General features: G+C 43.0%; 4 protein-coding genes and 1 long non-coding RNA gene across 5 annotated transcripts in view; 4 read left to right on the top strand and 1 right to left on the bottom strand.

The window, feature by feature from the left end:
- Positions 1–14,786, top strand: part of SRGN (serglycin) — a 22,489-nt gene extending 7,703 nt beyond the window's left edge. The window contains exons 2-3 of the mRNA XM_081953572.1: positions 9,852–9,990; positions 14,485–14,786. Coding sequence (XP_081809698.1) covers positions 9,852–9,990; positions 14,485–14,683 — 338 coding nt within the window. The 3' untranslated portion in view covers positions 14,684–14,786. The remainder of the gene's footprint in view (positions 1–9,851; positions 9,991–14,484) is intronic.
- Positions 14,787–23,571: 8,785 nt separating this feature from the next.
- On the top strand, positions 23,572–43,932 carry VPS26A (VPS26 retromer complex component A). The gene is made up of 9 exons (XM_081955225.1): positions 23,572–23,724; positions 30,641–30,790; positions 34,950–35,025; positions 36,627–36,783; positions 37,279–37,443; positions 38,467–38,573; positions 40,302–40,370; positions 40,937–41,079; positions 42,263–43,932. The coding sequence occupies exons 1-9, from the start codon at positions 23,722–23,724 to the stop codon at positions 42,374–42,376; spliced, it is 984 nt and encodes a 327-aa protein (XP_081811351.1). The 5' UTR covers positions 23,572–23,721; the 3' UTR covers positions 42,377–43,932.
- Positions 43,933–48,827: 4,895 nt separating this feature from the next.
- On the bottom strand, positions 48,828–55,597 carry LOC309393831. Its single transcript, XR_014175646.1, has 5 exons — positions 55,405–55,597; positions 51,081–51,198; positions 50,763–50,895; positions 49,812–49,952; positions 48,828–49,054 (listed from the first exon to the last, which is right to left on the bottom strand). It is a non-coding gene; the product is annotated as an uncharacterized lncRNA (long non-coding RNA).
- A 359-nt stretch (positions 55,598–55,956) lies between these two features.
- On the top strand, positions 55,957–78,363 carry SUPV3L1 (Suv3 like RNA helicase). Its single transcript, XM_081955235.1, has 15 exons — positions 55,957–56,260; positions 57,704–57,781; positions 58,572–58,679; positions 61,078–61,192; positions 63,335–63,503; positions 64,905–65,016; positions 65,246–65,323; positions 65,897–65,988; positions 67,416–67,596; positions 69,844–69,937; positions 70,952–71,171; positions 72,840–72,920; positions 75,265–75,441; positions 76,750–76,898; positions 77,882–78,363. Exons 1-15 carry the CDS (start codon positions 55,972–55,974, stop codon positions 78,318–78,320), a joined length of 2,382 nt encoding a protein of 793 aa, XP_081811361.1. The 5' UTR covers positions 55,957–55,971; the 3' UTR covers positions 78,321–78,363.
- A 1,294-nt stretch (positions 78,364–79,657) lies between these two features.
- Positions 79,658–143,295, top strand: LOC309393252 (hexokinase HKDC1-like). Its single transcript, XM_081955234.1, has 19 exons — positions 79,658–79,692; positions 83,157–83,448; positions 95,069–95,231; positions 97,026–97,174; positions 99,680–99,799; positions 103,768–103,863; positions 106,243–106,342; positions 108,012–108,195; positions 109,440–109,595; positions 111,245–111,478; positions 116,188–116,492; positions 118,276–118,424; positions 118,577–118,696; positions 120,452–120,547; positions 123,458–123,557; positions 124,832–125,015; positions 127,585–127,740; positions 130,336–130,569; positions 142,083–143,295. The coding sequence occupies exons 2-19, from the start codon at positions 83,386–83,388 to the stop codon at positions 142,225–142,227; spliced, it is 2,754 nt and encodes a 917-aa protein (XP_081811360.1). The 5' UTR covers positions 79,658–79,692; positions 83,157–83,385; the 3' UTR covers positions 142,228–143,295.
- The last annotated feature ends 884 nt before the right edge of the window (positions 143,296–144,179 follow it).

Genomic DNA, 144,179 nt, shown 5'->3' with positions numbered 1-144,179 from the left:
TTATTATTATTATGTTATAAGAATCATTATTTGATCAGGAAATGTGCACTTCTACACCATCAGGTTTTTCATTTCCCAAAATCTGGGAAGTAACTGCCTTTATTTCTGCCAGTTTAAAAGAGTGACAAGCTGCCAGCCTGGCATCTGCTACAAGATTAGAAATAGAAAGCTGAAGTCAGCAGATATCCACGGAAACAAATCACTGATAAATAGGTTTATCATCAAAATAAAGTTTATGAACGGTTGCAGGAACTGTATGTATCTATCTAATCTAATGAAGAGAAGGACTAGGGGTGACATGATAGCAGTGTTCCAATATTTGAGACACGGTCACAAAGAAGAGGAAGACAATCTAACCAATCCAAACCGTCTGAATACCACCCCTGGTACTAAATCAGTGAAGGTTTTTAATAAGAGTTTGGACAACCATTTGTCCAGAATGTTATAGGATATTCTGCTTGGGCGGGGGATTGGACTTAGAGACCTCCAACATCCCTTCCAACTCTGTTATTCTGTATTCTGTAAGCCATTACAAAAGAATTCCGGTGACATTTATAGTGACATCAAGGTTTCAATCAGTGTGGACATTTTTGTGGTACAAATGGCTTGACTCAACTTGATTTTTGGGGTGATTTCACCCATACTTTGTTTTGGTAACAGACTAGATTTCTGAGCTTGTGAGAGTCATCTCATTGCCCTGAATTGGTTCAGAATTAGCAACAGTAAAAAAAAAACCTCTTATTCCACAGGATAGGACACTTCACACCTTCAAACTACAAAGGCAGTAAATGAGCTTTGTAATTCCTCTTACCAGATCTGAAGCTGAACGAACGAACGAATGATAGCTTTGCAGTGTGTCAATTACACCACAGCTAAACTGTACATTGGCACGACCCTCCAATTCTGCTCTTGTGAGAACATAAATAGCAGGAACTTTTTCCAACCTATCCCAGAAGTCTCATGAAGTTCATTCATACTGGACGTTGCAGAAATTCACATTCTGAAACTTTGGAAATGATTGCTCTCCATTGACGTGGGGATTCCTGATCACGTGCCTAGAATGTGCATTGAACTTAACTTAGGGGAGATGATTATCTCAGCCATGTCATGGAAACTCAGTTATCTATGTTGTGGTGAGAGAAAGGAAATGGGTTGAATTTTCAAGGTCAGCAAGACCTGTTATACATTTTGAAAAGAATGGTGTTTGCAGCTTTCTTTACCCTGATGCTTGCCAGCGATGATGTTACTCAACACATATGGAAAGCACCTGGTTTGGGAGGTGGACTAAAAACTAATATATCCTCCTACCCCAACCTGAAGAATATTTGTTAGAACATCTGATATTGTATTTCATGGCCTGATCAGTTTCAGAAGACCTGCCCTTGCCAATCTGTTTCTCAGCCTTCCTTTGAGCCTTTGCTCAGTACACTCGTCCCCAATGTCTTACAATTTCTCTTTGGAATGCTGCAATTTTTTTGAGTCTGGTTCTGTTTGCCTGTGTCCTGGGAACTTACTATGATATATTTTATGGCTGAAAGATTTTTTAAAATTATCAGCAGTGTTAAGATGATATTGGTACAACATGAGTTTGTACTTGACAGTTCTAGAGTGTTAAGCATTATGTTTCGCTACCCAGTTTCAATTTAGTGTATTTTAGTGCTGGTTCATTATTTAGTGCTTTTATGGCAAACCATCATTACATAGCCCTTCCCAGTTTTGTGCCCACCAGATGTATCTAGATCAGGGGTATCAAATTCAAGGCTTGGGGGCTGGATCCAGCCTGTGGGATATTTAGATCTGGCCCGCAGGGCCGCCCTGGAAACAACAAAGGACTGGCCCGTGGTGCCTCTGCCAACAAAAAGGGCCCTCCCAAGCTCCATTTTTACTGGCAGAAGGTTGCAGGACACTGTCACAGCTGAAAACGGAGCTTGGGAGCCCATTTTCGCTAGCAGAATGCTCGGGCCACCATAGGTGCCCCAGCCCAAGTGACGTCAAGCTGGCTACATCCACCATGACCCATGGCCACCATGCCCCCCCCCCCTGGTGAGGTCAGGCACAACCCTGAAATGAAATAGAGTTTGACACCCCTGATCTAGATTTTAGTTCTGAGAATTTTAAGTGAATGTAGCCAATGGAAATTTAGGAATATTTTCCCACTCATCTGGAACCTTACAGTTTGGAGAAAACTGCTTATTTACTACGTGCAAATTTATTTCAGTTTATACTTTTATATCAACTTTTTTTCAATAAGCCAGTAATCTATAAAAATGGGACAAAATATTTCTGCCTACATCATGTTTAGTTTTTTTGTTCCTAATTAGTCTCTCTTGATTAAGATGTTTTAAAATGCAAAATTAAATTTTAAACCCCTCGACAAGAGTTTTCTTCTGAAAGGAAAACCATTTTGACTTGGTTATTTGAGGGATTTCGTATCTCTGATCATTTCTGCTTGTCCTGTAAGATCGGGCAATGTGGTGCTCCCTTCAATCAAATAGTGCCATCTATTGGGACACAGGAAGCAGCATCTCCCCAAGGATCCCTCTGCCTTCCAGCCTGACATTGTTTAAAAATGCACTAAAAACCCACCTGATTCCCCAGAACCTGGAGAAGAATGGTTCCAGCTCCTCTGAAATTTTTATTTAACTAAGTATTCCTCTTTTTTTCCTGACACACACAATTGTTTTCACTTTTTTTATTGGTTTCCTTGCTTTTCCAATGGAAAGCCACTCAGGATCTTGGTGGCCTCTAAATTGAATGATTAATTGAACAAATAAATAAATAAATGTGTAGAGAAATCTCAAGTTGCCTGTCTTAGGTTTTGACAAAGGTTATCATGGTTTATAGAGTTTTCTGTTGTTATTTTTGCAGAGTATGATGGGTGTATTGAACCAGCAATGCTATTCCAATACCAACATTACAAGTGGTGATAGTAATATTTAAGATATATATATATATCTTAAATAAAAATATATAAAAATGGCTGTGTGTGAACCAGCAATGCTATTCCAATATCAATATTACAAGTGGTGATAGTAATATTTAAGATTATATATATATATATATATATATATATATATATATATATATATATATATATATATATATATATATATATATATATATATATATATATATATATACACACACACATATACATATGTATTTATGTTACTGTAGGAAGTTATCACCTAGCCCTCTCCCAGAAAAATGAAATATCCTAGGAAATATTGAAAAGGCAGAATATTATATTTTCCTGGATGTGAAAAAGGGAGAAACACATTTTAAACACTAAATTCCTGCAGCTTCCTGCCCATCCCCACTTTGTCAATGGGCCATTAAGAAGGCCAAGCTAGTCCACTTTACATAATAAAGAGTTCTCCTCTTCAGCTGTGATGGGATTAAGGCAGGATAATAAGCCTTTACTCAACTGACCACATGGCATCTGAACTCAATCAAACCTGAATTCAAAACAGCCTATAGAGGGTTGCCCTTGCATGGGCCCATGGGAGTCTGGCAACCAATCAGAATACATTTCTTACACAGGAACAGGAAACAGATAGGTGGGGCTGAACAGATTATAAAAATCCCTGCAAGCCCTTCTCTTCCCTTCTCTTCTCTTCTCCACCAACATTGAACCATGTGATCACCTTTGCTGTTCAGGACTCAGGCCATGTGGTCCTGTCCAACATTAAAACCATCTTTCCAAGCAGCCTCCATGTCTCCAGTGTCTTTTTCCCCACTTGGAGCCGAACCCAGAAGGACATTTCTTCCAACAATTGGCACCCCAGATGGGACTCCAAGCTAGCCTAACAAATGGATATGGCCCAGGTATGCCTCCCATGCCGGCACAGACCCCATTGAGTCTGTGGGTGGACTTTATCTTGGCCTTAGCCATTTGGATCTAGGCTTTAAAGGGGTTTTGAGTTTGAGCTCAAAGGCTGCCTGGAAAGAAGGTGAGTACCTCTAAATTTTAATTATCTAAAGTTTAATTTTAAAGCATGGGAAATGTGTGTAAGCCTGCCTGTGTGTGACTAGTGTGTGTGAAAATGGATGGAAAAGTGAATGTTTTTTTTTAATTTTTGTTGTTGCTGCTGTTTTTGTCCTGTGAGAGGAAAAAAGCTAAAGCCCATAAGGAAGTTAGTGAGAAAAAGGGAGGTACGCATACCCGCTCCGACAGCACCCCTCCTGGGTCATTGTGCGGCTGGTCCTCCGGGTCTCTTTCCCCAAGACTTGAAACTGTAAGAAAAGTCCCTGCGTGAAAGGGCGCGAATCGAGAGAAGGTTCCCGCGGTGAGGAACGCGTCAAAAGTCCCTCCGAAGGGCACCCCCAGAAAAGTCCCTCCGAAGTGCACCAATAAGACCCTCCGAAGGGCAAACAGAGAAAGTCCCTTCAAAAGGGCGCGAAAGGTCCTCTAAGGACGCGAAAGTAAAGCGGGGAAATACGAAGTGGCAAACCCGGCTAGGACGAAGTGAACCCACATCTAAACGGGATCATGGGAAGCGGTAGCTCGAGGGTAGCCATGGAAACCCCCCTAGGGGAGTTGTTGGGGGCCTGGGACGAAAAGCAAATGCCCGTCCTGGCCGGAATGAAGAAAAGAAGAGCAGATTGTAGAAAATGGGCTTTGCTGAAAGATGATACAGGAAAAACTAATTTGGCTGAAAAGGTACTTAAAAGAAAATGGTGGGATTTCTTTTTTCTCTTGTCTGTCTTTCTCTGTCTTTTATGTAACCACGTGGTTTTTGTTTGTTAAGATTTGTGCCTTCCCCAATTTAACTGAAATTCATGGTGGGAATGATTTTGTTTTTCCCTCTTTGTCTGTGTGTGTGTATGTCTAAGTCTTTGTGCACCCTCAAGGTAATTGTAACTAAGATGTCTCCAATCCAAAAGACAAGAATTTTAAAGTGTTCAAAGAAAGAAAGGAGTAAACTGGCAGAAATTGCCTTCGCTCAGTTTGTTGGGCCTAGAAAACTAACTGAAACTGGGAAGGGTCTTTGCTTTGCATCTGTTTTGGCCAGCAGAGACAGAGTAAAGTTATTTTTTTTCCTTCCTTCCTTGCCTATACCTTAAAGTAACAACCCAGGAAATGTTTGCAAGAAAAGTTTCATCCTTGCATTTATTGTGTGTCTAAATGATTTTACCTGTCCATTTCTTTCCTGAAGCATGTGAATCCAGACCCCATTTCTCATCTGTGATATCCCCATAATGTTTATCTGTTTATCTGCTGAGTAACTGATGGTTTTATTTTTCAAACTCTGCCTGCAAGCTATCTACCCCCCCCGCCCCTCCCTTACCTCTAATCCTCCAACAATGCCTTTTCTGTGGGGGAGGGAACCTTGTTCTCATGTCTTTCAGCCCTAGAAGATTGTACTCTTCAGGTGAGTATAGATTTTTTTTTCCTTTTGGGGGGAGGAGGAGAGTGTTGCCTTGTGTGTGCATGTATGAAATGAAGGAAATTCCTACTAAAGGTTTGCCTTCAACCTGAGTAAAAACCCTCTGCACATTTTTCTGACCAACCTACTCTATTAGTCCTAAAGTAAAAACCTGGCCTCCAGAAGGCAGTTTTGATTTAGATTTTGTCAACAAATTTGCTGATTTTCTGGCCACCATCAGATGAATCAAGGGCCCCACCCAGATGCAAATGATGTGTTAATGAAAGTCTCCATACATCTTGGATCTTTAAAAATATGCCAGCATGTGCTGGGAGAGCCAACCTAGAACCCTGGCTGAATGCAAACAATGTGTGGACAAACATCTCTGTACATTGTTTCTATACATCTTGATATTTAAAAATGCCAGCGCGTGCTGGGATATCAAGATAGAATTTGGATCTTTAAAAATTAGCCAGCGTCCGCTGGCAGGTCCAAATTAGAAACGAACACCCCAGGGCAGAGACAGGCATTAACAATCTAGTGCGTGATCATTTCCAGACCTGGAGGGAAGTTGAGATCCTTTAATAATAGAAAATGGAGCTCATTGGCTTATGTACAGCTCCCTGAAGTAATTGTAATAACTGCCTTGCATGAAGAAAGAATGAAATGGGATTTTTGTATGTGAAATTAATGATTGCAGTGCAAATGTGAGTATGTTGATGGTAAAGTTGGTATGAATGTAGTTTGATTCCCTTTCATATAAAGAAGCAGTCAGTTACAAGGTTGTTTAATGGTATGTGTGTGTATGCATGTGTGTTATCATTTCCAAACCTGAAGGGAGGGTGAGATCCTCTAATAAAAGAAAATGAAGCTTGGTGGCTTGTGAAAAAAAAAAAAGCTTCCTGAAATACCTATGATTGTTTGGCATGAGCAAGCATGAAGGTCTGATTGCAGTATGAATGTGAGTATGTGTCCCCCATGCCCCAGGGAGTGATAAGTGAATGGATCCAGAGATCCACGTGATTGCCTGTGTGAATCCCCCCCCCCCCCCTTTTCCTTCTGGGTCATTCTTTGGAGGGAAGCAGGAAAAGCGGGGAGAATGAGTGTCTGCTCATTTTTACCATGAGTGTGTGTATGAAACGCCCCAGTGATACCTGTGAATGCCTCTGGGCATTCCCCCCTCCTTCTTTCCTTCTTTCCTTTTGGGTCATTAAAGGCTGAAATTTTTTCTCCTCACTTTAACCACTTTCCCCCCCTCTCTCTTCTGAGAAATTTGGAGTAAATGGGTGATCTGCTCCGCTTACCTTTCACTATTGTGATCTTTCATCTGCATATAACAATTATGCAGTTACATTTCTTTGCTCTGAATACAATTTTGATTTTTTTTCTTGAAATTTTTGAGGTTTAAAATGCTTAATTAAACCTATAAAAAGGAATGATTTTGAGATATTTTGCTTACATTTGTAAATGTTTTAACATACTTAATGAGAATTTGCTTCCATCTGAATGGAATTTGATATTTTGGAGTGCTGACTCAAAGTACCTTTTTTTTTAAATTGCAATTTTTTTAAAGCTGTTCTTCTTACCTCCCTCTTTTACACCTGTGCATTTTTAAATGTTTATGAGTCAAGGTGCTCTACCCTATGAGATTTTATTTGTTTGTTTGTTTGCAACACAAGTTGTTGTCCCTCTTGGAAATTTACTCATCTTACTGCAAAAGTGTTTCAATCATACAGGCAGTGTTCCATGAAATTTACCTCGTCTGCCTCCTGAAATAATGTTTGGATTTCCACACTTGGACAGAATGGGTGAGATTCCACAACATAAGACTAAAGATATGTCTGTAAAGAACTGTATTCTTGGCCTCTTTTTTTTTTTAACCTCAGAAACAAAGGACTGCTAGCTCAAACCATAACTCTCCAATTTGCTGCTGGTGATTGCCTCCTGATAAAACCTGACATGAGGAAAAAAACTTAGCCAAGCCTGGGACAGACTGCCAAGACTGACTGACCACTCTTACCAGCAAGCCAAGCCTAGTACCATCCAGCAGACATGAAAAAGGACTCTGAGATGAAGTAAAGACCAAAAGACTGTTCAATTCCCAGAAGATAGCTGTAAAACTACGGGGGAGGGTGAAAATTGTTTGAAAAAACTTTTGTTTCTTTGCCTCCTTCACAGAAATTGTAAGGTCTTCTTTCCTGTCTCATTTATATTGTAATCAGTTTAATGTATTCATGTAAGAATTGTATTTGAGAATGGCTAGCACAGCAAGTTCTGAACACCTTAGATTTCTGGCTGGTGGGAGGGAAATTTTCTCCAAAATGTCTGTATTTTCTGTATTGTAGAAGCAGCTACACACACACACAGAGAGAGAGAGAAAGAGAGAGAGAGAGAGGGAGAGAGAGAGGCCCCATTCAGAACTAGATTGAAACTATCTCCTTGACTTAACTCCACAAAGCTTTTCTTAGGTTGATTTTTTCCCCTGGGAAAAAAAAAGCCTACACAGTGATATCTCCCTTTTAATCCCATGGGGGAGGGTCAGTTCCCCTCAGGCAATTCCCCCACTTAAAGAGTAGCAGAAAGGATCTTCAAAACTCAAACCCTGACAGTGACTCCCCCCCCAAAAATGATGTTGCCCAGTAAAGCAGGACATGTTGCACTGGTGGTCTCTGATAGGAGTCCCTGGGCTCATTGTGTGTAATTTTTTTTTAAAAAAAATATTAAATAGCTTGTATTGCACACTAGCTAAACTCAATTTGGCCTCACTAAAATAGGAGAAATCCCTTGGAAATGGGCAGCCTGTACTTCTTTAAAAGGCAGAACCATGGCTGTGAAGGTTTTTTTTGGGACTTCTGCTTGCTTGTAACCTGGAAGCTCACAGAAAGTGATATCTGATATTAATTGGCATGGTAAATTGGATATTGTAAATTTCTTTCCAGAAATTGTGCCCTGGTTGTTAAGACCTTCATGGTTGAAAGCTCTCTGGGAGCCACTGAAGTGATCCTTCTGCTGTCTCTTTCAATGTCTTTCCATCAGAAAAAAATTAAGTTTCCCTGATCTGACCAATTTTATCTTTTGTCAAAAACATGTGCGTTCCACTCACATGTTTTGAAAAAAAAAAGGAGGGATTGTAGGAAGTTATCACCTAGCCCTCTCCCAGAAAAATGAAATATCCTAGGAAATATTGAAAAGGCAGAATATTATATTTTCCTGGATGTGAAAAAGGGAGAAACACATTTTAAACACTAAATTCCTGCAGCTTCCTGCCCATCCCCACTTTGTCAATGGGCCATTAAGAAGGCCAAGCTAGTCCACTTTACATAATAAAGAGTTCTCCTCTTCAGCTGTGATGGGATTAAGGCAGGATAATAAGCCTTTACTCAACTGACCACATGGCATCTGAACTCAATCAAACCTGAATTCAAAACAGCCTATAGAAGGTTGCCCTTGCACGGGCCCATGGGAGTCTGGCAACCAATCAGAATACATTTCTTACACAGGAACAGGAAACAGATAGGTGGGGCCGAACAGATTATAAAAATCCCTGCAAGCTCTTCTCTTCCCTTCTCTTCTCCACCAACATTGAACCATGTGATCACCTTTGCTGTTCAGGACTCAGGCCATGTGGTCCTGTCCAACATTAAAACCATATTTCCAAGCAGCCTCCATGTCTCCAGTGTCTTTTTCCCCACTTGGAGCCGAACCCAGAAGGACATTTCTTCCAACATTACAAACCCCTTTATTTATTTATCAGTACAATTACAACCCCATATATATATATATATATATATATATATATATGTATGTATGTATGTATGTATGTATGTATGTATGTATGTATGTATGTATGTATGTTACATTTATATTTATATTTATCAGTACAATTACAACATATATATATATATATATATATATATATATATATATATACACACACACACACACACACACACACACACACACACACACACATATATATATACATACATATACATATACATATATATGGCTGTGTGTATATGTTCCAGCATAACTCTGGAAGGCCTCGAGCAATTTCAACCAAACTTGATACACAGATGACTTACTCTCTGGAAACAAATACTGTGGGGATAAGACACCCCTAACACCTCTCGGGGTGGTGGTGGTGTCTGTGTGTCTTTGTATGTGTGTGTCCCAGCATAACTCTGGAATACCTGGGCCGCTGAAACGAAAAGGAATGAATTATATCCATAGTGTCAAATCACAGTACTTTTGACAGTGATAGTGTGTATTAGTGTGATAGTGTTAGGATACAGCCTGTTATGCTTTAAGATGATATCTACTGTATAGCACAGTGGAGTTGCCATAGTAACGGCTTCAAAGTACTCCACATGGGGGCTCTAACCTAATACAGAATTAAGATAAATAAATACCTGGGCAATGCCAGGTTATCGGCTAGTAAGTTATAAACTTGATGTCAACACATATACCATTTTTTATTAGGAGCGCCTCAAAAAGGCCAGTACATGTGGGTCCGATGTAAACCTGATGCCAATTCTGCCAACTGCATTGAAGAAAAGGGACCAAGTTTTGTCATGACAGACGAGAGTGCAAAGATCCCCTTTGAGGCAAATCCAACACGGTAAGATAAAATAAACCTTCACGATTGTCCTTCAGAATCTTGAAAATGGTCTAAGCAAGCAAAATGGTCTAGCCACCAAAACTCACCTTGTGATGAGGTGGGTCGCAGATAAATTTATCAATCAATCAATCAATAAATTGTGCTATTTACAGGGAAATTATGCAAAAATCATATATTTATTACATAATAAAAGACATATATTCAGATATTTCCGTTTTTCATCCTGTTTTGTCTTTATACTGCCTTAAAGTTGCTTTGGTGATTGAGGCAGCTAACTACTTGAAATAAATAAAACCAATCAATTAATACTGCTGGCAGTGATGTTACAAAATAACATAATTTTTAGCAATATATAAGTTGGTATACAATACAATACAATAGCAAAGTTGGAAGGGACCTTGGACGTCTTCTACTCCAACCCCCTGCCTAGGCAGGAAACCCTACCGTTCCAGACAAATGGCTATCCAATATCTTCTTAAAGACTTCCAGTGTTGGGGCATTCAAAACTTCTGGAGGCAAGCTGTTCCACTGATTAATTGTTCTAACTGTCAGGAAGTTTGTCCTCAGTTCTAAGTTGCTTCTCTCCTTGATTAGTTTCCACCCATTGCTTCTTATTCTACCCTCAGGTGCCTTGGAGAATAGTTTGACTCCCACTTCTTTGTGGCAACCCCTGAGATATTGGAACACTGCTATCATGTCTCCCCTAGTCCTTCTTTTCATTAAACTAGACATACCCAGTTTCTGCAACCGTTCTTCATATGTTTTAGTCTCCAGTCCCCTAATCATCTTTGTTGTTTCTCTGCACTTCTTCTAGAGTCTCCACATCTTTTCTACATCGTGGTGACCAAAACTCGATGCAGCATTCCAAGTGTGGCCTTACCAAGGCATTATAAAGTGATATTAACACTTCACGTGATCTTGATTCTATCCCTCTGTTTATGTAGCTTAGAACTGTGTTGGCTTTTTTTGACCGCTGCTGCACACTGCTGGCTCATATTTAAATGATTGTTCACTAGGACTCCAAGATCAGGCTCACAGTTACTACTATTCAGCAAGGTACCACCTATACTGTACCTGTACATTTCGTTTTTCTTGCCTAAATGTAGAACCTTACTCTTTTCACCATTGAATTTCATTTTATTAGATACTGCCCAATGTTCAAGTTTGTCAAGGACCTTCTGTATCTTAAGCCTGTCTTCTGGAGTGTTGGCTATTCCTGCCAGCTTGGTGTCATCTGCAAATTTGATGAGTTTCCCATTTATTCCCTCATCCAAATAATTGATGAAGATGTTGAAGAGTACTGGGCCTAAAACAGAGCCTTAGGGTACTCCACTGCATACTTCTCTCCATGTAATACAATACAATAGCAGAGTTGGATGTAGATGCAGTTCCATTGAGGACTACACATCGAGTGCGGTTGGTCAGCCAATTACGAATCCATCTGGTGGGGATGCTGTCCAACCCACCTTCTTCTACTTTATCTAGTAGTAAGTTATAGTCTACCTTATCAAATGCCTTACTGAAGTCCAAGTAAACTATATCAACGGCATTCCTCTGGTCCACTAATTTTGTCACTTTGTCAAAGAATGAAATAAGATTAGTCTGGCATGATCTGTTTTTGACAAACCCATGTTGGCTTTTAGCTATTACTTTGTTTGCTTCTAGGTGTTCGCTAATTCGTTGCTTGATTATCTTTTCCAGAATCTTTCCTGGTATTGAGGTCAGAGATATCATGCAAGTTGTAATGATCTGTATCTTTATAATCTGAACTTAAAAATAGAGATAATCCTTGACTTTTGACTGGAACTGAGTCTGGCAGTTATGGCCATAAGTCATGATGGTTGTAAAGCAGGTCACCAGCTATGACTTTTTTTGCACTCGTCATTAAGCAAATACTGTGGTCATTAAGCGAAGCCATCTTTTTTTTTCTATGGGCCAGTTTTTGCCAGAAACTGGAAATAAAAACTGACAAAAAAAGTATATTGTGGTCAGATGACTGTATCACATGACTCCAAAATGCTGTCATGTGACCACAAGGGAAGTTGATGCTGTAACTTTGAAATAGGGTTGCAAGTAGCTTTTCAAGGGTCCATCGTAACCAATGGTGGGTTGCCAATTTTTTTAGTACCGGTTCAGGCGTGCTCCCGCTTCTGTGCATGCACAGAAGCGTCCGGGAGGGTGGGCGGAGCCTCCCCCCGCCGCTACTACTAGTTTGGCCAATGAGGGCCTAATCAGGAGCAATCCACTTCTGATCATAACTTCAAATGGTTGCTGAGTGATTGGTCTCGTCAAGAACTACCTGTCCGTGTGAATCAATATTTTTTTCCCCTTTGGCCGGCAGTACCTTTTTAATAAAATGGGCAAAGTTTTTTTTTTCCTGATCAGGAAAAGCCATGTGAAAGACACAGTACTCCATCCCACCAATACAAGCACTTCTCATTGAGAGATGGAAACTAGGTGAAGTATCTGGCTCTCAATGAGGCTCATCTTTATTAGTGGGCTGCTACGGGTTCGCCCGGGTTTGGAAGAACCCGTAGCTAACGTTATGGCTGGTTCAGAGAACCTCCAAATCCCACCCCTGGCTGGCCATGCCCACCCTATCCCCGCCCCGGCCACCCCACCATGCGCCTCCCAGGAGTCTCCCCACAGTCCATTTCGGATGTGAGCTAAGTGCAGGGCCCACATGGAGACTCGGGAAGGGGGAAAAAGAGGCCTCCCAGAAGGCCTCCAGAGCCAAGGGGAGGCAGCTTTCACCCTCCCAGAGGCCCAAGGAAAGCCTCCGTCCGGAGCCTGGGGAAGGTAAAAACGACTCCCTCCACTGCTGTGGTGCAGGTGACCAACTAGGCCACGCCCACCATGGCAACACCCACCCAGCAACCGGGCAGAGAACTCATTGCTGGAATTTTTGAAGCCCATCCCTGCATTAGAGGGCTAGAAGCTGGTATCTCTTGTATGGCTTTTGATTCAAGGAATGGTGAAACTCACTTTTCTCATGTGGTTGAATTCTGATTTATCTCGTGTGTAATCTATTTTACAGCAACACCTCTCCATAAGTACAAAGAAAGGGTCGTCTTACTACATTTTCAGTCCTTTTCTTTCTTATGCTTTTGGAGTTGATGCTTTGATTTAACCTCTTATTTCTAGGTATATTTTAAAAAATTAGGTTTGCTTTGTCATACCCTGGTTCCCTCATTCCTTACTTCAACATTTTAGTTGGCAAGCTCTGAACGATAGGAAGGGAACCAGAAAACCTTGGAGGTACATGTATTGTTTCTGAAAGTTTGTGCAGTTAGTATTTTATGTATAAAATATAAAGGATGCATGTGTTCTTTTCTTACAAAGCAGTGTGAGCTTAGTCTTGTTTCATCTGAATCAGCCGTGGGCCATAATGCTTGGGGATTATGAAAATCAAATATTCAACTAATAGCTAATAGTAATAACTAAAAGGAGATCAACCTATTAGCCAAACACGAGGGTGGAACAAGAAGTAAAGGATAGAAATTTAACAGTTAAAACAATTAACCAGTGGAACAGCTTGCCTCCAAAAATTGAAGAGATTGGACAGCCATTTGTCTGGAATGGTGTAGGGCAGTGATGGCTAACCTTTTCCCCATTGCGTGCCAAAAGCAAGGGGAGCGCAGGAGGGTCGTGTGCGGGTGTGCCCACACCCGTAATGCTATGCGTGTGGCCCGGCTTGCAAGCATGTGAGACCCCTGCCCTCCCCCCCCCCCGCTTTTATCATGTAATGGACCCATTTTTTGCCCTCCCCAGGCTCCAGAGGCTTTCTAGGAGCCTGGAGAGGGCGAAAACAGCAACCCCCCCGGCGGCCCCCCGGAGGCCCCCCGGAGGCTTCAGGAGGCTTTCCTAAAGCCTCTGGAGGGCGAAAAATGGCCCAATGGCAAACAGGAAGTTTGTTCCCGAACTTCCGGTTTGCGCGTTGGATTGTTTTTCGCCCTACAGAAGCTTCAGGGAAGCCTCTGGAGGCCAAAAAAAAACCGATCTTAAAAGAAGGCCGAAGTCAGCTGGCAGCGTGTGCATGCACGCTGGAGCTGACAGGACAACGCCTCACATGCCCTAACAAATGGCCCCGCATACCACCTGTGGCATGTGTGCCATAGGTTCACCATCACAGGTATAGGGTCTCCTACCTACGCAGGGGGTTGGATTAGAAGACATCTAAGGTCCCTTCTGTTATTCTGTAATTCTGATTAATCTGCAGAACAAAAGGTTGTGGAAAGCTAGACTGTACTAACTATCTGAAAGAGGCTAGAAAAAAACAGCTAAGAGGAAAATGCATATTTAATTTTTGTCTGCTCTGCATATAAATTTGCCAGTTTGTTTTGCTTTTTTTAAACCACCAGATAGATTGGACACCTTTTTTTACTTTCTTTTCATACCATACATTACACATTACTTATTTCCAGCTAGGGAATAAAGAAAATCTAAACACTGTAGCTAAGACTTATGATTGTTTTTCAAAATATGTATTTTCAGAGAGATACTTCAAGACCAACCCATTAGTTTGCCATTTTCTGGAGATGAAGAAGGATCTGGCAACGAAGAGGATCCCGAGACAGGATCGGGCTTTGAGAACGATCTGGAAGAGCCCGAAGTGTCTGAGAACCAACCAAATGTGAATCTGAAGTTTAAGCTAGCAAATGAAGGCTTATTTCCCCATGAAACCATACTGTGATTTCTGCTATAGCTCAATGTGATCTTTCTTTTTACACATTCTAGGTTTTGATGAAATGTATACCCTAGACCAGGCATATATGTTATAAAAATATTACAGCTAAGTATGTATATCTTAAAATGTCTAATGCTTTTCTTTGATAAAATCTATTATTTGTAAGCTGAAAAACAAAAGCAAACAAAACAGTTAAATAAAATTCAAAATAATCATGCAGGAATCAATCATGCTAAGAGATGGCATGCTAGACAAACTCTTTTCATGTCAATATCTCATTTCTTTGGTTTTACAGGTAGTCCTCAACTTACAACCATTCGATTAGTGATTGTTCAAAGTTACAATGGCCCTTATGAATTATGACTGTTTTTACACTTATCCCCATTGCAGCATCCCCATGGTCACGTGATCAAAATTCAGACACCCGGCAACTGGCATGTATTTATGACAATTGCACTGTTCCAGGATCATGTGATCACTTTTTGCGATTTTCTGACAAGCAAACTAAGTCAATGGGGAAACCAGATTCATGGAACAATGTTACTACCTTAACAACCGTGGTGATTCACTTAACAACTGATCCAAGAAAGGTCGTAAAAAGGGACAAAATTCACGTAATGACTGCCTTGCTTAGCAATGAAAATTTATGGCTCTATTGTGTAAGTCGAGGACTACTTGTAATGTAAGAATAGATCAGTTCCCAGGACAAATAAGCAGGAAGGGGCCACATTCATTCTGGAATATTTTGAGACTTTTTTTGGTACAAGAAACTTGCCAAAAGCAATGCAGAAACCTACTTATGTACTACTACTAGAAATAAGAAGGGCCAGGAAAAAAATACAGTGTTTCTGGGTTTGCATCCGACCCCCTATATAGTGTTCCAAATTTTCACAACTTTTCCAAGGAGAAGCATCTTTCTCATTTCTACTACTAAAGGTAGCTTTCTAATCTGGGTAGATATGGTGCAGTCTAAATAATTTTCAAAACCAGGAGGAAATAAGCAGTATTTGAGGTGCTTGCATTGCTTTTAAGAAAGAGAGAAGAAGCAGCTTTCTAGTTTACAAAACAATAACATTGCCTTCCTTCAAAAGTTATGGCTTGCAAAAGAAACCACACCTTTTTAAAATGGATTCATGCCTTGTGCTATTTGGTTACATTATAAATTGCCCTTATATTACAAATTTGGTATATTTCGTATTTTATTTCTTCAATGCAGACATTGAAGTGCTTGTTTTGAAGTGCTTGTTTTGCAATCCTTTCAGCCACTTGATAAGCATTTTCTTATGCCTGCAATTATTCAGCTATCTTTCTATTAAAATCTAATGCAACTAAGGACTCATATTTATTTCTTAAATATTATTTATTAATCAGACATATTATCCCACCTCAATTATAAAGAAGATTCGCAATGGCTAATTAATAATTATTAGTACTCTATTACTTTGCATGTACACTGAGAGCTTCTGCACCAGAGACAAATTCCTTGTGTGCCTAATCACACTTGGCCAAATAAAGTATTCCATTCCATTACACTCCACTCCATTCTATTCTAAGACCAATAATTTAATCAAACTTTTTTTAAAAAAATTAAAAATACAATTTTTACAGAATACATGGCCAAAATAATACACGGTGTCAACACTCTGTCGTCTGAAAACCTATTGAAATACTAGATGAAAACAGTATTGTTGAAATTTTAACATAGTTATAGTTATAGTTTATTTAATGTATAGACCGCCCCCTCTCCCCGTAGGGACTCGGGGCGGTGTACAGACCATTCATAATCAAAACAACAGAAAATAACATAAGACATAGAGCAGAGCATTCAGCATAGAAAATCTAAGATGTGAAATCCGTCAAAACAATCAAGTCAGAAGAACAAAATGCACATGAAATAACATTTATGATAGCACAACATATATCGATGAAATCAGTGGTGGGATTCAGCCGGTTCGCACCACTTCAGGAGAACCTTTCTGAGCAGTTTGGTGAACTGGTTGTTGGAATAAATCATTAGGGAAGAGTACCGGTTGTTAAATTATTTGAATCCCACCACTGGATGAAATCATTTGGCAGTTTACAAAACCGCAATAAGTTGTTTGAGGTGGGGGTTGAAGTCAGCACTGGACCATGTCTGGGACCTAACTAAACCATTTCCTGTTCTGGATGATGTATTTCTTGTAAACAATGAACCAACCGAGAATGGCCAGATTGGTGAATTACAGAGAAAAATACAATTACATAGGACCTCAGGGTTTTTTATCCTATAAACATTTGCACATAACTAAGTTGTATTTTGAACATGGGTAACTAAGGAGAGCTAATACTTCTATATTGACTTAATCTTACTTTAAGTTTTTTTCCTACATTCAATCAATTTCCCCACCTGTAACTTATTCTATATTTGAACTTCTGATATATGAGTTGTCTTGGACATCTCTGAGTCTCATTTAGGTGTTTAAATGTGGACAGCTAGGAAGCTTTGGGACATTCTTCCTTTCTCTCTAGGAAGAAGAGCGAAGCACTTCTGAAAATGTTTACCAAGAAAATGGTGTGGGTTTATCCATGAAAGGCAGTCCCTGGTTTAAGAACATACAATTTGAGAACAATCCCTAGATAGGAATGGATTGCCTATTACTAAAAATGGTGGATGGCAGTAAAGCATTGAAGCCGCACAATGCTTTCTGAAACTGGTGAAGCCAGGCTTTTTAAATATATAACTGGTTTACAGAGGTTTATAAAAACATTTTCCTGGGCTCCAAGATCTCCAATGGGGACTGCAGCCAAGAAATTAAAAGATGCTTGCTCCTGGGAGGAAAGCTATGGCAAATCTAGACAGCACACTAAAAAGCAGAGACATCACCCTGCCAACAAAAGTGCATCTAGTCAAGGCTATGGTTTTCCCAATTGCAATGTATGGCTGTGAAATTTGGGACCATAAGGAAGGCTGAGCGCCAAAGAATGGAGGCCTTTGAATTATGGTGCTGGAGAGAACTCCTGCAAGTCGCTTGGACTGCAAGGCGATCCAACCGGTCAGACCTAGAGGAGATCAACCCTGACTACTCTTTAGAAGGCCAGATCCTGAAGAGGAGGCTCAAATACTTTGGCCACCTAATGAGAAGGAAGGACTCACTAGAGAAGAGCCTGATGCTAGGAAAGATGGAGGGCAAAAGAAGATAGGGACAACAAAGAATGAGGTGGCTGCATGGAGTCACTGAGGCAGTCGTGTGAGCTTAAATGGACTCCAGAGGATGGTGGAAGACAGGAAGGCCTGGAGGAATGTTGTCCATGGGGTCACGATGGGTCAGACACGACTTCGCAAGTAACAACAACAAATAAAACCATTGGGCCACTTCAGTGGTTTGTTGGTTCATAGAAAGAGAATGTTGTCTGCCATTTTACTAATAGGCACATTTGTAGATAGAAGTTCAGACTTACATACAAATGTAAGTTATGAACAGAACTCATTGTTAACTCACTTGTTTTGTAATTGCCAGGAATCAAGTCTAAATCAAAGGTAATAAAAAAGTAAAACAGTAGATCATAAAACTTAAGAAACTGGATGTTTCTCTTGGTTTTCGCTGAGTCACTGGGACTCAGCATATAAGTTTAATAAATTATAATAAATTATTATCAATAAAATGCACAGGGGCACCAGCCATTCTAGCCAAAGTTCAGTGAAAAGCCAGCCCCGCTTAATGATTCAGCCCTTATAGGAGACACCTCTGTGGAGGCAGCTTAAAGCTGCCTTTAGTTGTTCTATTACATTCCCACCCCCGCCCCATGTATAATAAATAAGGTGACAATTATAACTTTTAACTTTAACTTTTATTTAATTTATAAACCGCGCCCTCTCCCAGAAGGGACTCGGGGCGGTGTACAGTCATATTAAAACACAATATAAATACATAAATATAAATAAATATAGATGGAGGAGGTAACATATAAACTGTACAATAATAGTTAAAATTAAAAATTGGAGATACATTAAAAACTACCCCTAAAAAAAGCTACCCCAGAATAAAATGTTTGCCAGGAGGTTAAAAATGGAACTATAAATGGGCCAGGCCAGCTAAATCGGGAACTTACAACATATATGAGTAATCATAACAACAAAAAGGGTAGAAACTACATTTCTCTCTCCCCCCCTCTCTCTCACACACACATTTCATATAGCATTTCTATTTTACATTTCCATTTTAAAACTGATTTTGCTCTATTGGGGAGCCATCAAGAAAACATGATGCCTCTACCTACCTACAAATTGGAACCATCCTGACAGAACCAGGATAATAATTATCTGACGACAATAGGAATTCCAGAAGGTAAGGCCAGAGTGCAACTGTCCATTCCTAGTTTTCCCAGCTATAACTTCTTCCCTGATAATGCAGGTAAATGTATAACTATTCATGACACACCCAAAGGTGCTTTTTCAAGAGGCAACTGGACTTTCTGGTTTTTCTTTGAAGATGTTTCACTTCTCCTCATCCAAGAAGCTTCTTCTTTTTGAAAGTTTGGGAAAACCATGACCGGGATAACTGAGAATCTCTATAGACATCTATTAATGACACCCAAAGCCATATTTTCTACTACTTTATCAAACTCCTTTTAAAAATTGTATCCATTACTACATCTTCTGAAAGTAAACCCCAAAGTTAATTACATTCTTCATGAAGTACTTCCATTCATTTATCTGGAATCTCCCAACGTTCAACTCAATGGATGATCCAGAGCAGGGCTCTCCAACCTTGGCAATTTTAAGCCTGGCAGACTTCAGCTTCCAGAATTCCCCAGCCAGCTGTGCCAAGGTTGGAGACCCCTGATCCAGAGACTGCCTGGTATGTTCAGAGAGGAAGATTTTCTTTTCTTTTCTGTCCTGTTCAGTTTATCACTGACTAGGTGAGCGTGCACATTTCCTCCTATCCAATGCTATAGTGGCCAGGTACCAAAGTGCCCTTGGGACTGCTGTCTCAAATATATATTCCTGAGTAAAAAATCTTCAATCCTCAAAGATCTCAGTGCAAAGTCTTTTCTTCCACTTCTACAATTTTGTTAGATCCAAAAGAATATTTTTCATTCAGGGCATTTAGGGTTGGGGCCGTTCTAGTGTTCAAAAAGCCCCTCTTTCTGTCACCAAACCAGGGTAGGAATAACACATCTGCTGGTGATGTCAAAAAACAAATACTTTTCCCCTACCTGAAAACATTTGCATGCCAGCAAATTAATCGCTCCCAACCTCATGACAGTATCGATTATAGTACTGGTAGTCCTTGACTTACAACCACAACTGAATCCAAAACTTCCATTGCTAAGCAAAACAGTTGTGTTTTGATTCATTTTATTTATTTTTAATATTTTTTTATTTTTTATTTTCAAAACAAACACAACACATCCTTCTTTACATACTGTAGAAAGTGTATCAGTTGGTTACAAAACGGCTTTCGTGCATCTCTTCCACAGACAAAAAAACTTAATTCATATTAACTCAGATATTTATACGTTACCATCATCATACCTCCATTTTCATTTGACTATAATTGTTTAAACGTCCTTCATCATAAAATATACCAAGATTTAATACATAACCACATACTGGCATTTCATTTACTATTTCTAAAATCCTCCAATCACTGAATCCTTATGTCCTATTCTAGCTAAACATCCATAATATTTAATAACAAAGTTTTCTAATCCTCTTTTTCAAATCACTGTTTACAATTTACATCCAGTTTCCTTATTTTGTACCCATACCTGTATATACGTTGTTATCATTATCCCTCCTTTATTTAACTATATCCTGCATCATAACATTTCCCCCCTAATAATCAAGACTTAACTGTATCTAACTTAATTCTTTTTTTATTAACCTTTATATATAATCCAAAAGGATTTCTAATCTTCCTTTCATGGGTACCATTCAATATTCATATCCCATTATTACTTATCATAACATTACACATTGTATACATTATTATCATTATCAATTATTTATTTAACTATGTCTATTGTCACTAAATTTCACTAAGTTTAACTAGTTTTAAATTATACTCTTCCATCTATCAACCTGTATCTTTCCAGTAGCAAAACAGTCTCATATCTTCTGCCATTTGTGGTGTCAGTCCTCTAATCATCTCCTTAATCAACTTTGTATGGACTCATCTTAGCAACTCCTTGCTTATAAAATCTCTCATGTAATTTCGATGCCCTTCTTCTGTTTCCTTATCTTTGATTGTCGGTAGTATTAGCAATGATATTGCTAATAAAATTTCTCTCTTTAAATCCATACATTCTTTTGTTTTTTCTTTTTCTGTATCTTGCCATCTGGGGTAGATTTCCCCTCCATTTAATTCCTCTTTCAGTATTCCACTTTTTCCATTTTCGGAGACAAACCAATCACCATAAATATCAGCAATTTTAATTTCTTTATATTCATTTTCCTCTTTGATTTTTAGGATTTTAACCACCACTTTTTCCACTTGATAAACATCTCCAACTTCTTCATCATATTTTGCTGTTAGATGCTCCAAGTCTTCCAACTTCTTCTCTATCCTCTCATATGTGTTTGATAATTTCTGTATTTCTGAGAATATCTTTTGCAGACTTAAAATTTCTTTCTGCTGTTGAAATTGTGTCATTATCTCCAGCTAACAAACAATGCAGCTCTAGCTTGGAAGGTTTTAACAAGATTAAGCATAGATTCACAATAACGTTTTATTTTCACCTTTCTCCGGTTAAAGATATACTTCAAAGGGACAGCTGTATGCTTTTCTTATCACCCGCTATAAACAAGCAGTGAGACCTTGGATTGCCAAGCCAGGATAATCAGTGAGAAAAGTAAAAGTGTTTCATTTCCAATACACAAACCTCCAGCCTCCGTTATTGTTGCAATTTTCTTTGTTTCTTTTTGTATCTTCTTTGTCAGATTCTTGAATGAGTTAGAAGAACACCCACAGTAATGAAAGAGGAGAATTTTAGCCCATAGGTTACAAAGAATAATAAAAGAAAAAAAATAGAAGAAAACTTAATCCATTCATTTTAAAAGGTTTGCATAAATTCCATCCATGAAGATAGCATTTAAAACACTGTTGAAAACCATTCCAAATTTAATTCCACCGCTTATTTCTTCTGTACTCCAATTTAAATTAATTTTAAGTTTTTTATAGGCAGTCTCTTTTAAAACGGCAAAAATTCCTCACCAGCTGGAAACACTTTCTCTTTCCGTATCCTTCCGTTTTGGAGCCGCCCCGACTTCATCAGCCTAATGGCTGGATTTTTTGTCGCCAGCTTGAAGAACTTCTCTTGGATCGATCAGGGACTTTGCGATGTCCCTGAGATCAGCAAGATGTATTTCTTCCTGTTCACTGTCTCTGCAGGATGGTTTAGGTCCATTTGGACCACCCAGCGGCAAAATTATCGATGGCGCTCTCAGAGCATTGAGATTGCACATCGTGTCATCGTGACATTGGCTCCTCCTCCAAGTTTTGATTCATTTTATGACCATTCTCACCACAGTTAACACATCAATGCATTTGTTACATTAGTCTAGGGGTTGGCAACCTGCAGCTCTGGAGCCGCATGTGGCTCTTTCATCCCTCTGCTGCAGCTCCGACGCTGGTCAGTTCCACAATTGATAGGGCTTTCTGTTAGGACAGGTAGAGGTAAAAGGACACTGCGCTAGGAGGAGACTCTATGGTGGAGAACTGGACTTCCTGTCAGCTCCAAAATTGAATGGGGGGCTTCCAATTAGGATGTTTGTGGCTCTTTGAGTGTTTAAGGTTGCCTACCCCTGCATTAGTAACATGATTGTTAAGTGAATCTGGCTTCCCCATTAACCTTGCTTATCAGAGGGACACAAAAGGTGATCATATGATCTTGGGACATTGCAACCATTCTAAAAATGTACATGCCAGTTGCCAAGCATCTGAATTTTGATCACATGACCCCAGGGATGCTGCAACGACCGTAAGTGTGACAAATATCATGTCACTTTTTTAGTGCCATTGTAAATAAACTATATAAATTGTTGAAAGTCAAGGACTACCTGTATTTGAGGATTGTAAAATAGAATAATATGAAATCTAGAAGAGTCTTGTAACCCCTTTTCCAGCTAACAAATTTTATTTTATTTATTTATTTATCAAACTTGTATAGAATAGAATTCTTTATTGGCCAAGTGCGATTGAACACACAAGGAATCTGTCTTTGGTGCATAAGCTCCCAGTGTATGGGCAATGCTGTTACCTTCTCACCAAAGTGAGAAGTTGCCAGTTGCCAGCTATTTTTCTACTTACATTTTTACATTCTTTTGAGCTGCTAGGTTGGCAGAAGCTGGGACAAGTAACGGGAGCTCACTCCGTTACGTGGTGAATTGCCAACCTTCTGATCGACGAGCTCAGCGTCTTAGCCCCTGAGCCATTACGTCTATTTTTCCTGACCTGTAGCTGCCTTCATCAGGACTCTCCTACTATGAAATCAATTAAGAGTTGCTCCACTAGGTTTAAGTGCAAAAGAAAAAGATGCCCTCCAATAAAATAAATTTGACTTCCAACAGAGACCCACAAACTTCGTGTACACCAGAGGTCCCCAAACTTGGCAATTTTAAGACTTGTGGACTTCAACTCCCAGAATTCTCCAGCCAGGGAGTTGAAGTCCACAAGTCTTAAAGTTGCCAAGTTTGGGGACCTCTGGTGTATACCAAGAAACTCCGGCAAAGTTTGGCATCGGCTACATTTATCCAAGAACAGACTTTAGCCATTCACTTGCGGGGGGAGGGGGGAGGAGAGAGAGAGGGGGGGCATCTTCACCACTGAGATATCAAACCTCCGAATCCTAGACAAGACCTTTCCCCGCTGGGCCCGCCCAGGACAGCGCCCCAACCGTCGCCCAGGCTACCCGAGTTCGCCCGGCTCCGCTTTTTTATTCCTCCTCGGTCACGTGCCTGGGGCGTGGCATGAAAGTGACGGCCTCTTCGGTCACATGATAGTGGCGCGGGTCGGAGTAGTTGCTACGGTTGCTTGGGGCGGGGGACCGGAGTCTGGCTGACAATGGTAAGTGAGAGGCTGCCCCTGTTTAAGAAAGCGGGGTGGCGGGGGCGGATATTAATGCTGTGGGGACGCCTCGCGTGGAACCGACGGGGGGGACCGTTGGTTTGCGAATGGTGCTGCTGCTGCTTCTTTCCCCCTTGGTCCCAATTTCCCCCCCTCTCTTCTGAGCGGGCCGAGCCTCGGGCGCGCTCGAGGCAGAGGCTGTTGAGAACTGGTCGTTCCCATGGAGGCTGGTCGTTCCCATGGAGACGGGGGCCCCCTCCGTTCCTTCTTTCCACCGTTGCTTGACTCCGCCCCCCGCCGAGGGCCGTTTCTCGAGTTCGCCCCCCCCCCCACCTCGTCCCTCCACGCGCGCGCTCCGCCTGCCTGGGTGACGTTGAAATCAGTCCCTATGCGCGCGCGCACACGCACACGGTGGGGGCAGCCCTGGCGGCGCTTGCCCTTTCGGCCGAGCGCGTGTCTCTTGTGGCCGCGCGACCCGCGCGACCGGAGGAGCGGAGAAAGAGTGACAGGTGGAAGGAAACATCGCAGCGGCGGCTCCTCCTTTGGACGTGGACCGCTGCGCTTTTCAACTGAACCACTTCGCCCTTAAAGTGTCCCCGGGGGCGGTTACCAGAGAGGTCGGGGCTGCAAAAACCCGAAGGGCGTTTTAAATCGGGGGTCTCCCAACCTTGGCAACTTGAACACTTGTGGACTTCAACTCCCAGAGTTCCTCAGCCAGCTTTGCTTTGCTTTTCCCTCAGCCAGCTCAGCTTTGCTGGCTGAGGAATTCTGGGAGTTGAAGTCTTAAAGTGGCCAAGTTGCAGAGACCCCTGCTCTGGAGGATCCTGGGAAATAGTCCACACTGCCCCAAAACATTGCAAGTGAACAATACTTTGGGCAGATACATTTGTTCACACTTAGGATATCCTGCCAGATGAGAAGTGACTAGAGAGATTTCCCTCACAGCATAAACAAATGTAGAACTTATTATTTATTTATTTATTTATTTTATTGAACTTATTAGTCGCCCCCTCTCCCCACAGGGACTTCTCAGCTGGTTGGACTAAACTGGTGTAATTAATGTTTTTCTTCCCTTGTTAGCATCTCTTTCCATTGAATGAATGAATAAATACATGAATATGCAATTTATAACATTTGATAGTGTACAAAAGGGAATTGAAGTCCACAAGTCTTAAAGTTGCCAAGGTTGGAGACCCCTGTTTTAAATGGCAGCCAAGAATTACATTCTGCTTCATTTTCGGGCTGTTGTCTTAGTGTTTACCTGTTGGGCTTTAGTCGTGCTGGGCATGTGCTTAGAAAGCGCCCCAGTGGTGGGTTCCGGATCCCATTCCAACCGGTACGGTTGGAACAGATCTGGCATTGCCCACATGGATATGTGTGACACGCACGCACACGTGCGCAGTGCGTGCATGCATCGTACATGCCTGCAACTCCTCCGCAAGCTTCGCAACACTCCAGCTGCTCGGCAGAGTGCGCGGAAGCGCCAAAGGCTTAAAGGACAGATAAGGAGCTCGGGTGGGCGGGTGGACCTTCCGGAGCACCGTACCGGAACGGTATCCGGTGCTCCGGGAAGGCTCCGGTACTCCCCTACCGGGGTGTACCACCTGCAACCCACCACTGAAGCGCACCCAAGCTGCAAAATAGAGCTGTGGGGAAACATCTCTTGCAAGGGGTGGTTATGATAGGTAGAATAATTCCACTTATGAATTCTTAAAAAGCCAACGCTATGCTGGGAATCCTTGAAAGGAGACTTTTCTTTCTTTTTTATATATATATAATTATTCTATTTTATTTTAATACAAACAATCCATCTTCCATTAAACTGTCATCTGGGTACAAATATCTTGTGCAATAACAGTTAAAATTTACAACCGTATTAATTATTTATCTGCTCCTCACCTAATACTGATATGCATAACATATCTGATACTATAACAATCCTTTTGGAGGAGGCGCCAATGTCGCGACGATACGGACGTGCGGTCTCGATGCTCCGAGACCACAGCTGATAATTTTGCTGCTGGGTGGTCCAGTTGGACCTAAACCGTCCCGTAGAGACAGTGAACAGGAAGAATACGTCTTGCTGATCTCAGGGACATCCAAAGTCCCTGATCGATCCAAGAGAAGTTCTTCAAGCCGGCAACAAAAAATCCAGCCATTAGGCTGATGAAGTTGGGGTGGCTCCAAAACGGAAGGATACGGAAAGAGAAAGTGTTTCCAGCTGGTGAGGAATTTTTACTGTTTTAAAAGAGACTGCCTATAAAAAACTTAAAAGTTTTTTACTACCCCAGATGGCAAGATACAGAAGAAGAAAAAACAAAAGAATTTATGGATTTAAAGAGAGAGATTTTATTAGCAACATAATTGATAACACTACTGACAATTAAAGATAAGCTGATTAAGAAAACAGAAGAAGGGCATTGAAATTACACGAGAGACTTAATAAGCAAGGAGTTGCTAAGAGGAGTCCATACAAATTTGATTAAGGAGATGATTGGAGGACTCATACCACAAATGGCAGAAGATATGAGACTGTTATGCTACTGGAAAGATACAGGTTGATAGATGGAAGTATATAATTTAAAACTAGTTAAACTTAGTAATATATTTTCTATTTCTATTTCACTGATCTACTTTCATTTTTGTCTTTCATATTTGTTCTCTAACCATCGGTAGAATAGTTCCCATATACTGTAATATTCGGTTTGCTCCTTCTTTTTAAGTGCAAGTGTTAACCTATTCATTTGTGCACATTCTAATATTTTCCTAACCACATCTTCATTCGTAGGAATCTCTTCACTTTTTGGAGACTTACTTTTCTTGTGCAGCAATTGCTGAACTGCTTGCCATCTTTTTATCCTAATGTATTACCTAAACTTTATTTAGATAGTGAGCCTGAAGAGCAGTAATGGGCTTGATTTAAGAACCCAGGTCAAGAAATATAAATTAGTTGCAGAAACTGATAAGTATAGAAAATGAACTCACCACAGTATGTTCACTGATATCAGCAGGATCCTCGATGCTCTCTGAGCTTGACTGGAAAAGGAACATAGAAGTTACTGTCAAAAGTTTCAGTAGTTTCTTGCATTTTTCTAAAATACACAATTGTATGACATTGCTGTTTGTTTTGCATTTGCTTTAAACTCTGCCTTTTTGTGAGGTAAAAGTGAATATCCAGTGATTGCTCCAAGGAAAAGCATTGCTAGATAAGCTTTGTTGCTGCATTCCTTGCTACATGTTGAGTAATAGTGCGCTCTGGCTGTATATTAGGGATAGTGAGATGTTGCAACAATATCTCAAATTCTTAACTGATTTCCTTATGAAATATAGAAGATGTATATTTATTAAACAGAAAATACCAGCTTCTATGAGGCAAATGAGCCTCCTAGAATTCTTGTACTAATGTTTTCTTTCACTGGGTAGTTATCTAGGCTAAAAATATGAGCAGTCGTTGGATGATAGAGAGCAACAGAAAGCAAATTCTAGTAATTGTCTGGTTTGTTGCCACTCAGATATGATAATATATCAAAATATAGTCAACATATTTATCATTTAAAGTAGAGCTGTCAAACTTGTGGCCCATGGGCCAGATGCGTCACATGCTGGCCACGGCCACGCCTGGTTTAGCAAAAGGGGAACAGTGATATGTGGTATGATGCAGTGACAATGCGACTTTGACACCCCTTATTTACATTAGATGGAGTATAGAGGGGAGTCAGTTGCAGATTTGGAGCTCATTCCCCACAGACATTAAGCTGTGGTGATCGCATTGTGTGATCATATTGAAATACTTCATTTACATGATATGAGACAAAACCTCTGGAATGAACCATAGCTAAATTGGTTTCTCAGTGATGTTGAACTAGCTGGCTCAGCAAATTAAAAAGAGTCTTGATTTGATAAGGAGCAACCATGTTGGCCATATTCTTTCTATCTTTGTTTAGTTGTTGGCTATTATTCCCTTTTTCTACAAATGTTTTAAAAAATATAATCTCATGGTGAATGAATGGTGGGGAGGCTTGACTACTCCACAGCCCTTACACCCCTTTCAGGTGACAGGAGGGAATTATGGAGGTGGGAAGAATAGTGGCTGGAATATTCCCATTTTGTAAGGCCTCCTTAGTCTGTTTCTGTGCCAGAAACTAGTAAAATACTCTTCTAAATGAAGATGATACAGCAAGACCAAGCTATAGTAAAATTCGCAAACATTTCTCTCTCTTAACTTAGAATTGTCTGAGATTTGAGATTTATATGACAAGCTGTGGCTTTCTCTCCATGATTTTGAAAAGAGGGAAAGAGAAAATATATTTGAAGTTCTGCATTTGGGTCCTCACTGTGCCATTCTTAGTGCCAAAATGCCTAGTAATTCTTCCCCCAATGTCTGCTAGGTTTCTTGATTTTTTAAATATATATTTCATTTAGTTTTGGTCACCAGCTTCAGAGTAGAGGCATTTCCTGCATTGCCTCTAGTTCTCACAGAAAATAAATGGTAGATGGTTATAGCTCAGTGATTTGTTTTTAGGCAGTCGAACTTCCTTTTGGTCGAAGAGCAGCATAGAACATAATTAACATACTGTTTATACGTAAAAAAGAGGACTACACAAAATGCAAGCTAGAAGAAGAATACAGAGTATTATGAACGAAGGCAAATTCAGAATATTATTCACTATTGTTACCATTGCAAGCTACATCTGCAGGAGCAAAAACCCCAGATTATTATTTGTCTAAAACTAAGACATAAAGTTAAAAAACTAAAATAAAAGTAGCTTAATATAAAATGGCATCTATCTATAGGTACTTATTTTAATATTGTTCAAAAGTTAGGCATAGTTACAATGTATTGTGGAATGGGAATTAGCTTAAATCTTGCTTTACAAGCAGAATAACAATTTGGTAACGTCTGGAAAGATAGTGTCTTTGATTAGGAAGCAGAATATATATGTTGAAATTGTCAGAGTATATTTACCAGGTGAGGAAAAATACACTACATTGCCAAAAGTATTCGCTCACCCATCCACATAATCAGAAGCAGTTGTGAGCGAATACTTTTGGCAATATAGTGCATATAACAGCAACAGGAGAAGTAAGTCTTTGACTTACAATCATAATTTGAACTGGCATTACTGTCAAAATATCAGTGTAGTCTTAAAGTGAGATGTAAGGTGACTCAGTCATTAAATTAGAATCATGGGTCATAAAGCGAGCACCCCCTTCCCCAAATCCATGCCATTCTGGGCTCAGCCCCACCCAGCCCCAAACCTCAGGTAAGGTACCACCTCCAGCTCCCTTCATTCATCTGTCTCTCCTATCTATGCCCTTTTGGCCCCTGCCTTATAGGGCAGCAATTAGCAAGTGCCAGCAACATTCATTTGCACAGATCCCCCCTCCCCCGCGCTCCACATGGCTCCCCAGCCTGACTCAACCAACCACTAGCAAGCATGCATTTCTCCCAGTTCTCTGCACTGACCTTTGGCCTCTTGATGTCTCCTTTTCAGACCAGTTTCTTCAGCAAATGTTTCCTACAGTACTGAGCCTTTGTAAAGCTGTGCTGTCTTTGGAATGCCTTTGGAAAGATGGCTCAACTTTGCAAAATGGAGAGTGGAGCTTTACAAAGGCTCAGAAAGTCATGTGTGCTGTAAGAACCCTCACAGGAGAAGCTGGATCCAAAGAGGATACAGCAAAAGGTGAAAGGTCTATTCTGGAAGAGAAAGCAGCTGGGTGAATAAATGCTTGCTCGGACAGGCTGGGGGGAGCAAACAAAACACTTGCTGGTGCTGGCTGGAGTGGTCTGGGAGAAAATGAATGCTCGCTGGCACATTCTGGGCTAGACTGGGAAGCCATGCGTGGCTGAAGAGAAAGGGCGGGTGGTGAATGAATGCATCCTGGGGTATAGCAAGCAGCCCCAGAGTTGCATGATTCCGAGGCTGTTTGCCTCCTTGTAAAGCAAGGGCAGCAGCTAACCAAAAGGGTATGTAGATGGGAGGGAGCTAGATGGGTGGGGAAAGTTGAAGTGCCCTTGAAGTTGTAAGTGCAGGCAGGCTGCCAAGCTCCCCAATTTTGATCGTGAAGATGGTACAATGGCTGTAACTTTGGGCAGGCGTTGTAAGTCCATTTTTTCAGCACTGTCATCACTTCAACAGATGCTGAATGAATGGCTGTAAGTCAAGGATTATTATCTTTACAGTAAAATGTAGCCAATAAATTCTATGGCACTCACTTTATTTGTGTTTTGTTTTGGAAGGATGCTCACCTACAAAGAAAGAGTTTTGGCAGACAGCATAGAGAATGATAAAAGAGATAGGTAGGAAATAACAACCTCATTAGCCTATATCTCATAAGGGGACGATTTGTAATTGGTTGAGCCCATCATGTGACCAGTTCATAGAAATAGTGTCCAGCTGACCCAAACTTTAGAGACCACTCTTACAGGCAGAATCTCTGAGCAGGGGTTTAGCTTTCCAAATGTTATATATTCTTATATTATAATTTAGGGTCTAAGGTAGTTCGAATACTACATAACTTATATTTGTCTTAAACAACCATGCATCCAGTATATTAAGCTAATTTATTGTAATTTGAATTACATTCCTATACAATATTTAAAACCTAGAAATGAAACCTTTAAAAATTATCATTGATTTAAAGTGATACAGAATATAACAGAATAGAGGGAGTTGATGTTATAAAAAGTAGTTAGTTTTCTACTGTAGCAAGATATTTGCTTTTTACAGTGAATTTATCAGTATTCTGGTCCTAATATCTTGCTGTAAGAGTTTCTATCATGAATGTATAGATTTTTAATTTTTACTTTGAAAAATTACTTCCAAATATTTGGAATACAGTATTTTTTTCTACAGTATTGTGCTAGATAAAGTTCCTGTTTCGTACATTTAAATAAGTATTGCTTTTATTGCAGAGTTTTCTTGGAAATTTGTTTGGTCCCATATGTGAGATTGATGTTGTTCTGAGTGATGCTGAATCGCGAAAAACAGCTGAAATCAAAACAGAAGATAACAAAGTAGAAAAACATTACTTGTTCTATGATGGAGAATCAGTTTCAGGAAAGGTAAATTGTATCCTTTGTACCCTCAAAATGGTCTGTAATAAATATAAACAGAAGCACACATTAATATGGCTATAGTGTGCTTTAGAGTTTCAGTGGTTGTTTTATTTGTTTCTGAGTAAAACTAGAATATATTACAATTTTTGTATGTTAATAAACGGTTTCAGTATGAAAGCTGTCCCCAAATAGTTGTAGCTATTTTGAGAGTTTGGTCAGGTATAATAATCATTTTAAGTGAAGGAAGGAAAAACTAACAAGAGCATTTTATTTATATCTTTAAGCTTCTCTACCCAAATTCTAGGCTAAAAAACCCCATACCAAGGACTTTTGAAGATAGATATACAATATTCTCCTGTGCGCTGCTTGGAGAGTCCAAGCATGGGTTAAATTCAGTCTATTCGCCCAAGGACTGAGTTGATTTTCTTAGCCACGCCTCCTCTCCTCATTGAGGACCAGTTCAAAAACTCAGTCCAGCCCAGTTCGGATGCGCTTTTGGGGAGTTCCTCAGTTTTGGGGGGAATAGATTGGGACTCTCCTAGTTAGTTAGAGATTTTCTTATTTTTGTATTTGTTGTAGTCAGGAGGAAAAAATTCCTTTTAAAACGCCGTTGCTGTTGTACTGCTGGGAGGACTTCAGGGCTTCTCGGCTCTTCATAACTGATGGAGCCTAGGTTCGTTGGGGCGCTTGTCCAATGGGGGCTGGTGGGGGCAGCAGGAGGCTTCCTCCCCCCCCCCCAGCTGTCAGTTTGACTCTTCTTCGCCCGGAGACCTCGTCAGAGGCTTCGGATTGCGTCTGACAGCTCCCTTATCACCCGAAGAAGTGCGGCGGCCATTTTTGAAGCCGTTTTGGCACGCTTTTAAATTCCGGCCATTGCAGCTTGCCGCGCTTTTCCTCCTAGCCAGCAGATCGCCGTGGGGGGAGTTTTTAGCCTTCGTTCGGGGCGCCGGCAAGGTTTCTTCCTCCAAGAAGACCTAAATCAGGCAGCTTAGGAGAGCTTTGGCCCTCGGGTCGTACTCCTGTCCGGAGGACATATCTGCGAGGCGCACAGCTCCTGTCAACTCATTCCGGTGCCAGGCCTACTGTCTGCAGCGTTGAAGACTCCAGCTGAAGACATCATGGCTGAGAGAGGCAAGAGGGAGCCAGAGACCATCCAGACCCCTCATCGAAACGCAGTAGGCCAGATCCACCTGAGGTGGAGAAGGGCAACAAGGGCACCAAAGGGAAGGGGACTCCTAACCTCAGAGGTGGCAAGGCCTTATCCAAGGCTGAGGTCCGCAGGCATAGGGCTTTAGAAAACACCTTTGAAAGGGCCGGAACACTGTCCCTTTCATCTGGACAGCCATCTAGGGATCCTAATCCCTTGCCCCAGCCTCAGGTGGTTTTTCCCCAGGACTCTCCAAGGGGGGGAGGTGTAATTCTCCCCCAGTAGTGGAAGAGGGATTTTAGGCTTCTTCACCTGCAGCTTCCCTGGGGTACCGAGAGTCTTCTTCCATCCAGGAAGAAATATGTCCATTTGACTGCTCAATTGTTGAGGAAGATTTGGTTTCCTCTCGACAGGCTGGCAAGGAAGGGCCAAGGACATCAAGGCCCCTTGAGCATCAGGGTCCCAAACTATCCTCTGAGATGCAAAAGGCCATTGAACAGGCCATTGAGAGATGCATCAAGGCTGGTATTCGAAAGAAGCTCCAGGCCTCCAGAGCTACTTCTGCCAAGACTGCCCAGAAACCTGTCCAAGGGGATCAGGTACAAGGTCCTCCTTCTCCAGGCACCTCTATTGCCACAGAGGAATCCGTCCTGGAGGAGGACAATGCAGAGGAGCAAGAATTTTCAGAGGATGAGAATCCTCCTCCTGATAAACCTGCCTTCACTGGCTTATTCCCGCCCTTCTATATTTAAGTCGATATTGCATAAGGCTAAAGCTTCCACCCAATTGGGTATTACTACCCAAGGGACCACTACCCCCTCTGTATCTCAGGATCCGAAGGGGGGGATTTTTGATGAGAACACTCCGGCACAGGAACTTGTTCCAGCGCCAGACATGTTTGTCAATGTGATTCAGCGCCAGTGGACGCACCCGGGTTCCTTGACTAATCCCAGCGGGGTAGATAAAAATCTTTACTCTGTGGAAAGCAAACTAGACGATTTGTTGCAACTTCCACAGGTGGATACTCCAATCATATCCCTTACTTCTAATTCTGTCCTTCCGGCTGACCTCCTTGAGGGGGTCTCAAAGCCAAGGACAAAAAGGCAGGGAAAGCCTGCCACAAGACCCACCAAGCGGCCATTTGAGCTATCAGGGCTTCCTCCTCAGTGTCATTTTTCACTAGAGCTTTGCTACTGTGGCTGAGGCAATTGAGATCTCATCCCTCCTCAGCAGGTTCCAGGTGGAGGCATGACCTTAATAAAATCATTGCTGCTATAGAATATTCAGATGACGCTTCACTCAATGCAGCCAAGTTTGTCTCCCGGGCATTAGCCTCTAACGTGACTTCACGCCGTCTTCTGTGGCTCCATCACTGGCAGGCGGACATGAAGTCAAAATGGAAGTTGGCCTCTGCCCCCTTCAAGGGCGGCCAATTGTTTGGGGAACCCTTAGAAAAATTCTTAATTGAAACCAAGGATAAGAGAAAAGTACTTCCTGCCACCACTAAGAAATCAGATAAGAAGGGGGGGTTCATTCTTTCGGAGGCAGCCCTTTCGAGGGACTCATTCCTCAGGGGCGGGAACCTCTTATCAGAGATCCTACCTCCAGACCAATGACCGTGGACAAGATAGAACAAATTTCAGGGACAAGGGCTGACAGCAACAACAGTCCTTTCGGTGTCCCTATATTATGAAAATAGTCCAGAAGATTCTGGCAGAGGAAGCAGAGGTTCTCCTTGTCACACCTCCCTGGCCCAGGAGATCCTGGTACGTGGACCTTGTCGGCCTCTCCATTTGCAGACCATGAAGGATACCTCAGGAGCCAGGGGGCCATAGTGCATCCGGATCCCAGCTGGCTCCAGTTGGCCCTCTGGCTCTTGAGGGGGAACTCCTTAGGAAAGACAATCTGTCTGACAAGGTCATTCGTACGATACAAGCATTGCGTCGACCTTCCACGACTCAAATTTATGACGCCACATGGGCTTCTCCAACCTTATTCATTAAACACTATTGCATTGACTCCTACGCCGCAGCCGAGGCTTCCTTTGGGAGGAGGGTGTTACAACAGGTTGTAGCGACTCCGTGCACCTTGGACATATCTGTTTCCCTCCCTGGGACTTCATAGCTTGGGTATGTCCCATGCTTGGACTCTCCAAGCAGTGCACAGGAGAATGACCATTGGCTTACCTGAGCGGTTGTTCTCTGGGCGCTGTGGGGGAGTCCAACCCCGCCCTGGGGTTTACTCCCCCTACTAGATCGCATCAGACTGTGTGGAGCAAAAACACTTTTAACAAGACTGGAAGAAACACCGTGCACATGTCCATCACAGACCAACGCCTTTGTTTTTGAACTGGTCCTCAATGAGGAAAGGAGGCGTGGTTAAGTAAATCAACTCAGTCCTTGGGCGAATAGATTGAATTTAACCCATGCTTGGACTCTCCCGCAGCGCCCAGAGAACGACCGCTCAGATAAGCCAACGGTCATTTAATATTAGTATTTTGATATTCTATTTGAAAGTCATCAAGACACTGAAAGGAGTTGGCAAAGTATGCCAATTTAGAAAATATTTTTCTAAAAACCTTGTTTATGGTGCCCTGAGCATTTTTTCCAAAGTATTTAATTTTAAATCATTGTAAGTCATTATTAGTTCTAGTATTAGGGTGTAGTGGTTTATGTTACTGGACAGAGACCAAGAGATTGTGACCTCTAGCCCATGAAAACCTATTGGATGACTTTGAGCCAGTCATTGTCTTCTGCCAGCCCTAGGCAGAAGACAATGGAAAACCACTTCTGAAAATATAGCGAAGAAAATTGCATGGACATATCTGTGTAGAAATTGAATAAATAGTTGTCAGGAGTCCACTGACTTGAAGGCACACACATAAGAAAGATCTACAAATAAAATGGAAAATTGTGTATAAATTGTTCCTATTGCTGCTATGTCCTTGTATAGTTAATAATTTATGAGACTATGCAAAGGTATAGGAGCACTACATTAATATATTGGTTTTCCCCCCAGGTAAATATAGTCTTTAAACAACATGGAAAGAGGCTAGAGCATCAAGGAATAAGAATTGAATTCGTAGGGCAAATTGGTGAGTTACAGACTTGGTATTGAATCTGGATAAAATGTAAAATGTTCACTATGATTTGTAGAAATCGTAATTTGGACTTGGCACCGGAATAATACTGAGGTAGCGGAATAGCAAGCAATATGAAATATTGAACTTAATAATGAATGAACTGTTTAGAATTGCTTATTATTTATTTGAATGTACAATATAATGTGATACACATTAAAAGTGATTTTTATGTGATGACATAGCCAATAAAGTAGTGTATATGTGTGTATGAATATACAGTATGTAATGTATGGGTGTATGCTCACAGGCACACACACACACACACACACACACATTAAAGTTTTTTTTAAAAAGTATAACAAAACAAAAAGTAAGAAAAAGAAGAGAAAGTAATCAAAAGTGCAAGAAAATAAAAAGAAAGTAAAGAAAAAATAGAAAAAATAGATTCAAAGAAGTAGCTTCCAATTTTCTTTACAGTGGTTATAAGTACAATTATAAGTTTATCTCTTAGTCTGTGGTTACAATATTTCTCCTCTTTTATAATAAATTCTTTTTAATCATGAAAACAATAAATCACTTTAATTTTTCTGTTCTACGCAAAAAGTCTACAAGAAGTTTCCATTCAGCAATAAATGTAGATTCTGTCTTTTGTCTAATCAAAGAAGTCAAGTTATCTCCGCAAGTTCCATCATTTTCAGCAACCATTCCTCTGTTGTATAGCCATTGAAACAGTTTCAAATACATTGAATATGTCCTATTTGAAGGCAATAGTACAATACTTGAGAAGAAAGAATTAAAAGTTTCCTCTACTGTTTTATCAAGCTACTATCCTATAAAAATGTACATTTTACAATATGATCCACATAATGATGGGTTGTGCCAAATATTCAAAAGAGAAATTGCAGGAGTGTTAAAGCTGTCTCAACTGCCTTGGCACATGAATAAAGATAGCCAGAGGCAACTTCCGAACCTGTTGTGTGAGCTTTGCAGAAAGCATGCGATTCCAAGAGAGATTCTTTTATGCTCCCACATGTTGCAAAATGTTTTGCACAATATATTGGTTACTAAGTTAGTCACAAAACTGGTATAGTAAGTAAAGATGATGTAATTGAAAGGAGAGTAGGAAAAGGAGAGTAATAGAAAGTCCTGTTGCACAAGAGGAAATTGGCTTGCGTAACACTGAGTTTAGCTTTTATGTTATGTTTCATCAGCAACTTTTTCTAAAGAATTGTTCCATGCTTATATTATGAGAAATGTATTTGAATTGTTAAATACACAGTGTAAAACTGTTTGTTGAATTGGCTATGTTGATACTAAAATACATCAGACTATTTAAGCAGCATCATTAACAAAAGACTTGCGAATTCTAGTGAAATATAAGATCTTTGTATTGCAATCAAACTTTTGAAAAACTATTGCATGAAATGTTGTTTGTAAATGTTAAAAAAATAGGTTCTTTCTTTAAGTTTCACTTTAAGAAATAACAGCACTTATGTCTTCTTTGCCAGTTGCTTACAATCACCCAAATAATAAATTATTTTAAAAAAACTGTCACATTGTTTTCAGAAATGTTACTTTTATGTATTTTCTGACTGTATTCCTTAATTTTGCAGAACTTTTCAATGACAAGAGCAATACTCATGAATTTGTAAACTTAGTGAAAGAACTGGCCTTACCTGGTGAATTAACACAAAGTAGAAGCTATGACTTTGAATTTATGCAAGTTGAGAAACCATATGAATCCTACATTGGTGCCAATGTTAGATTGAGGTATGAAATTTTATGTAGCTAGTTATAGTGCTCTCATTTAGCTGAACTGGAATGTCAATATGTATTGTATACATTTTAAAATTCAATAGATATGTTCTTCTGCTTATAGAAACATTTGATCAAAAAGGTTTTTGCTTTTATTATAAAAATCACTTAATATAGTAAAGTTTAAGAAATAGAAGCATTCAAAAGTTAAAGCAAAATTGGTTCAAAATATATTTTTTCTATAGATGTGTGTATACATTTTTAGTGTAAATACCTCCTATTTTACTTTGGGGAATAAAACAATTCTTATTAACTAACATGGTTGTGAAACTAGACTAGATAAATTGACTTGATTGACTCATACATTTCAAATTACCAATGCAATTTATGAGCCTTAGAAACAGCCTACTGATGATTTAATACAGATGGCTGTCTCTGCAGTTGCCGATAGTGTATGTGAGTTTTAAAATATTCTGTTATGCAGTCTCTCATAATGTCATTCTTTTATAGGTATTTCCTTAAAGTGACGATAGTAAGAAGATTGTCAGACTTGATTAAAGAATACGATCTTATTGTTCACCAGCTTGCAACTTACCCAGATGTTAACAACTCTATTAAAATGGAAGTTGGCATTGAAGATTGTCTGCATATAGAATTTGAATATAACAAATCCAAGTATGTCTGATTTAAACGAAGTACAAATATGAACTTCAAAATAACATCCAGCAAAAAAAATAATTCAAGGCACATGGAAATGATTAGCAATTGATTGCTAATTGTATTTGGGGAAAACTGCCAAACCTTTTTTTCCCGTTGTGATCAAAATTCAGAAGGATTCATCTTTATTTTGAAACAGTGTTTATATAGTTTTTCTTTTTCCTTAGATATTAAATTGTCTACTCATATAGAAAATAGTGGTGAGTTTTGACATGATAGATTGGACTTTAGGCTTAGGTGGGGGGGTCACAATTTTGCATAATCCTGTTTAAAATTCCCAGAACAGCAAATAAAACCTTATAATACTGTAAAGAATAAATTGGAATACTAGATTTCTCTTATGAAGCAAATTAGTTATTTGCAGGGAATATTAAATCATTGTACAAGCCTGAGTTTTGAAGAATATACATGGCTGTCTCACGACTTTGCCATTCTTTTGCTATACATCAGTATGTTAGCTGTTTGGGGATACTCTTGAATATTATGTTGCTGCTGGCATAATCAAGCAATGGCTACAGCTAGGGATATTTTTATTTAATTTAAGCTGGTCTTCTAATCGCATACCTGACTTCACCAAAATATGGGCAGTGTCCCTTTTTGTGGGATTATTTTGAGCAAGGGCATATGGGACAAACTTTGAAAAATGTTGGTAGCTGGAATTTTAACTCTGGCTAGATTTTTTTGGACCATGTGACGCTAGCTATTGTCTGTTTCTGAGTTCAATTCAAATGCTAGTAATATGTTTAAGGGCCTAACAGTATTCAAGAAAACATGTTTAAGTGATACCAACTTCAATGTAGTACTGCCTCTCTACTCTTGAATTGTGGGAAATCCTTTGTGCCGATGGAAAAATTAACAGTTAGCTGCTAGTTAGTTGTTAATTATCCCAACTTAATAGTTGTCTCTCTGAGACCAAATGTATACGGAGATATTAATGCCTACAGAGTTCAACTTTTTACAGATCTCTTTCTTTGTTTTAAGGTATCACTTAAAGGATGTAATTGTTGGAAAAATCTACTTCCTCTTAGTAAGAATAAAAATTCAACACATGGAATTACAGCTGATAAAAAAAGAAATAACTGGAATTGGTAAGATGAAGAAAAAAATAGTTTGTTGTTAATCGTTTAGATCTTGCCTTTTCTATTAGGCCCTTGGTTTTTTTAAAATAATCTTTGAACATCATTTGTTTGCCTGAATGCCATTTAATATATTATGAAAATTTACTGTAACTTTAAACTTAACTAACTTGATTTACAGAAAACAATCTTCTTCCAAGGGCTCTGAAGTAGTTTTTAAAGTATTACCCTTAAATTGTCATATGTAATTTTGTTTTGTCCTTTAATTGCATTACGAAAGATAGAAGACTTTTGTACAATGGGTTAAAATATCGAAGAGTCTCAAAAAAAGCATAGCATAAGAGTTTTTGATAATAGAGATGATTCAAAACAATAATAAATTATAGTAAATATTCAGAAGTTAGGGTTATATGTTTGCTTTGGCAAATTAATATGCAGAAATATTTAGCGCACCTTCTGAGCATGATTTACTACTACCGTGTTTACCCGAAAATAAGACCGGTCTTATTTTCTTTTTGGCCCCAAAATAAGCACCAAGTCTTGTTCTCGGGGAATGTCTTATCTACTTACCTTAGGGCCACCGCAACCACGCCTCCCATATCTATCCTGACACCTGTCACGCCGCCGGTTGACTTGTTCTCTGGTCACTCATAGCCAGACACTGTGTTGCTTGTCGCGCTGGTGCCACTGCTTGCGGCAGGATGCCATGTGGCTCATCCCGCTGATGCCGCTACTCAAGCAGGAGGCTGTGTGGTGTGTTGTACCATTGTGTGCACGAGCGACAGCACTAGTATGATGAGCCACATGGCATTGTGCAGCAATGCGATAGGTGTCAGGGCGTGGGAGGCCTGACTGCAGCAATCCTAAGGTAAGTGAAGTGCGTGGGGCAGCTCTACCCCCCTACCCCTGCCATACCTTGATTTTTATGCCTGTGCCTCGTCCCACCTCGTATAACCAGATGGTGGGCAGGACTTAACTAGGGCTTATTTTTCGGGTAGGTCTTATATTAGGCACAGGAGTGGAAAACCAGGGTAGGGTTTGTTTTGCGGGTAGGTCGTATTTTCAGGGAAACACAGCATAGTCAATGTCTTGATAGTTTATTTTAATACTACAGGAGTACAAAAACGTTGCTTGGTGTATTAATTAAAATTCTTCTGTGACATTTAGAAAGACCCATTTTTTTAAAATATTGTGTAATAAAATAATGTACAGTTGTACAGTTACAATATAAGTAGTCCTCAACTTACAACAGTTCATTTAGTGACCCATGTTACAACAGCACTGAAAAAATGACTTATGACTGTTTTTCACAGTTACGACCTTTGAAGTATCCCCGTTATCATGTGATCAAAATTCAGATGATTGCCAACTGGTTCATGCTTATGACCCAGTGTCCCAGGCTCATGTGATCACCTTTTGCGACCTTCTGACAAGTAAAGTCAATGGGGAAGCCAAATTCACTTAACAACTATGTTACTAAAGTATCAATTGCAGTGATTCATTTAACAACTGTGGCAAGAAGTGTCATAAAATGGGGCAAAATTCACTTAACAAATGACGCACTTAACAACAGAAATTTTGAGCTTATGGTCGTAAGTTGAAGACTACCTTTATACAGTTAAAGTATACTTCATATTGGATTTTATCTTACTGAAATAATTGCAGTTATAAATAGAAAATTGAGAAAAAAACTATACTAAACACCATGCTACTTGTTTGTACTTCTATATAACTATCTAGGACCCAGTACAACAACAGAAACGGAGACCATTGCAAAATATGAAATAATGGATGGTGCACCAGTTAAAGGTGAGTGGGTGCATTTACCTCTTATTTATCTGTAATCAAGAATAGCTAGGATATTCTATTTGTATCAGCTGAGAATTATAAACAATCTTCAACAATAAACAATCTTCCTGTATTGGAAAAGAATAACTGAGCTCTTAATTTAGACGCTCCTTCCTGTACAACTTGTCTTACTTCTTTGATGAAGCAAATAAGATGAGAAAACATTATTTGCTTTCTTACATGTCAAGTAAAATAAGGTCAAACGTGTTCTTTTATTATGATAAACTAAATGTGCAATGAGAATTTATTGGACTAAAAAGCTTTCTAACTCTACACAGTCAGGTGTCAGGCGTAAGATGAGTGTAATACTCTCCAAAGCTGTTATGATATGCAGAGGGATATCTTAAATTCCCTAAAATTAACTTCTACAAAGCCATTTGTGCCCCCAGGAAATTAACTCAGCTGGCTTTATTGAAAAATGGCTTGTAAAAAAAAATGTAAACTATGAATTTGCAAATCATTCAATATTAAACTTTGTAACCAATTTATTTAACAAAACTAAGAACGTTTTTTTTCCCCCATTTAAGGTGAATCTATTCCCATAAGACTATTCTTGGCTGGCTATGATCCTACTCCCACAATGAGAGATGTAAACAAAAAATTTTCAGTAAGATACTTCTTGAACCTAGTGCTAGTAGACGAAGAAGACAGACGGTACTTCAAACAGCAGGTATAAGGTTCTGTAACTGGAATAGTTTGATGACATTGATGTATTTATAATAGCTTCCAGATATTGTAGCTTCTTACAGCCAAAAAAATTGTATGGGTGTATATGTTTTAAAATTAGGACTAACATCATAAACCTTTTGGCTTTGTCTCAGTTAGAGAAATTGATATAATTAAAGAAACTGTATCCACTGAACAGAAACTTTTCAGCATTAAACACTGTGCTTATGAACGTTGTGTTTAAACAGTACTCAATGGCTATTCCTTTTAACTAATACTGATCTTAATGCAGTCTTAAGACACCTCATTATCACAGTTGGATTCAGGTAGCCCTTGCCTAATTATCCTAATTGGGACGGGAATTTCTGGAATTTCACTAAGAAGTAGGCATTTAGGCGAAACACATGACCATACCGCTTAGTAACAGCAGTTCTGGTAGTGTTGATTGCATCTGTGAGGCCAGAACTGCACTACAAGAAGTTTGCACTTCTACCACCCTGCTGTCCTACCTGCGCTTTAACTCCATCCCACCTTTCTCCACCGACACCTCTGCTCTTTGGCCATCCTGCGTGCTACTTTTGCCTACCCCTACCCTGAACTCTCTTTCGCCATCTTCTTCCTTCTGCTGCCAACCATTTTGGATGCTGTGCAAGGGAGGTCTTGCATGGTTTTGTGGAGGGTTAGCAGTTGCTTTGGCCGGGTGCGCCTTGTCTGCTGCAGAAGGAAGAAATTGGCAAAGAGCAGCAGGGAATAACAGGAATAAATGGCAGTAAGTGCAGGATGGACTAGAGATGGAGAGGAAGATAGGCAGGTGGGGGAAGCGCATGCTGTGGTTATAAATGCGGGAGGTTGCCAAATGCCCAAATTTTAATCACATGACCCCAGGGGCACTGCATTGGCCATAACTTTGAGGACCAGCCATAACATTTCCTTAGTGCCATTGTAAATTTGAATGGCCATTCAACAAATGATCATTAAATAAGAACTGCCTGTACTATGACCTTCATTCTGTTGTATAAAGGAGAATAAAAAATGGTGCAGCTAAATAAAATATGCTGTACTTCATCAGAACAGAAGTACATGCAAAGAAGTGGGCTGATTGGACAGTTTACAGCGCAGCTGCTAGGTCTTTGACCAAATGTTCTTACTAGTATTTTAATCCGGTATTTTCTTGCATCCTGAAATAGGAAATTATTCTCTGGAGAAAAGCTCCTGAAAAACTGAGGAAACAAAGAACCAACTTCCATCAGCGGTTTGAAAGTCCAGAGCCACAGGCATCTGCAGAACAGCCTGAAATGTGAACTGGATCTACCGGATGAAAAACTGGGATGTCGGTAGATCAGCAGATTAAAGGTGGCAACAGCCTGTAGGAAAGAAAGGTCAAACTCCCATTACAACAGTCTTCCTCATCTTACAGTGCTGCATTTCCCACACTACTAAAACATTCAAGTAAATATTCAGTTCTGTACATACATTTAAAGTAAGTGCTTTCTGAAACACTGGAACTTTCTTAAGCTATTTTATACTGCACATTTTACTTTTGTCTGGTGTGATGCAGTCAGAGATGCATAAAGCTTAAAGAAGTCTAGTTATGTGTTTCCATGCATGTAGTATGGTGCATCTAAGTTTTGCTTTCATTGATGGTAAACTAAAGCATTTCCTCTTTCTATATCCGACTGCATATCATACATATTTCCTCTGTGTCTGCTGTCTGTAACATTGGAGACTTAATAAAAAATTGTCTTAAAATGACAAATTCAGGTTTTATAATGATACTGTTGTCTTTACCCCAGGGAAGTAGATTATATATATATATATATATACAATGTATTTGGAATAGATCTGAGAGCATATTACTGTTTTCAGATTTTTTTTGAGGAATGTGTATAAACAAGGTTCTTTTGGAACCAGTTTTTCAAGACAAGTGGCTGCACACTCTTGTCTTCCCCTTATTGTACTCATTCCAATGACTCTATGATCATATTCCAATTCACTTCAAGATTTGTATGACCTGGGCTAAAATACAGTATTCTCTCATTAAACCCCAGTTTGGTTAAGGGTGCGTGTATATGATAAAATGTTTTAAGATAATTTTTACTAATTACACTCTTGAATACTGGATCATTTGCACAAAATTTTAATTCTCATCGAATACATATTTTTCACTGTTCTCCTCAAAAGTAGAATATCTTATTCCTTTTCCATGCTGAGCTTCTGTGAGGAAATGTGGGCTTGTACAAAAATATATAGATGAAAAACACCTGGATTTCCGAAGATGTCATTCTTGTGCAGCAAAATATTGGTTTATTTTTATAATTCATTCTGGAATGTAGTATCTTCAGGCAAATCTTGTTAGCCTCAATTTGTCCACAATTAACATATAGTTTTTAGAACCACACTGCCTGTTTAGCACACTATGGGGACCTGTTGAATAGAAGACTACTCACATTTACAATTCACTTGGCCTATTTGTCAAAAACGTTTCTAAAGTGCAAGTATTGTTGGTTATCTTACTGTGTGAAGTAAGCAAAATTGCTAAATTATATTTAGGGAAGAATTGTTTTATTACTGTGGCACTTTGATAAAGCCAAGAATACTTTGCGTGCTGGGATATTTTTCTTCTTCTTAAAACTTGTGACAGAGACAATTTGATTCCCTCATGTAAGTGCCTGTTCAGAATTTCAAAAGAAAAAAAGCCAAATATTTTCATGGACACTTGCATGTTGCAATATAGAAACTATTCCAAGAAATTTTGAAAATTGATTGTATTTAACCAGCCTCAAATTGTGCAACTATGTATAATAGACATAATAAATTGCTATTTGAATTATTAAAAATAACTGTATTCTCACTAAAATCTCTTTCTTGACTACTTTATGTACAATATCCTGTAAAGTAAATCTATCTCTTCTAGTTAGTAGTATAGAACTTTTACTGACTTGCATGTTTTAAACGACATCTAATCCATCATGGGAAAAAGATTTCATCTCCAAAATTCAGTGATTTCTGCATTGCAAGTCCTTAGGTGGAAGGGGTTAATGGTTGTCAATGGATGCTAGGCTTTGTTCGCAAATATCTTTATGATGTCTTTTAAATGGTAAAAATGGTAAGTGTAAATCCTCCAAAACTCCAAAGAGACAGTAATATACTTTGTAGTACCAATCCCATTTATTGCAGAGACAGTCTCGGTTATATAAGCAATTTCAGTGGCCATTTGTTTTCAGTGGCCATCTATTCTGCCATGCAGATTGCATTATATTAGTGCAGGGGTGATAACCCCCCACCCTTTCTTGTTACATTACAGCCTTAGTCAACATGGTTAATGATGAGGGATGCTGTGTGTTGCTGGTTATCTGAGGGGCCACAGGTTCTACTCCAGTGCTATGATGAGAGCATTTGAGGAACACTGATTTAGGTTAATTTTTCAAATGTGTAAATCAAACACTGCAAGCATAATGCCATAGATCTGGAAAAAGATTGTTACTGATTAGTCTGGCAATGTGAGAACTAGCAACAATGATTGCTTAGAGGTCAGCAGTTTGTTCTAACTGACATAAAAACAACCCAGAGTTCAATATTTAGATAGGAAAGAATGGTGGTGGGCTTCCATAAACCTCTTGAAGAATAAGCATTTTAGCTTCTTTATTGGTTGGTTTGACTCTAGGATTATCAAAGAGTCAAAATGGCGGTCGTAGCCATGCCTTTGGAGCCCTACTAACACTTTTTTTATAGCCTTCATGGGGAAGAATATTTTTTGTCTTAAGAAAAGATAAGAGTTTGAAAAGGGAGCAGTGGTTTATGGGGAAAACAAAGACTTCTCGGTGTCCTGTATTCTACCGGTAGGTTGGGCATAAAGTTCTTGTCGTAGGAAATTTTTTTGTGTCAACTGGGCAACTCTTGGTTGCTTTGATTATTTAAATAAAAAATATGTAAAAGTGAGTGTGAAGCCAGAGTGGTAAGGCACCAGGCTAGAAAGACTTCCACTGTAGGCATTGCCAGCTGGATGACTAAGCCCCAGTTACACTCCGCTCTAGGAAGGACAAACTAAGAAAATTGCAGGGACTAAATATTACCTCAAAGGTACCTCACCTGTACACAAAGTCTCAGGTCTGAGAATTTCTATTTTAATACAAGGAAGTAAAATAGCATTTTATTCCTTTATTCTGAAATGTTAGCACTGACCATGGTGTCAGGAAGGATGATTTAAGGACAGAGGTATGTTGACTTCTGATATTGCTGGATTCCTTCCTTCCCATTTTATAAATTAAATTCTGCCTTTATGGTTTTATAAATTAAACAAGATGGAGATCTTTTGAGATCTTCACATCGCTTCATTTATAAAACTATTGTCTTATTGCTTGAAGCATAATTAGTTTTTGAGATGGCAATGCCGACTTAATACAAAAATTACCAAGTGAAAGTTTTCAATTAAGTGGCATTCCTCAAGAAATTGTAATATTAAGCAGCCAGTTGGATTACACATCAGCTTCTTATGTCTTTTGATGACCTGGTGAATTGTGACCTATAGTGAGAATAGGGCAGACTATTATGATTATTTCTATTTCATATGAAACCATTCAGATTACGGCATAGGTTATGTTTTTTCCCAAGGCAGAGCAAAGGTAGCTCTTCTGTGCAATGTTCCTTGTGTTATGGGTATATTTATCCATTGGAGGATCAAACAATAGAAAGGACTGTGGACTTCCATTTCTCTTAGCTGCAGGACAGATATGCCTTGGTAACCATTTTTATATGACACACCTTCACCATCAATCTCTGAAACTTTATCTCATCTCCAATCCACACCTGATTGTTCAAGTTATACTGCTTTCCTCCTCCTGATGTAGTGCAGTTAACACACTTTCATAGATTCTATGATTGATGACGGGGTTGGATATTGGAATATGCACAGCTTGTATGGCTGTTTCATACTATCCCACAGGCACTTGGCTTGCATAACACCAAGCTGAAACTTTCCAAACTACTTAAAACCTTTATAAACATGGGCTTGGTACTCCTTTGAGCCCTTTTGAGCTTGGTTCTACAAACTTGTTCTGTTGTTTCAGGTGCAATACAGATTTTTTTGCTTTTCTGCTGACAATGGTTCCCATGGCCACAATTTTTTACTCTTTACAATAATGTTCCCATTTCTGAGAACTTGTGCATCAGTACCGGACCTGCCACCTTGACTGATCGCAATGCCTGGAACCAGTACTATGAAATTGTACCCCTGTGGCAACTTATGATTTATTTGCATTGCTCCTGATAGAGGGACATCATTTTGCTTGAGGTACTTTTCCTCTGGCCTAGTTACAGTAGCCAATCACAACTGTATATCCGTGCTACTTATCAGCCATAGAACTGGACTTATTAGTACCACCATTCCCTTGCACCACTACTTGTGTAATTTGCTTCCTTGGTATTGGGATTTCAGACTCTCCTTCTTTCCAGTAGCCTGCATTGTCATGAGCCACTTTGAAAAGCAGCTTACAAAATGTTGATGAGTGATTGAAAAACATCAGAGAAAATTACATTGCTGCGAATCTGGGGTGAGGGAAAGAGATGCAATTCAACTACTGTAATATTTATATAGGGACCAGGTGGCTCAGTGGATAAGACACTGAGCTTATCAATCAGAAAGGTCGGCAGTTCAGCGGTCCAAATCCCTAGCATCACGTAATGGAGTGAGCTCCTGTTACTTGTCCCAGCTTCTGTTTATCTAGCAGTTCAAAAGCACCTAAAATGCAAGTAGAAAAATAGAGACCACCTTTGGTGGGAAGGTAACAGTGTTCTGTGCACCTTTGGCAATTAGTCATGTCGGCCACATGACCACAGAGATGTCTTCAGGCAGCGCTGGCTCTTCGGCTTTGAAACAGAGATGAGCACCGTCCCCTAGAGTCAGGAACGACTAGCATATATGTGCGAGGGGAACCTTTACCTTTAATATTTATATTTTCAAAATAAACCTAAGAGAAATTCTCCTAGGATGGAAACTAGTCAAGGTGCTTTTGAGGGTATAATTTGAACTGTTGAAATGGTGTCAGGTTAGTTTCTTAACCAGCTGTAATGGTTACCTGTGAAAATATTTGATTTCATGGCAAAAAGTATCAGAAAAATGGCATGTAGAAAAACTTTCTAGGTTCAATAGAAAGTGCCTGAATTTGTTTTGAAGACAAGCATTCCTTTTGTTTGATTCATACATGAGAGAAGTCAAAGTGGCACAATGTCCTACAATCAATGCAAGCTAGTCTCTGGAATATCCTTAGTAGATTTGGGTGAGTTTGCTATCAATAGGGGGGGTGTAGTGTAGCAAAGAATTTGAATGTGAAAGGAGGGGAGGGTGAATTATTTGTGAATGTCAAAAGCAGCCATATTTATGGCCAAGCTGCCCCTTCTCCATCCAATACCTAGATAGAATGAAGATAGGGGGGCTTTTGCTGTGGAGAAAAAGCCTGGAAACAGCCAGAATAGTATAGTGGTTAAGATACTGGACTAGGTCTTTATTTCAGGGTTGCTGCTGTGAGGAGAAAATTGAGGGGAGAGTGCTGTATCTTCCACCCAGAACTTCAGGATGAAAAGTGAGTTATAAATCAAACTAGCTGATAATCTGGTGTTGCCCGGGTATTTATTTATAGGGGGGAAATGTCCGGACCAAATGTAATTTCTAATGTTGGATTTTCCCCCTTACCAGAAGGAGCCACTCTGTGGAGTATTGTGGAGCCATTACCATGGCAATTCTACTGCGCTGTACAGTAGAAGCCATTTGAAGGCACAGCAGGCTGTATTTTAACAGAACAACACCCCCCCCGAGAGGTGTTAGGGGTTACCCCCACAGTATTTGTTTCCAGAGAGGAAGGTCACTACTCCCTCTTTCTGTCCTTCGGCTTCATCACATTCACCGGTGAATGTCGACATTCACATAGTCGCTTGGTGTATGTCCGAAATATTTGCTAAATACCCTTATCCTCTCGACACCCTTACCCTAATACCCTTACCCTAATACCTCGGCTCCTCGCTTCCTTTTAAGCGTCTTCTATTCGCGGACTTCTTTTTTTTTTAAACCTGCGATCCTGCGCGGTTAGAATGAGTAGTTTCCAGGACCGCGAATTGAAAAGCAAAAGTAAAGCGTTACGCTGACTTGTTATATATATGTCACCGTGAAAGACCGAAATTGGTGAATGTCGACATTCACCGGTGAATGTTGGTGAATGTCGACACATACCAATTTCGGTCTTTCACGGTGACATATATATAACGAGTCAGCGTAACGCTTTACTTTTGCTTTTCAATTCGCGGTCCTGGAAACTACTCGTTCTAACCGCGCAGGATCGCAGGTTTTAAAAAAAAAGAAGTCCGCGAATAGAAGACGCTTAAAAGGAAGCGAGGAGCCGAGGTATTAGGGTAAGGGTATTAGGGTAAGGGTGTCGAGAGGATAAGGGTATTTAGCAAATATTTCGGGCATACACCAAGCGACTATGTGAATGTCGACATTCACCGGTGAATGTCGACATTCACCAGATTTCGGACTTTCACATATATATATGTGCTGGTTTTGTTCGGGTCTTTTCCCGTGTAAGATTGTGAAAGACCCGAATACAACAAAACCAGCATACCTACACCCGTGAAAATCTACGAAAACAAATATGTATGTATGTATGTATGTATGTATGTATGATGTATGTACGTACGTATGTACGTATCTATCTATGTATCTGTATGTGTATGTATGTATGTATGTGTATGTATATATATATATATATTAAAATAAACAAGACATTTGACGTCTCCAACCCTTCACAAAAGATTTACTTAAATACATACAAAATCCTAAAACAAATGGAAATTGAGGCAAGATGGAGGACTGAAGAATGTGGAGGGTTAGGGCAAACCATTTCTATGGGCCTTTGACTCTGCCCTCCATTCTTCCAGGGTGCAGAGTCTTCTGTTCTGTGCCTCAAGACGACGGTTCATCGTTTTCACTGTCAAGAGAGGTCAAAGAGGTAAAGTAAGAAGCTACATCACCAAAGCTGATGGCAGTGATTGCCTATTTTAAATGTACCACATCCCATGAGCTTACTGTAAGTGCCATTATTGTTTTTGGTTACCAAAGTGGGAGCCAACAGGAAAGAGATATCTTAAAACCATATTTTCAAGGAGAACCAGGAAAGTTGTTTCTCTACCTCGGCAACTTTAAGATGTATGGACTTCAACTCCGAGAATTCCTCAGCCTGCATGCTGAAGAACACTTGGCATCTCAGTTAAGCATCTTCCTCAACTTAAAGCTGTTCAATGCTTTCTCTCTCAAGAGTGTTTGATGAGCAAGATGAATCTCAAGATGTTTTCTTACAACCATCATTGCTTTGGTGAGCACTCTGGGCCAGTCTAAAGGGGAACCAGTCTAAAGGGGAACGATTTCCACAGAGATTGTTCCTTTCCACTACCCAGATCTAATGGGAGTGTGTAAGTATGACTTGGAACAAATCTAAAGAAGCTATAAAGTGATTCAGTAAAATGACTTCTCTCTTGGATTTCAAGATCTTCATTTCTATCTGAGCTTTCATCTTGATTTTCATTGGTCAATTCATTTGACTTGAAGCACCTTTCCCTCTGCTTGGGCAAAACTGGGAATATTGCCCCTAGCTATTTTTGTGGAGTGTGGCCGAAGAGGCAAACCCTGTGCTTCCATGTTGAGTGAGTACATGAATAAGACAAAAGTTGAAAGTGCTTCAGGCTTACAGTTCTGGAGGACTGCTACCCTGAGATCCTCCAGGGAAAGGCGAAAGGCCTCCATACTGGTGCTTTCTTCCTTTGGCTGCGATGTTGATGCCAGAACTGTTGTTGCATCACTGATCTCCACTCCTTTCCTTTGTAGTTTCCCTGTGGCACAGTGTGAAAGCTATTTGAGATACAATATGAATACTTCGGATGACCACATGAAATTAATCCCACTAAATCAGTGATGTCTAAACTTTTTGCCATCGCGTGCCAAAAGCGGGGGGAGCACGGGGGTGTCATGCACATGCGTGCCCATCCCCATAATTCTATGTGCCCTCCACCCACACATGCGCATGGGACCCCCACACATGCGCATGGGACCCCCCCACAACCCCTATTTTGGCATGTGATGGCACGGTGGACCCGTCTTTTGCCCTCCCCAGGCTTTAGACCCTTCCTAGGAGCTTGGGGAGGGCAAAAACGGCTTTCCCCGCCCCCTCGGCGGCCCTCCAGAGGCGGGAAACAGCTCGTTTGCTGACTTCCGGTTGGACCGGAAGGTCCGTTTTTTGCTCTCCCTTTGGAGCCTGGGAAGGACAAAAATGGCTACCCACCCCCTGCCAGAGACCCACTAAAGTCCGGAAATGACCCCTTTGCCGACTTCTGGTGGGCCCAGAAGGCTTGAAAATCAGGTGGCTGGCGCACACATGCTCGCCAGAGATAAGCTCGTGTGCCCATCGATATGGCTCCACATGTCACCTGTGGCACGCGTGCCATAGGCTCGCCATCACAGCACTAGATAATGGGCGTATGGTTCATAATGGGCTTTAAGGTACCACGTTCCCTATAAACTGGGTCAAGAGGGAGCTTTGCATTAGACAGAGGCAAAATGGGCAAAGCATACATCTCTAAGGCATTTGGCATATGGCCAGTCTGGTGGCCCCCGGTGGCAGAGGTTTTGAAATGCTGGCTTACCATGTCGTCTGGGACTATCCAGTTCCTCTAGTGTCATAGCAGAAGTGGATGGCCTGGGCTCATCCAAGGAGGTGGTTGGATGAGAAGACACAGAATTAGGAAGAGGGGAACAACCTTCCCTCATTGTTTAGCCCTGAATAGATACACAAATGTCAGCAAGAACATGCATTCAACACTTGCCCACAAAGGTCACCGCTTCATTAAGTTGGAAGCATAATGCACGCAGCACCTACTTCTGAGTTATGGGATACATTGGAGTGTTTTGGGTAACAATGGCAGAATTAACAGAACTCAACAGGGAGTCACAGCTATACTTACAAGCAGGTTCTTCTTCCTTTGCTGGCTTTTGCCGGGATCTCTGTGGCTACTTCAAGTGGGGACTATGACAACAAAAGGAACTTCACTGTCACCAGCTTCCTATCCTGGCATTGATACCCTGTGAATTATCAATAGACAGGCATTGGAGGCTACCTCAGTAACGAGCATGCAGGAAGAGAAAGTGGGAATGAATGCAAGAACCATGGAAAATTGTCCTTTTCCAAGATGAAAATGCCCAGTTATTGCAGCAGTCTGCTTGCTTCAGCATGTCATGCACTACATGACTGGTGATTAGAGGAAGTGGCAATATACGAGAAAGGAGAAAGGAGAGTCGATAGCTTGACCTGCATCTCTGCCATAGCAGTCACTAATCCTGTTCTCACCCCCCTCTCCACGCCTGTTTGTTTGTTTGTTTTATTGGATTTATATGCCGCCCTTCTCCTAAAGGACTCAGGGTGGCGTACAGCATTAAAAAACACATACAGTGAGGCAAAAAAGTATTTAGTCAGCCACCAATTGTGCAAGTTATCCCACTTAAAAAGATGAGAGAGGCCTGCAATTGGCATCATAGGTAGACCTCAACTATGAGAGACAAAATGTAAAAAAAACACCAAACAATCACTTTGGCTGATTTGGAAATAATTTATTTGCAAATTATGGTGGAAAATAAGTATTTGGTCAATATCAAAAGTTCATCTCAATACTTCGTTATATATCCTTTGTTGGCAATGACAGAGGTCAAACATTTCCTGTAAGTCTTCACAAGGTTGGCACACACTGTTGCTGATATGTTGGCCCATTCCTCCATGTAGATCTCCTCTAGAGCAGGGATGTTTTGGGGCTGTCGCTGGGCAACACGGACTTTCAACTCCCTCCAAAGATTTTCTATGGGGTTGAGATCTGGAGACTGGCTAGGCCACTCCATGACCTTGAAATGCTTCTTACGAAACCACTCCTTCGTTGCCCGGGTGATATTTTTGGGATCATTATCATGTTGACAGACCCAGCCACTTTTCATCTTCAATGCCCTTGCTGATGGAAGGAGGTTTGCACTCAAAATCTCACGATACATGGCCCCATTCATTCTGTCTTGTACATGGATCAGTCGTCCTGGTCCCTTTGCAGAGAAACAGCCCCAAAGCATGATGTTGCCACCCCCGTGCTTCACAGTAGGTATGGTGTTCTTTGGATGCAACTCAGCATTCTCTCTCCTCCAAACACAACGAGTTGTGTTTCTACCAAACGGTTCTATTTTGGTTTCATCTGACCATATGACATTCTCCCAATCCTCTTCTGGATCATCCAAATGCTCTCTAGCAAACTTCAGATGGGCCTGGATATGTACTGGCTTAAGCAGGGGGACACGTCTGGCACTGCAGGATCTGAGTCCCTGGCGACGTAGTGTGTTATTGATGGTAGCCTTTGTTACGTTGGTCCCAGCTCTCTGCAGGTCATTCACTAGGTCCCCCCGTGTGGTCCTGGGATTTTTGCTCACCGTTCTTGTGATCATTTTGACCCCATGGGGTGAGACCCCCAGATCAAGGGAGATTATCAGTGGTCTTGTATGTCTTCCATTTTCTAATTATTGCTCCCACAGTTGATTTGTTCACACCACGCTGCTTGCCTATTGCAGATTCAGTCTTCCCAGCCTGGTGCAGGTCTACAATTTTGTTTCTGGTGTCCTTTGACAGCTCTTTGGTCTTCACCATAGTGCAGGTTGGAGTGTGCCTGTTTGAGGTTGTGGACAGGTGTCTTTTATACTGATAACAAGTTCAAATAGGTGCCATTGATACAGGTAATGAGTGCAGGACAGAGGAGCCTCCTAAAGAAGAAGGTACAGGTCTGTGAGAGCCAAAAATCTTGCTTGTTTGTAGGTGACCAAATACTTATTTTCCACCATAATTTGCAAATAAATTCTTTCCAAATCAGCCAATGTGATTGTCTGGATTTGTTTTCTCATTTTGTCTCTCATAGTTGAGGTCTACCTATGATGCCAATTACAGGCCTCTCTCATCTTTTTAAGTGGGAGAACTTGCACAATTGGTGGCTGACTAAATACTTTTTTGCCCCACTGTATTACAAAAGTTAAAAGGAAATTAGAAACAATCCAAAAAAACAAACCCAATTAATATAGCACTAACATTTAAAAATTAGATAAAATTAACAAGCCAGGCCAGATTGCTGGAAAAGCCAATTTTTTAGGACCCGTCGGAAGGACCGGAGGTCAGGGATTATGCGAAGCTCCGGGGGCAGCCTGTGAATAAACCAGAGCACAGGGTTGGCTGTTTGCCACTGTTTAATTACTGAGATAACGAATCTTTTGGCTGAGGGCCCAGACAACTCACGTTCAATAGAGCAACCCACATAATTCGAATGAAGCAACGCAGATAGTCCAAACGAGCAGACACGGCTAGAATACATAGATTTTCTTAACTACTAATTCAAATGGTTGTTTCCTGTAAATGTCCCCTCCCAACGCCTCACCCATAATCTCTCTTGGGAGGGGCCAATCCCCAACCACCTGTGCTTAATCATCTGTGAGTCTGCCTACGGAATTGCTGCTTCAGTTTCTCAGCCCTTCTCAATCTAGCATCAGGGACAAACTGCCTTTGATCCTCCCCACTGCTCCATGCCTCAGGCGCCTCCTGATGGCCAACCAGCCTCTCTGGTGCCTGCTCTGAGTCTGAACCCTGCACAGGGTCCTCCACATCGTCCAGGGCGGACTCATATGGTTCCTCGCTATCCGAGTCCATCAGCAGCTCAACCGGATCCTGCTGGGCCACAACATAATCCCTTACCACACTATAAATGCATTGGAAAAAATGTCTTGCTAATGATTGGATGCAATCTGCCCCATCATCTTATACTTATCAAATTCTTGCAAAAAAAAAAAAATGCCAACTCACAATCACAGTATAAATTCATTATTTCTCTTGCAATGGGCAAATAAGTACCCCTGGGACACTCAGGCTGGAACCCCTGAAGCATTTAATTACTGAAGTAATTAAATATTATGGTAATAGGTGCCTGAGAGTGTTGGTGGGGAAGGTTGCTTAATTTTCTTATTGGAACAGGGGTGGGTTGCTGCCGGTTTTACTACTGGTTCCCAACCTGCGTGCGTGCTACATGCGTGTTGTGCACTGTTCAATGTAAATTGTTCATTGCGCATGCGCAGAACAATTTACAATGAAAACTCTCTCTCTCCCCTCCCCCCCTCTTTCTTTTAGATCCTTAGGCTTCATTTACTCCAGCAGAGAAATCTCATTTGTTGATTTATAATATGTTGATCATAGTTCTCGATATTTGTGTTTAGCTTGTTTAGCTTGTAGCAATGTTCAATCTTCTGAACAATATATTCAATAACTATAACCTTTGGCCACTTTAATTCCTTGTTTATGTGGTTGTATTTTATCTCCATATTGTTTCTTTCTTTCTTTTAATCACTGTTTAAGTATCTTCTTTAAAATGTCTAACGAGGCAGAGAGAGGGAGGCGGTTGCTTTCCAAAAGCAATATCTCCATTCACAAAACTGGGGATGGGGATAATCATATATTGGCTGAATAGGGTGCGTAAGCCACTGTCCTTCAATGCAAACACCCAGCGTACCAATGGGATTAGTGGCAAGTACAATAAAAGCTTGATACCTAAACCCCCATCCCCTTATAAGAGACTGAATAGGTAAGTAAGTAAATGTCACTTTTCAGGGATTTCTCAGTGCTCAGATGGCACATAGTTTCCACAAGTTAAAAGGTAAAGTTCCCCCTCGCACATATGTGCTAGTTGTTCCTGACTCTAGGGGGCGGTGCTCATCTCCGTTTCAAAGCCGAAGAGCCAGCACTGTCCTCCGTGGTCATGTGGCCGGCATGACTAAACACACAGAACACTGTTACCTTCCCACCAAAGGTGGTTCCTATTTTTCTACTTGCATTTTTACATGCTTTCAAACTGCTAGGTTGGCAGAAGCTGGGACAAGTAAGGGAAGCTCAGTCCGTTACGCGGAGATAGAGATTCCAACCGCTGAACTGCCGACCTTTCTGATCGACAAGCTCAGTGTCTTAGCCACTGAACCACCGTGTCCACAAGTTAGTATAGCCCTTATTGTCATTGTACATCACGTAGACAACGAAATTGGTATACAACGCCGCCTGCGATCTCTTGGCTGGGCTACATCAATAAAGGATACTACCGTAGCAGGCATAGGGTCAAAAAAGTCAAGAGGTGCGGCCACAACACGGCATCAGAACCTTTAATTTTTACGGAGACAAAGAAGATCCTGGTGGTCAAAAGGAGATCCCGATCGGGAGAACCCAATCCTCGGGCTTACCTATCCCTGTGCCCCGCGGCTCCCAGCAGGTATTCCGCTCATCCGTGCTCCATCCAAACGCCTGCGAGCCTCCAGGACAGCCAATAGAGCCTCGGCTCATACTCGGACTACAACTCCCACCCGCTTCCGCCGCTGATTTCCGGTGCGATCTAGAGCAGGGGTCTCCAATCTTGGTCACTTTAAGACTTGTGGACTTCAACTCCCAGAGTTCCTCAGCCAGCGAAACGCCTGAATGGGGGGGAGAAGCTGGCTGAGGAACTCTGGGAGTTGAAGTCCGCAAGTCTTAAAGTGGCCAAGGTTGGAGACCCCTGCTCTAGAGGACCTCGCGTAGGCATCCTCAGAACTGCCAGGGATGGGTGAGCTTTCTTTACTAAAAGACTGGCCCTGTTCAGAAGTGTTCATAGATAGGGGCGTCGGGACATACGCGGTGGGTCAGGCAAAAGCCTCTTTCAAATCCCCTATGCCAATAACAGCATATGTTTTCTTCTCTCCCATTCAGGCGTTTCCATAGACAGCCCCACATCCTCGAGTCGCTTAGCGTTGACGCGTAGTCGCGCGCGGCCTCGCATGCGGCATCCGAAGGGCTGCGCTTCCATGTCTGTGACCGGTTGCGCGCGGTTGCTTTCTCGGCTCCCCTCAGGCCGGTTCCGCTGCGGATGCCCTCTGGCTCTCCGAAGTCGGGCCGGCGGCCTGAGCCGGGCGAGGATCGCCTTCTTCGCCTCGTCCTCCAATGGCGACGAGGACTCGGGCGTCAAATGCCCGGACACGTCCTTGTTCGTGCCTCTGCAGGTGTCCCCGCAAACCTTTGCCCCGGAGGTCGACGTGGGAGCCGAGCTGACCAGCCCTCTGAATAAGAGTAAGCCGGCGGAGGAGGAGGGGGAGGAGGCCGGGCCCGTTTTCCCGCGCTTTTTCCTCTTGGCTGCGGGCGGCGTCTCTGAGGGTTGCCGGGCAGGTCGTGACCGCATAAGGGGGACGAGCCGCCACGCCAGTCCTGGGTGGCCGGTGCTGAGCGAGGGTCAGCCGTCCTTGAGCCTGGCTTGCTTGGAGACCCGCTTGGGGAAGGCAACGGCAATGTCCGGTTGGGGGTGCCAGGGGGAGGGCTTTATTTTATTTAGTTTGCCAAACATATACAAGGTAACAGGTATATAAATCGGTGCTGAAATTCAACTTTTTAAACTATCTGTTCGGTTGGCGTGGCAACGAAAGGATACTGCAAAATCTCCATTCTGTCCCCACTCCAGGGGAAGGATACTGCAAAATGCCCATTCCCTCCCCACTCCAGGGGAAGGATACTGCAAAATGCCCATTCCCTCCCCACTCCAGGGGAAGGATACTGCAAAATGCCCATTCCCTCCCCACTCCAGGGGGAAGGATACTGCAAAACGCCCATTCCCTCCTCACTCCAGGGGAAGGATACTGCAAAATCTCCATTCCCTCCCCACTCCAGGGGGAAGGATACTGCAAAATGCCCATTCCCTCCCCACTCCAGGGGAAGGGTACTGCAAAATCTCCATTCCCTCCCCATTCCAGGGGAAGATACTGCAAAACGCCCATTCCCTCCCCACTCCAGGGGGAAGGATACTGCAAAACGCCCATTCCCTCCCCACTCCAGGGGAAGGATACTGCAAAATCTCCATTCCCTCCCCACTCCAGGGGGAAGGATACTGCAAAATCTCCATTCCCTCCCCACTCCAGGGGAAGGATACTGCAAAATGCCCATTCCCTCCCCATTCCAGGGGGAAGGATACTGCAAAACGCCCATTCCCTCCCCACTCCAGGGGAAGGATACTGCTCCAGGGGAAACAAAATCTCCATTCCCTCCCCACTCCAGGGGGAAGGATACTGCAAAATGCCCATTCCCTCCCCACTCCAGGGGAAGGATACTGCTCCAGGGGAAACAAAATTCCCATTCCCTCCCCACTCCTGGGGAAGGATACTGCAAAATCTTCATTCCCTCCCCACTCCACTCGCTTTGCTCTTTTTGGAACTAGAGAGAAAAACATTGTTACTGGTTTTTCTAGTTGTATTTTGTTTTAAATGACCACCCCACTATCCTTGGTGCCCAATAACAGAAATTTACTTGCTAGATTTTGTCCCTAGTTTCTTGGAAGGGAAGGCAGCAGAAATGATAAATTTCTTTCAGGACTGAATTTACCCTAGTGTGAACTGAAGCAGTTTTTCTCCAACAGCTGCTTTCTTCCAAAGCTTTTTCAATACAATCAGAATTATTGAGGAAAGGCTTCCCATGTATTGTTTGTTGATTCAGTAAGCATGATGCAGTCTATATTTTGACTTCTAGATGAAGTATTGAAGACATTAAATAAATTTTGCAAGAGGAGAGAAGTTCAGAAACTGGCAGCAGAAAATGGACTAGACGGTATGTAATTCTTGGGGATGAATGAATGTTACTGGATATTTATTTCAGTTATTAGAAAACCACATGGTTAGATTTGATCTTTGTTTGGATATTAACTTCTAAGTTGGGGCAAGCACTGTTTTATTCAACTGGGGCCTACTCTTACTGTCATTCCTTCCTCTTTGAGAACAAAGAGAGTCATTTGTGTCACTGGAATGAAGGGGATGAATTTTGACCTGTTCGGTGTTTGGCTCTTATTTACAAATTGGTTTCATGGAAGCTATATGTTACCCTTTTGAGTGGCTAGAGTACAGTTACTGCAGGCTACTTCTGCTGACTGCTGGCTGCCTGCAATTTGGCAATTCGAATCTCACCAGGCTCAAGGTTGACTCAGCCTTCCATCCTTCCAAGATGGTAAAAATGAGTAGCCAGATTGTTGGGGGCAATATGCTGATTCTGTACACCGTTTAGAGAGGGCTGTAAAGCACTGTAAAGTGGTATATAAGTGCTATTGCTATTGCTTTTAAGCAGATTCTTCTTTTAAAGCTGGACCAGCCTTACGATATATTTGAATATTGCTTATAATACAAATTTAGGTTTAGGTTGTCAGGTTTCTAATACGATTTGAAATGTCTTGAAGAGAATGTTAATAATTAAATTCATTTGATTAGTCCTGTTAAAAACAATTACATAATTAAGTTTAATTGACACGTGTTTTAAAGTATTCTTATTAAGATTTGATTCAGATTTTAGGAATTTTGAGTGTTGCACGCAGTACCGAACTTAGGTTTCTTTGTTTTTTTCTTTATAGCTCGTCTTTTTCATCAAGTATTTATAAGTTTTAGGAAGTACATTATAGAGTCTAGTTTTCTGGATCCTGATCTGCACATTATTCTCAATGATATATGCTGTGGTGCAGGTAAGTGGATATAGAACCTTCTGCAACTTTTTGCTCTTCAGATATATTTTACGGTCTCTGATCATTTCCCCTTTATCATGGCCAAGTTTATCAGGTCACTTAGATGTTCTGTGTTGGAGCTAATTTTGGACTAATTTTGGGAGATCAAAACATTTCATAAGCATCCTCTTTTTTTAAAAGAGAGATCTCTTATTTATATAATTGAATAGTAACACCGTGTTTCCCTGAAAATATGACATGTCCTGAAAATAAGACCATGCCATATTTTTTGGGTGGGCAAAAATATAAGCCCTGCCCCCCCCCCCTCCGGCCGGGCAGAGCGCCACTCATCAACCTAGCGGAATCCCGAAGGCACCAAGTCGCGGGAGCTGAGGGGGGGAAAGGCGCTCACGTTGCTTGGCGCCTTCAGGATACCGCTAGGTTGGTGAGTGGCACTGTGCCCAGCTGGAGAGGAGGTTGCCGGGTGGCTGCTCTCTTGCGAAGAGCTGGGCACAGCCTCAGGGGCGAACTTTTTCCGGTTTGGAAAAAGACGCGTATTCTTTGCATGCTTAGGCACTATTTACTCCTTGGTTTGACAGCTGCTAAGCAGAGAGATTTGGGGGCCGATCTTTTCGCTTTGATAAATCCCTTGTCTGCGGATCGAAGAGGTTGGGTCTCACTATTGTATTATCTCCGTCAGGGCGGTGGCGATGGATAGAGAAGGGGTGGGGAGAGTTCTCCGGTGAGAACTTGGGGGGGGGATCAGTGTCACACCGGGGGGGGAGCCACTGGCAGGACTCGTAGAGGTTCCTCTCTGACCCCCGCTTGTGCTGCTGGAGAGGCGGTGATGGGCGGTGTGGGAGGGAGGCTCAGTCTCCCTCCTCCCCAGCCTGAGAAGGGGGAGGGCGCGCTGATCCCTGGCTGCCGGGATGCGCCGGTGGGGGCTCAGCCAGTCTGGGCAGTGCACAGAAGCTGCACGGGGTAAGAGGAGCGCGGTCTCCTGATCCAGATTAAATGGGTTGGTCTTTGGCTTGGGAGAGGTGAGGTTTGCATTTAAAGTGGTAGGGCAAGGTAGCAGATGTGCTGATGCGACCCCTCCCCAACAGTCCCCTCCCTTGCCTCCCCTTAGTTTCACGCGCGGCTAGGTTTGCTGAGTTACTGCTCTGGATCTCGTTCCTATACAACCCAGCAAGTCTCAGAGCTGTTTATTTCAGGGCAGTTTCATTCCCATGCTTCGCAACTCTTTCTCTGCTTCTCTTTCTCTCTCCCTCTTTAATCCATTTGGAACCACAGTTTTATAAAATGGGAAGCAGGAACCAGTAATTATAATAATGAGACAGAGAGGTTGCAGCACTTGGTTGTGTTTTCCCTCACCTGTCTACCATGAGATTCTCCTTCTGTCCGCCGCCGCGCTCCAAACATAACTTCTTCTCCAGCTTCCAAACTCTGGAGATCGGCTGCCGAGTCTTCCAGCAGCGGCTGCTCTGGGAGTGCGCTCTATGGTTGTGGGTCGGCTCCCGGAAGACTCGGCAGCCAATCTTTGGAGTTTGGAAGCCGGAAAAGAAGTTACGCTTGGAGCGTGGCGGCGGTGGGGCCCTGGTCCTGCAGGGAGAGCTGGGCCAGGGCATGGTGAGGCTGGGAGGCGTGCGAGCTAGGGGTGAAACAGGCGCTCGCGCCGCCCTGCTCTCCAGCCGGGCAAAGCGCCATTCCCTGACCTAGGGGTATCCCGAATGTGCCAATGACCTAGGGGTATCCCGAATTGGGGGCTGGCAGAGTGCACGCCTTCGGGATACCCTAGATCAGTGAATGGTGCTCTGCCTGGCTGGAAAGAGGTTGCTGGGCAGCTGCTCGTGAGTGTGGTCACCTCATGGCTGCTGTGTTGCGCTCTTCGGCGCAATACAGCCGAGGCTGTGCCGGCTCTTCGGGAGCCCACTTGCAAGAGAGCAGCCACCCGGCAACCCCAAAACAATAAGCCCCCCCCCCCTCATAATAAGGCCCAAGCCATATTTTGGGGGTCAAAAGAAAATAAGACCCTGTCTTATTTTCAGGGACACACGGTATTATTAGATACACAGCTGTTCATGAATGAATGAATCAAACTTATTATCATTAGCCAATGATTAATACAATTTTATAGCAGAAAATATAAAGTTAGAAGAAATACTAAAAGCCAGAGAGAGCTGATTAAACTTACTTAAACCCTATTCTGTTCTATTGTTTGTTTTGTTATGTTTAATTTGGAGTAGTCATATTTTCTGATAGTCATGTGGAGATACTTTCCAGTTAATTTTTAGAGGTGTGAAAAATTGTATACAGACAGAAATTGTGTAGCAAACTACAAATACCCTAAATAAGTCATTTGAATGTGGCATACTTGTGATTTTTTTTAATGCATGTTTTTTTTTCTTTTATCCCTCAGGTCACGTTGATGATCTGTTTCCATTTTTCTTGCAACACTCTAAGCAGATCTTTCCTATGCTGGAGTGTATGGATGATCTACGTAAAATCAGTGATTTAAGATTGCCTCCAAACTGGTTAGATTTTTAAATCACCTATAGCTATGGTGTAACCATTATCATTTATATTTGTACTGAAACGTATCAGATTTATAGGAGGGTGTTAATGTTACTGGAATTATAAGCTGATTTTTTACCTATTTGTAATCCTGACTATTGGACGTGATTATGTAGCTTTATATTAAACATTTATATATTTTGGCATTTCAATAATATGACTTCTCTGATGCTGGATATACCTCATTTCGGAGTAATTTCTGTTCAGTTAAGTTAGGTGTGCTTGAAATTAATGGGTATAGCATTTCAATCCATGTCTGGATTTACATGTTGCACTTAACCTGACATGGGTTAGCCTTAGTATATTGTGTGTGACCTGTCAATGTTCATCAACATACTGTTACTTGGTGCAATATGCAAATTAATTTATATCTGATGAATACTCAGAGTCTCATTTGAAATAATTGCATGCATACAATATATGTTGGGCTATCTTAGCTTTAGTTAAAGTTTAGAGACTTGGAAATTTGGACAAGTAAACTGGCTTCTAGGCAACTTCTTTTACTTGGGCTTAGTTTTAGTGCAGAAATGACTTGGTTCAACTTCCTGTACTGTTAAAACAGAACTACTCATAAATAAGAGTACATAATTTGTTTACCACTTTTGCACTCAGTTTATTTGGTAAATTTTGATGGAAGCTATTTTTCACTTAAAATATTTCCAATAGATCGAACAACAGAAAAACATAATGCCCTAGCAGTCAGTGGCAATAATGAAATTTAACCAAGTTCAGATTCTAAATGATAGCTTACAATCACAAATATTTTTTTCTAAAATGAGCGGAAAATAAAGTATTTAGAATACAGGCAATCCTTGATTTACAACCACAATTGAGCCTAACATTTTTCTGCTAAGCAAGACAATTGATAAATGATAAATTTGTCCCATTTTATGTCCTTTCTTGCCAGAACCGTTAAGTGAATCATTGCAGCTGTTAAATTAGTAACATGATAGTTAAGTGCATTTGGGTTCCCCATTGACTTGCTTGACAGAAGGTCGCAAAAAGGTGATCACATGACCCTGGGACACTGCAACTGTCATAAATATATGAATTTTGATCACAGGGCTGTGGGGGGACGCTGCAATGGTTGTAAGTGTGAAAAACAGTCATATGTCCATTTTTTCAGTGCCATTGTAACTTTGAACAGTCCCTAAATGAATGGTGGTGAGGATTACCTGCAACCAAAGATGTCTTCATTAAAAAATTACAGAGTGTTTGAGAAATCATGTGAAGCTTACAGTAGAATAAAATTCTCTTTTTTTGAGGGCAGAGCATGTACTTAGGAAAGAAATTCAGAAGACATGATAGTGTTGTGACATCACCAGTAAACAGATATTTGAGATGAAACTTTAACTTTCAGTTTGAAAACAGAAATGATAAATTTATTAAGCCTTACAGAATCTTAAAAGTTTTCTAGTGTAAACACTCTGAAAAATTGCCTTGTCAAATGTTACCACTTTGGTACTTCATCTTGGCTCTCAATCTGGTATAAGAGCCGTGGTGGCGTAGTGGTCAATGTGCAGTACTGCAGGCTACTTCTGCTGACTGCCGGCTGTGTGCAATTTGTCAGTTTGAATCTCACCAGGCTCAAGGTTGACTCAGCTTTCCATCCTTCCAGGGTGGGTAGAGAGGGCTGCAAAGCACTATGAAGCGGTATATAAGTTTTAAGTGCTATTGCTATTGCCTGAGCCTTCCATCCTTCCAAGGTGGGTAAAATGAGGACTCAGATAGTTGAGCGCAATATGCTGACTGTAAAACTGCTTAAGAGAGTGCTGTAAAAGCACTATCAAGTGGTATATAAGTCTTAAGTGCTATTGCTATTGCTCTACTCCAGGGCAGAAAAAAAAGATCTGGGGAGGGCTGTGTGTTGTTCATCCCAGACGAAAGAAAGGACACAAAAGTGGTATTGAAGAAGAAAACATCCTTGTTTTCTCCTTTCTTTCTCTTATTCCATTTTCCCCACCCATTTCACCTAGGGGTGAGTAATCCAACTCGCTATTAAAAACCATCCTCCAAGTGTTACAGAGTTACACATTTAATGATGATTAAGTACAAATTCATATTACTTGATTTATTTTTACATTTCTACTTATGTGTTCTAGGTATCCGGAAGCCAGGGCCGTTGAAAGGAAAATCGTGTTTCATGCTGGCCCTACAAATAGTGGGAAAACCTATCATGCAATCCAGAGATATTTAAAAGCAGAATCCGGAGTATACTGTGGTCCTTTAAAGCTCTTGGCTCACGAAATCTTCCAAAAGAGTAATGATGCTGTCAGTATGTCATTGAATTTCCATGTGACAATTCCCTTTGTTGCAGTCATGCTATTAACATGGGACATTGCTGTTGGTTAAAAAATGTGTGTTGTCAGTGTCTTATCTGGAGTCCAAAAACAGCTTATAAAGATGGAGTGGAAAAAAAAACGTAAGAGTTTTTAGGGACAGTGGGTGGATTTTAAGGTTAGAGTATTTTTCAAGGGCATTCCTAATTTGGAGTCCGCTAAAGATAGCCAGTGGGACATGGCAGCTCAGCAGCTAAGACGATCAGAAAGGTTGGCAGTTCGGTGGTTCAAATCCCTAACACAGTGTAACGGAGCGAGCTTGTCCCAGCTTCTGCCAACCTAGCAATTTGAAAGCACGTAAAAAATGCAAGTAGAAAAATAGGGACCACCTTTGGTGGGAAGGTAACAGCGTTCTGTGCGTCTTCGGCATTTAGTCATGCCAGCCACATGACCACGGAGATGTCTTCGGACAGCTCTGGCTCTTCGGCTTTGAAACGGAGATGAGTACCACCCCTTAGAGTCAGGAACGACTAGCACATATGTACGAGCGGAACCTTTACCTTAAAGATAACAAAAAAAAAAAAGTGGATTTCAACTAATTGCATTGACCATGAGAATATTTTCACCACTGGAATGGGGAAGATATAATTGTCAGTGGTCTTCTCTCTTTTCTATAATTTACTAATCCTCTCAGAAGTCTGCTCTGGAAGAATCCAAATCTTTCTGGACCATATTTTCAGTGAAAAATAGATTTCTTTCACTGCATAGAAGTCTTCCGGTGCAGGTTACGTGAATCCATTATGTCACAAGACCACAGATAGACCTCAATTAACAACCATCTTCAGCAACCATTCACCGTTACAATGAATGTACTTATGAATGGATCTCAAAATTACAGCCAGCCCAGCACCCATACAATCACGTGAACCCAGTCTGGGGACTTGGCAACTGCTTCGCACTTAGGACATTGCTGCATCCTAAGGTCATTTGCGACCTTCCCTGCTGCCTTGCCACAAAAAGGTGAATGGAAAAGCAGGCAAGAAAGGTTGTTAGTCAGTATGAGTGCAGTTAGTCACTGCACTCATACCTTACCAGCCATCCACACTTTCCCCATCTGTTAGTAGCCACTTACACGGGCCATTAACCTGCTTGCAAACCTCATTGCTTAATGATAGCAGTATTGTTGTTGCTAAGCAAACAACTAATTTGATGTCACACTTCACAATTGCATCACATGGTGATGAAAATTTCAATCCCAATTATTGTTGCTAAAGAGAGGATTATCGGTGGCTTTGCTATTGCTTTCAATTGCTTTGTTGGACTGTATTGTTTATGTCTTCAGTGTTATATCCTTGAGGAATAAATGTTTATTTTTATTTTTTTTATGTTACAGAATGTACCATGTGACCTGGTTACGGGAGAAGAACGAGTCTGCATTGATCCTGAAGGGAGATCAGCTGCCCATGTGGCTTGCACCATTGAGATGTGCAGCGTTAATACACCTTGTATGTATGCTTTTTAAAAAAAAACATACTTAGTTCTGAAGTGCTTGTAATGTTTGTATACAAAACTGGCCAGAAGAGAAAACACAAAATAATTTTTTAAATGAATAGATGCCCATTTCAAATACTTCATTACAGAAATGCCTCTTCTGTAGTGAGAGTTTATGAATGTTCGTAAACTTTTAAATTTGATAGATAAATAAATGGCTTTTATTGCTTGCTGTTCTTTAAGATGACGTGGCTGTGATTGATGAAATTCAGATGATTAAAGATCCTTCTAGAGGCTGGGCCTGGACACGAGCACTCTTGGGTATGTCTTTGGAGAATTCGTTATTGCCAAATGGTGTTATCTCAATCCATATTGTATGCAATTTGCAGCACAGTGTTTTAGAGCAATCTTCCCAGATCTCAAGCTCTCCAGATTTGTTCAGAGTACATTGGCCAACACTTTCAGTCATGGAAAAATCCTATTTTGGATGCCTTAGATATTTGTTTTAAGAGTTTGTCAGGTTCCAAAACTTAAGAACAACAGATGGAGTTACTTAGTAGTTTCTTTATTGTTGTTTGCCTGTAGACAGAATCTTGCCAGACTAAAGCAATTAATCTGCATAACTATAGATATACTCTAAACTGCTAGGGAGTGGATGGGTGGGGGCATCTTATCTACCTAGCAGACATTCCAAGCTCCTCTGCCTTTTTGCCCCCTGGGGAAAAGCCCTTCCTCTTGGGACTACATTCCACCACACAATGGCTGGCTGGGGAATTTTGAGGGTTGGAGTCCACATGCCTTAAAATTGCTGAGATTAAGAAACACCAGTATAGACAAAGCATTTTGTTCCGTGAAAATAATTTTGTAATGCTTGCACGTCATTATTTTGCTCAGGACTCTGTGCAAAAGAAATCCATGTTTGTGGTGAAGAGGCTGCTATTAACTTAGTGACAGAGCTCATGTATACTACAGGAGAAGAGGTTGAGGTAGGTGCTTTGCTTTGCGCTCTATGTCCAGGATAAGAAAGGAGGCCCAGTGGGTGGAGCTGCAGAGAAATTGGGGGCATGGGTGTCATTCTTTTTCCTGGAGGTTGGGAGGTCATTTTAAGTGTTTGTCAGTCTTTCTCTTTTTTCTAAAATATATCTTCTGTGTAGGGCTTATACTCTAGTTTTCATGTGTTTCCCACTCAAAGTAATGGTAATTATATTTCTGATTTTGAGTAATTATGTACAGAATGGAGTCTTAGGGATGCAAAAAAGTGGCTCTGGATCTTCCAACACCTCATATTGTCCAATTTAGTGTGCAGACGTCTTCCAGTAGCTTTTCCTGAAGAGATAAAGTATATTAAAAGTCATCTCCTCCACCAACAGTTTGTATCATTAAAGCTAAATTGAGCAATGATATTTATTGTATACGGTGTTTTTAGACTACAGGTATCAAACTCGATTGTGTCACATGACGTAAATGACATTTTTTGCCGTTGCGGAGCCAGGGTGGGCATGGCCTGCGCATGACACATAGCCTGCGAGCCACCAGTTTGACACCCCTGTTTTGAGCCACGGTGGTGCAGTAGTTAGAGTGCAGTACTGCAGGCTACTTCTGTTGACTGCCGGCTGTCTGCAATTTGACAGTCAAATCTCACCAGGCTCAAGGTTGACTCAGCCTTCCATCCTTCCGAAGTTGGGAAAATGGGGACCCAAATTGTTGGGGGCAATATGCTGGTTCTGTAAATCGCTTACAGAGGGCTGTAAAACAGTATATTTGGAAATTTGGTGCTTACAAAAAAAAATATATAGCATGGAAGGGGAAATCGGCCGCGGGGGGGGGGGGGAATTGTGAAATTTTTGGTCGGAACCCAATTTGGTCATGCTCAGAAGCGTTCATGACCAGAGGTTCTATTGTATTGAGAAACATCTAGAAATCTTCTTTAATTTATAGGATTTTGAGGTCACCTCACTCCCAAAAATTCTGAATTCTGAAATTCACTTAGAACTGAAACCAACAAAGGGAAATACTGTTCTCAAAGTAGCAGCTTTTATTAATGACTGAAGCAGAAAGTAATTGTGAGTGAATATACAAGTTACTTCCCCTCAATAAGTGCTGTCTCCTTCCCCATCCAGCCACTAAGAAAAGCCATTCACCAATGGCAGTCCCTGTTTGTTTCCCATATTTGTTCTCTTTGATGTCAACAGCTCCATTTGTTACAAAGGTGTTGCTAGATGGCCTCTTAAGATGAGAAGAGCTAGTTAAGAGTTCTTCACTTTTAGTAATTGTTCTTACAGCCTGTAATTAAGATCATGCTGGGAACCCTTTAGGGTTAGAGTTTGTCGCCTATTCAGAACCCCTTGACGGTAACCAGTGTCTTTTGTTCAGTATTCGAGTTATGGCAATACATAATATTGTATGTTTATAGGTGAAAAGGTACAAGAGGCTTACTCCCATCAAGATTCTGAGTAAAGCTCTTGAATCTCTGGATAACCTTCATCCTGGAGACTGCATTGTTTGCTTCAATAAGAATGACATTTATTCAGTGAGTCGACAAATTGAATTCCGGGGCTTGGAATGCGCAGTCATCTACGGAAGTCTTCCACCAGGTACATATTCTAAATATTTTGGGTGAATTATATGTGGGAAATACTCCTCGCTGTAATTATTATTGAAAAGTAGTAGGGTTGACATTTGATTACTAAATTGTTCAATATTTCTATACCTGATAGTTTAGGTGTATTCTTTGTTTCTTTATCGTTGGAATTTTGTAGCGTTTACATCCACTATTTGTTTCATTTATTGATTCTTGAATTAACTGCCCCTTATTTAGGCAGCAGCTACTTGAAGATGATAATATGCACCTTAGTGTATTCCTTTTGTTTTAGTTCCTTCTTTAAAAAATGTTTTTTATTACTGTGTATGAATTGTATTTTCTGAATGGGTTGACATAATTTTCTCTCAGGGAGATTTGTATAGCAGAAGGACTCCTTGTAAGATGTAAGAGCGAAACACCAGGGATATACCACTCTAAAAAATTTTTTATTTCATCTACTCCAAAACCATAATAGAATTAGAAAATATCCCCAGAAGGCATTTAGTTCCTGTCAGTGTAAAGCACACAGGTTAAAAAAAAACTAAGCTAGGGTGGGGATGGGGGTGTGAGATGGAGCTGCCTCATCTTCTGTGGCCGCTTCTTCTGCAACCACTTGCCACCACTCGCACGCATCGCCCCACCCTCCGTTTCGCGTTCAGATGCCTGCCGGAATGCGTATGCAGCCGATAACAGAGCTCTGGATCCGGAGCTCTGTTATCAGCTGCAGAGGTCGGGGTGATGCGTGCGAGTGGCGGCAAGCGGCCGCAGAAGAAGTGGGCCAGCAGCGGAGTCCTGCTGGGCAGGGCTGTCGGTGCCACCACCATGAGGTGAGTCAATAATTAGAAGCTTCCAAAAAGAAGGCTTAGCCTTTGTTGGGGGGTAGGGTCAAAAAGAAATAAGACCCAGCCTTCTTTTTGGAGAAACACGGTATATATTGACATGTGGCAACATTTCCTGTTTAAAAAATTCTAAGAAGATGACTTTCTTTCCTCAGCTGTCTCTTCCACAGACAAACAGATCAGCTTCTCTTATACTGCGATATTTTTCTTAATTTGAGGTCGCCTTACAGAGATATTACTAGTATCCTGTTTCCCAAAAATAAGACCTTCCCAGATAATAATCCCAATCCCAATATACTATACACTTAAGTGTTTGGAATGCCACTTTTTAGAATTTATTTTAGGAATCTATTTGGCTCACTATCTCATGCCCCAAAATATCACCTTGCCAAATGTTTTATATTTGGTTTGAAATACTCCTCTACCAAAGAGAATGCATTTTTTCCCTTCTGCTCACAGTGAACACCAAGCATCCAACCTAATTGTCAAATGACTCTCTTTTAATCCAATTAGTAGGCACAAACTAATAAATAAATGAGTACTTGTTTTAAAATGAAGGCACCTACATAACTAAATTATGACAACTGAGAATGCACCCAAAGTAGAAAAAACCTTGACTTTTGTTTTTAATGAAATGGCATATTTTTCTTTTAATAATTCAGCCATGCCACTGGGATGGTATTAGGGTCTCCTCTTGAACAGGGGGTTGGCTTAGAAGACCTCCAAGATCCCTTCCAACTCCGTTATTCCCTTATTTTAAATTGTTGGACATCAATTGCAATCAATTCAAGCAGGACAGAAAAAATCTTAGGTATCCTACCATTTCCTGAAAATAAGACCTCCAGATAATAAGATAAATCGGGCTTTTGAGCGCATGCACTAAAATAAGCCCTTCCTGAAAATATTGCAACGCAGCAGTAGCCATGAGATGACCACACTCCTTGCCTCCCGACACCTCAAAAATAATAAGACCACCCCGAAAATAAGGCCAAGTGCTTATTTTTTGGGGGGGGGGTCCAAAAGAAAATAAGACCCTGTCATATTTGGGGGAAAACACAGTATGAACTGGCAGTTTTTTGTGGCTTGTTGCATAGGCACTGTACAATCACTAATTTGAGAACATTTAGTTATTAGAAACATGTAATGAATAAACGTACGTATGATTATATGTGGACGACACCCCTCCAGTCAGATAACTGATCTCTGCGCAAATGCAGAAGGGGTGATCCTGGGATGTACCTTCTAGTTACATAGCATAGCTGTCCCTAAATGCAGTTTGGGATGCTGCATTTTTTGCACCATCTAAATAAAATGTCAGCTTCAGAAGGGAATTTTTAAAAAGTAAATATTGTAAATCTAAGTAAAAGTAAGTATTCAGATCCTTCTTGTATTTGGGACTTCATCTGTTCTGATTGTTTCAGGAACAAAACTTACCCAGGCAAAGAAGTTCAATGATCCGGATGATCCGTGTAAAATCATGGTAGCTACAGATGCAATTGGGATGGGTCTCAATTTGTAAGTACACTAGATAAATTAAAAATGATCTTTTAATGAATCCAAGATAGAATAGAATAGAATAGAATAGAATAGAATTCTTTATTGGCCAAGGGTGATTGGATACACAAGGAATTTGTCTTTGGTGCCTATTTTCTCAGTGTACATAAAAAGACAAGATACATTCATCAAGAATCATAAAGTACAACACTTAATGATAGTCACAGGGTACAAATAAGCAATCAGGAAACAATCAATATCAATATAAATCATAAGGCTATAAGCAACAAAGTTATAGTCCTGCAGTCATAAGTGGGAGGAGATGGGTGATAGGAACAATGAGAAGACTAATAGGAATAGTAATGCAGCCTTGGTGAATAGTGTTGAGGGAATTATTTGTTTAGCAAAGTTAGGCGTTTGGGAAAAAACTGTTTTTGTGTCTAGTTGTCTTGGTGGGCAGTGCTCTATAGCGTCGTTTTGAGGGTAGGAGTTGAAACAATTTATGTCCAGGATGGGAGGGGTCTGTAAATACTTTCACAGCCCTCTTTTTGACTCGTGCAGTGTACAGGTCCTCAATGGAAGGCAGGTTGGCAGTAATTGTGTTTTATGCAGTTCTAATTATCCGTTGACGTCTGTTTCTGTCTTGTTGGGTTGCCGAATCAAACCAGACAGTTATATAGGTGCAGATGACAGACTCAATCATTCCTCTGTAGAACTTTGGTATTGATAGCACCAGAAAGAGTTTGATAGTTGTAAGGCTCCTCTTCATCAACCGAGGAGGTCAAGAGCCATGAGATAAATATTGTAATGTCATTACATGGGTGGGCTTCCTTTACATTGCAGATGACCCTGTGGGGGCTTCAGCATTGGACAGAGCTCTGTTACCTCCCTCACAGTCCTCTAGCAACTTTTCACAGTTTACATTTTTGGGTGGTAGTTATGTTAGCTCGGCTAGGATCACATTTGGAGAATCCCATTGTTATAATGCAAATATATTAATTTGTGTGACTTCAGTATTCATTACCTTTCTTCTAGGAGCATAAAAAGGATAATTTTCAACTCCCTAATAAAACCACAAATCAACGAAAAAGGAGAAAAGGAAATGAATAAAATTACCACTTCTCAGGCACTACAAATTTCAGGCCGAGCTGGCCGATTTAGTTCTGCATTTCAAGAAGGGGAGGTTACTACCATGCATGCAGACGACCTCCTTCTGCTAAAGAAGATTTTGAGTGAGTCCGTGGAACCTATAGAGGTATATGAATCAATAGTCTGAGTTTGTTAAATTTCTTTTACGGTTCTTGGATAAGGAGTCTGCTCTGGATGTGCAACACAGTAGAGGTTAATCATAGAAGCCCAGGAATTTCTTTCTTCCATAGCCTTCTATGACCTGGTGTCCTCTAGATATGCCAGTCTCTACTTGGAATCATATTTAGCACAGGGAGATTAGAATAGAATGAATCGGCAGGAAGGGACCTTGGAGGTCTTTTAGTCCATCCCGCTGCTCAAGCAGAACCTATACTATTTCAGATAAGTGACTGTCTAGACCAGTGATGGCTAACCTTTTTTGGATCATGTGCCAAAAGCGGGGGAAGCGCAGGGGGGTCATGCACGGTCATGCCCACACCCATAATGCTATGCACGTGACCCCCAGCATGCCGCATGTCTAACAAATGGCTCCGCATGCCACCTGTGGCACGCGTGCCATAGTTTCACCATCACGGGTCTGGATTCTTCTTAAAAACATCCAGTGATGGAGCACCCACGATTTCTGGAGGCAAGCTGTTCCACTGGTTAATTTTCCTCACTGTTAGGAAGTTTCTCCTTAATTCCAGATTGCTTCTCTCTTTGATTAGTTTCCAACCATTGTTTCTTGTCCTGGCCTCTGGTGCTTTGTAAAATAATTTGACCTCCTCTTCTTTGTGGCAGCCCTTTAAGTACTGGAATACTGCTATCATGTCTCACCCCCTAATTCTTCTCTTCTTTAGATTAGCCAAACCTAAATCCTGCAGCCATTCTTCATATGTTTTGGTCTACAGACCTTTGATCATCTTAGTTGCTCTTCTCTGAACTTTTTCCAAAGTCTCAACATTTTTTTTGTAGTATAGTGACCAAAATTGGTTGCACTATTCCAGGTGTGGCCTTACTAGGATTTTGTAAAGCGGTACAAATGCTTCACGGGATCTTGATCCTATGCCCTGTTTATACAACCCAGGATTGCATTAGCTCTTTTGGCGGCGGCGGCTGCTCACTGCTGGCTCATATTCAAATGATCATCCACTAGGACTCCAAGGTCTCTCTCACAGTTACTGTTTTTGAGCAGTATAACATGTGAAGGATGTGTGTTTGTGTTTTTATTTTTATAGTTATAATGTACAGTGAAAATGGCATTTAATTTCATTGTACGATGTGCAATTAGAGCCACAGTGGCTAGGGTGCAGTGGTTAGAGTGCAGTACTGCAGGCTACTTCAGCTGACTGCCAGCTGCAGTTGGGTAGTTCAAATCTCACCAGGCTCAAGGTTGACTCAGCCTTCCATCCTTCCGAGGTGGGTAAAATGAGGACCCAGATTGTTGGGGGCAACAGACTGACTCTGTAAACTGCTTTGAGAGGGCTGTAAAAGCACTGTGAAGCGGTATATAAGTCTTAATTGCTATTGCTATAAACTAAACTAAACTAAACAGGAGCAGCAAGGGTCTCCTTCAGGTCTTTAAAACAGCCCCATAATTTGTAATCCTTACAAGGCTGCAGGGTTGCACGAAGTTTCGCCAAATATGGCAAGGTGGCGGCCACACTGATATGATGGAAGCTCTGCCTGGTTTTACATGTGTGTTGTAGTTGCCATTTTAATGCAACAAATGTTCTAAAAACTTGATAAAGTTGGAAAAATGACCCCAGCTTCTTTCTTTCTTTTTTCTCTCCAGGCTGCTGGCTTGCACCCCACAGCTGAGCAGATTGAGATGTTTGCATATCACCTTCCAGGAGCCACCCTGTCAAATCTCATTGTAAGAATGGAAAATGGCCACTTAGCTTTACCTTTACAGCAGGCAGCTGTTCGAATACTGCTTTACATAAGCTGAGGCATGCTAGGTGTTTTAGGCTCACATCATTTTACCGTGTTTCCCTGAAAATAAGACCGGGTCTTATATTATCCCCCCCCCCAATGCATTAGGGCTTATTTTCTGGTTAGGTTTTATTTTCTGGGAAATGCGTTACTAAATGCATCCGTCTGGCTGACAACCTTAACTGGGGCTTATTTTGGGTGGTAGGGCTTATATTATGAGCATCCTGAAAAATTCATGCTAGGACTTATTTTCTAGTCAGATCTTATTTTCAGGGAAACAGGGTAGATCCACGCAATCTTCCCAAAACGGGACCGTTTTTACGTTGGTTTTTGCAGCCACTTAAAATTGTGACTGCAACTTTCCTTTTTGGACTCTTGAGAGCTGCAGGAGGAAAAGTGGAACTTCCTTTTGTGTAACTCATTATTCATTCACGGGACTGTGTTACACAACTAAAAGCCAGCAGCACAGATTCCATGCCAATTAGAACTCTTGACCTGTATGTATGTCAGGAATGGTTGATCCGTAGGCCACACAGACAATCCTGTCACCTGATGCATATTGCCTCCAGAACTCCTCTAAATCACTTTTTCTTGCAAATTTTTTCCCCTAAATTACATGCAATAAGATTTTGATAGGCTGTGTGTGTCCTGAATTTATTTTTTACTAGCTGATAACCTGGCATTGCCCGGGTATAGGGAGAAAATGTTCAGACCAAACGTAATTTCTAATGTTGGATTTTCCCCCTTACCAGAGGGAGAGCCCCCTTATGGAGTACTGTGAAGCTGTTACCATGGCTACTCCACTCCGCTGAGCCATTTTACGTCTGTACAGTAGAAGCCATTTAAGGCACAACAGACTGTATCGTAACAGAACACACACTCCGAGGGGTGTCTTAGCCCCACAATATTTGTTTCCAGAGAGTAAGCCATCTGTGTATCAAGTTTGGTTGAAATTTCTCAAGGCATTCCAGAGTTATGCTGGAACGAACACACACACACACACACACACACACACACACACACACACACACACACACACACACACGAATATAGAACAACCTTTTTTTCTTCTGGATTAAACTCTTACTGTAGTCAGAGTTACATTTTTCCCAGAGGCTGAACACCTCTAATTTTAAGTGATAATTTTGTTTTATCTAGGAGTGGGACACCCATTGGGTCTTCATTGTATCCGTTGGATTTTCATTCACCTTTCTTTCCAAGCTGACTAAATTTCTAAGCCAAGTAGGGCTTTCCACATTCGGAAGCCTCTGGCAAGATTGAATGCCTTCCCACCACCTGTGGGAAATTATGGGGGGTTTCCATTTGAACCAAGGGTTGCCCCTGTAGTGAGGCAATTCCTGATACATTAACCTATGTTTTGCCACATTGCTCTGATGAGAAAGATGCCTGGTTGCATTTCCAGGCCCCCTTAATCCATTTTATTTGAGCTTGTTAACTATCTGTAGGAAATGTGATAATGATTACATTTTACTGTAGTTCTACTTATGGTCTCACAATGTTGCTTTCTTTTGGGGGCGGGAATGGGTTTGGGAATGGATGGATTGGTTGTTTATTGACCTATGAAAGTCAGTGTAATACAATATTCACTCCGCTTGTCCACATGTATCAATGGTATATGCTAGATCACTGCTTTCCTTGTCACTTGTCAATAAACTCTTCATTCCGTCTCATGAGCAATAAACCTCTATTAAGTTTAGCTGCCCACTGTACTGTGTTTCCTCAAAAATAAGACAGGGTCTTATTTTCTTTTTACCCCCCCCCCCCCGAAATAATCATTTGGCCTTATTTTCAGGGAGGTCTTATTATTTTTGAGGTGCAGGAGGCGGCTAGCATGGTCACCTCATGGCTGCTGCTGTGTTGCAATATTTTCGGAGAGGGCTTATTTTTGGGACAGGGTTTATTGTAGCGCATGCACTCAAAAACCTGATTGGGCTTATTATCCGGGGAGGACTTATTTTCGAGGAAACAGGGTAGCTAACTACACGGCATCTGTACATTCTGGCTCTGGAATTACACACATTCCAAAGATCTCACCTTTCCATCCACTATAAAATACATTTTTTCCATGGGAAAAACTTGTAGAGGAAAGAACAGTGTATGGGAAGGGCCGGATTATAAGACACGGAGTAAGAGAACAGGTTTCTGCTAATTTTGTGAGGAAGCAGGGATTGGGAAAGAAAGTTTCAAATCTCCTGGTCTATGATTATTTGAAAGGTTTTTAACAGAGCTGGGATTTTGTCTAATTAAATGTTTTTTTTTAATAGGATATTTTTGTGAGCCTCTCTCAAGTTGATGGACTCTACTTTGTCTGCAATGTTGATAACTTCAAATTTTTAGCCAAAATGATTCAACACATTCCACTCCATTTGAGAGCAAGATACGTATTTTGCACAGCTCCCATTAATCAAAAGGAGCCTTTTGTGTGCACCTCACTCCTAAAGGTAATTTGCATCTGTTTTGTAATAAGTTTCTTAGCATATTTCCCTGAGGGAGCCTATCTAAGCTCCCAGTATGCTCATACAGTAGACGTGTTATAAATAAGTGTGCTCTTTGTTGTAGTGCAGGGGTGTCAAACTCAAGGCCCGGGGGCTGGATCTGGCCTATCTGGCCTGCTGGGCTGCCCGAAAACAGTGAAGGACCAGCCCATGGTGCTTCTGCCAGTGGAAACGGGCTCCCGAGCTCCGTTTTCACTGGCAGAGGGTTACAGCTGCCATGGCAGCCGAAAATGGAACTCGGGAGCCCGTTTTCGCTGGCAGAGCACTCAGGGCGCCACAGGCACCCCCGATAGTGACGTCAAGCTGGCCACACCTCCTGGCTATGCCTCCCACCCTGGAGGTCAACTACAACTCTGATTTGGACCTCAAATTGAGTTTGACACCCCTGTTGTAGTGGATCAAGTTATCCCTGGCAAAAACCTCTCTAGCATGCCAGTTTGGTGGAGCAAGGAGATTTCTTAGTCTTATTTATCAGTTTAAATAAGTCTTTCCAAAATGTCCCTCTTTGCTTCAGTTTCCTAAGCAGCAACTGCAAAATTTCTTATGTCAGGAACAATTTTTGTAGATTTCATTAGAACCATAGAAAGAGACGAAATAATGAGCCGCTTGCACTGTCTCTGATTTTATGTTTATAGATTTGATTGTTTAATTGAGAATATAATGCAACCCAGCATAATTTGTTGATTCACATAGTCGCCTCTATGTTTGTGGGATCAAACACTGTCTTTGCATCAATGGGGAAAGACATTACTGGAGAATCATATGACCCAGCTTAGTTTCTCAGAAAATGACTGTTGGTTAAGACAATCCCACTGCATCAACTGAGAGGCCATCTATAACTGCTAATGAGGATTAGCAGATTGGATATCTGATTTGATCTCTCAACTGACAATTTTGAGCACAGTTTCTGTTCCATGAAGCATAAGAAATTGCCAGAAGTTTTCTAGAAAAGCAAGACGGACAATTGTTTCCTGTTTTAGAAGGATTGTTCACCGTTTTCTTTTTCTTCCAATGTCCAAAGTACTAAGAGGAAGTATTTTGCTGATCCTTTGAAAAATTGTAAAATGTTTTGCCTGTTATTTGAACCTGCTAAACTTTGTAAAAAAAAGTTAATGTTATAAATTATGGGAATTGCTTTCCTGCTTCAGTTTAGTTGTTGCAGGGAGCGTTTGTTGCAGGGAGCGTTTGGCAATGTGAGGGCATTGCTGTTGTGGAAATATATTGTTTGCCTAATCATGTCTTTTTGTGTTCCAGTTTGCACGGCAGTTCAGCAGGAATGAACCTGTGATGTTTGATTGGCTCTGCCGACATATTAACTGGCCCCTGGTCCCACCCAAGAACATCAAGGACCTTGTCCATCTTGAAGCCGTTCATGATGTTCTTGATCTCTATCTCTGGCTGAGGTATTGGAATGGAAGAGTGGTTCTCCCCTCCCCCTCTTCTTAAGGGGCCATCTTAGGAAATTGTCTTCTCTTGGGAGAATCTGCCCCAACGATACACTTTTCCTGTGATAATATATAATTTTACAGTGCTGTGGGGAACTGTTTGTGTGAACATCCATCTTTGCCAAAATGTCTGTGACATCTCTCTCTCTCTCTCCAGTTCCTGTTCTCCAGGAATTACCTCAGGGGTGGGATTCAGCCGGTTTGGGTGAACCAGATGCTAATTTTACATCTGGTTCACCGAACTGGTAGTTGCAAGGACTGGCTGGCCCCTTCCCTCCCAGGAGTCTCCACGTGGCCCGTTTTGGGTGCCAGGTAAAGTGCAGGGCCTGCACGGAGACTTTGGGAGGGCTAAAAACGGGCCTTCCAGATGCCAGAAAATTGGCTCTTTTGCTCAGATTTATCCCATCTTTTATGCTGGTCTATACAATAGTCCCCATTTAACAGCCACACTGGAACTGGCAACTTGGTCTTTAAGTGAAGTAGTCAATAAGTGAAACTGTGACTAGTTATGGTCTTACTTCAGCTTTCCTTTGCTTTACACACTTGCAAAGGTTGCAAATGCAAGGACTGGTCATAAAATTACTTTTTCTTCACTGTTGTAATGGCAAACGGTCTCTGAATGAGTCAGTCGCTAAAGGATACCTGTACAATATTTAAATCATCAAGCTTTTTAAAAAATGTAATTGTCAAACAAAATATTGCATGTCAAAACCCTATTGTTGTAAACTTTTGAGAGGACAAATACAGTTGCTTGCATTAATGAGCTACGGACCCAAGATTTGCCACACCCTTTTGTAACCTTGAAGTTTGGTCAGTACTAAATTCTGTCAGGTTATGCCCCCTAACAAAGTATTTGTAGAGCCATAGAGAATGGATTTGCTTTTCCAAGAATTCCCATTCTCAAATTGACTGTATGCTTTGTGTGGTTTTTTTTAATACAGTTACCGATTCATGGACATGTTCCCAGATGCTGGTCACGTGAGGGCGATTCAGAAGAAACTGGATGACATCATACAAATCGGAGTGTTGAATATTACGAGACTGATTCAAGCTTCCCAAGTCACTTCGGAGGCAATGGGGATTCCTGTGGAGAGCCTCAGAACTGACGATAGGCCTGCAGAAATGACAGAGATTTCCACAAGCAAAGAGGTGGCCCCCGGCCCCCGCAAAGCAAAAGGACCTAAAGCCAGGAGCTTACAATCTGCGGGAGCTCAGCTGGGCCCGATGAAGGGTCCCCTGACTGAAAGACTGATACAGCAGGGGCTGCTCAGCAAGGAAGTGCTGAAGCAGTTGGAGAAGGAGTGGCTCGCTCAACAGGATGCTCACCCTGAAGTTCATGAAAGCAGGAGCTCAAACAAACACAAAGACAAAAAGAAATGAAGCAATGCCTCTGCTTAAAATAAAAACAAAAGTAGTTTCTTAAGTGTTTTGTGTCCTGATCTTGCCCAGATTTTTTTTTTAAATCTCACTACGAATAAGGGGAGATCTGTGAGTTTTCTGCATCAACGCAGCTTCACAGAAGCCAACAAAACTGCAAGGAATTTTAATCTTCAGTTGAAATGAGAGATTAGAGAGCACGGCTATAATAAGGAGAAGTTAGGTCTCAAACCAATGAGGGATTGCAATGCGGGCATAATACAGGTAGTCCTCAATTTGCAACCACAGTTGAGCCCAAAATGTATGTTGCTAAGAGAAATTTGTTTTGCCCCTTTTTACGGTTGTCTTGCCACATTTGTTGAATGAATCACTTCAGTTTTTAAAATTAGTAATACTGCTGTTGAGTGAATCTGGTTTCCCCATTGACTTTGCTCATCAGAAGGTTGCGAAAGGTGATCCCATGACCATGGGAAACTGCAGCGGTCATAAATGTGAGTCATTTGTGAAGTATCTGAATGTAAACCGCATGTCCATGGGGATGCTGCAACGATCATGTCACAATTCACTTTTTTTTCAGTGCCGTTCTAACTTTGAGCATTCACTAAGCAAACTGTTGCAAGTGGAGGACTACCTGTAATAGCTGGAACAACTGCATTTCAGTTAATGTAGACCAGGGCTCGCAAATTTGGCAACTTTAAGACTTGTGGGCTTCAAGTCCCAGAATTCCTGGTCCAACAACTGGCTGAGGAATTCTGGGATTTAAAGTCCACAAGTCTTAAAGTTGCCAAGGTTGGAGACTCCTGATGTAGACTCCAGCTAGGAAATTCTATCAAAGAGCCTAAATATTGCTTAAATGTTGACTGGTCAGCATTGAGTCATGTTTGGGCTTGTTCCATAACAATGGAGCTTAGCTCATCAGTCCGCTGCTTCCTCAGAGTATGTAGATCAGCAGATAAAAGCGGTTTAAATGCTAATATACAACTTGACCAGAAATCAGATTAGTAGACTGACCACTTGGTTGATATCTACTTTAGCAGAGAAATCAGCATTTTTAAAGTGTTCCACATGAACAGTTATATTTTTGGGGGGAGGGTGTTACTTTTGAGTTGGAAAAAAATCATAATCATACCTAATAAAGACCTCTGCCTTTTGAAAACACTTTCAGAGTCAACTCGGTATGTAAATTTGAAACAAAAAAATGTTTTTATGATCTTTATCAAATGTTTGGATGCATTTAAATCCAGAAAAAAGGACATTTTGAACATGATATGCATGTTTACTATACATATATGTATGTGTATAAAGTGAGGATGTAAAGGCAGCTCTACTCATCAGTTACAATTGAGAGAACTTCCACTTTCAGGAGCAATCTTAGGTTGGTGGCTTTGTGATATTAACAGCTTTTTAAGATATCTGTTTGCTTTGGATTTCTGACAAGAAAGCATGTGGGCTGTGTGCAGTTGGGAAATATAAAACGAAAGCTTTGTATTGCAGTTCTTTTTAAGAACTAAAATGCTAACCCTCACATTTCTGAGATTAGCATTTCCTTCATGGAAAGTTCCCACAGTGTCTCCATAGTAACATCTATAAGCCCTTTGAAGTTTGTTCAGGTGATCTGAAATCTAAGTGAAGGTCACCCCCTCTAATGAGGTGCATGCAATTAGACTCAAGGAAGAGTGCCCATTTCATGGGCCATAAATTAACTGGCTGCACTACTGTGTTAATCCCTTGTTTAAAAAAAATCTGGAGTTACTTCGCACAGAACAGAAAACTCCTTTCCGTTTGTTAGGATTCAGTAGTATGAGGGATTATCACATCAGAGGCAGGTTTTGGATTTGTGTTCAGTGGAAGAGGGTGGAATGTGGCAAATGCAACTGGAACTTTTGTATAGCAAGCCAAGAGAAATGTTAAACTTTGTCAGACCAACCAAAGAGTTTGTTCTTTTAGCTTGTCAAGGTTATTTATTTTTATATATAAAATTTTATACACACACACACAAAAACACATATATATGCTGTCTGTGTCTGTGTGTGTGTATACACACACACACACACATACATAGACACAGCATTCATACACGATACACATCGAAGCGTTGTAGAGTTCTGCTGAAACACATCCGCACACACACATACGGCTCTGTATGTATGTGTGTGTGTTTCAGCATAACTCTGGAATGCATCAAGCAATTTGGTACACAGATGACTTACTTTCTGGAAACATACTGTAGGGGTAAAACACCCCTAGGGTGTGGGTGTTCGGTTAATGTACAGCCTGTTGTGCCTTAAAATGGCTTCTACTGTACTGCCATAAAATGACTTCTACTGTACAGCGCAGTGGAATTGCCATGGTAACAGCTTCACGGTACTCCACAAGAGGGCTCCCTCTGGTAAAGAGGAAAATCCAATATTAGAAATTACATTTGGTCCGGCATTATTTTTGAGGACAAATGTATGGATTAGGATAAATAAATACACAGGCAATGCCGGGTTATCAAGTAGTAGGATATAAATTTATTCTAATCTCTGTTAGTGAAAGGGCTCTTTGGGAAGACTGCTACTAAAATTAACTCCCTGCTGAAAGAATCTGCTACGGTATTTATAATAGTGGGAGGCTTGCAAATAGCTGTTCTGTTTGGCAAAGTTGCCAACTTTGAGAAACACTGCTTGGGGCTTAATTTCTACAATTCTGATAACAGTAGTATGTTTTTAGAGAGTGCTGCCCTTGTGTCGTCTTGCATATCCATTTGCGTCTCTTGACTCTGCTCACTGACAAGGATGGGATATTTAGGAATCTGGGCACCCTACTGCCTTCTTCCAGAGGCCATAAGAAGAAAGAGAAGCATGTTTGATTGGCATGGTGGCGTAGTACTGTTGCCCAGTGATGGGAATATGAGGTCGCTGGTGGACAATGAATCTCTTTGTCTGCAGGCAATTGTGTGACGGGGGCCCTCACATGAAGAAAGAAAGCAGAGAACAAACTCAAATTATTTCTTGAGCTGAGCCAAATGTCACTCTGAGGGAATGTTGAGATTACTTTGCACATCTTTTGTACATGGACTCAGCTATCACGAGAAGTCTGGAGTCTCCTGGAGCAGGACTTTCTCCTAAGTCACTGGAATGCTTAATTGGGAAGCATTGTTTGCCTTGACTTGCCAATGTCTAGAACAGTGTCAACCTTGGCAACTTTTAAGATGTTTGGACTTCCCCATGTTGGCTGTAGAACTCTGGGAATCGAAGTCCACACATCTTAAAAGTTGTCAGCGTTGAAAAACTGATGTAAAACAATGGAAAGCAACATCGACCGTATTTTTCGGACTATAAGATGCACCGGAGTATAAGACGCACCTAGATTTCGAAGAGGAAAACAAGGTAAAAAATAGTTTTGGGCCTCCGTGTGTCTGGTTTTTGCCCTCCTCAGCCCCCACGAGTACTCTGCAGGTTTCCCAAACCCTCTGCGCATCCCATTTTCGCCAAAAATTGGCTGTTTTTGGCTACAAAGGGACACACGGAGGGGGTGTTCGGGAGGCCAAAAACAGGGCCATATTCGGTCTATAAGATGCACAGACATTTCCACCCACATTGGGGGGGGGGGGTGTAGTCCGAAAAATACGGTACGTCCTTAACTGTCTGTAGTTTTCTTTATCCAGAGGGATTATTTTGAGGGGGAAATACATATGTGAATACACAAACACAGGGTCATCTTGAATAGTGTGGGGGGGGGAATCAAGATGGCAACCACATTTGTGCGATCAAAGCCTTGCCACTAATACGTGTTGCGCAGGGGACAGGTACTAAAATGGGATGGGGGTTTCAATTGTGCAGTCATCTTGACTTTTTAAACCCCTCCTGCAAACAGACACCCAAAAAAACCTCTTCTTGTTGGACACATGATCGCAGATTTAATAATGCTTGCTTGGATGATGGCCATGTCTGATTTCAAAGGCTAATGTGGGTTTGGTTTTGGCTTTGTTTTGCAGCTAATCCCAGACATAAAAACCCTTGCGCTGGTCCCCATGCTGGCTTGGGATGAGGGTCCAACATAACAGGAGAAACCTGACAGGCACCCTTAACCAGCTCTTATGTCTCCTTAAGTTCAACAGATCCTCAAAGCCTGCATTCACAGGGTTAATCTTTGTCTTATTTCACTTCTCAAACTTCTTGGGAAACATATGTCCTCAGCAGAGATGGTGGCTAATCATTAAGATCCACCAGAGGGTGGGGGGGGGGAGGAAACACCCAACAAAACAATGCAAAGATGTGAGGGAACAAAAACATCTCCAATCTACCCAATTTTACAGTGCTAGAGGGAAAGCAAAAGAAGAGGAATATATATATATATATATATATATATATATATATATATATATATATATATATATATATATATATATATATATATATATATATATATATATATATATATATATATATATATATATATATATATATATATATATATATATACACACACACACACACACATACATACATACATACATACATACATACATACATACATACATACATACATACATATATATATATATATATATATATATATATATATATATATAACGGAGGTCCTACATTCTCAAGATTTCTTCCCCCCTCCCCTCCCAATGTTTCGGATTCAATAATACCCATTGAGGTGACTTGTTTTCATTGCAGTCAGATGAAAAACCCGACAGCTGGACGTGTGCCACCCTAAGGAAATTCGTGCTGGGTTTGGGTGAAGCGAAGGATATCTCATAGCAACTGGGATTGTTCCGAAAGTAAAACATTGCCAAGTTGGGCCAGTAACTAATCATTCTTTTTTTTTTCCCTTGCCTCTTGGCAGCTTGCCATCTGCTCAGCATTATACGGTACCCAGAGGCGGGAGGGAATCAGCGAAAGGCGCTGGAAGCTTAATCATTGAACCATGCACAAGGATTGGCTTTACTTCAGCCCCACTGCTCTGGAGACTCATCGGAGAAATGGCTGGGTGGTAGGATCCTGCTGGCTTCTCGCATATCGATTCCAGCTTTGGCCTCAGGAACAGTGGTGTCAACCCCGAACTACTCGCAAACATGCTTGCAGTGCACCTTGTGGCCTTTTATTTCACAAAGCTGAAAGAAGATCAGATCAAAAAGGTAAGATCTGGTTTGTGTTGACTCTTTGAGGCAAAACGGGAGTAGCTGCGGTCTGAGTGAACGCCCTGCCAATCAATGCTAGTAGAAAGAGGGAGAGAGGGAGGGAGGAATTAAAAAAAAAAAGTACAGCCCTGTATCTAATAACTTCCATTTATTAACATTATAATCTTACCCAGCCTCTCATTGCCACTCTGGGTGGCTTGCAACTTGAATAAATAAACTAAACCAAGAATCGCAATGTACATGTGCTTTTAAAAAAAACTCCAAGTGGTGCATAAAATTCAGAAGTATCAACTAAAAAGATTCATTTGATGTAGATGATGATTTAGTAACCTGACATTCTAGGGCACGCTCATATTTGCTTATTTATTTTATTACTTATGAAACAAGGGGAGACTTAAGCTACGAAGACCAAATTAAGGGTGCTGTTCATAAAGCCACATTCAAATATATGCTCTTACTCTCAGCTGAAACGTATTTTATCCATTTTATCCAGAAACAAAATACAACCGAACAGCAGCAGCCGTTGTCATGAAGTGGTGATAGAACTGTCACCAATGTTTTGTGCAATAAATATCTTCTTTTTAAAAAAATATGGGACAAAGAGGGTTCAGTTCCTATGGATTACCTCTCACATCTTCATCAATCGGGTGTATTATTTTCAGTCTTATATTTAAATGAATCGATACCTGAGATGAAAATAAATTAAGGTTAGGACAGACCAGTGGTGGGTTCCTCCCGGATCGCACCGGATCGCGCGCGCTCCCTTTCAGCGCTCCACCTGGCTCTCGCGCTCCCTTCCGGCGCTGAAACCGGAAGTACAGTCTTGCCCCGCCCCTGGCGAAGCAACGACGCCTGCCTGCGCTCCACCAGCTCGGCTGGGAACGGAGATGTTTCCTCAGCGGAGCGGAGCGCCTGAAAAGACTTTTCAGGCGCTCCGCTCCGCTGAGGAAACATCTCCGTTCCCAGCCGAGCTGGTGGAGCGCAGGCAGGCGTCGTTGCTTCGCCAGGGGCGGGGCAAGACTGTATTTCCGGTTTCAGCGCCGGAAGGGAGCGCGAGAGCCAGGTGGAGCGCTGAAAGGGAGCGTGCAAGCCAGGTGGAGCGCTGAAAGGGAGCGCGCAAGCCAGGTGGAGCGCTGAAAGGGAGTGCGCGCGATCCAGTGCGATCCAGCAGGAACCCACCACTGGGACAGACCCTTGCCATAGCTAAACCTTTCATCAAATGCCCTATACCAGTGATGGCCAACCTTTTTGTTGCTTTGTGCTGAAAGCGAGCAATTCAATGCATGCGTGCGCCCCCCCATGTGCCCTGCCCACCTGTGCATGTGCATGAGACCCCTGTGCATGCGCATGAGACTCCCTGTGCTCCCCCCACCCCCCTGCGCATGTGCACGCCTCCCGTAAGGGCCCCGTGCATGCAGAGCAAAGACCCCAAAACCAATTGGCTGGCGAGAGGCGCACGCGCATGCATGGTGGAGCAGAGCTGGGTCGACAGCTTGCGTGCCCGCATAGAAGGCTCTGCGTGCCATAGGTTCTCCATCACGGCCCTATACTTTTATTCAAGGGGGGTTTCTAAATTCCTTATTTATGACCCTGTAATTCCATAATTAGTAGTACAGTTGGGGCAACTGGATGGAGCCAATCTGTGACTTCCTGGGTCTGTTCTATCCCTTCAATGACTTATGGGCTTCTGCTCCTCTGCCTGCCTGCCTCCCCCTCCCTTACCTTGTAAATCTTGCTGCCATCATCTGGAAGGAATTCCCACAGCCATGAGAAGTTTGTCATGCAGACTTCCAACCTTCATAAAGGAATCACTGAAATGAAGCGATTCTGCCACCTGGAAAAATGAGTAAACCAATTAATTGGGGGAAAAGAGTACTTCACCAAAGGATTTTTTCCCCCATAATGCAGTTAGCTTTGCTAGTCAGCAGCTTATTTATTTATTTTGTCAAACATGTACGAGATAACAAGTATAAGTATAAACATGGACATGAACAAAGGAAATGGGTACGACTAAATGGGGACAATAAGACAGAAACGGTAGGCACACTGGTGCGCTTATGCAGGCCCCCCTTACAGACCTCTTAGGAATGGAGTGAGGTCCTCGGTAGGCAGTTTACGGTTAAAGTTATGGGGGTTTGAGGATGTAACAACAGAGTCAGGTAGAGCATTCCAGGCATTGACCACTCTGTTGCTCAAGTCGCGTTTTCTGCAATCGAGTTTGGAGCGGTTCACCTTGAGTTTGTATCTCTTGTTTGCCTGTATATTATTGTGGTTGAAGCTGAAGTAGTCATTGACAGGTAGGACGTTGTAGCAGGCGATTTTGTGTACTACAATTAAGTCAGACCGTTGGCGGAGTAATTCTAGGTTGTCCAAGGCCAAAATGTCACGCCTGGTGGCATAAGGGATTCTATTGTGAGCAGAGGAGTGGAGGACTCTTCTCGTGAAATACTTCTGGACTCGCTTTGATCGCTTACGCACTTAATTTTTAATTAATCAAGATTTCTGGTTTTTTCTACTATACCCCCGGTAGCACTTGGTTCTGACAGTATCCACCTGAGCATTCTTAAGGGCTCAGACATGACTTTGCTAACATCCTAGCAGAAAATGGAACCGGGATCCTTAAATTGGCCGCAGTCCCAGTGGACCGGACAGTTGCCTATAATACTAATTCTTCAAGAGGGCCCCCAAAGAAGAGATTCAACCAGTTGGGCCAAGTAGGTGGAAGTGGAAAGCTGAGGGGAAAAACTAAGCACACTGTATACAGCAGTGGTAACCACTGATGGTCCGTGAGAAAATTTTGGTGGTTTGCTGAAGAATTATTTGCATTTTGTTTATATTGCACTAAATAGCACTAGCATTTAGCAATAGCACATAGACTTATATACCGCTTCACAGTGCTTTACAGCCCTCTCTAAGCAGTTTACAGAGTCAGCATATTCTCCCCGACAATCTGGGTCTTCATTTTACCCACCTCGGAAAGATGGAAGGCTGAGTCAACCTTGAGCTGGTGAGATTTGAACTGCCGAACTGCACTAGCAGTCAGCTGCAATACTGCACTTTAACTACTGCGCCATCTCGGTTCTTAAATGCGATTTATCTTTTTTTAAAACAGATATTATTGGTCCGCGATTTAGAATTATGAATTTAGTGGTCCCTGAGGCCCGAAGGGTTGGTGACCCCTGGTATATAGGAACCAACCTTGCTGGTGGGAAATCTGCAAATGTCAAACTTGCTTATCAAACGTCTGCAGCTTTTTTTTTTACGTGTCAGCAAACATGTGGATGAGGTGACCCTCCTACTGACACTGAATTTTTGAGAAGACTTTAAGAAAGTTCCGTATCTAAGCAGGCCCAGAAGTCCTTTGTTAATCCAGTCACAAAGGAGAAGCAAAGGGTAGAAACAAATGGCAACATTTTCTCAGTGGATAGAGGGAAGAAGTCAAATAGGGAAGTCCTTGGTGTCTCTGAGTGTGATTGCTTGCCTGCAGATGCTTCATTACTGGACGAGGTGACATCTTCAGTACTGAAGAGAGATTCAGAGAGCACCAAGGACCCCACAGTTCAACTCTGAGCTATATTTATTCTTTTTTACTAGCTGCTAACTTGGAGTTGCCCGGAACAAATACCCCTTACCAGAGGAAGACCCATTGTTTTTCTTTTCTTTTTTTAAAGAACCAATCCACTTTACTGAGGGAGCCCCTTTGTGGAGTACTGTGAAGCTGTTTCCATGGCAACTCCATTGTGCTGTACAGTAGAATCCATTTTAAGACACAACAGACTGTATCTTAACAGAACTTGAATCCAAAATGCACGCAATCACTGCCAAAATTACTGTGATTTGACACTATAGATATAATTCATTCCTTTTCATTTCAGCGGCCCAGGTGTTCACACACACACACACACACACACACACCGAGGGGTGCTAGGGGTGTCTTATCCCCACAGTATTTTTTCCAGAGAGTAATGTTTGGTTGAAATTGCTTGACGCGTTCCAGAGTTATGCTGGAACACACACACACACACACACACACACACACACAAAAAAAAAAACCATTTTTATATAGACAGATACAAGACGAAGAAGATTGGTGAGATCCAGCAAAGAATCTGGCTTGGGGCCAGGGCTTTCTAACTTGTTCATCAAGGTTCTTCATTAGGGCCAGGAAGTGAATTGGCTGAGCTTGAAGATACAGTAATGCTAAACTATTCAAAAGTGATTATGAAGGGCTCCTAACAACTTCACCTATATACCAAGGAGACTGAATGGTCGGTTACCACCAGGAAAAAGATGATGTGGTCATACTGAGTGTGTGAGGATGTAGACTCAGTGTGTGTTCAGTGTCTGTGAAAAGGTCAGTCCCTTGCTAGGAATCAATACAAAAATAACTGGAAATAATGTTATCATTGTAATGAGCTTACACAAATCTACAGTACATTCACATCTGAAATACTGTTCTGGTACAGGTCTGGTCACCACATTTAAGTTGAGAATACAACAGAGCCGAGCGAAGTGTATAAGATGGTAATCAGAATGGTTATGAGGAAATGAACAATTTCCTCATGAGAAAAAGCTAGAATATCTTGGATTCTTTCAGATTAGGGGGGGAGAGGAAACTGATGTTGAGATACCGTTGAGATACTGTACTTCTGATGAAACTGATTGGCAAGGGATTTAATATAGAAGTTCTTCACACAGTATGAAATAAAAGAGTGGAATTCATTATCACAAGACATAATGATGGCTTAAATTGTAGTTAGTTGGATGGCTTAAAACACGAGATTGGAAACTTGTGGAAGAGAAGCTTATCAAAGTCTTGTGACTTGATGTTGCCAACAAGAATAGAATAGAATAGAATAGAATAGAATAGAATAGAATAGAATAGAATAATAGAATAACAAAGTTGGAAGGTCTTCTAGCAGGAAACCCTACACCACTTCAGACAAATGGTTATTCAACATCTTCTTAAAAACTTCCAGTGTTGGCGCATTCACAACTTCTGGAGGCAACTTTTTCCACTGGTTAATTGTTCTAACTGTCAGGAAATTTCTCCTAAGATGCTTCTCTCCTTGATTAGTTTCCACCCATTGCTTCTTGTCCTCCCCTCAGGTGATTTGGAGAATAGCATGACTCCCTCTTCTTTGTGGCAGCCCCTGAGATATTGGAACACTGGCTATCATGTCTCCCCTAGTCCTTCTTTTCAGTAAACTAGACATACCCAGTTCATATCCTGTTCCTGCAACCATTTTTCATATGCTTTAGCCTCCAGTCCCCCTATTATCACACCTGCGGACAGCATACCAGGTGTGGAGAATGGTGGCAGGAGAGGACCATATCTTTATCTTCTACTAATGAGCACCCTAGAAGCTTATAATGGCCACCGTGAGAAAGAAAGATAAATTTTGGCCTGACTTATCAGGTTTTCCTTTTGTTCTTGAAACATACGTTCATGGATATTTAGGAAATACCTGCATACTTTAAAAATAGCCCACCATACTCACAACAACCAAAAGAGGAAACCGATTACCTTAATAAGTAGTTTTTTTAAAAAAAATAGATTCAGCAAAATCAGGTGGTCCACCTGTTTTATTGTTTAGATCTTGGTCCCATGTTTGAGAAGGTCCACTAGAAGAAAATCTCTTCTACGTAGGGGAACTTAGAATGGGTTCTCTAAGGCAGTGGTCCCCAATATTCCCAGTTCCACGGATTGCTGGCAGCAGGCGGGAAGGGGATGGTTTCATGCACACAACCTAATTCCGTATGTGTACTAATGGAGGTTTACGCACTCGCCCGCTTACATAGCTTAATTCCCAATGGGCTACGGACCAGTAGCAGTCTGAGGATGAAAGCTTGGGGACCACTGCTCTGGGGGACAATTTTATTTATTTATTTATTTATTTATTTATTTATTTATTTATTTATTTATTTATTTATTTATTTATTTATTTATTTATTTATTTATTTTTTACAAATGTTATTTTAAACACATATACACCTAAACAAAACAAGAACGTAGATTAAAACAACAAAGGAACCACGCATTCCATCATACAGCAGTTCCATATCGGTATGTATATAGAATTGATCATTCGCCTCCTATACATTCCTTTCTTACATTCATGGTCCCCTTATTCTTTACTTATTTATATATACTGTTCCATATATATTCGTACTTAACTGTTTATATCAGCATATCATATTACCTATATTGTTCTTTGTGTTCTAACTATCTTTTAACTACCATGTCTTAATTTATCTTAACTATATCTTATCTTATCCCTCTCTCCTAATACTTCTATTACGCCACTGTTTTAGGTTTCCTTATTTCTTGTTTCTGTGGGGGACAATTTTATTAACTCCATGGCCAGCAGCTGTGGTAACTGGGAGTCACTATTGTAATTTTACGTTCCATAGTGTGCCTATCTGCACTTCACCAGAGTTATTGGAGGACATTCAACAATGTCTCTAAGATCTAAAACCAAAATGCAGAATGTGAATCTTAGTACGGCTGGACACATTGTGAATAAAGCAATATTCCCAACCTATGTGGAGCTAAAACCTCCAAGCAAATACGGACCATTGTTAGCCAATCTGGGTTCTTTCCACAGACCATCTAAGATTTTATCCTGTCCCAAATCTATATCTTGTATACCATATGAATCTAGCTTGGACCTTTAGAAGAAGCCTTCATTTTAGCAACTTTTCTTTTTAGCCTGAATACATCAGTAGTTCAAACATCATCAGTTAATCATACATAATTTTATTTATTGAGATTCATCACTTAGAGATGCAAATTAATTCTAGGAAAATTAAGATATTTCAATTTTTTCCTCTCCTGTGTAGAATTTGCTTTGGTCCGAAGATGGCTACTCACACTGAAGAGAAATTACCCAAACACCCTTTCCCAGTAGTATTAACCACTGGAGAACAAAGATGCTGCTGTAGAAGCATAATGAAGCTTGTCATTCATAACAATGAGCAACAAAGGGCCATTATTGGGGCCAGTGTTTTCTATAATGTGTAAGCCAGGTCATCCCCATTCTTTGACCCCAATAAAGTTTATGAAGATGTCCGAGTTGATTCTCTTCCAAATTCTTTCCAGGATTTTGTAAAGTTTGACCGAACTACACATGCGAATGCAGTTAACCAAACTTGAAGCCGACTCTTTATTTTGTAGAACAAACCATTTATACTCAAAACGCACTGATGACGTCTCCTCGAATGGTGACGAAACATTTGCAACCTAATTGCTAAGCTCGGAGCTCAAACCAACAGCCTCACCATCAACCCAAGCTAATAACATTCAAACAGATTTCAACCATTTATATTATTTGGAAACCTAGATATTTTGTACCACTTCTCAGGAAGTGTTTTTCTTCTGCAGTTAATTTTAATCAGTGAAAATGATGTGATGTGTGGATAAAGAATTAGACTTCCACCTTCAATTTCACCAGGGCTCTAAACTGGAATCACACACACCCTCTTAATTCTAAAAAACACAGTTTGCTTTCTGGAGAAAAATCCATATGTGGACATTTGCACCTAAGTCTTGATTTATTTCCCAACAGGTTTTGAGAAACTTGCCAAAACTTTCCCAACTTGCCTCCTCAGCTCATTATTATTAGTTGTTGTTTCTAGTTGAGAAGTCGTGTCCAACCCATCGCGACCCCATGGACAATGTTCCTCCAGGCCTTCCTGTCCTCTACCATCCTCTGGAGTCTATTTAAACTCATGCCTACTGCTTCAGTGATTCCATCCAGCCACCTCATTCTCTGTCGTCACCTTCTTCTTTTGCCCATAATCTTTCCCAGCATTAGGCTCTTCTCCAGTGAGTCCTTCCGTTCTCATTAGTAGACTTACTGTAATTTTTGTTACTTACCCACATTCCTATACTCCAAGATAGTCAGATCTACCTTCTCCCCTTTCCAAATCCCTATTATAAAAGTTAGAACCTCTTCTCTCCATTATTTGTTCTTGGGATTGGATCAGATTTTTTGAATGGATTTGCCTGCCATTTCAAGTTTGTCTTTTAAAAACCACTCCTTCACAACATTTACTTCGGCAGGACAAAGGGGATTAAGGAAAGACCCAAGATTGCACGCAGTCTTAAGCTCTTGTTCTGAGGAAATCAACAGGCCAGTTCACAAGTTCTATGGGTAATGTTTAAACTCTGCTATGTGTACAAAGTTTAAGTATTGTATACTATGAGCACAGCTAACAAAAACTACAAATCTGTAGGTAGATAATGTGTAAACTGCTACGTGTAGAAAGTTTAAGTATTGCATATTATGACATTGCTAACAGAAACTGCAAGCTGCTAAAAAGAACTGACTATAGTTCCAGAAAAACATCTACTTCTGCTTCATTGACTATGCTAAAGCCTTTGATTGTGTGGATCACAACAAATTGTGGCAAGTTCTTAAAGAGAGGGGAATATCGGACCATCTTATTTGTCTCTTGAAAAACATATGCGGGTCAAGAAGCAACAGTGAGAACTGGACATGGAACCACTGATTGGTTCAAAATTGGGAAAGGAGTCAAACAAGGCTGTACACTATCGCCCTGCCTATTTAACCTATAAGCAGAGGACATCAAGACTGCTCTTTAGAAGGCCAGATCCTGAAGAGGAAACTCAAATACTTTGACCACCTAATGAGAAGGAAGGACTCACTGGAGAAGAGCCTCATGCTGGGAAAGATGGAGGGCAAAAGAAGAAGGGGATGACACAGAATGCGGTTTTGTGATGAGTGCGTGGTATTTGTGTTCTATATATGGGACTTCAAAGGACTTGACAGAGGGTAAAAATGCCATCTGGCTGACTGTGTGATGAAAGACAATAATATACTTTCTCATTGTTTACCTGTTTTCTCCTAGAAAGTACATTTCTCCTGAAATACATGCAGTCATCAAGACAAACATGAATTCATATGTCTATGTTTTAAAATAGAGGCAGTATTTGACTTACATCCACACTGAACCAAAATGTATAATGGCTGAGACATTTGTTAAATTAGTTTTGCGACTTTTCTTGCCACAGTTTTTAAGTGAATCACTGAAGTTGTTAAGTTAGTACCATGGTTGTTAAGTGAAACTGGCTTCCCTATTGCCTTTGCTTGTCTGAAGTTCACAAAAGATGAGCCCAGGACACTGCAACCATCATAAATTCAAGTCGGTTGCTAAGCATCTGTGTTTTAATCACATGACCCTGGGGATGCTGCAACGGTCGTAAGTTTGAAAAACGGTCATAAGTTACTTTTTCCAGTGCTGTTGTAATTTCAGTCACTAAATGAACTTTTGTAAGTCAAGGATTACCGTGTATATGATCCACAAAAATCAAACACATCATAATTACTGTTTTCAGTGCAGAAAACACTTAGGCCAACTGAAAAGAGTGGCTTTATTTGAAAGGTTTACTTTTCCAGGTTTCAGTTAATGTGAAAACTGGACCTGGAAGGCAGGAAAATGTGCTCACATCACCTTTCCTCAATCTGAGTTTCCAGAAAGGGTCAAAGGGTTGAAGGCGCTCTCTGCACAAAAGGACAATGCAAATGTTAGTTTTTTGATTACAGAGACAGTAGTTGCGTTTTGTCAAGCCAGGGATAGGCACAGTCTCAAGTGTATTGTATCAGCTTCTTCCCACCTTATACGTAGGAGGTGTGGGAGGGCATTACTCTGATTCAGTGTGTGCATGACACCAAATTGTAAAAGTTAGCTGTGTGCAGCAGACCTGATTCAGATAACTCAGCCATATCTGCAAAATTTAATCTGATTCAGAGAAACTCAAGGTTTTACATTTAGGCAAGAAAAAACAGGTATAGATGAGGTGAAATCTGGCTCAATTGTGAGAGGGATTTTGGAGTCTAGTCAGGCCTGAGGAGAGAGGGGTGCAGCCGGTACATTTTTCCGGGGCCCATGAAGGGGATTTTTTTTTAAAAAATTTTTTACAAAATCAAAATTTTAAAAAGAAAAACAACATTGGATATATACTTCAAACTCAGTACTTTGTGTGTATAGCAAAACCGCCTTGCAGCCTTGTTTGACACAACTTTTATTAATCTGAAACTCTGTGCAGTTATTTATGTAATGGATTGAATTTTAATTTCATTATTTATTTAAGTTTGCAAGCTTAGTTTCATTTCGTTTCTGAGTATATTTTATACTTCAGTTCAGTTTATGAATGGTTGTGAAGTGTCATCTCAAAAATCTGGAGCTCAAGCACGCTGTGCATTGTAAATGGGCAATTATGACATTATTGATTTATGTGTCCGTGTGTAGGTGAGGGGGCCCGTACTAGTCTTGGTCCAGCACTTAATAATCCTCTTGGCCGCCCTGGTCCTAGTGGGCAATCACTTAAATATGAGCCAATGATGTGCGGCAGCAGCCAAAAAAGCCAATGCAATCCTAGGCTGTCTTAACAGAGAGATAGAATCAGAATCATGTGAAATATTAGTACCGCTATATCCAGGATGGCGAACCTATGGCATGCGTGCCACAGGTGGCACACAGAGCCATTTGTCAGGGCACACGAGGTGTTGCCTCGTCAGCTGGCCAGCGCGCATGTGCACGCTGGCCAGCTGAGTTCAGCCTTTTTAAAAACCATTTTTCGCCCTCCCCAGGCTCCAGAGGCTTTATAGGAGCCTGGGGAGGGTGAAAAGAGCCTCCCCTGCCCACCCGCCCCCCGAGGCCCTCCAGAGTGCAAAAAAACCCTATGGGCAAACCGGAAGTTCGGGAATGAACAAAAATTGCTTCTGTGCATGCGCAGAAGCAAAAAACAAGATGGCGCCTACACCGCCACCGATAGAAAAGGTTTGGGGGTGTGGCTGGCTAAATTACTATCTACTCGGCTGAACCGGTCCGAACTGGTAGGAATCCTCCTCTCTCCAGGGCCCTGAAATTACAATGTCAAAATGCATTAATTTTGGAACCCAAAATTAGCAGCACAACTTGAAGGCATTTTTGATGTTTTCAAGGGGGGCGGGGGCAATGATTTCAGGGTGGGAATGGAAGACTTTGCCTCCCAGAAGCTTTTTCCCCCCCATTGATGTTCTGACTCACTTGATGACATTTTCCATCTTCCCGAAGATTGAAAGCTGTTCCATTTTTCTCACCTTGTGTTCATTGATCTGGAGTTACACATTCACTCCCACAACAAACACAGGTAGGTATATTCCAGAGTTGGTATTCAGCCAGTTCTGACTGGTTCTGGTGAACCAGTAGTAGAAATTTTGAGTAGTTTGGAGAACCGGCAAATACCACCTCTGGCTGGCCCCGCCTCCATCAATTTGCAGCTGGAAAGCAGGTTAGTGGGGTGGGGAGGGAATGAGGATTTTGCAGTATCCTTCCCCTGCCACGCCCACCAAGCCATGCCCACCAAGCAATGCCCCGCCACAGAACCCGTAGTAAAACATTTTGAATTCCATCACTGGTATATTATCTACAAAAGTTTTAGTGTGTGTGTGAGAGAGAGAGGGAGAGAGAGGGAGGGAGGAGAGAGAGAGAGAGAGAGAGAGAGAGAGAGAGAGAGAGAGAGAGAGAGAGAGAGAGAGAGAGAGAGAGGGAGGGAGAGGGAGAGAGAGAACGAAAACACTAATGTGTACCTGGTGTATTTTATTCCAAGGTTGATCGGTACCTGTACCAGATGCGCCTTTCTGATGATACGTTACATGATGTGATGACTCGCTTCCAAGCAGAGATGGTGAAAGGTTTAGGAAGAGATACCAATCCAACGGCTACAGTAAAAATGCTACCAACTTTTGTGAGGTCACTTCCTGATGGCTCAGGTAAGGCTTTTCTTTTGATCCTACAGGTAGTCCCCAACATACAATTATTTAATTAGAATGGCAATTACAATTTATGATTGGTCCTTGCACTTATGGCTGTTATAGCACCCCCAGTCATGAGATCAAAATTAGGATGTCTGGTAATTGCCATGTATTGATAATGGTTGCAGTGTCCCAGGTGTCCCAATAGGCGAGGAGTCTTTAAGTTGCTGATAGCTCCATACAGCCTTTCCAGGTAAAATCTGGCAGCAGACAATTATTTTTTGCTGGTTTAGAAAAAATAAGCTCTAAAACAAGCTTTACAATTCTGATATACTTAACACACTTACTTTGGAATAATCAAGCCTAACCCCAAACAGTCAGGCCCAACCCTGCTCTGTTGACCTTACGGCATCACTACCATGTCCTCCAGGGGTGGGATTCAATTTTTTTTGCTACTGGTTCTGTGGGTGTGGCTTTGTGGGGAAGGGGAAGGATACTGCAAAATACGCATTCCCTCCCCTCCCCACGAACCTGCTTTCCAGATCTATTCTCCTGTTCGGGGCAACAAAAGAAGATCAGCTGGGAGGCTGGGAGGCAGCGGGGGCGAGGCCAGCCTATTTGCTGGTTCTCTGAACTACTCAAAATTTCCACTACTGGTTCTCCAGAACCTGTTAGAACTGGCTGAATACCACCTCTGATGTCCTCACTGTATCTGTCATGGCTGCACCTCACCTATGCATTCATCAGCTGACAGCTTGACATTAGTACCGGTGGAGGGTGGGGGAGGGAAGGATTGGAACGTAAGGAAGAAGTGGGGGTAGGGTAAGGGTGAAGGTCCAGCTGAGCCTTGTGAGAAGCTCTAGTCAGCCAAGGTCATTAACGAGATGCTGAGCTGGGAACTAAGAACCTGTTTCCTGAACAATATACAAGCACCTGATTGGACATTTGGAGATAACCAGGGGATGACTGGAGGGAGAGGAGAGGGAACTTTCCTTTGTGTTGTTTACAGGGGTAAACCTCATATTCGGCTTATGCTACTTCTGTAACCATTTAAGCTTCATTAAAGTATACTCTTGGCAAAGCAAATGGCCAGGAGTCTTTTTTTGCTAGATGACTTGAATGGTATGGTTGACAGTACCTCACTACTGAGTCCTCAGTTGTAGAAACTTTGCAAATAGCAGAATACTAAGATCCCTCTGACATTAAAAGATATTTAACCAATAGCTTAAGTCTCAGATGTCGATATTGTGACACTTTTAATGTTTGTGATGAAAGTCCAAAATGAAGCTCTACTCATAGTCTTGGGACATATTCACAAGCAATTGGTCTTTAAAAAAAAAGTATATCTTTATACCGTTACATAGCAATAGCCCTTAGACTTATATACTGCTTCGCAGGGCTTTACAGCCCTCTCTAAGGAGTTTACAGAGTCAGCATATTGCCCCCAACAATCTGGGTCCTTATTTTACCCACCTCAGAAGGATGAAAAGCCCCATCCAGTCTCTATATCAGTGATGGCTAACCTTTTTTGGCTGGAGTGCCCGAAGCGCACATGCCCCCCTGAATGTGCCTGCCCCTATGCATGCGTGGCAGAGACCCAAACACCAGCTGGCTGGCGGGAGGCATGTGTACATGCGTGGCGGAGCTGAACTGGGATGATGGCTCGTGTGCCATCAGACAGAGTGCAGCATGCCACCTCTGGCACGCGTGCCATAGGTTCGCCATCACGGCGCTATATTAAGGCTCATGAAACATCATTTGGCAAGACGTTATGAAGGAATTAACCATTACTCACTATTATTTCCATTACAGAAAAAGGAGAATTCCTAGCTTTGGACCTGGGTGGTTCCAAATTTAAAGTCCTGCACGTTAAAGTAGCTGAAGAAGGAAAACAACATGTACAAATGGAGAGTCAGTTCTATCCCACACCTAAAGAAATCATACAGGGAAGTGGAACAGATGTAAGTACCGTATCGCTTTGAGATTTGTATCACTTTGGGATCTGCTCTTATGGATTTTGGGGCATGACATTAATGAACACTGCATCTTAGAGCCAGTGGTGCATTTCACATTTTGTTATCACTGGTTTGCCCCGTGCACGCGCGCCTGCAAGCAGGCGTGCATCTGTTTTTCAGGTCCATGCGCCCCTTCCATTCATGTGCCCGGCCTTCTGCGCATGTGCTTTGCTCACACGTGCACCTTCCATGCATGCGCCCAGCCTCAAAAATGTGCCTAAATAGGATGGCATAGAGCTGGGGTGGGTGGGCAGGCCCACCTGCAATTTCTACTACCGGTTCAGGTGAACCAGCCCGAAACGGCTGAATATCACCTCTGCTTATAACATTTCCTGTTTAATCATTGCAAATTCTGGGACTTTCAACAGGAGTTGCTGCATTCAACTCCGTGGATGATAGGTATCTGCAAATGGACTTCTTAAATCTGTGAATTCTAGCTGGTGGAATATTCTTGAGAGCAGGAATTCCACCTTCGGATATATTCCTGTGGTTTTACAGATTAATTTGATCAAACCCTCCCCTGGATAGCAGAGTCATGAAACCTCTCGGACAGTGATGGCGAACCTTTTTCTTATGGCGTGCCAAAATTGTGGGCGCGTAAGCTATCGTGTGTGCATGAATGCCCACACCAATTCAATCCTCCCTGCCCACCTGCACATGAGCGCACGACACACACACACACACACAGCATGCGCGCACAGCCCCCCCAGGCTTCAGAGGCTTTCCTGAAGCCTGGGGAGGGCAAAAACGGCCTCCCACCCCCACTCCCGGAGGCCCTCCGGAAGCCGGAAATGGATCGTTTCCGAACTTCCAGTTGGCCCGTTAAGGCTGTTTTTTGCCCTCCCCAGCCTCCGGAGGCTTTCCTGAAGCCAGGGGAGGGTGAAAAACAGCCCCAATGAGCCAACCGAAAGTTGGGGAAGGAATTTCTGGTTGGCCTGTTGGGCCTGTTTTTCGCCTGCCCCAGCCTCCGGAGGCTTTCCTGGAGCCTGAGGAGGGCGAAAATGGCCTCCCCCGGCCCTCCAGAAGGCTGCACATTAGCTGACAGCTGGCATGCCAGCAAGTATCGCTCTGCCTGCCACCTGTGACACGCGTGCCATAGGTTCACTATCACGACTCTAGGATAATGTTTCTTAGTCTTCAGCTCCCAGAATTCCCCATATCTTAAAAGGGCTGAGATTGAAAAACATTACTTGTGGGAGGATGGTCTGATATCAGCTAACACCTCTTTTTCTCTAGTTGGAAGGCTCAAATAAGGAAGGTACATACCAAACAGATTGTCAGTTCTGCTGTCTTCTGCTTGATGCCATGGCGGCATCCTGCCATCAAAAGCTGGGGCAGCGGGGGCAAGGCGCGTGGCAGGGGAAGGATACGGCAAAATCCCCATTCCCTCCTCACCCCCCTAACCTGCTTTCTAGCTCGTTCTCCTGTTCAGGGCAACAAAAGAAGATCAGCTGGGAGGCAGCAAGGGTGGGGGCCAGCCTATTTACTAGTTCTCCAGACTACTCAAAATTTCTGCTACCGGTTCTCCAGAACCTGTCAGAATTGGTTGAACACCACCTCTGGGGCAAGGGGAACACACACAAATGAGCAATAAACATGTATGGGGATATGACAGGAAATAGGGAGTGGAGATGTCAGCTTGACAAAAACCAGGGAAGTGCGGAACCAGTTTGTTCCAGTATTCAAGACCATGCATCATGAGAATGGAATGTGGATTGCCTCAAACATATCGGCAATTCTCAAAACACCTATGATTGGTCATCGGGTAGGGTGGGAGGGCTGGGATGAGGGAAAACATTTGTAACCTTTTGCATGGGAATCTTAGTTCTAGCCTGACTTTATTGCAACCAGAAACCTTTAATAAAAGAACCTAACTTCACCCAAATGGAGTCGAGGGTCTTTCCTTCCCAAGGCATCTGGCTGGGCAGGTCTGACACATAGATTTTCCACCTATATTAGCATTGCAGATCACAGAATTCCTGATGGCTACAAATTCTGAGAGATTACAGCCCCAAACATCTAGAGCAGTGTTTCTCAACCTTGGTCACCTGAAGATGCGTGGACTTCCACTCCCAGAATCCCCCAGCCAGAGCTGGCTGGGGAATTCTGGGAGTGGAAGTCCAGGCATCTTCAGGTGGTCCAAGGTTGAGAAGCACTAATCTAGAGGTTGATTCTGAGAATAAATATTAATTTTTATTGAAATGGTAACAAATCAGTTACACTGATGTAGGAAGACATATTTTATCTGGATTCAAGGGTTTCAGGTTTTGCTTACATGCTTAAGAAAAAGAATTAACCATATAGATAATTGATAATATTGTTTTTGCCTCTTCTTCAGCGTGAGCTGCCTAGAATCTTTATGTGGAAGGAAATGCAAAAAGCCATTTTTATTAATCATCATGTGGTTTTATTGCCCCATTAAAATAATACTTAGTCTGTGTTCCTTTCCAGCTGTTTCAATATGTGGCCGACTGTCTTGCAGACTTTATGGAGACAAAGAACATAAAATATAAGAAATTACCTCTTGGTTTTACCTTTTCTTTTCCCTGTAGGCAGAAAAAATTGGAGGAGGTAAGTTCAACCCTGTGTGTCACATTATAAGCAGAGTAAAATCATTAATTAGGATGGTTGGTAAATTATTAGTAATAAATTACTTACTGTCGCCAAATAATTTTAAGCAGTGTTTCTCCACTCTGACAACTTGAAGATGTGTGGACTTCAACTCCCAGAATTCTGTTTTAAAGTGTGCAAGCTAATGTAACTGTTCTGACCTTGGCTTCACCAAATCAACAAGCAGACTCCTTGTCCCAATGAAACCCCTGTCAGGCATGCCTCCTTCAATATCCAAGAAAGAAAAACCTGAACTCCATTTGAATAGAGATAAAGTACTTTTACTAGATATGAAATTGAAAGCAGCAAAAAGGAAAGCAAGATCGGAGCCAGAAAGGTGTGAACATGTACATATCAAATGATTGCCCAGCCCCCTCCCTCCAGTTACCCCAGCCCAGTGTCCAATCTGCAACTCCCTAAGGTGTCATGTGGGGTGCATCTTCAAAGGGCCTCATCAGGTTGGTATGCAAGACGGTTGGCCTTGACCAAGTCCAAACATCAGCCATCAGCATGCGCAGAGGATGGTGAGAACAAAATTCCCTTTCCCAATACCATGCCCCCACCCTCCCCGTTTCTATGGCAGCCGATAGCAAGCAAACGAAGCAGAGGCTGACATCTGGCCCTTCTTCAGAAAGGACATCACCCCTGGAGAAATAACAAGAAAACAAAAACAATAATAACAAGCAATAACATATATGAAATTCAAGTCTTATCAGGATACTTGGCATGGAATTTCTGTAGACGTCTGGGAGCTCTAACATCAGATTTGTTCACCCATTCAGCCTGGGAAGGGGGAAAATGTTTCCAGGACACCAAATATTGGATGCGACCTCTACGTTTCCTGGAATCCAAGATTTCTTTAACTTCATGTTGCTCTCCTTCAATCAGGAGGGGAACCAGGGGTGAGGGTTGGGGTGGACACATGGCAGAAGTGTGTTGCGGTTTCAGTAAGTTCACTGAAAGGATTTCTAATTTTGATAATGGGAAATGGACGCACATATTTTGGACCCAATTTCTTCGATTTCAGGGTGGTTTGCAGAGACTTAGTGGACAAAAATACCCTATCCCCAACCTGCTACTCTTTTGGCTTGGCCCTTTTTTTGTCAGCTTGTTTTTTGTGTGCTTGGTAAGCCGCATCTAAAACCTTGCGGGTCATTGGCCAAAACCGTTGAAGTTGATCACTCCACTTGGACAAGGACAAAATCTGTGGCTTCTCTTGAGGCAATTCAGGAATGGGCAGAAAGTCCTGGCCAAACACAACTTTAAAAGGGGACATTCCGGTACTGCTATGTACTGAATTATTGTACGCTACCTCTGCATGTGGCTGGGGCCCCTCCCTCTTGCCCAGCTCCGGTACCTGTTCCCAGGGACATTTCAGGGCTAACCAGGTCTTCTGCTCCCCCTGCTCAGCTAATCCACTCTCCCTTTCAGCAAGACTTACACGGAAGCGTCGTCGTTCCCAAGCCTCCTGAAGAAGGTAGAAAGCATGGGTCATCATGAGATCCTCTCTTTCAGCTGCCTGCCAGTTGTCTTCTGGTTTTCGGCTGGTTGTAACCCTTGCCATTGTCTTCTCCTGCTCGCTGCAGGGGTTAGACATTTGGGTGCTCCCCCCAAGGAAGCTTTTAACTCCGGGATGGGTACGAGGTCAGATCTTGCTTAATGTCAGGCATGCCTCCTTCAATATCCAAGAAAGAAAAACCTGAACTCCATGTTAATAGAGATAAAGTACATTTACTAGATATGAATTGAAAGCAGCAAAAAGGAAAGCAAGATCGGAGCCAGAAAGGCGCGAACACGTACATATCAAATGATTGCCCAGCCCCCTCCCTCCAGTTACCCCAGCCCAGTGTCCAATCTGCAACTCCCTAAGGTGTCATGTGGGGTGCATCTTCAAAGGGCCTCATCAGGTTGGTATGCAAGACGGTTGGCCTTGACCAAGTCCAAACATCAGCCATCAGCATGCGCAGAGGATGATGAGAACAAAATTCCCTTTCCCAATACCATGCCCCCACCCTCCCCGTTTCTATGGCAACTGATAGCAAGCAAGCGAAGCAGAGGCTGACAACCCCTTTTTATTAAGCTAATGTGAATTCTCATTCACATCCAGCAAAGTCCCGGCAAACAATTTTTCAAGGGTGAATTTACAACCACAGACGTTATCAGGCTTGGAAAGCTGCCAGGCCGATATCTTCCAAACGCAACGCTATACAAGAAAATACTGAAGAAGGAGTCTCTGAGAATCATGAACAAATCTTCACACTAATTAAATGAACAAATTGTCTCCTGCAAACTCCACTCCCCTTGCACTCCTCTTTATTCCCTATGGGAAGGGCCATTCACTGTCCACCTATGCTTTTACTCCCAAGTCAGCCCTTGTTCCTTAACTGTTCCCTTCTCCTGGCAGCTCTGCACATGCGCACATCAGGAACAGGCTCCAGCTGTTCTTCTGCCTCACTGATGTCGAACTCCAAAGGCAGCTGATGACTGTCGGGCGACCCTGGCCCCATCTCTGCCTCCAATGCAGAGCTCTCATCAGAGCCTTCCCCAGGCTCCAGGACTGGGCCATGTTCCTCCCCAAACTTCTCACTGTCTGAGTCTGCCATCAGCTCCGCTGGCCACTGGCGGGTCACAACAGTAACAGTACGATATATCAATTAGTTTTTCAGCCTAGTCTAGACTGGTCCCTTGCTTTTAAACAACCTGAAAACCCGCTGAAAATGAGAGGATGAGGATCTGTGCCATCCATCCCCTCATCTGAAAAGAACTGAATGGTGCGTGACGCAAACAAAGCCATTTGGTGCTCTTCCAATCCCATTCATTTTTTTCTAACCTTGGTATCGAATAGGGAATCTGGGCTCCTCTAGAAATCATTAAACTTTTAAGAAATCAGGACTCAACTGCAATTCCAAACTAGGAAAAAGTTTGGAGTTTTTCTTGGTGCTCCATTTTCTTTTGAAAAACTCACCATTACTTAAACATTTCAGTTAAAAAAGAGGTGGAAGGGACCTTGGAGGTCTTTTAATCCAACCAAGCAGGAGACCCTATACTTTTTCAGACACATAGCTGTCCAGTCTCTTCTTAAAAACCTCCAGTGATTTCTGGAAGTGCCCATGATTTCTGAAGGCAAGTTGTTCTACTGGTTAATTGTTCTCACTGTTAGGAAATCTCTCCTTGATTCCAGGTTGCTTCTCTCCTTGATTAGTTTCCATCCATTATTTCTTATCTTTCCTCCTGGTGCTTTGGAAGATAAGTTGACCCCCTCTTTTGGGGGGCAGCCCCTCAAATACTGGAATACTGCTCTCATGTCACCAAAAGTCCTTCTTTTATTCTATGATAAAAATTATGATTTTATCCACTCATTTTTGCTGAGTCATCAGTCACAAACATTCATTAGCAGATTTTTTTTTATTTTTTCCCTTCTATAACACATTGCAGTCATTATATCAACATTGTTATATCGTCATGTCTGTACATGTATATAACATTTCGCTTCTATATTTACACGCCTTTATACACAGTTCTATATATATTTATATATATTGTTTTTGGCTTAATTAATTTTCTTGTTTTGCAGCCATTTGTACCAATTGTTCCAAATTTCATAATATTCCGACACTTCTTTATCTTTTAATTTCAGTGTTAATTTATCCATCTCTGCACAATCCAAAGTCTTTTTTATCACTAATTCATCCGAGAGGGTATTATTTTGTTTCCAGCATTGGGCAAATGCTATTCTAGCTGTAGTTAGCAGATGTGTTAATATGTATTTAATTTTCTTTGTATATTTCCCTTTGATTATTCCCAGCAGAAAGATTTTGGGTTTGTATTTTATCTGTTCTCCTGTAATTTCTTGCACCCAGTCACAAACATTAATGGAGTTACATCAACATGGTCTAATTTATTATCATTAATAATTGTTCTTTTGATAGGGTGTCCTTTTTTCATGGACAAAACATTTCAAAGTCCGAGGGGTGCAACAGACAGATGTGGTGAGCAATCTGTGCAAAGCCCTCAGAAAGCACAAGGCAAGTTAAACCTGATACGTTTTCTGAATAACCTGTGTTTCAGATGCAGTGTATATATTGTTTGTCGATATGCATGCTGAGTGAGAGGAGCTGTGTTGGTCTATAATAGCAAAACAATCAAGATTCTGATAGCACCAGTTTTGACTTTTATTGACAGGCACAAGCTGATGTTTTTTTTAAATAAAATGTTGGAAAAGATACTACCAGATTTCTGTGGAATGTGCATACCAGTGGTGAAATTCAGGTTTTTTTTTTACTACCGGTTCTGTGGGCGTGGCTTGGTGGGTGGGGTGTGGCTTGGTGGGCATGGCTTGGTGAGCATGGCAGGGGAAGGATACTGCAAAATCCCCATTCCTACCCTACTCTGGGGCCAGCCAGAGGTAGCATTTGCTGGGTCTCCGAACTACTCAAAATTTCTGCTACTGGCTCTCTAGAGCCTGTCAGAACTTGCTGGATTTCATCTCTGGTGCATACTGAATCTGACACATACAAAAATTGTCCTATTCATTATTTCAAAACTAGACAACCCATGGCCCCTTGTGCCATCCTTTCAGAGATATTTCCTTATCAGATTCCTCAATGCCTTCACGCAAAATGGCTTCCGATGTACTTAAAGGTCATCAAAATTCAAGGAGATATTCAAATATATATCTGCCTTGCAAGTGGCCCATGTTGAACTGTATAGCATCGTGATAGCGAGCCTATGGCTCTCTCTGTGGGCATGCATGCCATCACCAGCTGATCTTCTGATTTCCGCAATGCACATGCACGCTGGCCAGCTGGTCTTTACGGGCACCGGGGCACCAGAAAATGGCCTGAAAAACAGCCTGAGAAATGGCCAAAAACCAGGCCATTTTTCAGGCCGTTTTCTGGGCTGTTTTTGGCAGATTTTGCATTAGGTCACAAAATAATTCGTTGATAATTTTTATGTCACACAATGGTTTATAAAATTTGCCAAGTTTCAGTTCCACAGGAGTCTTGAGTCCCAGATTTCAGATGCATTTCTGTAAGTTAGCCCATTTGTGTACCTTGGTTCAAAAATTGTTGCCCTATTTCATGGTCTATTTCACCTAAAGCAGGGGTGTTAAACTCAAGGCCCAGGGGCCAGATCCGGTCCGCGGTGTGCTTAGATCTGGTCTTCAGAGCCGCCCTGGAAACAGTGAAGGACCGGCCTGCAATGCCTCTGCTAGACAAAACGGAGCTCGGGAGGGCTGCGTGCGGCCCTCCCGAGCTCCATTTTCGTTGACAGAAGGTTGCAGGAGGCTGTCGCAGCCAAAATCAGAGCCCGGGAGCCTGTTTTTGCTGGCAGAGCACTCGGGTCGCCACAAGCACCCCTGACATGAGTGACAAGCTGGTCACCCAGCCTGGCCACATTCATCCTGGCCCCCCAAGATCAAACACAATGCTGATGTGGCCCTCAATGAAATCGAGTTTGACACCTGTTGTGGCCCAGCAGGAGCCATTGGAGCTGCCACCCGACTCCGACAGTGAGGGTCCCTATGAGTTGGCTCTGGAGGATGTGGAGGGCCCTGGGCAGGGTTCTGACTCCGAGCAGGGATCAGAGAGGCTGGTCGGCCACCAGGAGGCGCCTGAGGCATGGAGCAGTGGTGAAAGCCAAAGGAAGGGGGCTCCTGATGTCATGCCTTGGAGTAATGGGGAGGAGTCATGGGACAGTGAGTCAGACATCAGCAGTGAGTTGTTAGATGCTCGTTACCGGCGCGCTAACAGGCGTAAGGAGCAATTGCGCAGTTACAGGAGGTAATTGCTCTCAGCTGCTGATAATTAGACTCCTCTCCAGACTATAAAAGGACTGCTTGTGCACACGCCCTTTGCAGAAGTCAACGCAGGAACTATTGTGGGAGTACAGTCTTGTGAGCGTGGCAGGCTGGATAGCTGCTATTGCATGTCAGTGCCAGAGGGTTCTGAAGGTTGAGTTGTGTTGGATTGCTGCCAAGGATCTGTCTGTCTGTGCAATAAACCTCGTGAAGTATCTTTGGCTCAGAGTGTGTCTGTGATTGCGGGGGAAGAGGGGGGTCAGAATAGACACCCCTGACCTAATGGAAACAAACACGAGAGTTTTAATGGTATTTACATGATTTCTCCTTTACTTTGATTTATTTATGGACAGTAATTTATTTGTAATATAAGCCTGATAATGTGACTTTTTTGCCATTGTTGAAATTACTGGCCTATGGTTATCTGTAGTTACCAGTGAGCAAAGTTCTAGGAATACCTGTGACCCTGCAGCTCCGTCTAATAATATAACAATACTGATTATATAAAGCAAACTTGTATGATATCATGAATAAATCTTACTTACTTAAAAAAAATTAGAGTTGTTGAAAACCATTGGAGGTTCTGTTGTATTTGTGCCATTAGGACATTGATATAGAAGTTTTGGCATTGGTCAATGATACAGTGGGAACAATGATGACCTGTGGATATGATGACCAGCGATGTGAAGTTGGTGTCATTATTGGTAAGTTTATATTCTTTTAGTAAGAAGACAGGGGGTCAAAGTAACTGATGTTAAGACTTACGTTCCAGAAGTTTAAGTTTCATTTGAATAAATTATAGATATCTTTTAAAAATTGTTTTAATTTATTCAATCTCTGCATTTTGCTCTAGGCTAATACATTTATTTTATCATTGTTTTGGCTAATGCATTTAGTTTATCATTGTTATGATGAAAATAACTAATCTCGGTTAATTGAGTTTTTATATGGCTGTTTAAATAAAGGTAGTCCTTGATTTACAACTGGTTGCTTAGCTACTGTTCCAAGTTACAATGGATACCCCAAAAAGGTATTTCCCACACACATTCAAAGTTCTGATGGCCGCCCACATTTTGGGTGCTGAGCAACTGGCCCATTTTTATAGCCATTTACAGTGTCCTGAAGTCACGTGACTACAGTACAGCTTTTTTGGGGGGGGCTGAAAAATGGCATTTACTTCTGATTTCTGGCAAAAAAAAACCACCCATTTTTAGAAAATGGGTTTGCTTAATGACCATCACAAAAAAAGTATGAAATTGGCTACATGATAATCTGCTTAACAACCAGCATGACATAACAATAATTTCAAGCTCAATTAGTGTCATAAGTTGAGGACCTCCTCTACTGCCTGGTATCCCGCTGGAATCTTGACAAACTTGAACACTGCACATCCAACAAAACAGAAGCCAGTGGTGATAAAAGTAAGGTTTCACACTTAGGCAAGAAAACACAAATGCATAGACATCGAATAAGTGGTACGTGTCTGAACAGCAGAAACTGTGAAGAGGATCTAGGAGGATCTAGGTGGCCAACCTCTTAAATATGAGCCAGCAGCGTGCTCCAGCTGCCAAAATAGCCAATGCAATCCTAGGCTCATCTACGGAGGGATAGTATCGAGATCACATGAAATATTAGTACCACTTTATACTGCTTTGGTAAGAGCAGTCTTGGAATACTGTCTCCAGTTTTGGCCACCACGATACAAAAAAGATATCGAGGCTCTAGAAAGAGTGCAGAGAAGAGCAACAAAGCGGAATAGGGGGCTGGAGACTAAACTGTATGATGAATGCCTAGGGGTACTTGGTATGTCTAGTCCAGTGATGGCTAACCTTTTCGTCCTCGTGTGCCAAAATCGGGCGTGCGCGTGCAAAAGCATGCACGCATGTGCCCATACCCACAATGCAATGCGCCTCACCCCCTGCACATATGCGCACAACTCCCCTGTGATCTCTCACACATACGCGCCCCCAATGCCCCATTTTGGGCTTAGCAGGCCTCCCTGAAGCCTCCTGGAACAAAAAAACGGGCCTAACAGGCCTCCCTAAAGCCTCCTGAAACAAAAAACGGGGCACAGGGGGAGGTGCACCGCCCCCTATGCTCCCCCCTGCTCCCGCGCATACGTGCTTGCCCCCCCTGTCCTCCCTGCGCATGCACAGCAGAGACCCAAAAATCGGCTGGTGGAGGTGGGCAGGCATGCGCGGTGGAGCGGAGTTGGGTGACGGCTTGCGTGCCGAGAGAGATTACCTCCCCCAGTAATCTCATTATTGGGTACTTCATGCATGTAGTTTTGAAAAGCATTTTAGATTGAGGTGTGGGAGTGTTCATTCATCTCTCTGTTTTTTTTCCATCTTTCAAAATGTGATGGCTGAGCAGGAACAGGCACCAATGCTTGCTACATGGAAGAGATGAGCAATATTGATCTGGTAGAAGGGGATGAAGGCCGGATGTGCATTAACACTGAATGGGGAGCCTTTGGAGATGATGCGTCTCTGGAAGACATCAGGACAGAGTTTGACAAGGAGATTGACTCGGGGTCTATAAATCCTGGAAAACAATTGTAAGTGGAGTTGTCAGACTGTTGTAAGGTTTCCTTCTACTAAGGTAGCAAATGGGGCTAGTGATTCTCAACCTTGACAACTTTAAAATGTGTGGACTTCAACTCCCAGAATCCTCCAGCTAGCATGCTGGCTGAGGAAATTCTGGGAGTTGAAATCCATATATCTTAAAGTTGTCAAGTGGAGAAACACTGAATTAGATATACATTGGAGCAGAAATTACATTGAATAAGTTTGTTTGTTTGTTTATTTGTAAAATTTATTAGCCGCCCATCTTACCACACAGTAACTCTGAGTTTAGCACTAAGAATTGGTGTGATTAGTGGATGTGCTATATAAGAGAGCTGGAGAGAGCTGGAGTCCAAACACCTTAAAGGTAAAGGTTCCCCTTGAACATATATGCTAGTCGTTCCTGACTCTAGGGGGCAGTGCTCATCTCCCTTTCAAAGCCGAAGAGCCAGCGCTGTCCAAAGACGTCTCCGTGGTCATGTGGCTGGCATGACCAAATGCTAAAGGCTCACGGAACGCTGTTACCTTCCCACCAAAGGTGGTTCTTATTTTTCTACTTGCATTTTTACATGCTTTCGAACTGCTAGGTTGGCAGAAGCTGGGAAAAGTAACAGGAGCTCACTCTGTTACACGGCGTTAGGGATTCGAACCGCTGAACCACCAACCTTTCTGATCGACAAGCTCAGCGTCATAGCCACTGAGCCACCGCATCCCTTTTTTATAGGACTTACCGAGGTCCAAATATCTTGGTAAGTCCTATATTCCAAAGGCCTAAAAAACCTCCAGACAAACAGCTGAGAATAGCTGATGTGTGTAAACTAAACTAGTTTTTTCTCAGCCTTGGTAACCTTAAGATCTGTGGACTTCAACTCCACAAATTCCCTGGCCAGTCAGCCACTCTGGGAGTTGAAATCCACCCATCTTAAAGTTGTGAAGGTTGAGAAACATTGAGGTAAACCGACCACAAGCGGACACATTTCAGACATTTGGGGTACTATTTATCCAGAGTGTAAAAATGCCATCCCTGAAATAATTCCAAAACATCAGATGTATGTATTTTAAAACATATGTTTTTGAAAAGAAAACTTTCATTGGGTGAAATGAAATTTGTCACCTGTCGTGATGGGAGATTTTCATCGAAGGCCACTTGAACATGAAATGGGGTTTGGAGCTTCATCATTTTTGACACCTCTCTACAGAGATAACTGACATTTGACTGTTCTCTGTTTGAATATAGGTTTGAGAAGATGATTAGTGGATTATATCTGGGAGAATTGGTCAGGTTTATCCTTTTAAAAATGGCCAGAAAAGGCTTGCTTTTCAGTGGGAAGTTATCCAAAGCGCTCTGTACGAAGGACAAGATCGAGACAAGACATGTGGCCGCTATGGAAAAGTAAGAGGTTTGAGTCTACGTTATTCTTTTGTTCTTTTAGTCTTCGTTACCTTAAAAGCTGAAAGTGTAAGCATGTAAAATTACGTTTATTCTAAAAAAAACCTTGAGAGTTTTGCTCTGATGGATTAACACAGTTATTTCCCTGGAAATATTTCCTCCTGTTCTCTTGAAAGTTAACTAAATGCATGGTCCAAAGTGAGTTGGCTGCTTTAAGTAGCAGGTTTAGGCTTTGATCCTATCATTAGAGTCACAGGCAAGAGATCTTTATGCAAGAATAGCAGATAAGGTTTTTTAAAAAAGAAATCAATAATTAATTAATTGACTTAATATTGGGATTTTTCCTGGCAGAAAGTAAGGGAGGCATTTGTGAGATTTTTGAAGGTGTGTGTGTGTGTCATGTGCTCACTTGTATATCCATGAAAAATAGAAAAGATAATACAGATAGTCTATTCATTTAGTGACCGTTTGAAGTTACAATGGCGCTTAAAAAAGTAACTTATGACTGTTTTTCAAACTTATGACTGTCCCCATAGTCACATGATCAGAATTCAGACGTTTGGCAACCAACTCATATTTAGAACACTTGCCAGAGTTCTGGAGTTATGTGATCTCCTTTTGCGATCTTCTAACAAGCAACAGCAATAGCACTTAGACTTATATATCACTTCATAGTGCTTTTACAGCCCTCTCTAAGCAGTTTACAGAGTCAGCCTATTGCCCCCAACAATCTGGGCCCTCATTTTACCCACCTTGGAAGGATGGAAGGCTGAGTCAACCTTGAGCCTGGTGGGATTTGAACTGTCAAATTGCAGGCAGCTGGCAGTCAGCAGAAGTAGCCTGCAGTACAGCATTCTAACCACTCCGCCACCATGGCTCGTAGTGAATGGAGAGCCAGATGCATTTAAGAACTGTAATTAACTTAACCATGGTGATCCACTTAACAATTGTTGGCAAAATTCAAATAATAACAGTCCGGTCTAGGAACAGAAATTTTGGGCTCAGTTGTGGTTGTAAAAGGAAGACTACCTATAAAACACCGTTACTGTCCTGAACATGGCAAATAGACCGAGCTGATTTGAGAATAGCGTAATTGTCTCTTCAGCTTTAGCTGCTGCAATAGGAGCCTCATTGAAGCCTCCATTTAGATTCTCTAAGGTCATCTCTGTGACTCTTTACAAAGAACACACACACTCTCTCTTTCTCTTTCTCTTTCTCTCTCTGTCTGTCACTGTCTCTGTCTCTGTCTCTCCCCTCTCTCTTTCTCTCCCTCTCCCTTTCTCTCCCCCCTCTCTGTCTCTTTTTCTCTCTCTCTCTCTTTCTCTCCCTCTCTCTCTGTCTCTCTCCCCCCTCTCTCTTTCTCTTTGTCTCTCCCTCTCTCTTTCTCTCTCTTTCTCTTTCTCTTTCTCTCTCCCTCTCTTTCTCTTTGTTTCTCTTGTTGTCTCTGTCTCTATCTCTGTCTCTCTCTCTCTCTCTCACTCTCTGTAAAAAAAATCAAGGCAGCTATGAATGCATGATCAAACAGCTTTCAGAAAGGGCCCTCCTGCAGCATAATTTGTAATTAACAGACTGCATCCTCAACTTTTAAGAAGTCACTTTATCCCTTCCTGTAACTGAAATACCATTTTCCTAATTTCTTGGCTGGGCACCAGAAATAAAGAAGGCCTGAGAAACACGAAAGAAATTCTGAAGGAACTGGGCCTGGATCCTTCTGAAGAGGACTGCATTGCTGTCCAGCATGTTTGCACAATTGTTTCGTTTCGTTCGGCCAACCTCTGCGCCACGGCCCTGGCAGCAATCTTGACGCGGCTTCGTGAAAATAAGAAACTGGCGAGGCTCAGGACCACGGTTGGAATTGATGGGACCCTGTACAAGACCCATCCACAGTAAGTCAGATGCTAAGAGTGTGGAGCAGGAGAGCCGTGGGCAATGATGCTTCCTTCGTCCAGTGAGTCGGAAGATCGGTTGGATAGCTGAACTAAATGCTGCGCTTCAGTCTAATGATATGCACCTGTGTTTAAAGATAGGCAGGTATGGTGCAGTGGTGGGTTTCAAAAATTTTTAGAACCTCTTCTGTAGGTGTGGTCTGCTTTGTGGGATTGGCTTGTCAGCCATGTGACCTGGTGGGAGTGGCTTGCCAGCCATGTGACTGTGTGGGCGTGGCCAACTTGTAAAATGTGGTGAAACTCACTTAACTTAGTAATTCTGGGAGTTGAAGTCCACAAGTCTTAAAGCTGTGAAGTTTGAACACCCCTGGGTTTTTTTTTCAAAGGGTTAGGGGTGCAAGGGTCTTGAAACTTGACAGCTTTAAGACTTGCGTGCTTCAAATGCCAGAGTTTCTGAGCCAACATTTGAAGCACGCAAGTCTTAAAGCTGTCAAGTTTCAAGACCCTTGCACCCCTAACCCTTTGGAAAAAAAACCCAGGGGTGTTCAAACTTCACAGCTTTAAGACTTGTGGACTTCAACTCCCAGAATTCCTCCTCTCGCTCTTCATCTTGATGATGTGCGGATGGGAGGGGGGAGGGAGCTGGAACCGGTTTTAAACGGCACTGTAGATTTGGGGAACCTCTTCTATAGAAGAGGTTAGAACTGGCAGGAACCCACCCCTGGTATGGTGGTACCAACCAAGACCTCCTTTTCCGAAGGAAGATGGCAGGAACGCAGTATATAGGTGTGGTGGAGGTGAAGATGGCTTGGAAGAATCAGAAGGCAAGGAGAGACATGGTAAATGGTATTGGTACATTTAGATCAGTCTTTTTCAAATTTGGCAGTTTTTAGATGGGTGGCGATCAACTCCCAGAGTGCTAGTTGGGGAATTCTGAGAGTTGAAGTCCATCCAAGTTGGGCTAGATGACCTACACAGTCCCTTCCAACTCTGCTATTCTATTCTATTCTATTCTATTCTATTCTATTCTATTCTATTCTATTCTATTCTATTCTATTCTATTCTACTCTACTCTACTCTACTCTACTCTACTCTACTCTACTCTACTCCACTCCACTCCACTCCACTCCACTCCACTCCACTCCACTCCACTCCATTCCTTTCCTTTCCATTCTAGTTCTATATTCTATTCTATTTATTCTATTCTATTCTGTCCTATTCTATTCCACTCCATTCTACTCCATTCCGCTCCGCTCCACCCTACTAACAATCTTTTATTCTTTTTGCTAAGCTAGGATGATGCTTCTTTTCTTATCATATCCCACATTTTCCTCGGCTTGCTCTCCTTACTTTATGGATTTTGCTTACCATTGCTGGACCCTCCCCCCAAATAGTTTATTTGATATATAATATTTTGCATTAACATACATTGGCTAGATTGGCGACATCAAGAGAGAGGTTTGCATGTTGATACCTATACTCTCTGTTTACAAAATAGACTTACCTATGACTATACAGTAGTCTTTGCTATCGGTTAAGATCTAATAAAAAGTGATGAAACTCAACCCAATTGTGATTTAAGGTGCCTTGTGAAGGTTTTGGAATCAAGTAGCCTGGTGGTCTGGAAATGTTCTTTGTCTCTGGTTACCAAGCAATAGATCAAAACAAGAGCAAATTGTGTTTAATTTGCTCAGCTGATTAATATTGGTCTACTGAGGCAGAAAGTGGGGTTAAATGAAGCATAATTCTGACGCAGCAAACGCACTTACTTTCAGCCAAATCCAGATTTAAATTTCTGTGGACAGAATCTCTTTTTCATATGGGGTGGATTCCACAGTTCTTGAAAAACAGGGTTTGGTGGCTGTCAGGGCTCCAAATAACACCCACCCCCCTCAACAAAAGAAGACTCTGAGGCTTGAAGTTCCTCAAATGTCCATTTTATTAGAAATTATTGGCACATCTGGGAAAACCCAAATCTGAAAGCTTCCAGGTTTTCCCCACCCAAAAGAAAGTCCAAGCACCTACCCAGCACCCACATGTCCAGCACATGGTCCAATCAAAGTACCGTCCCAACTGGAGATGCCCCCCCAGTCACGCCCCTCCAGGTGCCGGGCAGAATGTCCTTGTCTCTCAGAGAAAGGAATGCTATTATGATTATATATCTCCTCAGCTCCATACAATCCCTCCTCCCAGTTTCCCACAGCACTAAATGTGGCAGGCCTGAAGATCCAATGCCCAATATGGCTTCCAGGCCTGACGGTGGCATGTGCCATAAGGGACTGCAGGGTGGCTGGGGAGGATGTCCCTTGACTTTTGGATCCTAAAAAGTTTAGGAAGCTAGAAGAATTGCTATTGGAGGGAGGGAGAATTCCAATTCTGATAGCGTCGTTGAATATGTCTTATTTATTTATTTGTTTGCTTGCTTGCGTATTAAATTTATATAACCCATCTCACAATTTGTGGCAACTCGGGGCAGCTTATTCTTCTCGTGTAGAATCAGCCACTGAGATTTCATTTAAGTCAACATCCTGTCCAGTGGTGGGATGCAATTTTTTTTTTTTACTACCGGTTCTGTGGGCCTGGCTTGATAGGCACGGCAAGGGCGTGGCTTGGCGGCCGTGGCAGGGAAAGGATACGGTAACATCTCCATTCCCACCCCGCTCCAGGAGGAAGGATACTGCAAAATCTCCATTCCCTCCCGATCAGCTGGGACTCGGGAGGCAGAGAATAGATGGGGGCGGGGCCAGTCAGAGGTGGTATTTACTGGTTCTCTGAACTACTCAAAATTTCCACTACCGGTTCTCCAGAACTGGTCAGAACCTGCTGAATACCACCTCTGATCCTGTCTAGCAAGAATGTATTTCTAAAAGGAAGGCGTTCATCTGAGCCTCTCTCCCTCCCTCTCCGTTTGTCACTCTCTGTTCTCTCTGGAATTAGATTACAAATGTGATAGATTTTACAAGATAAAACAACTGACAGTAAAAGCAGAAAAGTAAAAGTTGCAGAGACCTCAAATAAGGTAGAATAAAATTAATACTGAATAAAATCCAGTGATAATTGAAGTAAGATGCAATCAAGGCCCAAATGCCCCCCCCCTGGAAGACCCCCTGTTTGAGCTCCTTCTGAAAAGAGTCCAGGTAGAAGCGCACTGGAGGACTCATCTGCAGGACAGAGGATATTCTCAGCTACCAGAAAGGGTCATTGCAGAGCCTTGGCCCCTCCCACCTCCAGATAGAGGAGCACCACCCACAGCTTATCCTAGGCAGGCTGGCTGGGCCTACCCCAACAAGAGAATGTGAGCCTGCAACTAATGAATTGCCAGGCCATGTAGGGCAGGGGTATTAAACTCAAGGCCCAGGGGCTGGAATCGGCCTGCAGGGTGCTTAGATCTGGACTGTGGGGCCACCAGCAAAGGAGTGGCCTGCGGTGCTTCTGCCAGTGAAAACTGAGTTAGGGAGAGCTGCATGTAGCTCTCCTGAGCTCCGTTTTCCCTGGCAGACGTTTGCAGGAGGTGTTGTAGCCGAAAATGGAGCTCGTGAGGGCCCCAGGTGGCACCCCCAATTCTGTTTTCACTGGCAGAGGGTTGCAGGAGGCTGTCACAGCCAAAACGGACCTCGGGAGCCCCTTTTCGCTGGCAGAGCGCTCGGGCCACCACAGAAGTCCCGACATGAGTGATGTCAAGCCTGCCACACCTACCCTGGCCACACCGAACCTGGTCCCCTGAGGTCAAACACAATGCTGATGCGGCCCTCAATGAAATCGAGTTTGACACCCCTGATGTAGGGCTGTCTAGGCCAGGGGTCAGCAAACTGCAGCTCTGGAGCCGCATGTGGCTCTTTACTGTGGCTCCGTCACTGGTCGGCGCCACAATTTTGAGAGGAGCTTCCGGGGGGGGGGGGAGAGAAGCACAGTGCGCCAGGAGAAGACTCTATGGCAAGGGGAGGATTTTCCAGTTGTCTCCACAATTGATAGGGCTTTCAGTTATAACATGTAGAGGAAAAAGTACGCTGTGGTAGGAGGAGACTCTATGGTGGGGGAACTGAACTTCCAGTCAGCTGCAGAATTGAACAGGGGCTTCCGGTTAGGACCTTTGTGACTCCCAGTGTTTTCTTTTCTGTGGTAAATGGGTCCAAATGGCTTTTTGAGTGTTTAAGTTTGCCGACCCCTGGTTTAGGCTAACATCAGCAGTTTAAATGGTACCCCAAACATTTGGCAGCCAGTGTAGGGCCCACAGCAATGGCGCCATGGGTTTTTGGTTACCAACACAGGCCAGCACATGGGCCATTGAGCTCTGAAACAACTATATAGCCTTCAAGTGAACTTCTAAGGCAGCCTCATGGTAAAGCATGTTGCAGAAGCTGGAGTGGGTGGGCACCAGGATATGAGTCACTGGTGCTAAATCCTCCCACCCCAGGTGGGACTGGGGTGCAACCGGGGCATCGGCTGAAGCTGGGAGAGCACAGGTCCTGGAGGATCCCCAAATTGTGGATTTGCTCCTTCAGGGGTCGTGCTGTTGCAGAACAATGTAGGGCGGGCAGGGCCTTCTGTCCCAACTAACCAGAAGGAGGGGTGTTATTATGACACCACAGTTATGTTAACATCAATACCCGACATCTGTGAATGGTGTAAGCTGCTGGTGTTGTGCAATGGTTGCATTACAAGGTGTAAATTTGGCACAACTGCTGTCATCTCCTTGGTCTTCCTTGTAGGTATGCCAAGCGTCTCCATAAGGTCGTCCGGCGGTTGGTGCCCAATTGTGATGTCCGATTTCTGGTTTCGGAGAGTGGAAGCGGGAAAGGGGCTGCCATGGTCACCGCCGTGGCTTACAGGCTGCTGTCTCAGCGGAAGCAGATTAATGAGGTCTTGGCCCTTTTCAAATTAACCCGAGAGAATCTCATCGAGGTAAGAAACAAAATGAGGACAGAACTGGAGTACGGCCTGAAGAAAGAAACCCACCCAGCAGCCACCGTGAAAATGTTGCCAACGTTTGTTTGCGGCACTCCGGATGGCACAGGTACTTCCTCATTTCTTTCATAGTTGTGTAGGCTGCCCACTTTGGAGAGCTCAAGAGGATTTACAGAAATCTGAAAAGAAAAGCCTTAAAACCAGGAGCAATTATTAACTGATTAACTATCTTCTAGGCAGCCTACCACAGGTGGTCAAAAATGACGGGGAAGGGATAGAAGTTATGAAAAAGCTGATACACAGGGGCATGACATACTATAACAGTGATGGAGAACGTTTTTCTACTCGGGTGCTCAAAAAACACGCGTGTGTGAGATACTGCGTGCGGGCCCACATCCATAATGTAATGCCCCCCCCCATGCATGCATGCAGGCCTCACTGAAGCCTCCAAACTTCCAGTAGGCCCATTGGACCCGTTTTTCACCGTCCCCAGGCTCCAGAGGCTTTCCTGAAGCCCGGGGAGGGTGCCCTGCCCTCTGGAAGGCCGAAAATCAGCTGTCCAGTGCGTGCATGCGCGCTGGAGCTGACAGGGCAGTGCCCTCAGATATGGCTCCACATGCCACCTGTGGTACGCATGCCATAGGTTTGCCATCACGGTACTATAATGTCTGTATCTCTCTGCTCCAACCGTGTTCTGACCAGTGGTGGGATTCATTTTTTTTTACTACCGGTTCGGTGGGCATGACTTGGTGAGCATAGCTTGGTTCTACAAATTTTTGAAACCCACCACTGAGTTTGACCCAGCATTTTGCATAAAAAAGATGAAGTATCTTTGGTCTAGATGTGCTAAAACACTATTAAACATGTGTTAAACACGTGTTTCTAATATACCCTAAACTTTAGCTTTCTGGAAAGATCTGGAGAATGGTCAAGAATCGGTCAACTGTGTACTCGGAACTACAGGTAGTCCTTGACTTACAATCATTCATTTAGTGACTGTTCAAAGTTACAACAGCACTGAAAAAAAGTGACTTACAACCGTTTACACACAACCATTGCAGCATCCCCAAGATCACAGGATAAAAATTAGGATACTTGGCAACTGGCTTGTACTTATCACAGTTCGCAGTATCCTGGGGGGTCATGCGATCGCCTTTGGCAAGCTTCTGACGACAAGTTAATGGTGAAGCCAGATTTACTTAACCGCTTTACTAATTTAGCAGCTGAAATGATTCACTTAATAACTGAGGCAAGAAAGTTTGCAGAATGGGGCAAAATTTACTTAACAGCTGTGTTGCTTGGCAATGAAAATGTTGGGTTCAATTGTGGTCGTAAGCCGAGGACTATCTGTATATCAGGGGATGCGGTGGCTCAGTGGCTAAGACGCTGAGCTTGTCGATCAGAAGGCCGGCAGTTCAGCGGTTCGAATCCCTTGTGCCGCGTAACGGAGTGAGCTCCCGTTACTTGTCCCAGCTTCTGCCAACCTAGCAGTTTGAAAGCACGTAAAAAATGCAAGTAGAAAAATAGGAACCACCTTTGGTGGGAAGGTAACTGTGTTGCGCGCGCCTTTGGCGTTTAGTCATGCTGGCCACATGACCACGGAGACGTCTTCAGACAGCGCTGGCTCTTCGGCTTTGAAACAGAGATGAGCACCGCCCCCTAGAGCTGGAAACTACTAGCACGCATGTGCAGGGAAACCTTTATCTTTACCTGTATATCTCAATATGAATTACCTACATCTGAATACAATTACTTGAGAGCAAATTTGCCTAGAATTCAGTATGTCTACTTAGAATCTCAGAAAAAAAGGCCAGTCTGTAAGCTGGACAAGGAACATTGTAGCGAATTGAGAGGGATTTTCTTTTTAGTAAATATTGATTTTTCTTTTGCAGAAAAGGGGAAATACTTAGCTCTTGATCTTGGAGGAACAAATTTCAGAGTTTTGCTTGTCAAAATCAGAAGTGGAAGAAACAAATCGGTTCGGATATACAATAAAATATTTGCAATTCCTTTGGAAATTATGCAAGGAACAGGAGAAGAGGTAAAAGTTAATTCTTAACTATTGATTCCGGGGACTTATATTCTATTCTAGTCTAACAGGACTATGAACAATTCTCCTTGTTGATCCACATGTATTTAAAACCCTGGTATTAAATGCTGCCTTTAATTACTATTATTTTTTCTTTCTTTCAGTTATTTGATCACATTGTCCAATGCATTGCGGACTTTTTGGAATACATGGGAATAAAAGGTGCCCGGCTCCCCCTTGGTTTTACTTTTTCTTTCCCCTGCAGGCAAACAAGTATTGATAAGGTGAGAAGGATGGGATTTTCCACCTTGATTGGATTCTACTCTTAATGTGGTTTTAATCAGTGCTCAATGTTGCTTTTTAATAGATTTTGTGCTTCTATTTTTCGAGCCTCCGGGAGGGCAAAAATGGCCTCTCCCGGGCTCCGGAGGCCCTCCAGAGGCCAGAAACGGGGCAGTTTCCAGTCCCGGAGGCCTGTTTTTCACCCTCCCCGAGCCTCCGCACGGGCCCTGCACTTACCTGGCATCCAAAACGGGTCACATGAAGACTCCTCCCAGGGGCAAGATGGGTGGGGCCAGCCAGTCCTTTTAACCACCAGTTTGACAAACCAGATGTAAAATTAGCATCTGGTTTGTCCGAACTGGTCCAAACTGGCTGAATCCCAGCCCTGCTTAAATATCTGCAGACTTCTCACATCCTGGATATAAATTGTTTCAACTTCTATCCTCAAAACGACGTTATAGAGCAATGCACCCCAGAACAACTAGACACAAGGATAGTTTTTCCCGCATGCCATCACTCTGCTACTATTTACTAAGACTGTATTACTTTCATTCTTCTCATCCTTCCTATTACCTACCTCCTCCTGCTTATGACTATAACCATGTTGGTGTATCTTTATGATTTATATTGTTTTATTTAGTTTCCTAATATGATTCTGATTGCTCATTTAGTATCCTATGACTATCACTAAGTGTTGTATCTTATGATTCTTGATGAATGTATTTTTTATGTATACTGAGAGCTTATGCACCAAAGACAAATTCCTTGTGTGTCCAATCCCACTTGGCCAATGAAGAATTCTTGAGCACCAGCATTAGAAGAGACTGTGTAAAATCAATGCTCAGTGCCCAAAAGCAACAGGCATTCTTGTTTGATTTCCGTCTGGGTAAGGCATGCTTATGTGGGAACTGCCGACGCATGAAACATTGGCGTCTTTCTGACCCACCCAAGCACAGCATGGACATGTCCTGGGAATCTGCTTTGTTTCCCGATATTCTCAGAATACTGCCTTTGCCCATCCCCAAGCCTAGACAGATAGTCCCTGACTTATGACCATTCATTTAGCATCCATTCGAAGTTACAATAATGCTGAAAAAAAAGTGGCCTATGGCTGTGCTCACAGTTAGGACAGCATCCCTGCAGTCATGGGACTGCATTTAGGGCACTTGGCAACCAACATGTATAGACGAGAGATGCAGCATCCCGGGGTCATGTGATCATCATTTGCAACCTTCCAGGCAGGAGTGAAATCCAGCAGGTTCTGACAGGTTCTAGAGAACCGTAGGGGAAATTTTGAGTAGTTCAGAGAACCAGCAAATGCCACTTCTGGCTGGCCCCAGAGTGGGGTGGGAATGGAGATTCTGCAGTATCCTTCCCTTGCCATGCCCACCAAACCACGCCTGCCAAGCCACACCCACAGAACCGGTAGTAAAAAAAACATGAATTTCACCACTGCTTCCAGGGTTATTATAATGAGCAAAGTCAGGGGGGGAAAGCCAGATTCACTTAATGCTTGCAGCAAAAAAGGGTGTAAAATTGGGCACAATTCACCCAATCACAAGTTAGAAGTCCACAGGGTTTAAGGTTTGCCAAGGTTGGATGCCCCTGATTTAAACCTTCTTTGAAAATGTAATTTGCAATGAGTCTCTCCTAAAAATGGAAAGCCAGTTTTGAGTTTGGGTGATCCAACTCTTTTCTCTTTCTTCTTCTGGACACTTTTTAATTGTCCTTTTTGTTTCACTTCTTTCACTTTCCAGGGAGCTCTTGTTGGGTGGACAAAAGGCTTCAAGGCAACCAACTGTGAAGGGGAGGATGTTGTCAACTTGCTAAGGGAAGCGATAAAACGGAGAAATGTAAGTATCCTGCACCTTTTGAGCTCCATCCCTACCACCAGGGTTGAGCAGAAGTCCTTGCTTACTGCAATTTTCCTACTGATTTGATTTCATTCAGAATTATTAAGATAAATGTAGAAGTCATGGGGTCTTTTGCCCTTTGAAAATGATTCAGAGGAAGCTCTTTAAGAATTTGCAGGGATCCAGAATTTCAGGAAAGTTCATGAAAGTTGGACCGTAAGAAAGGCTGAGCGCCAAAGAATTGAGGCCTTTGAACTCTGGTGCTGGAGAAGACTCCTGCGAGTCTCTTGGACTGCAAGGCGATCAGACTGGTCAGTCCTAGAGGAGATCAACCCTGACTGCTCTTTAGAAGGCCAGATCCTGAAGATGAAACTCAAATATTTTGGCCACCTAATGAGAAGGAAGGACTCCCTGGAGAAGAGCCTAATGCTGGGAAATATTTTTTTTAATGAGATAGTTGCTTTAAGCAGTGGCCCCATTGAAATGACTGTGGGGCTCATTTTTTAACCATGGGTAGAAATCTGAAGAAAGATGCGAGGCTTTAATAAATAGATGCAAGATGACTTTGTGTGTGTGTGTGTGTGAGAGAGAGAGAGAGAGAGACAGACAGACAGACAGACAGACAAATTTAACAACCATACAATCAAGTTCTACCCATTTTTAATGTGTGCTGTGATAAATACGAAAAAGGAATGGGGCTTTGTTTGTGTGGCCGTGGCTGCCATCTTGACTTTTTTGACTTTGTCCCTGTGAATTATCCTGAACAGGTGCTTCACTGGTAGAGGTACTGGTGTGTGCACAGCAACCACACATTATATTATTCCCTCAATTTTTTTTTCTTTTTAAAAATAACTTCTTTAATCTGATTACAGTACATTATTCTGAAGAAAACGTAGTTGTGAGGTTCTGGCTAGAATGAACCTTTAAGCCCTGGGTAGGTTTAGGGCAGTGGTAGGTTGCCAATTTTTTTACTACCGGTTTTGGGGGGGGGGGGTGACGCTTCTGCGCATGCATAGAAGCATCCAGACGGGTGGGCGCAGTCTCCCGCCACCACTACTACTGGTTCGGCCAATCCGGGCCGAACGGGGAGCAACCCACCTCTTGTTTATGGGGAAAACAATGCCAGCATAATTTTAAATGAATAAATCTTAAGGTGGTGCTGCCACCTGCTGGACATCTGTATATTAAACGCACTTATCCACTGTCTTGCTCTGCAACGAAAAGTTTGGGCTCAGTTGTAGTCATAACTTCTACTAACTATATGGCACACCCATGATTTGAATCGGTTTCTTATCTTCCAGCAACACATAGGTGTTAAAGCAAAAGGACAATAAACTGAAAGAAAGACTCACTGTCAATGACTGCTGGGCATTTTTTTTAAATTTCTTCCAAACTTTCAACCAAAAGGATAAAAAGAGAATTGGCAGTAAAGAGACTAATACGTAACAGGTTGCTGAGAACCCAGCCAACGTAATCTAAACATGCAGATTTCCCTCTCATTATGCAAATGGATTTATACCAGTTTATTATGCAATTGATTATTTTAAAATAAAACAGCCCGGTTTCCCACTATTTCCTCCCAAAATCCCTGAGCAGCTTTCAGGTAATAGGTTGCTCGCTTTGGTTTATATCAGGGGTGCCAAACTCAAGGCCCACAGGCCAGATCCAGCCTGTGGGGTACTTAGATCTGGCCCACGAGGCCGCCCTGGAAACAGCAAAGAACCTGCCCGTGGTGCCTCTACCAGAAAAAACACAGCTTGGGGGGCCCTCCTAGTGGGGATCAAATGCTACTGGTTCGGACAGGTTTGCATGAACCGGTAGTAGAAAATGCTATGGGTTCGGGCGAACCAGTAGTTGTGATGATCAGCTGTATGACAATCAGCTCTGCCCTGTGATTAGAAATCACGTGGAAAGCTTATTGTCGCACAGATGATCATCCGGTAGCATTTTTATACTACCGGTTCGGGTGAACCGGTAGTTCCAACAATCAGCTGTGCCACGCGATTTATATTGGCTAGAAAGCAAGAAATCCTCCGGCAGTCGCTCTCAAGACCGCCTACAACGGACGCGCCCCCTCGCCCCGTCCTACCTGAGTTTCAGGCTCCGCCCTCTGGACATGGCCCGGCTGCCGTCACCCAGAGCTACACTCCTTTCGGGGAGGAGCTTCCACAGGCACCACCTTCTCCGCTGACGACTTCCCCTCGACTGAGGCGTTCTGGGCGGATCCATCATCGCCCTGCCTATCTTAGCGAGTACGCTTGCGCAACCTTCGCGCATGCGTCCTTGCTGGGGTGGGTGGGGAAGTGGTGTTCTATCCTCGACTTACGACCTGGCAGCCAGCAACAGCCAAGCCGTGCCTGATTGGCTAAGACGTGGCTTGGCTGAGCGCAGGCTACTCAGGACATTTCTATTGGCTACCCTGTTTGACAGCTCCGTATAAATAGCTGTCAAGAAGGGAAAGGTGCTGAACTCCGTCTGTATATAGTTTTGACTCGCTTGTTAAAATAAAGACTGTTGAGTTGCCTCAGAACTCGTCCTGCCTCCTCCTTCGGCCGATCTTTTACAGCGCAGCACAGCTGATTGTTGTAACTTTTTTTTTTACTTTGTTAAGCATTTTGTATTACTGGTTTGGACGAACAGGCCCAAACCGGTAGGATTTCACCCCTGGTATATGTTGAACTGAAGTTGTTTTACTGTCTGGTGAAATTTTTCAAGGGCTGTTTCAATGTTATGCAATCTTTTGTTTACCGGTTGCTAAAGTAAAACAGAAGAATGCAAGTGTCCAACCAGTGATTTAAATTATTATTCAAATCAGATCATTCTTAGGTGAAGCATTTTTTCCAAGTGCACGTAACCCTAATCCAGGCCGCATGACAACACTGGCTAACCCTCACTCGATTTCTGTTGCAGGAATTTGATTTGGATATCGTAGCGGTGGTAAATGACACCGTAGGGACCATGATGACGTGTGGTTATGAAGATCCATATTGTGAGATTGGTCTCATTGCAGGTAAAAAGAGAGAAATACACAGCAGACTATAACCCAGTCTTTTGTATTGTATTTTAATATTCCAGAGCAGTAGGAAGGTACAGGAGATAATTGGGATAATGCTAATTTTCACTGATAGCCTGCAAAAGAAAATGGCACACAGATGTTGATTTGGCTTGGTGAGGATTGCACTTTTCCTTTTTCCTTCACTTATATATAAAATTTAAATTAAGTGCTGGGGAATTCTGGGAGCTGAAGTCCATGCATCATAAAGCAGGGGTCACCAACCTTTCGGACCTCAGGGACCACTAAATTCATAATTTTAAATCCCGCGGACCCCTAATATGATCTGCCTAATGACCTGCTGGGTGGGCGTGGCTAGATGGTCATGTGACTGGGTGGGCATGGCCAACTTGCTGTCACTCACATCGAGGGGCGCATCACCATCCTCTACTTGCCCCTCCCCTCCCAGGCACTCCTCACTTGCCCTCCCGGGCTCCTTAAGGTGCCAACAGGAAGCTAAGCAGCCGCCACGAGAAACAGTTGGCAAAACAGCTCAATTCAAATTGGATCTGACCGAGAAGGAGGCTCAGCAGAAGCACCTCACTGAGGACTACCAGCATAGGCTTTCCAAGCAGAGGAAAGACCTGCGGGAGTGCAAGGCCAGGGACCGGCACCTGGAGACTCAGTGGGCTGAGATGGTCAGCCATTTACAGGCCATGATGCAGTCCCACTGGAACGAGGCCCTCTGGCTCTTTGCCACCAGCGGCACTTCCCTCCAGCCTTCGCCCAAAGCCCCACACTATGACGCTGAAACAGACCCCAAGTCGGAATTTCTACCCCCCTCTGACCAACACAAAAAGACCCTGAAGGGGGAAACTCTCTGCAGCAACAAAAACATTCAGTGCACGTATCCACCCCAGGGACTGTCCCATGACTCCTGATTTAACACAATATAAAAAATGCAAATAATTTTTCTGTGGACCGCCACAATTTTCTTGCAGACCACCAGTGGGCCAGGGACCACCAGTTGGTGTCCTCTGTCTTGATGTAAGCAATGTTGAGAAATACTGTATTACACTTTTCTGATCTTGCTGCTGCCATCTTGAGGTTGTCTGGATTTTTTCAGCCCAGTTCTGTAGCCTGGCTCTTTCTATAGCAACCATTAGAACTGCGACTATTTTGTATTCTGCAGCTATGGTTTTTCCATCGCCTACATTTGAACGTCCTTGGAGAAAAACCTTTTTGCTGTTTTAAAGTCTCGCTTTCTTTCTTTCTTTCTTTCTTTCTTTCAGGGACAGGCAGTAACGTGTGCTATATGGAAGAAATGAAACGTATAGAAATAATAGAAGGAGATGAAGGCAAAATGTGCATCAACACAGAATGGGGAGGATTTGGGGACAATGGCTGCATTGATAATTTCAGGACAAGATATGATCAAGAGGTGGACTCAGGGTCCCTGAATCCTGGGAAGCAAAAGTAAGGGTAGATGTTGTGGCACTACTCCAAAAATTTCAGCCAAGATTATGGGGTTTCTCCGGAACCAGGGGTGAAATCCTCCCGGTTCAGTCTGGTTTGGCTGAACCAGCAGAGACGATTGGCATCAGTTCTCCAAACTGGTGTCAAAAATCCTTGGTGCCCCGCCCACGCCCGCCTGGTTGCCCTGTCGCCGCTTACCTCTTCCGGCTGCTCGACCCACACACCCAATCCGAACATTTCTCCCTCCGTTCACACAGGGCTGCTGCAGCCTGTCTCTTTAAGATAGACCCAGGGAGGGAGGGGGCCAAGGGGGACCATAAAGGGAGTAGCAGCTCTGCTGTGAACGGAGGGAAAAACGTTCAGATTGTCTCTTCCACAGAATTCAATGTTAAATGCAGCAGAGACAATCCAAACATTTATCCCTCCATTCACAGCAGAGTTGCTGCAGCCTGTCCCTTTAAGGTACTTTGCCCCCTGGGAGGGAGGGGGTCAGGCGGGACCATAAAGGGAGCAGCAGCTCCGCTGTGAATGGACTCATGCACACATTTTTTTCCTACTGGATGCTGTGGGCGTGGCTTGGTGGTGATGGGGCATGTGACTGAGTGGGTGTAGCCATGAGTGACAACGAGTTGGCCATGCTCACTCAGTCACAGGACTCCATCACCAAGCCACGCCCACAGAACCAGTATTAAAAAAATTTTGAATTTCACCACTGTCTGGAATTCAGTAGCCTCTGCTGTAGAACAGGCAATGGTAAATATTAGAAATAATCTATCTTCCCCAGTTGAAAGCCTAGAGTTAGAACACGAATGAGTTTCAAGTTATTGGAAAGGAAGAAGAAAACATATTTTTTGTTTTTTATTCAAAGACATACTAAAGAAAAAAACAGGAAGACTAAAAATATGTCGGGAGTTAATATCCTTAAAATGAATATCGCATCAATGGCATTGGGGGGTTAGGGATCCACCTTATTGCCATCTTGGGAACAAGCATACCGTAATTAAAATTGTTATGTAAACGACTATCCTCTGATTGATAACGTGGACTGTTTACATTGCATTTGGAAACATAATTTTAAAAAACTCTCCAAAAATTCATGTTAGAATAAAATAGTACAGAATCTCTGAGTACAGTAATCTGCGAGACGCAGGAGTCTCCAACCGTGGCAAATTTAAGACCTGTGGACTTCAACTCCCAGAATTCCTCAGCCAGCAACATTGGGAATTCTGGGAGTTGAAGTCAACAGGTTGGAGACCCAGAGAGTAATGAATCTTACTGCATTAAAGCTTTTCATAATAATTCCTTATTTTCTAACGATAATACAGGTGTTCCTTGACTTATGATCACAAATGGGATGAGGATTTCCATTGGTAAGCAAGGTGGTTGTTAAGTGAGTCATGCCTGCTTTGCGATCTTTCCTTGCCATGGTCATGAAGCGAATCACAGTGTTATTGCATGAATCACTGTGTTGTTAAGTGAATCTGGCTTCCTCCATTGACTCTGATTGTCAGAAGCCATCTGGGAAGGATGACAATGGCAACCACATGACCCCGGGATGGTGCAAATGTTATCAATACATTTGAATACAGTACACGCAGGTTGCCAAGCATCCGAATTTTGATCACATGCCAGGGGTGGGCTGCTATGGGTTCGGCTGGGTTTGGGAGAACCCGTAGCTAGCATTATGACTGGTTCGGAGAACCTCCAAATCCCAACCCTGGCTGGCCACCACGCCCTGCCCATGCCCCCCCCCACCGTGCCCCTCCTAGGAGTCTCCACGTGGCCCATTTTGAATGTGAGGTAAGTGCACGGCCCGCATGGAGGCTCGTGGAAGGGGGGAAAATGGGCCTCCTGGAGGGCCTCCAGAACCTGGGGGAGGCAGTTTTCACCCTCCCAGAGGCTCGAGGAAAGCCCCGGAGCCTGGGGAAGGCGAAAACGCCCCCCCCCCTGTAGTGCAGGAAGCCGACTAGGCCACGCCCACAAGGGCCACGCCCACCCAACAACCGAGCAGAGAACCCGTTGCTGAAATTTTTGAAGTCCACCTCCTGCACATGACCATGGGAATGCTGTGGCAATTGTATGTGTGACCACTGGTCATAAGTCACATTTTTCCAAGCTGTTGTAACTTTGAATGGTCACGAAACAAATGATTGTAAATCAAGGACTACTTGTGCATTAAGTAATACTAACAATATTAAAGTACTATTGTTAAAATATTAAGTGTAGCAATAGGTAAGATTAAATCTCCTTGACCAGTTCCTTGTTTGAGAAGAGTCCTTTGGTTGTTCTATACCCGGGAAAACAAGATTTGGGAAACTTTTACACTCCCGCTATATCAGGGGTGTCCAAACTTGGGAACTTTAAGACTTGTGGACTTCAACTGCCAGAATTCCCCAGCCAGCCATGCTGGCTGGGGAATTCTGGGAGTTGAAGTCCACAAGTCTTAAAGTTCCCAAGTTTGGACACCCCTGCGCTATATGAAAGCCCATTGATGCATAGCAATAATGGAGAACCTGCTTGATGATGTTCAAATCCAAATGTTATTTTTGTTCCCCTTGGTGTTTAATAGATATGAGAAAATGACCAGTGGGATGTATTTGGGTGAAATAGTGAGACAGATCTTGATAGACCTGACCAAGAGAGGACTTCTGTTCAGAGGCCAGATTTCAGAATCACTGAGAAGAAGAGGAATATTTGAAACAAAATACTTGTCTCAGATTGAAAGGTATGAGTCGTGTTATACAAACAGCATTTTCTCTCCATCTCCTGTCTTATAGTTCTCAACCTCATATGAGACAATAAACAGCTGAATAGGATTCATGATTTATTTATATGTTTTTTCTTATATAAAAGGTACAAGATTCAGTTGTGGGAGCCAGCTTGGTCTTCTCAGACATGAAGAATCAAGATGACCCATTAAGTTCCAGTTAAACTGATTTCTTGCTCATATCTATACACAAGAATCTAGTCAACGAATGGTCAGCACTAAATTGGCATTAGATAAGCATTGATGGAATTGAAGAGGGGATGGAGTGAAATTCAGCAGGTTCTGACAGGTTCTGGAGAACCGGTAGTGGAAATTTTGAGTTGTTCGGAGAACTGGCAAATACCACTTCAGGCTGGCCCCAGAGTGGGATGGGAATGGAGATTTCGCAATAAGAGTGGGGAGGGAATGGGGATTTTGCAGTATCCTTCCCCTGCTATGCCCACCAAGCCACGCCCACAGAACCGGTAGTAAAAATAATCGAATTTCACCACTGAGATTGATTTAGACCTCTTGTGGGAATGTAACAACTCCAGGCTGATTCCTCTCTTGACCCCACCCCAGGCTTTGCCTATCCTTCTCCTACAGGTCTAGCGGTTAATCTGTTGGGGTAGGAACAGGAAAATATGAATTCCAGTCCTACCTTAAGTATAGAAGTCTATGGGGTGACTTTGGACAAGTCATTTTCTTAGCCGTCGGAAGAATACTGTGGTTTCTGATGAATACATGAGCATTTCCATGCAGATTTCTTTGGTCTCTCTCTCTCTCTCTCCCTCTCCCTAATCCATCTATCATCTATGTAATATATTGAGACAGACAGACAGACAGACAGACAGACAGACAGACAGACAGACACAGAGACAGAGCAAGAAAGAGACAGGTGGAGGGGAGATACACACACACAGATAGACAGAGACAGAGAAACAGAGAGAAAGAGACAGACAGAGACAGAGAGAAACACAGAGACTGTTCTGCAAAGGAGTTTAAATTAGCTCTCCAGGTTTTGCTAATTTTCAATTCCTGGTCATCTTCATCATCGTTCATCATCACTCTGTGACTCCTGTGAGCCCCAGTTCAGGAATATCTGGATAAGGAGATGTTTTTTTTCTGCTGGTGATGGCAAAGTCACCTTAAACATTTCAAAAATTATTTGGGGTTGTATTTCAGGGTGTTGTGACATTAAGGTAAGAGTAGCATGTAGTATTATATATAGAGAGGTGATATAGAGAGAGGTGTACTACAGTTAAAGCCTCTGAATGTACTAAGAGAGGAAGGGATAATTCAAACCTGGTTCCAGTATGGACAGTTACAAGCTAGATGGAAAAAAGACCAGACAATTGGTATCACGCAAAATGAGGATAGTCTGGTAAAACAAATTAGGGGCCAGAGTCAAATGCACATAAAAAGGTTGTATAATATACTGATAGAAATAGATTCTGAAACAGAGTTAGTTAAATACTGTATGATAAAATGGGCACAAAATTTCAAAGAGCCAATAATGATGGAAACATGGGAAAAGATTTAGGTAACAAATGTAAAATTTACGCAAGCTCAGAATTTGAGAAAGAATTTTTATAAGATGATGTATAGATGCCATTTAGATCCCAAAAAATTATCTTGCATGTATCCAAATTTACAACCTAAATGTTGGAGATGTGATTGTGCTGATGCTACGTATTACTATATATGGTGGATGTGCAAAAAAGTCAAAGCATTTTGGATAAAAATATGGTGGGTTATTCAAAATATACTTTAAAAAAGGATAAAGTTCACCCCCCAGCTGTTTTTGTTAGGTATAATTACAGACTGTACAGTTATAGAGACTAATTTGATTTTGAACTTAACGACGGCAGCAAGATTGTTGGTGGCGCAGTACTGGAAGAGGGAAGAATTGCCTACTATTCAAGAATGGACGGTAAAAGTAATAAATCTAGCAGAGATGGCCAAAATTACAGCATACTTGAAGGACCACTCAGATGAGAAATACAAGTTCGAATGGAAAAGATGGATTGACTATATTCAAAATAAATGTCGGACTAAAAAATTTCAATTAGCTTATGAGTGAAGGAATAAGGAATGTAACAACTTATCTAAAGTTAGTATAAAAAAGGGGGAATTAAGGCACAAGAGGAGGTAGGATGTCGAATTCAGTTAGCTTATGTTAGCATATGATTGTCAAATGTTTATATCCTGTATTTTGCTCTGGGAGGTAGGGGGGAGGGAGGGAAGGTGAGGGGGCAATATTTGTAAAATTTATTAAAACTTTTAATTAAAAAAAAAGAGTAGCATGTAGTATTCAAACAAAGTTCATTCTTAACTCATGGAGAACATCTGTCTATGCGATTGCTAGGTATCAAAAATGACTTGATGGCACATGATTAATCATTCTAAATCCTGTTTAAAAAGGAACCATAGCCATAAGTGCCCCCCCACTTATGCCAAAGAACCAACATATCAGCAAGGTATTTCTTAAAAACCAGAAATGAAGCTTCCCAGTTCTTTCTAAGAAGCACCATTGAGTAATCAAAAGTGTCTGTTCCATTTTGGCTGAGACAGCGATCGCCTCGCCCTGCTTCAAGTGAGAAGAATTCTGCAACAACTCGGGCTGGATGGGACTTGTGATGACAGCATCATTGTGAAAGAAGTGTGTGGCTGTGTTTCCAAAAGAGCTGCCCAGCTCTGCGGAGCTGGATTGGCAGCTGTTGTTGAGAAGATACGTGACAACAGGAAACTTGAGCACCTCAAAATTACAATCGGAGTGGACGGTACCTTATACAAGCTACACCCACAGTGAGTATCTCTTTCAGCATCTTTTGGGTTGTAAGGATTTGGTTTTTTGAGGGTTGTTGTTGTTAGTTGTGAAGTCATGTCCCATTGTGACTCCCTCGACAATGTTTCTCTAGGCCTTCCTGTCCGCTTCCATCCTTTGGAGTCCATTTAAGCTCACACCGACTGCTTTAGTGATGCCATCCAGCCACTTCATTCTCTGTTGTCCCCTTCTTCTTTTGCCCTCCATCTTTCCCAGCATTGGGCTCTTCTCCAGTGAGTCCTTCCTTCTCATTAGGTGGCCAAAGTATTTGAGTTTCCTCTTCAGGATCTGGCCTTCTAAAGAGCAGTCAGGGTCTCCTCTAGGACTGACCGGTTTGATGGCCTTGCAGTCCAACGGACTCACAGGAGTCTTCTCCAGCACCATAGTTCAAAGGCCTCCATTCTTTGGTGCTCAGCCTTCCTTATGGTCCAACTTTCACAGCCATACATTGCAACTGGGAAAACCATCGCCTTGACTATATGCACTTTTGTTGGCAGGGTGATGTCTCTGCTGGTAAGGGTAGCAAAGGACTAATGAAATATTCTGCTTAGTGGATAAGAATAAAAAAGGACCTTTTTCATGCTACAACTCTGAATTGATTGCACATTTTTGCATTAAGATGGGAACAACATTTTTTGTCGCATTCATGTAGAACTTGAAAGGAAATAAATGCTTGTGTGCAAAGAATGAGATGCTCTTTTCTTTCCAAGGGTTCTCCATCCCCATCTCCCTTCATGCCTCCCAGTTCTTCCCTATTTACCGGTAGTCCTCAACTTACTACCTTAATTGAGCCCCAAATTTCTGTTGCTAAGTGAGACAGTGGTTAAGTGAGCTTTGTCCCATTTTATGATCTTTCTTGCCACAGTTGTTAAGCGAATCACTGAAGTTGTTGTTAGCAACATGGTTGTTAAGTGATTTCCAGTGATTTCCCATTGACTCTGCTTGTCAGAAGGTCGCAAGAGGGGATCACATGACCCCGGGACACTGCAGCCGTCATAAATATGAGTCAGTTGCCAAGCGTTTGAATTTTGATCTTGTGACCATGGGGAATGCTGCAATGGTCATCAGTGTGAAAAATGATCATGTCACTTTTTTCAGTGCCATTGAACCGTCACTAAATGAACTGCTTGAAGTCAAAGATTACCTGTATTTATACTAGAGTTGGAAGAACTATCCATCTGGTTCAGTTCCAAGCCGGGAGAAAGGCACTGGAGACAAAATGGAGGCTGGAGGCTGATTGGAAAGAGGGCCCATTTATTGATGAAGCAGAAGCACATGGGTGGTTCTGGGCAGCTGACCACGTGGAGTTGAGAGTGGGGTGGTGTTTATACCTTCTCTTGGACTTTGCACTTGAGCTTCCTGTTCCTGTGCAAGAACGTGTATTCTATTGGCTGTTGTCAGACTCCCATGGGGCCATGTGGGGTCATATTTGTCTGAGCTCCCAGGTTTGGTTGAAGCTTGGAGGATGATGATGTAATGAAGAGACTTGTGTTCTGAAAGGATGTCGGGCAATTCTTATTGTATCTTTTTTTAGAACAGTTTTTTATTTTTCCCTTTCAAATTCATTCATAGATATACATTCTTATAATTGCTATTTAACACTTGTCTATTCATCATTAATCTCTATACTCATTTTTACACACATATATAATACAGTTTGGGTCACTTTCTTGCCACCCCGTGTCTCCATCTTATTTTGCAACAACCTTACTCCTTCCATCTTCTCAACCTCCCTTCTCTACCGTCTTCTTTCCTCCTCTCCGTCCTTCTTTCTTCTTCCCCTCTCTTTCCCTTCTCCTCCTCCCTTTTCCTCTTCTTATCCTCTCTCCTACTCTTAATTCCCCACTCTTACTTTCTCTGCTTTACCCTTTCTTCTTTTCTCTCCTCATCCCCCCTCCTTTCCGTTGTTCTCGAGGTGGCGTTTCAAGCAATCCCAACTTTATATTTTCATACAAATAATTTTCTCTGTTTACATTATGTCTTAATGGATTTGTCCTGGTTTGGATCTTGAGTGAAGTCTAATCCCATCACCCTGAGGCTGAAGGTCTTTCGTCTTGTAGATAGGATAGCCCAGTCTTTCTTAATGGACACCAAATATCTGCTGAGGCCAGGGAGCTGATGCTGAGTTTCTGTCTCCCTTAAGATTTCTATTTCTCTTTTAGGGGAAATATAATACTCTGCCTTTTTAAATATGTCTCAAAATATTTCATTCTTCTAGGAGAGATGACTTCCTTCACTAGTGATCCCCACTGGCACTTAACCACAGCACAAGTGGTTTTTTGCTGTGCAGTCATAACACAGCCTTCATTTTGGCTGCAGTCTGTGAGGGTGACAAACCAAAGTTGCCTTTAATTGAAGAAGACCTTCTAATCTAGCGGTCACCAACTGGTGGTCCGTGGGCCACTGGTGGTCTTCGAGAAAATTTTGGTGGTCCAGAGAAAAATCTTTTCATTTTTAATATTGCACTAAATCAGCGATTCTCAAACTATGCCCCCTGGGGCAGATACAGTCCGCCAAAGCAATTAATCTTGCTCGCTGACGGGATGGGGTCCTTCAGGCACTTAGCTTGGCTGCCTATTTGGCAGCCCTTCCCTCCTTCCCTGGGAGTCCAGGCGCTTCAGGGAGCGGTGCATGAAAACTTCTGCCAGGCTCCTCGAGAGATAGAGTTTGCAGGGGGCTGATCTAGAGCATGGGCTGGCTATAAAACAAACATTCATTCTTGGCCGTATTTGAGATCGTTAGCTGCAATGGACAGCAAAACTAGGGTTGATCTCGGGCGCTTCTCTCCGCTAACAGGCGGCCAAGCTAAGTGCCTGAAGGACCCCATCCCGTCATTAATTTATATTAGTGGTCTGCGGGATTTAAAGTTATGAATTTAGTGGTCCGAGGTCCGAAAGGTTGGTGACCCCTGGTCTAATCGGCATCATCCCTCCAGTTCAACAAGCAGACATTCCAGAACAGAGTTTCTCAGCTTCAAAATGTGGGGATTTCAACTCCCCGAATTCCCCAGCCAGCTTGATGGCAGAAGGATTCTGGGAATTGAAGTTCACACATCTTAAAGCTGCTGAGGTTAAGTAATACTCTGATAGAGATTGCAGGAGTACCACTTTATTATTATAGTGTAACAGCAGTATATATTATAATATAATGACAGAATCAGGCATGTTGTGGCCATAATTGAGGAGACGGAGTCAAATGTAGTCTAACGTATTTATTCACAACGAACTGACTGGAACACAAAACTAGCCGTCTGACAGCTATTTATACAACGAGCTGTCAGACGATGAACCAATAGAAACGAAGGATTTCTCCCGCCGGCTGGCCGGCGCGCCTGAGCCAATCAGAGGGCTCCTCCTCTCGACTGCCCTCTGCTGGCCAGGCTCGCCGGTATACAACACCCCTTTCCCCTGGATTGCGCAGGCGTAATCATCTAAGTACAATGGACGCCTGCGCACGCGCTGGGAGCGTCTCAGTGAAGATGGCGCCCTACCAGAGGAGGAAGGAGTGTCGGTTCCGCTCTTGTGGCGAGCAGGCCGCGAAGAGTCCTGGATGGGTCTCACTCCCGGCAATGCACCGACGGGCGATGGTAAGCTTGCCAGCGCACCGGGAGGGGCTGTTGCGAGATCGGAGCTAGCGGCATGTGGACGGTCGAGCCGGCAGGCGTCGTCGTTAGGGCCTGGTTGATTTTTTGCAGTTGTACTGAGTTCAGGTCCCTCTGGTCGCCAACGCATCTGGCTTATGTGCCGCCGCCAATGTCTCCCATCATCGAGGAGGACCCTGTAAGAACAGGGCCCCGTGATGTCAGTCACCCTGCCAGGTAGCCACTTGGGCTCGCCGGTGTAATTGCGAGCAAACACCCCCTCACCCACCAGAAAAGACCTGGGGGGGGGAGGAACAACAGGGAAGGAAGGGTGGTATAGGGGGTGAAAACGGTCGAGAAGGGAACGGAGACGTCTGCCTAACAATAGTTCCGCGGGGCTTTTGCCCGTAGTGGGGCAAGGGGTGGAGTGTTGGGAACGGAGATAGGTGGAGATGCGGGATGGCCAGGGGAGGGCGGCCATGCGGGCCAGAGCTTCCTTAGCCGAACGCACCGCACGTTCAGCAAGGCCGTTGCCTGCAGGGTGGTAGGGGGCAACGGGGGCATGGCGGATGCCCAGAGATGCAAGGTAGGACTGAAATTCATTGGAGGAAAATTGTGGCCCGTTATCGGAAACGATAACGTCAGGAAGGCCATGGGTGTTAAATAAAGAATCTAAAACGTGGATGGTGGCCGAGGAGGTTGAGCTGGGCATGGGAAACAGCTCAACCCACTTTGACCAGGCATCCACCAGGAGGAAGAAGACCCGGCCGTCAATGGGCCCCATGAAATCAACATGGAGTCGGCTCCATGGGCCCATAGGGAGTTCCCACTCCCGGGGAGGGGAAGAAGGTGGCGCAGCGCACACCTGCTGGCAAGGGGGACAGCGTTGCACAAATGCGGCAATGTCCGCGTCCATGGACGGCCACCAGACATAGCCGCAGCTCTTCATGTGGACAATGCCTGGGTGGCCGTCGTGGAGGCGGGACAGAACAGCAGGCCGCAAGGAAGAAGGGACAACCACACGGTTGCCCCAAAGGAGGCAATCCTGGAGGACGGAAAGCTCCAGGCGGCGACGGAAGAAGGGAGACAGTTGGGGGTCAGAGGAGGCCGCGGACCAGCCCCGAGTGACAGCAGCCATGGCGCGTACAAGAATAGGGTCATTACGGGAGGCGTGCGCGATGTCCGAGACGGACATCGGCAGGCTGAGGTCGGCCAGAAGGCAGATAGAGTGGACAGGGGCTGGATCAGTGACAGAAAGAGGCAGAGGGCAGCGGCTCAACGCGTCAGCGTGGGCGATGTGGCCACCAGGCTTGTAGGAGAGGGTGTAGGAGTAGGAAGACAGGAATTCTGCCCAACGGGACATGCGGGGGGAGAGGATGGGGGGGGTGGGACGGTCCCCCGCAATAATGCCCAAAAGGGGCTTGTGGTCGGTGACCAGGGAGAATGGGCGGCCGTAGAGGTAGTAATGAAAACGTTTTACTCCCGCAACGGCAGCAAGGGCCTCCTTATCCAGCTGGCTGTAATTTCGCTCAGTTCTGGATAAGGTGCGGGAGTAAAAGGCTATGGGCGCTTCAGAGCCATCGGGGTAGGAATGGCTAAGAACAGCCCCGACGCCAAAGGGGGAAGCGTCGCAAGCCAAGGTCAGTGGGAAACGCTCGTCATACTGGGCGAGGACTGGGGGGGCAGTGAGCGAGCGTTTGACAGCCGCGAGCGCATGCGCCTCGCGGCTGGTCCACAACCAGGGGGAGGATGAGTCTAATAAGCGGTGAAGGGGTTCGGCCAGGGAAGCTTTGTGGGGAATAAAGGAGGAATAGAAATTAAGGAGGCCAAGGAAGGCTTGGAGCTCCACTTTGTTGGAAGGGGTGGGGGCAGAGAGAATGGCTTCGACCTTTGAGGGGTCTGGGTGGATGCCGTTGGCATCGATCAGGAAGCCAAGGAAGGTGACAGAGGGCACGCTGAGTTGGCACTTAGACGGTTTAAGGTGCAGGCCGGCAGCACGGAACTGTCGAAGGACCTGGCATAGTATTTTGATGAGTTCTAATTGATTGGGGGCAGCAATTAGAACATCATCAAAATAGGGTGTGACCCCGGGGATGCCATGGAGCAAACGCTCCATGAGCCCTTGGAAAATGCCCGGGGCCACGCTGACGCCAAACTGAAGGCGGCGGCATTGGAATGCGCCGCGATGAGTAACTATAGTCTGCGCAAGCGCAGTGGCGTCATCGACAGGCAGTTGCTGGTACGCCTGCGCGAGGTCCAGCTTTGTGAAAATGCGACCCTGGCCCAGAGTGTGCAGGACGTGCTGCACAACGGGCACAGGGTACGGGTGCGATTGGAGGGCCCTGTTGAGAGTGGATTTGAAGTCCGCGCAGATCCTAATAGATCCGTCGGACTTCAAAGGTACCACTATGGGCGTCTCCCAGGGGGAGAAATCGACGGGTTCCAAGACGCCTTGACTAATGAGCTTGTCCAGCTCAGCGTCGACTTTAGCCTTTAAAGCAAATGGAAGCCGGCGGGCTTTAAGGCGGATGGGCGGAACGGAGGGGTCGAGGTTCAGGGAGATAGGTGAGCCCGTGTAGCAGCCTAAGGTGGGAGCGAAAACATCGGAAAATTTGGAAAGGAGGGAGGAGAGAGAAGGGAGGGGGTCAGGAGGGGAGGGAGAAAGAGAGTGAACCCCAGCGATGGATAGGCCCAGGGCGTTAAACCAATCTAACCCGAGGAGGGAGGCCAGGGGGTTCTTCACAATAAGTTTTGCCTGCTGGGAGCCAAAAGTAATATGAAAAAGTCTGCAGCCCATCAGGTCAATTACGTTGCCCTGGTAATCGCGCAGCCGGCAGTCAGGGGGCTTCAGATGGTAGGGCCTGAACCAGGGCAGTAGGGAGCGAAGGGTGGCCCAGGACATTACGGATCGGGCCGACCCTGTGTCCACCTCCATAGGACAGGGGACCCCCTCAATAAAGATTTGGAGGTGTAGCTTACCCCGGCCCTCCAAAGTTGAGGAGGCCGAGTCTACAAGCCACTCCGGGAAGGCCTCAGCGGGGTCTCCCACAGAGAGAGAGTGCTGACGGCGTGAAGGCATGGATGCCGGATGACGGGGAGGAGACGGCTGAGGGAGTGGGTTTCGGCGATCTTGAGGGGCGGAACGGCAGACGGCAGCGAGGTGGCCCTTTCTGCCGCATTGGTGGCAGAGGGCTTGCCGGAACCTGCATTGTGAGCGTTGGTGGCGGCCGCCACAACTGAGGCACTGGCGTTCATCCCTGGTAGAAAGGGTCTGGAGGCGGTCGGCGGTCTGGTCGACCTCGGTGCGGAAAGAGGCAGCAGTAGAAGGAGCGTATGACGAGGAAGGCGTAGGGAGAAGGCGGCACGTAGGCGTAGGGAGAAGGCGGCACGTAGGCAGCGTGAGGATGCTGGCTGAGATGGCTGAAATCCGGGGTGGATTGATCAGCCATCTCGTAGGCTCTGGCATCATCGACCGCTATTTTCAAAGTCAGTTCGGGTCTAGCCAGGATGCGGCGATGGAGCTTAACGTCTCGTAGACCATAGATGAACTGCTCCAGCAGCGCCTCTTCCAGGTCGCTGAATTCGCACAGGCTTGCCTCAGCGCGGAGAGCAGCAACGTATTGGGCAATGGTTTGGCCCTCTTTTTGAATGCACCGACGGAAATACTGCCGCCGGGCAAAACGGGATGGCGCGGGCTCGTAATGGTGCTTGAGGCGAGCCAGGAGTTCGTCCCAGGGCAGCGAATGGGCAGGATCTGGAGCAGCGAGAGCTCTTGCGGTGGCGAACATCTCTGCCCTGCAGTAATTGAGGAAGATGCCGCGCTTCCGCTCTTGTGAGAGGCTGACGAGATCATGGGCTATGAGGAAGCACTCGAATCTTTCGAGAAATGCTTCCCAAGCCTCAGCCTCAGGCCGGAACGGCGAAAAGGCAGCGTGAAAAGCCATTGGAGGCACGGTGTAGGGTTCCACGTCGCCCGTCCTCGTCGCCAGTGTTGTGGCCGTAATTGAGGAGACGGAGTCAAATGTAGTCTAACGTATTTATTCACAACGAACTGACTGGAACACAAAACTAGCCGTCTGACAGCTATTTATACAACGAGCTGTCAGACGACGAACCAATAGAAACGAAGGATTTCTCCCGCCGGCTGGCCGGCGCGCCTGAGCCAATCAGAGGGCTCCTCCTCTCGACTGCCCTCTGCTGGCCAGGCTCGCCGGTATACAACAAGGCACAACCATCCACTCTCCAAATTCCTTTTCCCCTTCAAATTCACATTGTTGCGTAGTTTCAATACATAGACCAATCTTTCTCCTGCCATCTGCATGGAAAGCAGAATTTCTAAATCGCTTGTCATGTGCTTTTTTATGAATGGAAAATTTCATAAATGTGTACTCCATCAAACCCATAAAATGGAAACCTTCTGTTATGCCAAAGGTGGTGTAAGAATTCTTCTATGTTAAAGAAATGCAATATCATTTTCATTGTTAGAAGGCTATCATGAATATTTTATAGGTACTCTGCTTCACTAATGCACCTGAAAATAGTCTTAAGAAGTTTTCTAGCATCGCTTAATCAGCTTAATAATTTATTTATCAAGCTTACTATTTTTTGAAGTTTTTAATGTCGGAGCTTGGCAGCCTTTTTACGCTGGCAGAGCGCTCGGGCCATCACAGGCGTCCCTGACATGACTGACGTCAACCTGGCCACACCCACCCTGATCCAAGGACAAACCAGAGGTGGATTGGGTTCCTATCGGTTCGGACTGGTTCAGCCAAATAGATTGTAACTCAGCCAGACACATGACTGTACCGGTTCTATCCTGAGCGCCGCCATCTTTATTTTCTGTTCTGCACATGCTCAGAATAATCTTCATTGAAAAAATGTAATCCCCCCCCCCTTTATTAATGGTGTGTGCATGTCAGTCCCAGAGAGGTCCCAGAAATGGGCCATTTTTCACAAAAACAGAGGTGTTCTTACCTTCCCCCAGCCCCCAGAAGCACCCTGCAGGCTTCAGCATGGCTGGGGGAAGGCAAAAATGCTCCTGTTTTTGAAAAAAACAACCTGTTTTCTGCCCATTTTTCACAAAATGGGGGTGTTTTTGCCTTCCTCCAGCCCTGCTGAAGCCTGCAGAGTATTCTTGGAGGAAATTTTTTTTTTCCTTATTGGGTAGTTTGCAGGCACTCCCTTAGCTCCGGCAAGGCTGAAGCCCCCCCCCCCCGTCAAAACATTTTGCCACTGTTTCGGTGGGCATGGCTTGGTGAGAGGGTCATGTGACTGAGTGTGTGTGAGTGACGTCAAGTTGGCCACACCCACTCAGTCGCATACCCCATTTAGTCCCGCGCACCAAAGCGGTAGTAAAAAAAATTGAAACCCACCCCTGGGACAAATACAACCTTGATGTGGCCCTTAATGAAATCGAGTTTGACACCCCTGTTGTAGAAGACCAGAAAAGAACAAGGAGAAGCACTGTGATCAATAATCTTCTAAACAAGGACTGGCAGAGCAAGAGATAAAGGAGAAGGTTTAAAGGAATCTTTGGGTAGACCTCACCTCCTCTTTGTATTTGTTAGCAGCGGAGTAGCTTAGAAAGCGGCCATCTAAAGTTACATCTGCAACATGCTTAAATCCTTTGCTCTTACAAAGAACAAACAAGGAGACCTCATTTACTGACTGACCTGTTTAGCAACTGTTTAAAGTTACAAGGGCATCGACAAAGTAACATTATGACCAGTCTGGGTGCTTACTACCATTGCAGTGTCCCTGTAAACAATAAACAGTAATAGAGCTGGAAGGGACCTTGGAAGTCATCTAGTCCAACCCTTTGCTCACGTAAGAGATCTGTACTAGGGATTCGAACTGCCGAACTGCCAACCTTTCTGATCGACAAGCTCAGTGTTTTAACCACTGAGCCACCTAGTCAGGCTTTTTGTGTGATCATGTGATCGAGATTCTGGTGCTTGGCAACCAGTGGATGGCCACTTGATCACCATAACTGATGCTTCACAGCTAACTTCTGACAAGCAGAGTCAATGGAGAAGAAATAGCAATACATGGTCATGTGATGTCTCACTTAATGACTGCAAGTGATTCACTTAACCACAGTGGAAGTGAGGTTGTAAACCTAACAAGATCTCTTGCTTAGCAACCATGCCCTTTAGCAACAGAATTACCAGCCCCAAATGTGGTCATTAAATGACAGTTTATTATTTATTTATTTATTTATTTATTTATTTATTTATTCACATTTCTAAACCACCCCCTCTCCCAAAAAGGGACTCGGGGCGGTGTACAGTCCACAATAAATCACAGATAAAATACAAATATAAATAAGGCTATAAGTATATGTATGTATGTGGAGGAGGTTAAAATTAAGAGTCCTGTACAGAAGAATAAATAAATATGAGGCTAAAAGCTGTAAAAACAATTAAAACTAAAACATTACCCTTAAAATAACCAGATGAGAATATACTACCAGGAGTTCATAGATGTAACATTTATAATCATGCCAGGCCAGCTAGTCGGAACAGGTGAGTCTTCAATTTTTGACGGAAGGAGCGGAAGTCCAAGGTGGTTCTAATGTCGGGGGGGAGGTCATTCCAGAGGGTTGGGCCCATCACAGAGAAGGCTCTACTCCTCGGCGCCGCCCGCTGGCATTGCCTAGTGGACGGCACTTGGAGAAGGCCCTCTCTGTGAGAGCGGATTGGCCGCAGGGATGTATGTGGGAGGATGCGATCCCGCAAGTAACTAGGTCCTGAGCCATGGAGCGCTTTAAAGATAGTAATCAGGACCTTGAAACGCACCCGAAAAACCACAGGTAGCCAGTGCAGCTCGCGCAGGAGCGGTGTTACGTGGGAGTATCTAGACCTCCCCATAATAACCCGCGCGGCCGCGTTCTGGACTAGCTGCAGTCTCCGGGCGTGTCCCAAGGGAAGCCCCATGTAGAGAGCATTACAGTAATCTAGGCGAGACGTCACCAGCGCATGAGTGACTGTGCGTAGGGCATCCCGGTCCAGCAGGGGGCGCAATTGGCGCACCAGGCGAACCTGGTGGAACGCCCCCCTTGCCATGGCTGCCACATGGTCATCCATCGACAGCCGGGCATCTAGGAGGACGCCCAAATTGCCCGCCCGTTCCACAGGGGGCAGTAGCTCGTCCCCTATGGCCAGCGATGGAGTCAGCTGGCTGAACCGAGGTGCCGGAAGCCACAGCCACTCAGTCTTGGAGGGGTTGAGTTTGAGTCTGTTGTCCCCCATCCAGACCTCGACGGCTTCCAGACACCGGGACATCACTGCGATCAGTTGCCGATATAATAAAAAGATAAAGGTTCCCCTCGCACATATCTGCTAGTCATTCCCGACTCTAGGGGGCATGCTCATCTCCATTTCAAAGCCAAAGACCCAGCGCTGCCCAAAGACGTCTCCAAGGTCATGTGGCCAGCATGACTAAACGCCAAAGGCACATGGAACGCTGTTACCTTCCCACTAAAGGTGGTTCCTATTTTTCTACTTGCATTTTTACATGCTTTCAACTGCTAGGTTGGCAGAAGTTGGGACAAGTAACAGGAGGCCACCCCGTTACACGATGCTAGGATTCGAACCGCTGAACTGCCGACCTTTCTGATCGACAAGCTCAGCATCTTAGCCAATGAGCCACTGTCTCCTTTAGCCTATCTAGTACATACTGTATAATATTCTAATTGATGTGAGAGCAAAGTTTGCCTTCTTAACTTGGGCACACACTGCAAAATTTTGCTTTCATTGGATTGAAAACATTACAAGACATTCAGAGTATCCTCTTCACTCTGCACCCCCCTCTCTCCAGTCTTTGCAACCTAAACTATTTGTTACATTTGCAATTGGATTATGAAAAACATTGTATATGTCAAAATTTGCTTGTGTTTCTTCTTTTTCCGTTTAGCTTTTCTAGGATTTTGCAAGAAACGGTGAAGGAGCTGGCAGCACAATGTGATGTCACTTTTATGCTGTCTGAAGATGGAAGTGGGAAAGGAGCAGCCTTAATTACAGCGGTGGCTAAACGGATGCACCACATTGCTGAAAATTAAATTGATCTCCCAGACCTGAATGGGCAAGAAGGATCAACTTTTAAAATTCCTACACACACAGTTGTGGCACTGATCAAGCCAAAAGGGTCAATTTTTGCGGTTGATGGTCAGAAAGAACACAGGATTCAAGCCATCATGTCAAAACGGATGGAGATTTTGCCTTATCTGGACACTGGGTCCTAAGTTGCCTGATATACAATACCGTACTTCGTATTTCTTCCTTGTGCCTAACACAATTCAAAATATTAAATGGTCAAGTTCCCTAGGTTTGTTTTAAAGAAATCAGTTTCTTTTGAGTGTCCTAACGTAGTAATTTCTTGTTAATGTTAAAATATCATTTGTATTGCATAAATACTTATTGGAGAGTAGGTATAATATACTATGTATTGGGAGCTGGTGCTGTTTACCTGCTGCAGTATTTTTTTCTACAGAATATGAAGGTTAGAAGATCACCTAGTCCCGTGATGGCGAACCTATGGCATGCATGCCAGAGGTGGCACACAGAGCCCTTTCTGTGGCCACGTGTGGCGTCGCCAGCTGCTGTTCTGATTTAAAAAACAGGCTGGTTTTTTGGGCCGTTTTCAGGCTGTTTTCAGGCCAACAAATTGCCTGAAAATGGCCTGAAAACAGCCCGAAAAGCAGCCAAAAGACAGGCATGCATGCACCAACCAGCTGGTCTTCAGTTTTCCAGCGCTCTAGCACATGCACACACATGCACGCATGCTCCGGTTTGGGCACTCAGTGCCGAAAAGTTTCGCCATCACTGACCTAGTCAATCCCACTACCCAGTGGAGGAATCCACCATTACAGCATCCCCAACGGATACCTAACCAACAGTGGTGGGTTCCGGATCCCGTCGCAACCGGCACCCTGCGACGGGGTCGTGTGTCCACCACGTGCATGCGTGCAATGCACACATGTGTACCTACCGCCCATGACTCTCCAGTTGCTCAGTGGAACATTGCGCAGGCGCTGTACACTTCATGCGCAGGTGCTGTATGCTGCGTGTGCATGCACAAATGGCCCAGTTGGGTCAAATACAGATAAGGAACATGGGCGGGCGGGTGGGCCCTCTGAAGCACCGTAGTGAACGGTCCCTGTTACTCAGCAGGCACTGGGACACCCGTACCGGGGCGTACCGGCTGAAACCCACCACTGCTATTCAAGCAACAAAAAGGCTAATGCATAACATATAATAAATTAATGTTTTCCCCCATAAAAGTTGTCTCTCAGGTGACCCTTATTATATTTTAACTTTTCTTCCATTTATTTGATGCTGCTTTTCAAAAACGAAGTCCATTCGATTTCAATGTATGTACAGCTGAGAGAGCAGAAAAAGAAATTCCTCGTGCATTTTCTTGAAAAAGCAAGAGGTGGTGATTCCCTATCAAGTTTGAACAGCTATTTTTCTAGAGACATTCAAGCAGCTTAAACCTTGGTTCTCGTGACAAGTACTTACTTAATAACGATAGTAGCCCACTGTTGGAAGAAATGTCCTTCTGGGTTCAGTTCCAAGTGGGGAAAAAAATACTGGCAACATGAGGCTGCTTGGAAAGATGGTTTAATGGTGGACAGGACCACATGCCTTGAGCTCCTGAACAGAAAAGGGGGATCATATGCTTCCAGATGTTGGGTGAAGAAGAAAAGAGAGAGAAAAAAGGGGCTTGCTGAGAGTTCCTGAGTTTTATACTCCCTGTTCGGCCCCACCTCTCTGTTTCCTGTTCCTGTGTAAGAAATGTATTCCGATTAGTTGTCAGACTCCCAGGGGTGGCAGCGCGGGGGGGGGGGTTCTTAGCTAACGTTGTAGGTTGTGTGTCTTTTGAGTCCCAAGCTTGGTTGAGCATTGCTTCTTCCCAGGTGCTCTGTGGTGAGATGGATAAAGGGCTAATACTATCATGCCTTAAACCCATCACCCTGGAGCTGAAGGGGGATCTTTGTAATGTAGAATGGAC

This window comes from Natrix helvetica (assembly GCF_964273705.1).
Source record: "Natrix helvetica genome assembly, chromosome: 5".
Taxonomy (NCBI): Eukaryota; Metazoa; Chordata; class Lepidosauria; order Squamata; family Natricidae; genus Natrix; species Natrix helvetica.
This window is presented reverse-complemented; position numbering and strand designations above follow the sequence as displayed.

Excerpts from the sequence above, each read along its gene's own strand:
- SUPV3L1 (XM_081955235.1), top strand. The coding sequence starts at position 55,972 with ATGCGGCATCCGAAGGGCTGCGCTTCCATGTCTGTGACCGGTTGCGCG. Across the intron at positions 65,324-65,896 it reads CTGGACACGAGCACTCTTGG|GACTCTGTGCAAAAGAAATC; the intron begins GTATGTCTTTGG and ends TATTTTGCTCAG. Across the intron at positions 75,442-76,749 it reads TGTGCACCTCACTCCTAAAG|TTTGCACGGCAGTTCAGCAG; the intron begins GTAATTTGCATC and ends TTTGTGTTCCAG.
- LOC309393252 (XM_081955234.1), top strand. The coding sequence starts at position 83,386 with ATGCTTGCAGTGCACCTTGTGGCCTTTTATTTCACAAAGCTGAAAGAA. Across the intron at positions 120,548-123,457 it reads AAGCGATAAAACGGAGAAAT|GAATTTGATTTGGATATCGT; the intron begins GTAAGTATCCTG and ends TTTCTGTTGCAG. Across the intron at positions 123,558-124,831 it reads TGAGATTGGTCTCATTGCAG|GGACAGGCAGTAACGTGTGC; the intron begins GTAAAAAGAGAG and ends TCTTTCTTTCAG.
- VPS26A (XM_081955225.1), top strand. Across the intron at positions 30,791-34,949 it reads GAGAATCAGTTTCAGGAAAG|GTAAATATAGTCTTTAAACA; the intron begins GTAAATTGTATC and ends TTTTCCCCCCAG. Across the intron at positions 38,574-40,301 it reads AAAAGAAATAACTGGAATTG|GACCCAGTACAACAACAGAA; the intron begins GTAAGATGAAGA and ends ATAACTATCTAG.